This window comes from Bipolaris zeicola (genome assembly GCF_000523435.1).
Source record: "Bipolaris zeicola 26-R-13 unplaced genomic scaffold scaffold_42, whole genome shotgun sequence".
Lineage (NCBI taxonomy): Eukaryota > Fungi > Ascomycota > Dothideomycetes > Pleosporales > Pleosporaceae > Bipolaris > Bipolaris zeicola.
Window position 1 is genome coordinate 1 of NW_006912091.1, and position 132524 is coordinate 132524.

The 132524-nt window shown below is 51.6% G+C and overlaps 50 protein-coding genes across 50 annotated transcripts; 27 read left to right on the forward strand and 23 right to left on the reverse strand.

Moving 5' to 3' along the window:
- Positions 1-529: 529 nt before the first annotated feature.
- COCCADRAFT_3547 (uncharacterized protein) lies at positions 530-2575 on the forward strand (the record flags this gene model as incomplete). The annotated part of the gene is made up of 5 exons (XM_007712297.1): positions 530-617; positions 1065-1414; positions 1469-1553; positions 1604-2456; positions 2512-2575. 5 exons carry the CDS (start codon positions 530-532, stop codon positions 2573-2575), a joined length of 1440 nt encoding a protein of 479 aa, XP_007710487.1.
- A 908-nt stretch (positions 2576-3483) lies between these two features.
- On the forward strand, positions 3484-3657 carry COCCADRAFT_91550 (uncharacterized protein; the record flags this gene model as incomplete). The annotated part of the gene is made up of 1 exon (XM_007712319.1): positions 3484-3657. A coding segment is annotated over one exon (174 nt), but the record flags the coding sequence as incomplete, so codon positions are not given.
- A 746-nt stretch (positions 3658-4403) lies between these two features.
- COCCADRAFT_3548 (uncharacterized protein) lies at positions 4404-4641 on the reverse strand (the record flags this gene model as incomplete). Its single annotated transcript, XM_007712298.1, has 2 exons — positions 4404-4563; positions 4613-4641. 2 exons carry the CDS (start codon positions 4639-4641, stop codon positions 4404-4406), a joined length of 189 nt encoding a protein of 62 aa, XP_007710488.1.
- Positions 4642-7367: 2726 nt separating this feature from the next.
- COCCADRAFT_91476 (uncharacterized protein) lies at positions 7368-9218 on the reverse strand (the record flags this gene model as incomplete). The annotated part of the gene is made up of 4 exons (XM_007712320.1): positions 7368-8012; positions 8066-8585; positions 8636-8659; positions 8707-9218. 4 exons carry the CDS (start codon positions 9216-9218, stop codon positions 7368-7370), a joined length of 1701 nt encoding a protein of 566 aa, XP_007710510.1.
- Positions 9219-9934: 716 nt separating this feature from the next.
- On the reverse strand, positions 9935-11588 carry COCCADRAFT_91553 (uncharacterized protein; the record flags this gene model as incomplete). Its single annotated transcript, XM_007712321.1, has 4 exons — positions 9935-10103; positions 10155-10603; positions 10675-10882; positions 10936-11588. 4 exons carry the CDS (start codon positions 11586-11588, stop codon positions 9935-9937), a joined length of 1479 nt encoding a protein of 492 aa, XP_007710511.1.
- A 1534-nt stretch (positions 11589-13122) lies between these two features.
- Positions 13123-14243, forward strand: COCCADRAFT_91571 (uncharacterized protein; the record flags this gene model as incomplete). The annotated part of the gene is made up of 3 exons (XM_007712322.1): positions 13123-13345; positions 13399-13481; positions 13557-14243. 3 exons carry the CDS (start codon positions 13123-13125, stop codon positions 14241-14243), a joined length of 993 nt encoding a protein of 330 aa, XP_007710512.1.
- A 1312-nt stretch (positions 14244-15555) lies between these two features.
- On the forward strand, positions 15556-19302 carry COCCADRAFT_3551 (uncharacterized protein; the record flags this gene model as incomplete). The annotated part of the gene is made up of 1 exon (XM_007712299.1): positions 15556-19302. The coding sequence occupies one exon, from the start codon at positions 15556-15558 to the stop codon at positions 19300-19302; it is 3747 nt and encodes a 1248-aa protein (XP_007710489.1).
- A 1258-nt stretch (positions 19303-20560) lies between these two features.
- On the forward strand, positions 20561-22420 carry COCCADRAFT_91455 (uncharacterized protein; the record flags this gene model as incomplete). The annotated part of the gene is made up of 6 exons (XM_007712323.1): positions 20561-20744; positions 20843-21080; positions 21183-21315; positions 21383-21454; positions 21513-21767; positions 21818-22420. 6 exons carry the CDS (start codon positions 20561-20563, stop codon positions 22418-22420), a joined length of 1485 nt encoding a protein of 494 aa, XP_007710513.1.
- Positions 22421-22666: 246 nt separating this feature from the next.
- On the reverse strand, positions 22667-23768 carry COCCADRAFT_35260 (uncharacterized protein; the record flags this gene model as incomplete). The annotated part of the gene is made up of 2 exons (XM_007712324.1): positions 22667-23322; positions 23429-23768. 2 exons carry the CDS (start codon positions 23766-23768, stop codon positions 22667-22669), a joined length of 996 nt encoding a protein of 331 aa, XP_007710514.1.
- Positions 23769-24484: 716 nt separating this feature from the next.
- On the reverse strand, positions 24485-29461 carry COCCADRAFT_91465 (uncharacterized protein; the record flags this gene model as incomplete). Its single annotated transcript, XM_007712325.1, has 4 exons — positions 24485-24835; positions 24886-25465; positions 25514-29147; positions 29254-29461. 4 exons carry the CDS (start codon positions 29459-29461, stop codon positions 24485-24487), a joined length of 4773 nt encoding a protein of 1590 aa, XP_007710515.1.
- Positions 29462-30189: 728 nt separating this feature from the next.
- Positions 30190-30390, forward strand: COCCADRAFT_91513 (uncharacterized protein; the record flags this gene model as incomplete). Its single annotated transcript, XM_007712326.1, has 1 exon — positions 30190-30390. A coding segment is annotated over one exon (201 nt), but the record flags the coding sequence as incomplete, so codon positions are not given.
- A 284-nt stretch (positions 30391-30674) lies between these two features.
- Positions 30675-31094, reverse strand: COCCADRAFT_91438 (uncharacterized protein; the record flags this gene model as incomplete). Its single annotated transcript, XM_007712327.1, has 1 exon — positions 30675-31094. A coding segment is annotated over one exon (420 nt), but the record flags the coding sequence as incomplete, so codon positions are not given.
- Positions 31095-31110: 16 nt separating this feature from the next.
- On the forward strand, positions 31111-31293 carry COCCADRAFT_91547 (uncharacterized protein; the record flags this gene model as incomplete). The annotated part of the gene is made up of 1 exon (XM_007712328.1): positions 31111-31293. A coding segment is annotated over one exon (183 nt), but the record flags the coding sequence as incomplete, so codon positions are not given.
- Positions 31289-31441, forward strand: COCCADRAFT_91565 (uncharacterized protein; the record flags this gene model as incomplete). The annotated part of the gene is made up of 1 exon (XM_007712329.1): positions 31289-31441. A coding segment is annotated over one exon (153 nt), but the record flags the coding sequence as incomplete, so codon positions are not given.
- Positions 31442-31847: 406 nt separating this feature from the next.
- On the reverse strand, positions 31848-32204 carry COCCADRAFT_35263 (uncharacterized protein; the record flags this gene model as incomplete). The annotated part of the gene is made up of 1 exon (XM_007712330.1): positions 31848-32204. One exon carries the CDS (start codon positions 32202-32204, stop codon positions 31848-31850), a length of 357 nt encoding a protein of 118 aa, XP_007710520.1.
- Positions 32205-32738: 534 nt separating this feature from the next.
- Positions 32739-34007, forward strand: COCCADRAFT_91453 (uncharacterized protein; the record flags this gene model as incomplete). The annotated part of the gene is made up of 1 exon (XM_007712331.1): positions 32739-34007. The coding sequence occupies one exon, from the start codon at positions 32739-32741 to the stop codon at positions 34005-34007; it is 1269 nt and encodes a 422-aa protein (XP_007710521.1).
- Positions 34008-34590: 583 nt separating this feature from the next.
- COCCADRAFT_24812 (uncharacterized protein) lies at positions 34591-35840 on the forward strand (the record flags this gene model as incomplete). Its single annotated transcript, XM_007712311.1, has 3 exons — positions 34591-35586; positions 35700-35708; positions 35838-35840. The coding sequence occupies 3 exons, from the start codon at positions 34591-34593 to the stop codon at positions 35838-35840; spliced, it is 1008 nt and encodes a 335-aa protein (XP_007710501.1).
- Positions 35841-38036: 2196 nt separating this feature from the next.
- On the reverse strand, positions 38037-39680 carry COCCADRAFT_3558 (uncharacterized protein; the record flags this gene model as incomplete). Its single annotated transcript, XM_007712300.1, has 1 exon — positions 38037-39680. The coding sequence occupies one exon, from the start codon at positions 39678-39680 to the stop codon at positions 38037-38039; it is 1644 nt and encodes a 547-aa protein (XP_007710490.1).
- A 508-nt stretch (positions 39681-40188) lies between these two features.
- On the forward strand, positions 40189-41265 carry COCCADRAFT_3559 (uncharacterized protein; the record flags this gene model as incomplete). Its single annotated transcript, XM_007712301.1, has 2 exons — positions 40189-40549; positions 40598-41265. 2 exons carry the CDS (start codon positions 40189-40191, stop codon positions 41263-41265), a joined length of 1029 nt encoding a protein of 342 aa, XP_007710491.1.
- An 804-nt stretch (positions 41266-42069) lies between these two features.
- COCCADRAFT_24815 (uncharacterized protein) lies at positions 42070-44987 on the forward strand (the record flags this gene model as incomplete). The annotated part of the gene is made up of 2 exons (XM_007712312.1): positions 42070-42151; positions 42208-44987. The coding sequence occupies 2 exons, from the start codon at positions 42070-42072 to the stop codon at positions 44985-44987; spliced, it is 2862 nt and encodes a 953-aa protein (XP_007710502.1).
- Positions 44988-45628: 641 nt separating this feature from the next.
- COCCADRAFT_91491 (uncharacterized protein) lies at positions 45629-45802 on the reverse strand (the record flags this gene model as incomplete). The annotated part of the gene is made up of 1 exon (XM_007712332.1): positions 45629-45802. A coding segment is annotated over one exon (174 nt), but the record flags the coding sequence as incomplete, so codon positions are not given.
- A 2466-nt stretch (positions 45803-48268) lies between these two features.
- On the reverse strand, positions 48269-50790 carry COCCADRAFT_35269 (uncharacterized protein; the record flags this gene model as incomplete). The annotated part of the gene is made up of 5 exons (XM_007712333.1): positions 48269-49465; positions 49525-49582; positions 49633-49905; positions 49958-50589; positions 50641-50790. 5 exons carry the CDS (start codon positions 50788-50790, stop codon positions 48269-48271), a joined length of 2310 nt encoding a protein of 769 aa, XP_007710523.1.
- A 435-nt stretch (positions 50791-51225) lies between these two features.
- Positions 51226-52380, reverse strand: COCCADRAFT_91502 (uncharacterized protein; the record flags this gene model as incomplete). Its single annotated transcript, XM_007712334.1, has 4 exons — positions 51226-51312; positions 51372-52063; positions 52146-52240; positions 52316-52380. 4 exons carry the CDS (start codon positions 52378-52380, stop codon positions 51226-51228), a joined length of 939 nt encoding a protein of 312 aa, XP_007710524.1.
- A 2087-nt stretch (positions 52381-54467) lies between these two features.
- Positions 54468-55523, reverse strand: COCCADRAFT_24817 (uncharacterized protein; the record flags this gene model as incomplete). Its single annotated transcript, XM_007712313.1, has 1 exon — positions 54468-55523. One exon carries the CDS (start codon positions 55521-55523, stop codon positions 54468-54470), a length of 1056 nt encoding a protein of 351 aa, XP_007710503.1.
- A 1041-nt stretch (positions 55524-56564) lies between these two features.
- COCCADRAFT_24818 (uncharacterized protein) lies at positions 56565-58484 on the forward strand (the record flags this gene model as incomplete). The annotated part of the gene is made up of 4 exons (XM_007712314.1): positions 56565-56640; positions 56713-57022; positions 57074-57132; positions 57193-58484. The coding sequence occupies 4 exons, from the start codon at positions 56565-56567 to the stop codon at positions 58482-58484; spliced, it is 1737 nt and encodes a 578-aa protein (XP_007710504.1).
- Positions 58485-59837: 1353 nt separating this feature from the next.
- COCCADRAFT_91527 (uncharacterized protein) lies at positions 59838-63348 on the forward strand (the record flags this gene model as incomplete). Its single annotated transcript, XM_007712335.1, has 5 exons — positions 59838-60103; positions 60187-61423; positions 61547-62201; positions 62235-62287; positions 62356-63348. The coding sequence occupies 5 exons, from the start codon at positions 59838-59840 to the stop codon at positions 63346-63348; spliced, it is 3204 nt and encodes a 1067-aa protein (XP_007710525.1).
- A 1632-nt stretch (positions 63349-64980) lies between these two features.
- COCCADRAFT_24820 (uncharacterized protein) lies at positions 64981-65893 on the reverse strand (the record flags this gene model as incomplete). The annotated part of the gene is made up of 4 exons (XM_007712315.1): positions 64981-65440; positions 65490-65656; positions 65722-65830; positions 65880-65893. The coding sequence occupies 4 exons, from the start codon at positions 65891-65893 to the stop codon at positions 64981-64983; spliced, it is 750 nt and encodes a 249-aa protein (XP_007710505.1).
- A 240-nt stretch (positions 65894-66133) lies between these two features.
- Positions 66134-68728, forward strand: COCCADRAFT_35273 (uncharacterized protein; the record flags this gene model as incomplete). The annotated part of the gene is made up of 2 exons (XM_007712336.1): positions 66134-66154; positions 66206-68728. 2 exons carry the CDS (start codon positions 66134-66136, stop codon positions 68726-68728), a joined length of 2544 nt encoding a protein of 847 aa, XP_007710526.1.
- Positions 68729-69114: 386 nt separating this feature from the next.
- COCCADRAFT_91586 (uncharacterized protein) lies at positions 69115-69900 on the reverse strand (the record flags this gene model as incomplete). The annotated part of the gene is made up of 1 exon (XM_007712337.1): positions 69115-69900. One exon carries the CDS (start codon positions 69898-69900, stop codon positions 69115-69117), a length of 786 nt encoding a protein of 261 aa, XP_007710527.1.
- A 6019-nt stretch (positions 69901-75919) lies between these two features.
- Positions 75920-76587, forward strand: COCCADRAFT_91572 (uncharacterized protein; the record flags this gene model as incomplete). The annotated part of the gene is made up of 2 exons (XM_007712338.1): positions 75920-76185; positions 76233-76587. The coding sequence occupies 2 exons, from the start codon at positions 75920-75922 to the stop codon at positions 76585-76587; spliced, it is 621 nt and encodes a 206-aa protein (XP_007710528.1).
- COCCADRAFT_3568 (uncharacterized protein) lies at positions 76574-77530 on the reverse strand (the record flags this gene model as incomplete). Its single annotated transcript, XM_007712302.1, has 2 exons — positions 76574-77310; positions 77365-77530. The coding sequence occupies 2 exons, from the start codon at positions 77528-77530 to the stop codon at positions 76574-76576; spliced, it is 903 nt and encodes a 300-aa protein (XP_007710492.1).
- A 1750-nt stretch (positions 77531-79280) lies between these two features.
- Positions 79281-80678, forward strand: COCCADRAFT_91569 (uncharacterized protein; the record flags this gene model as incomplete). Its single annotated transcript, XM_007712339.1, has 1 exon — positions 79281-80678. The coding sequence occupies one exon, from the start codon at positions 79281-79283 to the stop codon at positions 80676-80678; it is 1398 nt and encodes a 465-aa protein (XP_007710529.1).
- Positions 80679-80819: 141 nt separating this feature from the next.
- COCCADRAFT_35278 (uncharacterized protein) lies at positions 80820-82793 on the reverse strand (the record flags this gene model as incomplete). Its single annotated transcript, XM_007712340.1, has 1 exon — positions 80820-82793. One exon carries the CDS (start codon positions 82791-82793, stop codon positions 80820-80822), a length of 1974 nt encoding a protein of 657 aa, XP_007710530.1.
- A 921-nt stretch (positions 82794-83714) lies between these two features.
- Positions 83715-85586, forward strand: COCCADRAFT_3571 (uncharacterized protein; the record flags this gene model as incomplete). The annotated part of the gene is made up of 2 exons (XM_007712303.1): positions 83715-84151; positions 84206-85586. 2 exons carry the CDS (start codon positions 83715-83717, stop codon positions 85584-85586), a joined length of 1818 nt encoding a protein of 605 aa, XP_007710493.1.
- Positions 85587-87274: 1688 nt separating this feature from the next.
- Positions 87275-88240, forward strand: COCCADRAFT_91577 (uncharacterized protein; the record flags this gene model as incomplete). The annotated part of the gene is made up of 3 exons (XM_007712341.1): positions 87275-87431; positions 87486-88066; positions 88190-88240. The coding sequence occupies 3 exons, from the start codon at positions 87275-87277 to the stop codon at positions 88238-88240; spliced, it is 789 nt and encodes a 262-aa protein (XP_007710531.1).
- A 1347-nt stretch (positions 88241-89587) lies between these two features.
- On the forward strand, positions 89588-89836 carry COCCADRAFT_91590 (uncharacterized protein; the record flags this gene model as incomplete). The annotated part of the gene is made up of 1 exon (XM_007712342.1): positions 89588-89836. A coding segment is annotated over one exon (249 nt), but the record flags the coding sequence as incomplete, so codon positions are not given.
- A 130-nt stretch (positions 89837-89966) lies between these two features.
- COCCADRAFT_3573 (uncharacterized protein) lies at positions 89967-92531 on the reverse strand (the record flags this gene model as incomplete). The annotated part of the gene is made up of 4 exons (XM_007712304.1): positions 89967-92086; positions 92146-92233; positions 92286-92438; positions 92502-92531. 4 exons carry the CDS (start codon positions 92529-92531, stop codon positions 89967-89969), a joined length of 2391 nt encoding a protein of 796 aa, XP_007710494.1.
- A 676-nt stretch (positions 92532-93207) lies between these two features.
- On the forward strand, positions 93208-94027 carry COCCADRAFT_35282 (uncharacterized protein; the record flags this gene model as incomplete). The annotated part of the gene is made up of 3 exons (XM_007712343.1): positions 93208-93255; positions 93310-93367; positions 93420-94027. 3 exons carry the CDS (start codon positions 93208-93210, stop codon positions 94025-94027), a joined length of 714 nt encoding a protein of 237 aa, XP_007710533.1.
- A 266-nt stretch (positions 94028-94293) lies between these two features.
- Positions 94294-94971, forward strand: COCCADRAFT_3575 (uncharacterized protein; the record flags this gene model as incomplete). The annotated part of the gene is made up of 3 exons (XM_007712305.1): positions 94294-94561; positions 94735-94851; positions 94907-94971. The coding sequence occupies 3 exons, from the start codon at positions 94294-94296 to the stop codon at positions 94969-94971; spliced, it is 450 nt and encodes a 149-aa protein (XP_007710495.1).
- A 448-nt stretch (positions 94972-95419) lies between these two features.
- COCCADRAFT_91484 (uncharacterized protein) lies at positions 95420-97298 on the reverse strand (the record flags this gene model as incomplete). The annotated part of the gene is made up of 3 exons (XM_007712344.1): positions 95420-96301; positions 96373-96753; positions 96993-97298. 3 exons carry the CDS (start codon positions 97296-97298, stop codon positions 95420-95422), a joined length of 1569 nt encoding a protein of 522 aa, XP_007710534.1.
- A 1660-nt stretch (positions 97299-98958) lies between these two features.
- COCCADRAFT_24831 (uncharacterized protein) lies at positions 98959-99609 on the reverse strand (the record flags this gene model as incomplete). Its single annotated transcript, XM_007712316.1, has 2 exons — positions 98959-99441; positions 99481-99609. 2 exons carry the CDS (start codon positions 99607-99609, stop codon positions 98959-98961), a joined length of 612 nt encoding a protein of 203 aa, XP_007710506.1.
- Positions 99610-103819: 4210 nt separating this feature from the next.
- Positions 103820-105319, forward strand: COCCADRAFT_24832 (uncharacterized protein; the record flags this gene model as incomplete). The annotated part of the gene is made up of 1 exon (XM_007712317.1): positions 103820-105319. The coding sequence occupies one exon, from the start codon at positions 103820-103822 to the stop codon at positions 105317-105319; it is 1500 nt and encodes a 499-aa protein (XP_007710507.1).
- A 240-nt stretch (positions 105320-105559) lies between these two features.
- On the reverse strand, positions 105560-108025 carry COCCADRAFT_35286 (uncharacterized protein; the record flags this gene model as incomplete). The annotated part of the gene is made up of 1 exon (XM_007712345.1): positions 105560-108025. One exon carries the CDS (start codon positions 108023-108025, stop codon positions 105560-105562), a length of 2466 nt encoding a protein of 821 aa, XP_007710535.1.
- Positions 108026-108717: 692 nt separating this feature from the next.
- Positions 108718-113583, reverse strand: COCCADRAFT_3579 (uncharacterized protein; the record flags this gene model as incomplete). The annotated part of the gene is made up of 4 exons (XM_007712306.1): positions 108718-108991; positions 109047-110667; positions 110737-112866; positions 112926-113583. The coding sequence occupies 4 exons, from the start codon at positions 113581-113583 to the stop codon at positions 108718-108720; spliced, it is 4683 nt and encodes a 1560-aa protein (XP_007710496.1).
- Positions 113584-115655: 2072 nt separating this feature from the next.
- COCCADRAFT_91523 (uncharacterized protein) lies at positions 115656-115922 on the forward strand (the record flags this gene model as incomplete). The annotated part of the gene is made up of 1 exon (XM_007712346.1): positions 115656-115922. One exon carries the CDS (start codon positions 115656-115658, stop codon positions 115920-115922), a length of 267 nt encoding a protein of 88 aa, XP_007710536.1.
- A 1861-nt stretch (positions 115923-117783) lies between these two features.
- Positions 117784-120732, reverse strand: COCCADRAFT_3580 (uncharacterized protein; the record flags this gene model as incomplete). Its single annotated transcript, XM_007712307.1, has 2 exons — positions 117784-118437; positions 118495-120732. The coding sequence occupies 2 exons, from the start codon at positions 120730-120732 to the stop codon at positions 117784-117786; spliced, it is 2892 nt and encodes a 963-aa protein (XP_007710497.1).
- A 4479-nt stretch (positions 120733-125211) lies between these two features.
- Positions 125212-127322, forward strand: COCCADRAFT_24836 (uncharacterized protein; the record flags this gene model as incomplete). The annotated part of the gene is made up of 5 exons (XM_007712318.1): positions 125212-125254; positions 125512-125634; positions 125693-125804; positions 125858-126062; positions 126114-127322. The coding sequence occupies 5 exons, from the start codon at positions 125212-125214 to the stop codon at positions 127320-127322; spliced, it is 1692 nt and encodes a 563-aa protein (XP_007710508.1).
- A 1400-nt stretch (positions 127323-128722) lies between these two features.
- On the reverse strand, positions 128723-130311 carry COCCADRAFT_91495 (uncharacterized protein; the record flags this gene model as incomplete). Its single annotated transcript, XM_007712347.1, has 2 exons — positions 128723-129680; positions 129785-130311. The coding sequence occupies 2 exons, from the start codon at positions 130309-130311 to the stop codon at positions 128723-128725; spliced, it is 1485 nt and encodes a 494-aa protein (XP_007710537.1).
- Positions 130312-130561: 250 nt separating this feature from the next.
- On the forward strand, positions 130562-130777 carry COCCADRAFT_91464 (uncharacterized protein; the record flags this gene model as incomplete). The annotated part of the gene is made up of 1 exon (XM_007712348.1): positions 130562-130777. One exon carries the CDS (start codon positions 130562-130564, stop codon positions 130775-130777), a length of 216 nt encoding a protein of 71 aa, XP_007710538.1.
- A 206-nt stretch (positions 130778-130983) lies between these two features.
- On the forward strand, positions 130984-132419 carry COCCADRAFT_35291 (uncharacterized protein; the record flags this gene model as incomplete). The annotated part of the gene is made up of 3 exons (XM_007712349.1): positions 130984-132036; positions 132091-132156; positions 132213-132419. The coding sequence occupies 3 exons, from the start codon at positions 130984-130986 to the stop codon at positions 132417-132419; spliced, it is 1326 nt and encodes a 441-aa protein (XP_007710539.1).
- Positions 132420-132524: the final 105 nt, after the last annotated feature.

The window sequence follows — 132524 nt, forward strand, 5'->3', positions numbered from 1 at the left end:
CACGGGGCATGGATAGCTACCAACCAAACGACCTAATATGCATGTTACGAGTCCGTTGGTATGCACCTTGTGCGTTGCGCGAGCCACAGGCGCCCCCCCTCGTCCCCTCACCCCTCACCCAAACGGCGAGATATAAAGGGCCGATGCATTGGAGGAAGGTGGGCTTGTTTCTTGGTTCGATTGAAAAGAACGCCCTTTTGTATCGTTGGACAGGTGTCGTTTATTTGGCCTTGAGCTCGCAATTGTGCTTGGTTAACTTGCCTTATCTTTTTTCTTAAACCCGCATTGTGGTTCGGGGGGTGGACAGCATTAAAAGCCTCGTCTGGGATCTTGTCTCTTGTCTACTCTTGTCTCTCTCTCGGAAGCTTGCCCTCCGTGACTACCGATTTGGGTCCTGGCCTTTTTTTGGGCTCCCTTACTTACTTACATACTTCCTCCTCTTCATTCCTCCGATCCTTTTTTTTTCTTCCATCGACCTCAGCTTCCTTTCGTCTCCACCTAGATCCTCCTTCCATACCTCCTAGCAACAATGTCATTCTCGGCGGACAAGGTCAGCCATTTGAAGGGAGCGTTTTCCCAACGCCGCTTTTCGAGTTCAAAGGATCCTACCGAGAGTGGTATGTATTTTTTCTGTCAATTTCTTCTACTTGAGCCCCCGAGGAGATGGCCAATGTTGGGCTGCCCTACGTCATCCTCAAGATTGAGGCCCAGGTCCTAGCATCGGAGGCATTGCAACGTCGGTGTGGGTGTGGAGCACCTAGGGAAAATCCCGGCCATATCTGATAGAGGAGGATTTACCCGCATATTTGGGAAAGGGGGTTATCCCATCTATTCACTTCCAGTCCTTTTGCCGCATGTTTGCGTAGGCTGAGTGGGAATTTTGGGGGTTCTTTGTTTTTTTTGCTTTTGCTCGCTCGTTATCCACCCCTCACTTGGAGTACTACCCCACGCCGATTTGCAGCCATGCCCCACGGACGACACGAATCAGGTCTCGCTTTTCCTTTGAAGCCTTCATTCTAAAGGATACACATACGCAAGCGACCAACTTACTAACGGTCAATTAGAGCTTGGCTCCTCGATCCATCGCCAATTCCGCCAGTCACACGAAGGCCACAAGCCCCACGCCGGTCTCGACGCGACGCGCGCCTCGACAGGTGTCGTCTGGACATCCGAACAAGCATACAAGCACGGTTTCCTCGAACACCCAGAGGAATGGGCCAACCTGGGTCAGGGTGCGCCTGAGGTCGACGACAGCATCGAGGGCTGCTTCGAGAGGCCGAGAGAGGTAGATATTAGTGCTCACGGCAGAGAGTACGGTCCTACCGCTGGTATCAGGCCGCTGAGAGAGGCGGTTGCAACACTATACAATGAACACCACCGCAAGTGGCGTAAGAGCCAGTACACATGGGAGAACGTAGGTCAAGACGGTGCAATTTGTCTTTTGGCAGAAATGGCTGACTGAGTACAGGTTTGCATCGTCCCTGGTGGACGTGCTGGTTTGATCCGTATCGCTGCTGTGTTGGGCAACTGCTACTTGGGTTTCTTCATTCCCGGTACGCTGAAGGATTCGATATATGCCCAGTCTCAAAACTGACATGTACAGACTACACGGCGTATAACGAGATGTTGTCGCTTTTCCGAAATATTGCCGCCATTCCCGTCCCTCTAGGCGAGGCGGACCAATACCACATGTCGCCCGACAAGATTGCAGAGGAAATCGCCCGTGGTACCTCTGTCATTCTCACATCGAACCCGCGTAACCCAACGGGCCAGATGGTCACCAACCCCGAACTCGCCCAAATCCAGAACATTTGCAGAGACCGCGCAACTTTGATTATGGACGAGTTTTACTGCGGATACAACTACACCACCAACTGCGACGGTACCGTCATCTCAGCCGCCGACAATGTCGAGGATGTCGACGAGGACGATGTGCTCATCATTGACGGTCTTACCAAGCGATTCCGTCTCCCCGGATGGCGTGTAGCGTGGGTCATTGGACCCAAGGAATTCATCCAGGCTATTGGCTCCTGCGGTTCTTACCTTGACGGAGGCTGCAACGTGCCCTTCCAAGAAGCCGCCGTGGAGATGCTTTCTCCTCCCCGTGTCCGCAACGAAATGCGCGCTCTGCAAATGCACTTCCGCACCAAGCGTGACTACGTCATTGGTCGTCTTCAGGAAATCGGCTTCAAGTTCCCCTACATGCCCAACTCGACTTTCTACCTCTGGCTCGACCTGTCCAACCTCCCCGAGGGCATCAACGACGGTCTCAACTTCTTCCAGGCCTGTCTCGAGGAGAAGGTTATTGTTGTCCCTGGTATCTTCTTCGACCTTAACCCCAGTAGGCGTAGGGACTTGTTCGACTCGCCTTGCCACCACTTTGTCAGGTTGAGCTATGGCCCCCGCATGGATGTGCTGGAGAAGGGTCTGGACTCTATCCAGAGGATTGTGACAAAGTGAGTTTCTTGCCCTTTTTGTGCTGGATAAGGATGATTGCTAACGGTATACTAGGTACAGGGAACAGCCGCAAAAGCACCGTGCTGTGTCACATAGGCCCCGTGGTACTCCTATGTAAATACACTTTCGATGTGTGACTGGGGGTGAAGATATAGAACTTGTTTTAAATAGGTGATTGGATCGCCTTAGAACTTGGTCTGATACACTTAGAGTAGAATACGTGGAAGAATATTTATCACATGGACTATTCATATCAATGTGCTGATGTCCTTCCCATAATTCTCCAAGGCGGCATACATGACATTAAGCTCCCTTTTACGAAGGCTCTTGGCGAATGACTTCGTATTGAGCAAACGCCCGTCTTTAGTCTGGTAATCTTTCTTATCGCCATATTCCCCCGGACTGATAGACTTGATAGCACTACCCCGACAACATATCGTTCTGGTCCACTTCTTCCGTATAATCCTAATCTTAACCTACCTTAACCCTAATATATCCGTTCACTCGCATCATCGTATACTAGTCTTCTTCTCTTCTCTCCCCCCCCTCTCTCTCTCTTGTCCTGCCTCTCCTTTTCTCCCGGGAGAAATGGCAATCCCCGAGAGTCCAACCTGCACCGCTGTGGGCAAACAACTGCTGCGAAACAATGGATTCCAGCTGGGGATACCCGGCGCAATGCGCAGAGCACTCGCGAATAGTGCACAATATTTCTGATAACTTCCTCCCGTACCTGCATATCTGCCGCTGCTGCTGCTGCTGCCTATGCCCTCTTTTGTACTTTACTCGCTCTGTCAATCTAACTGAGCACATCATCTGCCATATCTTCAATCAAGAAGTCGTAGAGGAGCTTCCTCGTATCTTTGCTACTGCTCCTGTAAAATCGTACGTATTTTCTTGTCCAGTCGGATGGTCGATACGTGGCTTTTTTTTGCCGCTGCATCCACCAAGAACACTGCATATAAATCCACCATCCGCATTAAAGGCTGAGTAGTCAACGAACTCCAAACCCCCTCGCGCATACAACCGGGAGCTTCTTCCTTGCCTATACTATATAATCTTGCACTCGTCCGTAGAAGGCTGGCCGATAGACAGCGTCTCCCTCGGTACACCCTTGCTCTTGGATGCATGATCCTCGTAGGTACACCGACAATCAGTACGTGTATGGAACACACGAAGTTGGCTATCAATATGCGCGTATAATACTCTCTTTGGGCTTGATCCAGGAGGCAATATAAGTTTTTCGGTTGGTACCGGGCTGTCGTAGGTCTTGAAGGTGGCTTCGATACCAATCTAGACTATAGGCTGAAGACGTAGAATGGTGGCTTAAACGCTTAAAATCAAGTCTAGAGTTGTGGGTAATGATAAGCCTGGTGGTTGTCCTTGTATATTGATAGTGTCGTACGGACGTGTTTTGCCGTGCGGACGGTGGAAAGAGACGAAGATATAAAGTGAGAATGGCAGAGTACTCGACATTGAGATTGTTGTTGCGACATGTTCGGGCTCACGCGCGAAGTAAACCATGTGGCCATGGCGGTATAGTCCTGTTCAGCCGCTTTTTCCGAATCGTGGTTTCGTGGTAGATGAAGGTATATAATATAGTTCGTCGTAGTTTCTGTGGATGTACTTCGTAATGGAAGTGTGGACAGCACCAGCTGTGGCTAGGGATGGTGACTGGCATGTCCGGCCACGAATTTGAGCAAAACATGTTGTCGGTAAGGTACAATCTTCTTTTGCTCCATTTGTGGTACAATCGCTTCGTGTTGAGTGAGGATCTGGTTTGATTCATACTAGTCATTGGATATGCTCTCACTGAGGGAGGCAGCATACTTGTCAAGGGTCGTGACTGGGTATAGCGACTCCAGTTTGCGTATGTCTTCCTTTCCTAGTTTCTTTGAAGGTATATACTGAGCCGGTATACAGAGTAGGCTGGCGTCCCTCACTGATTTTTAGAACAGCTCAAGTTGGGCATGGAGTTGCCGGTTCGTGGTACGCAACTCAAGCTCTTGCACAAGAGCCCAAATAAAACCTTGGTGTGCATGCACACCCGCACCACCATGCTGACGAAGTGACTTCGCTTGTGCCTGGTCAAGGGATATCTCATCTGACCTAGAAGGTTTTAGTACGTGCTTGAGGGTGCTCTCAAATAGCAACTTACTCTGACTGGGGTAGTTTTGGTACATTCATTATCGGTTGAATGTTTTATTGGGGAGAGCCAGGAGTAATGTTGATTTCCGTCGTCGTCTCCCGCACTACTCTTGACGCTGACTGGGTTCTCACTGCTCGTCTTGTGAGGATTAGTTTTGTAAATTGGCGTTCGACAAGGAGTCTAGGAGAGCGAAAAGGATGGGGGTGGTGTGAATAAATGGCTCGACGGCGCGAAGAGTACTGGGTGAAGATGCCTCAAAGAAGACGGGATAAGAAATAGTTAGAATTTGTATAGAACGACAGGAAATTTGCCAGCATTTATCGTGAGTTTCCCGGCATTAGGAAAGAAATGAACGAATGGCGTCTTGGTCACTGCGTCAAGATATATGTGTAAGAAATGACATAAGGAAAAGAAAAGGTTGGTCATATAAAGGGCTAAGAGTTGTTCTGCTGTTCTGAAAAACATCAATTTCAGAAAGCACAACCTCTGATAAATAGGTGCAGAGCAGATGGTTTGATTGGCCCTAAGGTTGTAAAAGTTCCGTGAAAAGAGCTTTTGGCAAAGGATAGCAAAAACGATAGTAGACCAATCAAAATGTCACAAGCACGATACAAGCCCAACTTGACAAGCGGATCACTCTGTTTTCCACAGGGCAAGCACATAATTTCGAGGCTAGTGGCGCAATTACGAAATAGCAAGCACAAAATCATGAATGGAAGATAAGGGAAACATGGGTACAATCAATACCACAATCAGGACACTGTAATCATGGCACTACGAATGCAAGAAAACCAACCGAAAACAAAAATCAAGATATCACAAGCACGCCAAAACAGATTTGTTATCACATTCACTGCATCGCATACACATGATCACGGCCATAGTATCCTGCTTTTAAAATCCGGTCGAAAGCTCCCTCCCTCAGCTGAGAATCATCTTCCGTACAACATCTGCCGTATATCATCATTCCATTCGTTACCTATCTCGATCCACAACTACCTGTGATTTGCGTTGCGCTACATATGTGAAGATCGTAGCAGAGCCTCACAACAGTCTCCCATATATTGGGTGTCCACCACATTTACCAGGCAGACTACACGCTTGGTCTTTTTGATACTTCTCCAGATCTCAAGGGCGTCAAGAATCTAGAGGATATGATGAATATCATTGCACGAAACAACCCGCTGTACTTTCTACGCGTGTACATCAACCTTTGCGTCATTCATGGCCTTTGGAGACGAGGCTAATTCTGAATCTGGCTTGGGATATAACCACCAAGATATGCTGTCTTGGGTTTGCAGTAGGAAGAGGGACGTGGGGGGTAAATGATATTTTGAGATTCTCGCGTTTCTCCTGTTCCGTATATAGGGACTAAGTCACTATACGTATTCTGGGCTGTGCGGTCAATGACCAACGCCTTCGGCTGCATAGCACCAGCGGATACTTTCTCGTCGACGCACACACCTTGGTTTATACAGCGCAGCTATCAGACTGAAGACCCATGGGGAAAACAGCTCAACCTCATCACCGCCAAGCACGACGGCAAGTACGCATATATCGAGTACAACCACGAGTTTCACGCTGCGTCGAAAGCCGTTGATGAAAAGAGCCAGACCACCCAGAAATAGAGATGGGAGGCGAACTTACAGGACTGGGAGGACAAGGGGCAGCCTGGCGATAAGCCCGAAAGGCCTTCCCTAAACGTTGCAGACCCCGCCATACCAACCGTCTGCGTACGCCGTTCACCATAATTCTCAAACTTACCTTGCACCAAGCTCATTCACCCTAAAAACTTCGTTTGGTGATCCTTTAGGGTGGCTGAAGGATGCTGCAGAAGACTTACTAAATGAGAATCCCTCACCGATCGTCCCTGGGATCAGTCCCAACCACGTTTATGTACTCTCACAAAAATTGAATGGCTTGTATACACCTAAAGATTTTTGGAATGCATGATATTTGTCTCCCGCGGGACGACACGAGCTGTATGTCTCATTTGATGTATTCGGTCGCGGCCTACCACAACGCACGCATCCTGAATAACTTTCCTAACATAATCAATGCTTTCAAGGAATGGTTTGGCCCTGGGTGGTTGCGAACCAGTATGGCAACATCATTAGCACTGTTTCCACTTCTGTAGCAATTGCTACATCAACTGCGTCATGGATTACGGACACATGCTACTCTCTTCGCGTCTTCACAATCGGCATGAGGCTTTGTTGGCAACGCAGGTGATAATGTCATGGTCATGGATATAGACATAGATACGGACACTGAGGGGGGAGGGGGGGGGAGGTGCTGATGGGTGAACACTGAATACATGGAAAATAGTTACAGAGACTTGTCACGGACATGATATTTCTTTTTCGTCGAAAGGGGGCAGATGTTACTATGGTAAGACTTCATATGTCGTGTATAAGAATCAATCAATGAATACCATTGATAAATATTATTCTTGTACATCATGTATTGTGACGCGATATCTCCAGCATTCTCACAATGAAGAGTTTGTGCTCCAGAGACTTGGACTTTGGCGAGCAATCTACGTGTCTAGTCACCTGGTGTAACATAGAGTGTGAGCAGGAATGATCTTTTGCTAAAAGATGAGGTGCAAGAATGAATATAGTACAAATACAAAGTTGCTCAACCAATCATGTAGGTATTTCCTGTGTTGAGACTTGTCCAAAAATTGCGTCCAATCCGCGTCCAACTGGAAGACGAAGTCTTCCCGCATGACCCGCTCATGCAGCTGCCAGAGTGCCGTGTGTCATCTCTTCGTGTCAGAGAGGGAAATTAAGGAGAGTGCATTTACTATGACTTCATTATCGATTTTAAAGCAGCCCCGATTGCCGCAGTTGCAGGAGATGTCGTGTTTAGACTTCCATGATGGTCTGGTTGTGGCTTTCTTTTTAATACTTTTCTTAGGTGAGCTATGGTAGCCTTCATCTGGAGAATCTTGGATGGCTTGTTCGTCTTTGCCACCGCTATTATATTCGTCATCGTTGTCGCATCCGACGCCGTTTGCTTCCGCTCTACCCCTGATCGCGCTTGGGAAGTTACTGGAAGTTGGACTTGGCGCACGAGAGCGAATCATTCGACTAGTCTCTTGAGAATGTTGTGCGGCATCTTTCTGAGAAGAATGGGACTTTCGTAAAACAGGACTGTCTGTCAGAGGTTTGGAGTGCGGCTCGTGGGAAGCAGCTCTTTTGCTTAGCACTACCAAGTCACCACCAGGACTCAGAAAACCCCGGGGGTTTGGGTATCCACGGGCCCCCTCAATCCATCGAGAAAGCTCTGGTCTGACCGCTTGGTTTACCCATTCATGCATATTCTTAAGCACCATGCGTAAGACAAAGACACCCCAAGAAATCTCCAGTGACGTTGCCCATATACATCGCATAACGATTTTCTTCTAATATATGTCAACCCCAATGCAAAGTGTGAGGTATGTCCTTGACAACTTACGGGCCGCCTGTATGTGAGCCAAAGCTTGACATGCGTACCAACACATGTGAAAGAGAAGATGACGAGAGCCTCAGGGTTAGGTTCGTTCTTTTTCGAAGCTAGAAGCAGCTTCTCCCGTAGGCTGAGGGCGGCGGCAGAGGCATTCGCAGCTTGGCAATAGCACATTCTTTCTGGATCGCCATCTACGATAGCGGACTTTACCTCAACGACAGCCCAGGGGAAGCACATGAGATCTGGACCGCGCATTTGGTCCCTCGTGGGCTCCGAAGGGTCCCATCGCCCTAGGGCTTTCCGCGGCGAGGACAACACACCACTGTCTTTTCGGAGTTTATTGAGCGTTGGAAGAGAGAAATTCTCAGTCCATGGATGCGTTAGATATGGTTTGTAGACAGGGTCGGTGGTATCGATAATGGGGAATCCGTAAGTAAAGTCTGGTATGGGATATGTCAGGGTATTTTTGCTGTCTCGGAAGCCAAACGAGGATGATTGCTGGAACTCAGTCCAGTGAATTTCTTGATGTCTAAAATGTGGATGAGTAAAACGAAGTTAGTACATGGGGATGTGACTTACCGCGTCAAGCGTAGCAGCATGTTGCTTTTCTCTGGTTAGCTATGTCCCACACCAAACGTCCTAAAACTCACTTGAAAGAATCGGAGCCTGCTTCGTCACTTCGATAGACTGTGAAGATATGTTCCTGCAAGACATTTTGCCATTCGCGCTCAAATTCTTGATCTCCGCGTAGCTTGACGAACTTTTGTGAGATGTCAAAACAGGATTCCAATTCTTTCCGTACCCTCAGATTTATAGTATCAGCTCTTCCAAAAAGATTCGTCCCTGGAGATGCAGTTTCAAAATCCTCGTCGTTAGGTTGCAAGTCCCACCTATCGACAGAACTTTCGAATGACTTAGTATTGGTCATGTTGTTGTACTCGTTTTTGTCCAGATCACGGAAATTTTCAAGTTCGTCTCTGAGTTCGTCTCTGATGTTGCAAGGAATTTTGGTCCGCCGGCGTATGAGAAGCTGACGAATTGGTTGGAGCCATTTCATTAACTTGTGGGGATAATGCACTTCGCTATAAAAGAAGATGTTGTTTTCTGCAAGTGTTTGCCCACTGATTCTAGGTTTCTTAGTACTTGGATTTGACAGTGACATCTTGAAAGGGAATGAGAAATCTGTTGTGTAGTTTCCTCTGGTTATGATGTTACTTTAAACCACTTGTTACCATGTCAGGATATGAATGTAGGCCTGCGGCACAGCTGTCGAGTGCGCGAGGCTGAAACAGCATCGGCTAGGTGTCTACCACACCAACTTTACGCCATAGCCTCTTACATGGAGACTAAAGTTGCTACTGCCAAATCATATCCCTGAAAATATTCAAGACTGACAATGCGCACTTTATCCTTTCACCAAGACCAATTTGATGTAATTGAAACGTGGAGTAGCGTAACAGCACTCCGCCCCCTTGAGGCTCGTGCGTACGTAGGATCGCGGTTTTCGTGATCTTTTAGGGAAATGCTCATTCCATGAAACACATGGTTACACAAACCCAGGAACTACTTCCACTTCGGTATACGAAGAATTACATAACAAAGATAACCATATATTGTAAGTGAGCGCAGAAAGGGCGATACTAGTGCCGTACACCCCCACACCAACCACCTCTCACTCCCTTGTTCACGTCGCTTAAGATAGAGCCAGCCAGGCTGTAATTTCTTTACACATAGAAGGATCTAAGAACGGATAACACGGATGCAAGTCGCAAAAGCGATGCGGAGCCGAATTCTACACTTGATTCAGCTACTTCATTGTACTGAAGCAGTCCCTTGAGCATGACCATGCTCACGCATCTAAGCCGTAATTGCTACTATCTATAGTGTATAACGGAAGAGAACTCCGGGCCCATTGGCAACTCCCTCTGCACCGATAGCCTGGTCTGATTTGCGATTGAGTTTCTGGAGCCAAAGTCGAAGGGTGAGAGACGCAGCTGCGCAGCAGAGTAGCGCCACAGTCAACACAATACATCCCATACGGTAAAGACTAGATACGTGAGTCAATTGCGTTTCATGATGAGAATCATGTGATACTTACGGTGCACTCCATTCAGGGTAAAGGTATGCAGTGGCAATGTTCGTTGCATTAGACACGGCCGTAGCCAAGGCAAGTGCCACAGCTCTCTTTGCCTTTGGGCGCGCAACAGTGGCAGAGACCCAGGGCAAGATGAGTTGAAAAGCTGAAAATGAACCCATAGCTTGCAGAAACATGGCGAAATATCGAGGGCCAGTCTGATGCGTTGACATGGAGATGATTTGCCCAACGGCAGATATCACACACGCAGTGACGATGTGAAAGCAATGTTCGCCTGTGCGTCCTGAGTGCCATGAGTTGAGGATCGAAAAGAAGAAGGCCAAGAAATAAGGAGGCGCAGTGAGTAGCAAGGTTTGAACACGTGGGAATCCGAGCGTCTTGACAATGGATGGGAAGAAGTACGTGAAACTCATAGAAACGACGGCACAAGTTTGGATGAACACCAGTAATGGCTAGATATTAAAAGGAATTAGCCCCGTAAATTCGAAAACTTCAGAATCTTTTTGATACCAAGATTACTCACCACTTTCGGATCGGAAAAGGCCTGTTTCAGGCCAGTGAAAACGGACTCTTCGACCTCGTCTGCTACACCATCGTTCTCGCGTTCAAGACGCCATTGGGCCATAGCAGTCTCTTCAGCTGAAAAAAACGAGGTGTTCGAGGGATAGTTGGGTAAAAGCATATACCCACCAAACGCCATGATGATCGTAAGCGCACCTTCGATAATGAAGCTAAGAGTGGCCAAGTCAGAATTTACTCATTTGAATATCAGGCCAACACTCACATCCACCTCCAAGAAGGATAGCCACCCAGCCCCTCCATCCCATCAACGATGCCAGCCGCAATAAGACCACCAAAAGCGGATGACAGCGTGTACCCCGAGTAAAAGGTTGCAATGCGACTAGGCAACTCCTTCCGCGTGTACCAACAAGAGAGGAAGAAAATACAACCGGGGAAGTACGGTGCCTCTGTGACTCCAACTAGAAACCTCAGTGCCACCAATCCAGCATGATTTTGTACGAATCCGGTAGCGCCAGACACAATACCCCATACTATAACGACAGTGGGTAAGTAAAGTCGCGGTTTGAATATTGACAGAAGCATGTTTGACGGCACCATCATGGAAATATAACCAGCCCACAATACCATTACGGCCGTTTGGTATTGCACATCGTCGATGCCTAGCGACGCTTCCAAGCCCCCGAGACGAGCATTAGCGATGGCGTTTCGGTCGAGGACATTGAGCAAAAAGAGGACGATTAATATAGGAAGGGAGCGCAAATCAATCTTCCGGACGAGTTTCTTCTCCAACGATGCTAGTTGCTCGGGCGTGTAGTGGCGCAGGATGTCAGGAACTGGGCTGTGAGTATCATGTGTAGCTTCGACCTGCCCGAATTCTATCTCTTTCTTCTTGATTGAGCTTCTATCCGTATCCATGATAGGAAGATAGATGTACTTTGAATCCAAAAAAGCAAATGAGAATGCTGGTTCAAGTTGTAGAGGATTACGAAGCAACAAAAACAGTAGTGACGGGTTTACTATTTATAAAGCCGATTTCGAAGAATGATTGATTTCGGGCGTAGATAGTTCCCCGCAGGAATAACACCCCCGCATTATGCGGGTGATCATCTATGCCATATTGTGGATTGGTAGGATCGCTAACGCCTACTATGCGCGTGAGCTGTAAGCCAAGGCTGTGGATCACGGCGTTTTGGCCGAGGTGGACGGCGCGCTTAACTGTGCCATAGGCCCACTCTCTCCGATGATACTTGAGATGTACATCGCCAGAGCGTCGAGTCATATCAGTCTGAATCTTTCCTTGTTTTATACTTGGAAGACATCGTAAGAAGTAACAATAAAATATGGTGAGAGCTCAACAGGTTACGAAGGGAATTACAGTGAAGTAGTGGTCCTTTAGCTCGATCGTTTTGGAAATACGAGACGCAACAGCGGGTACCGTTGTCGGGTATAAATCTATGTTTCCTAAGCCTGAAGAATCGGACGGTGTACGACGTCTTTTCTTGATAATGACATTCCTAACCGTTCCTGTTATTTCTGGTACCACAGCGCTGAGCATTTATTCTTCGATATTTGAGGTGCAGGTGCGAGTTACATTAAGAAATAGTCTCGTCTAAGTAAACTTCATGTCAGCAAATGCCGTAAGAACGTTTTACAGTGTAATTGCAAGGATCTCAGTTTCGTGGTGAATTCCCCTGGTGAGCAGATTGCATCCTTATCGTAGATTCTGGAACTGTCCCGGTAAAGCGCACACCGCCAAAATATTATTATAGAGGCCCAAGCATTCATGAACACCCAAAGCGATGGTGGTGAGACTATTTTCCAGATCCACACTGTGTTTGGCGTTCCGACCCATCCGCAAGAACAATGGATAACTAACCATCTCAAATCGAATATCGACTATAAATACCAATATTCAGGACACAACATGCGCTCAGTTACTTGATGCATAATATACTGCTCAAAGTTTGGCGAGAATGCTACTACAGTACTACATGAAAGTCAGAAGATGCTCTATCGTGGCTGGGGCACGAGCCAATAGAATATCCGGATCTTCTCTCGGCCCGGCACTAGCGCGCAGGTACAATATGAGTTCCAGAAACTTCTTCCTCAATGCCCCCTCTACATAATTCCATTCTCCAACCCACCTTTTTAATTAAAACTGTTTATTTTCTCTTTCTCAATCTCTCCTGCTCTGCGATCAGCTTCCTGGGCCATAATTTGTAAGTAATGCATTGTACATTTCCCACATTTGAATGATGAGACACAAGCTGGCACCAGTCTGAGAAGACTTGTACTCTTTGCATGCGGATTAGCTGCATAGACTTTTTAGTCGCCCACTGACATCTCTTCGATACATACGTTCTTTTGATCAGTTTGGCAATGTTGAAGCTGACCAATTTGTAATAGAAGTTACTACCAATTACCCGACGCGTGTTCTCTCTTCGCTACCATGGTCCTCCACAACCCTAACAACTGGCATTGGGTCAACAAGGACGTCTCAGTGTGGACGCGCGAGTATCTTGACAAGGATCTTGCGCAAATATCTGCCGAGAAAAATGGTGTCACAGCAAAGATTGACAAGGTGGTGAGCATGGACGGAGACGTCGATGTGAGCCAACGCAAGGGCAAGGTGATCACCATCTTCGACGTGAAGCTGAAGTTGGAATACTCAGGTATGTCATTTTCCCGGTTGCACTCCTCTTGGGCGAGCTGACTCGGTCGGCAGGCAAGAACAAGGAGGGTGAGGAGACTAGCGGCACTATTACCATTCCAGAGGTCGCTCACGACACCGAGGAAGACGAGTATGTCGTATGTTCCCTGCGCTTATCCGCTTTCCCAATACTTCTATCATGCTATTGAATCATTACTGACGTTTTGGTGTAGTTTGAGGTAGATGTTTACTCTGAAGACAGCAGCAAACAGCCCGTAAAAGAGCTAGTACGCTCTGACATCCTGCCGCAATTGCGAAAATCCTTCGCAAAGCTCGCACCAGCGATCATGGCTGAGCATGCAAAGGATATCCAGCATGCGCCAGGCACCAACCCTAGCACCAACTTCACGGCTGCCAAGGTTTACTCGAGTTCGAGCGTGAACAAGTCGAGCAGCTCCAAGCCTGAAGCAACATCTTCCCAAAAGAGTAGCTCTGGTGCAGTTGTCAACGTGACGACAATTACAGACAGCGCAGAGTTCCGAACAGACGCAGCCAATCTGTACCAGACTTTCACAGACCCTCAGCGTCTGGCCGCATTCACACGCGCACCGCCCAAGAACTTCACAGGTGCCAAGCCTGGCGGCAAGTTTGAGCTATTTGGCGGTAACGTCAGTGGAGAGTTTACCGAGCTTGAGGAGCCGACGCATATTGTCCAGAAATGGCGACTTGCACAATGGCCCGAGGGACACTACTCGACGCTTTCGATATGGTTTGATCAGAACGACATTGATGCAGTGACTGTGATGAGAGTAGAATGGGCCGGCGTACCGGTTGGTCAGGAGGAGCCCACTAAGACCAACTGGGAGCAGTATTATGTGCGAAGTATCAAGACGACGTTTGGCTTTGGCACGGTATTGTAAGCGGCCAAGGCTCAGTTGCATTGTATTGCGGCACAGGAGTACAAGGCGTTGGAGGAGTTTACGAATGCATACGAAGTGACGGACCCGAAAGGGCATGAATGATAGGCATGATGGTAGGTGTACATGTAGAGACAATACAAGAGGCCTGATGACCAATGAAAGACGATGATTGTGCATGACAATCTTGAATGATGTGAAGTCTATGCAAATGATTTTGATTTTGATTTTTTCTGAGCATGTGTATTGGTAATCTCGCTGATTGCTGCGCTGTATTACTTTTTCACGTCCGTTCATAAACCTGGGGATCAAAAAAGGGGACAAAGGGGTATTCGAAAGCTGTATTCACCGATGTCAGTACCTATGATGGCATATGGCGGTAAGTTGAATAGACAGGGCAAATAGGCAGTGTTGATGAGATGTGGATAAGGTGATTGTTGGATGAATAAGCAGGGCACGTGTTCATGGTGAGTGGTCAACGTCATAGGGGTCTTGTTGGTGTAAATACTAGTACGGACAAAGATATTTACACATGTATGTGCATGGCACATGGCATATATGTACATAGATAAGTACGTATACATGCATATATGCGTACGTAACCAAGTATATGGAGTCAAGTATATACTAGGTACCACGACCACGACTACGGAGTAAGTACTTTTTGGTGCTGTGAGACAAGGCGGGCCCAGGCTATGGACAGCGACAAGAGGCGGACGCATGGAAACGCTACAGCGCCGAGCTTGTTGTGGTTGGAAGCCGTTGCAGGAGCGTTGCAAAAGTGGCCGTGGGGTCCGAGTGGTGCGGGCGCGTCCCCTGCTAGCGGGCGTCGCATGAAGGCTGGGAAACAGTTGGGCGTTGCAAGGCCGCATCAGCCGTCGCGCCATGTCTGTCCACATCAACCACTGTGCGGCTGCCATTGCCATTGCCATTGCTGCTGCTGCTACATATGCACATACCATTACTGCCATCGCTGCCATCTGAATTGCCTGACGCCTGCCTGGTTGTTGTTTTACGCCCCGCGACCAACTGACGCGACACCGTCAGCTTGGCTGCTATTAGCACTCCCGCTCTTAGTCGGACATAGCAGACCACCACCAACTTTTTCATTCACCCTCCCATAACCACTCGCCTGCACATGGCGTGCTCCCCTGCCCGGCCTCGCTGAGAGGCTCCCCGTCTCAGCCCACCTGTCCCTCTTCCCCTCCTGCATCCTTCCTCTCCACCCCTCTCCACACCTCCCCCCCCCCCCCCCTCGTTGCCGCGGAGTGGCTCCGCGACAAGCGGCCGTGCGGCGACACAAAACACAAGAGATATGGCGCCCTCTGGCACGAGCATGTTTTTCAAGTTCCGGCCTGGCCATGCGAAGCGCAATGCCTCATCCGTCGCCTCTCCAGAACAGGCTGCGTCAAGCCCCACCCCTTACCCACTTCCAGGCCCAGCGTCGCAATCCACCGAGTACTTGTCATCGCCGCGTTTCCACCAACATCAACAACATGCCAGCCTCCAGGCTGCCCCGTCCCCCGTATCGCCCTTTCCACCCAAGCTGCCACCCATTGCCCGCGTCGCCTCCAAGCTGGACAAGTCGCCCTCGCCAAGCAGTTCGCATTACACTCCCAGCCAGCATTCGGCCACCACGACCGACGGCAGCCCCAGCAACGTGATGGCCCACGATCCCACCATGCTGTCTCCTCCCCAACGGTCGCATGACTTTCCCTCCCCGGTCCACGACCAAAAGCCTCTCTCAGCCCGCTCCAATACGGCAACCTCGCCTCTCGTGTCCCTACACTCCCTGTCCGAGACTCCCTCGGCCATTTCCCCAAGCCACTACTCCATGTTCTCCAAGTCCCAGCCCTCACTACTGAGCGGCATCAGCGATAAGCTCACAGGCAGCTCCAAGGGGACATCGACACCTACCGTGGCACCACCACCACCACCCCAAAAGTCAAGATCCAGGCTCAATCTGCGGAAGCCAATGTCTCTCCTCATGCGACGAAAGTCGGCACAGACACTGGATCCTCTGGCCGACGAATCCCTCGTCACCCAGCGCTCGCCTTCCAACCTCCCGCCCATGCCCGATAACTACGACCCGAGTATTCGCGGAAAGATTGTACACGACTTCAATGCCCCCAGGCTCAACAGAAATTATTCCTACAACAACTCATCGGAAGCAGCCGAGCCACAACTCGAGGTCGCTCGCGCCAGTCCGCCGAAAATCGATAGGGAGCACACGCCGGTCTTTCGCGAGCATTTCGATGATGACACCAGCTATGAGCAGTCGCAGGCGGCGATAAGAGCAGAAAATCTGGCCAACAAGGACTTTTTAGCACGAAATTCTGTCCAATTTCCTCCACCCGAAAACTCACCACTTCCTCCTCCCATGCCACCCAAATCCTCACCGGTACCACCACAGCCTGCGCCACCACAGCTTGCGCCACCACAGCCTGCGCCATCAACTTCCCAACCACCGCCTCGGCCGTCGTTCCAAGGAATGGATGGTGTCAATTCGGTACTGTCGCCAGTGCAAGAGTCTGAAGACCCATCTGATGTTTCCGCAGACGTCACGCCACGGAAAAAGAAATCAACAAAAGCAAGCATGCCCCCAACACGCTCAAGGGCCACCTCCGTCACAGATCCCTCTTTCCAGCCAGATGGACTCCCTGCACATTTCAGTAGTAGAGCTTCAAGATTCAGCTTCCAGATCTCAGGCGGCACGGATTCTGCACAGGAAAAGCTGCTCGAGGAGCGGCACAAGGCAAAGGAGGCGGAAAAGAAGCAAGCACGAATTTCTACAAATTCTGTTGAGGATGAGTACGACGAATACGGCATGGATGACTACGATGACATGGACGGTGGGTTTGATGAGGAGATTCCCATGCTCGGTGACGAAGATGAGTTCACGGGCGGATTGGGCAACCAAACGCTCGACTCTGGCATCAATGGGTTTGACTTTTCATCTTTGTCGATACAACAAAACATGAACAACCCAATGAATTTTGCGCTTGGACAGATGCAAATACCCGTCGACATGAATGGTAATCCCATAGGGTTCGCCATGCCCGGTCCCATGTTTCAGCAAAATTACATGTCAGCGATGAATAACCTAGCTGGTGCGCCGAATGTGACAAACACTCAACTACATGGCCTAGGATTGAGTAATTCCCAAAGCGAGGGCGATAGCTCGTCGCCAGTTAAGCCGGCGGATGCGCCCACCCAAGCAGCACCCGCTAGCAGCAGCCAGCCAGCATCAAACAATCTCGATCTCGACGATGACATGTACTTTGACGATGGGCTGATTGGCGATCAGGATGTGGGTGCTACGGAATTCGACGAAAGCGTCTTCGACGATCCCGATGGGCCACTCTTTGACAGAAAGGTCAAGCTCCCTGCGGAGGGACAGTCATCCACTGCTCAGCCTCGCGCATACGATGTGCTGGACCCCGAGACCGGTTACGAGGCCGATGATGATATCGTTTCTCAAACACCCGACAAGTCAGCCCCTTCTCTTGCTCACAAGACTTCTATTGCACAGCAGATGGCAGTGCCCAGCTTCGAGAACCTCAGTGCTTACCATAGTGCACTTGCAGATGCGGCAGTCCGGGCCGAGGCTGCTGGCCGGTTTGATAGGAAGATGAGTGTGGATGCGGGTCAACCTAACTCTGAAGTCGAGGAACCCTCAGTCAGTCATTCAAGGCCCAGTTTGGTACCTGACGATGGCCGCTTTAGTGTGGACACAGCCAACTTTCCACTGGACGACGATGTTTACGGAATGAGCTCAGGGTTCGTCGACGATTATGACTACAGCGACTTTGACTCGGCTCTGGAAGACGATCCGATCATCGCTGCAGCAAACGCTGAAGCACTAGCATATGACGATGAAGGCTTCTACGGCCAGGAATTTGGCTTCTATGCATCCGCGGTTGGTGAGTCACCAAGTGCTTGGGGTGGCTTCTTTGGCCCATCCGGGGTCGGTCGCACTGTTAGTGGACGGAACGCTGTCAGGGAACCCAACCTGACGCCCATCACCGAACGAAGCGAATACAGCACACGCAACTCATTCATCAGTCTTAACCAATTCCGAGATGGACAACAGCCCATCACCAGTCCTGCACTAGCACAACTCGCCCGCATGAGTCCGTATGGCGGATTTTTCGGTCAAGAGGAAGAGGACATGAGTCTGGATAGTTTGATGAAGTTGAGAAAGGGAGCCTTTGGTGCTAGTGCTTCTAGTTTGCCAGGAAGCGTGTCTAACAGTCCACGTACTTCGTCGCCCATGGGCATGCAATTCGTTCCTCGGGCCACGACTCCTGCCGGAAATCGTATGATGGAGCACCCATCCAGTCCCGTGGAAAACCCATATTTTTCCAACAGTAATTTATCAGGACACCAACCCCATGACGATGGCGATTACGAGGAAGGTGACTCAAGTCTTATGGACGCTGTCAATGGCGCGTATGAGTCTGGTAGCTCCAGTGAAGACGAAACTGGTGGTAACGGACAAATGGAGAGCCCTACACTTACAAGCAGTGATTACAACAGTCTCTCGAGTCCAACCGGGCATATTACCGGAAACGAGGCGCCAGCCCTGCCTTCAATATCTGAGATATATGCTCAGCACAACTTGAGTCTGGTCATGTCTCCGATCAACATCCCTGTTACATCACCTTCACACATTTCGCTCCCTGCATCACCCTTTCCAATGGCACTGTCCTCGCCATTTCCACCTCAGCCTCATACTCGCCCACCTAACCCCCCTTCTATTGACACCTCTCTTTCTTCACCAACCGCTGGCACAACCTCGACGCCTGGTGCGCCGAGGCGACAAAGCGTAGTTCTCAGTCCCATTTCGACATCTTCTCCCATTACACCAAATGGTGGTAGCAGTGCCGGGGGCTGGAACCGCGGTCACAGCAGGAAGGGGAGCGCAGCGGATAGTGTAACCTATGTTCGTGAACACGACGAGGCGGGAGAAGGAAGATGGGTACTTGAACGAAGGCGCACTGCTGAGAGTGGCGAGTTGGAGTTGATTGGAAGGAAGATTGTGGAGGGTGGACGTATTTAGATACCCCTTTGTTTTTTTGTAGATGTAGAGCGCAACTGCATTTGTATGGCGTCCTTTTGTTGTACATGCATGGCTCAAGAGGAGTTTGGCCGGTTCAAAGAGCAAGCGAAAGAATGGGGTAAACGATTAGCATATACATATATACATAGCATACGATGAATGACTCTTTTGAAACGACATTTACCCTTTTTGGTTTTGATTTGCTATCCGAAGCGGAGTGAATGCAGAAGGTTTTGTTAGAGGTACCATTTGTATTCTTCAATTATACCTTGTACCTATGCAGCGACGATCACTGCATCTCCCCAATAAAACCTTATCCAAGAACCAAAATCAAGTCACAACCCCCCAAACCCTTTCATCCCAAACCCCCAAACCCTTTCATCCCAAACCCCCGTAATCCTGATACAAAACAACAACCCAAAAAGTCAAACACTCATTCCAACCTTCCTCCTTTGACTTTCTCCCAACCCACCCTTCCCCCAAAAGCTCCGACCTGCCGTCACACCTCCAAACCCCACGTTCCCCCCGTCATCCAACCATTTGAGATTCCCAAACCAGCCTAGCGCCCACCCACCATGCACATCACGACATCCCACCCCTCGATTTCGTCTTTTGCGCAGCCCGCAACTCGCAGTATCCAGCACTAATACTTCGCAGACCAGACCGAACCGCGGGCGGGAAAAAAAATAAGCAAATTCATTGGCTGAGATGGGCAAAAATGTGAGCTTGGGGTTTGCTTTTTACTCCAAGATAACACCTCATTGCGTAGATGTGTCGAAGGGGAACTTGCAGCGGTCTGGGGGGTTATAGGTTTTGTAGCCCCCGTGGTCTCTCCAATTGCAGAGCTCGTGTGCATGTAGCTGGTGCGGGAAGTGCCCACGTTCTCCAATCACGCAAATCCTGGTCAAATGGGACGGGCATGAGGGGGGGCGGCAATGCATGCGTGCTATGACGAAGCGGGATGAAGTAAAGATCGATGGAGGGATGACGAGGGGGAAATCTTGCATCATTTTGGGGGGGGAGGAAGGGTGATATGCGGGTTTTGAGCAAGGATGTGTATGGGTTTTGCTGAACCGAATGGTATAAAGAGCCTCGCCTTCGTCTTTTTTTTTCTTGCTGATAAAGTTTGTCCCTTGTCCCGTTGTTCCGCTACTGTTTCTTCTTCATCGCCGTTTCCTTTCTTTTCCAAATCGACATCTTAAAATCGAAGTTGTTGCGCTTTGCAAAGGGTGGATTTGGAAAGCAGAAAACAAAAAAAATGGCAGACGATAAACATGATTCTGAGCATGCGCTTAGCGATTCAGATACCACGACCGACGAGCAACAAGTTCTAGCGCAGACGAGTGAGGCAGAGGAAAAGAGGTTGCTGAGGAAATTGGATTTGAGGTTGTTGCCTGCGGTGTCGATTTTGTATTTGTTGTCGTTTTTGGATCGGAGTAATGGTATCTTCTTTTTCCCTTTCCTTTACTCTTTCCCTTCTCACCCTTACTCGATTCTCAGTAATGGAGTATATTGAAAGAAGGACTGACAAATGGAATAGTTGCCAACGCACGCATCGAGGGACTTACAAAAGACTTGAAAATGACAGGCAACCAGTACCTAACGGGTCTCACACTCTATTTTGTCGGATACGTGCTATTCGAGATTCCGTGTAATATTGTGTTGAAGCGGACGACGCCACGGTTTTGGTTGCCGACGCTGACGGTGGCGTGGGGGGTTGTGGCGACGCTGATTGGTATTGTGCAGAACTTGACGGGGTTTTTGATCGTGCGGTTTTTGTAAGTCATATTTTCTCCCCTGTATTTGTTTCCTTCTTTCCCAAGCTGGTGGGGTTTGGATTTTGGAAGATGAAAAGAGGCTAACAAGGAGATTGTGAATAGCCTTGGTGTCACGGAATCTGGTCTATTTCCTGGAGTCGTGTACTATCTGAGTATGTGGTATAAACGGAATGAGCGGCAGTACCGTATTTCGCTCTTCTTTAGCTGTGCGTCGCTTGCTGGAGCTTTTGGTGGTGTATGTGGAATCCCCCCCCCTTATTTCAAAAAGGAGAGAGAAGAATGTAAGCTGACACTGAAACAAGATCCTCGCATATGGTATCGCGCATATGCGTGGCGTAGCTGGGCAGCCAGGATGGCGGTGGATATTCATCCTCGTATGTACTACACGCTTCACAATCCATTGAACACATGAAGACTAAAATCTATAAACAGGAAGGCATCGCCACCGTCCTCATCGGTGTAATAGCATACTGGTTCATCTCCAACTACCCATCTACGGTATCATGGCTCTCCCCCAAGGAACGCACATTCCTCCAAGCCCGCCTCAAAGCCGACAGTGACGCCACAAACGATGAGGCCTTTTCCTGGGACCAAGTGATTCTCGCAGCTAAAGACATTAAAGTATGGCTATATGCGTTTGGATTCCACACAATGAGTTTACCACTTTATACTCTATCTCTATTCCTGGTATGTCTCTCCCTACCAAAAACTAACCAGTCAAATTAACAACCAAACAGCCCACAATCATAAAAGACATGGGCTACACCTCCGCCCAAAGCCAGCTCCTCACCATCCCCCCCTACGCCCTCGCCACCCTCTTCACAATCCTCATCGCCATCCTCTCCGAACGCTACGCCCGCCGCGCCGCCTTCATCCTCTTCACTTCCACCTTGGCAATCATCGGCTACATCATCCTACTCGCAAACACGAATCCGCGCGCACGCCCAGGCGTATCGTACGTCGGAACTTTCTTCGCCGCCGTCGGCATCTACCCGTCCGTCGCGCTCGTCCTCTGCTGGCCCGCCATCAACGTCAGCGGGCAAACCAAACGCGCAACAGCCAATGCACTGCAAATCAGCATTGGCAATCTGGGTGCTGTCCTAGGTACGCAATTGTACCGTGCGAATAGCGGGCCGAGATATATTCTCGGACACAGTTTTGCGCTGGGGTATCTGGTGCTGAATTTAGTGGTTGTGAGTGCGTTGTGGGTAGTGCTTAACCGGGAGAATGCGGAGAAAGATAAGGTGCTGGAAAGTGAACCGCATGTACCTGGGTTCCATGATAGCGCTGAGGATTTGGCGTTGGGGGATAGACATCCTAGATGGAGGTTTCAGGTTTAAGAGGGGAAAAAAAGAGAGAGAGAGAGAGAGAGAGGTAAAGGGTGTTAGAGGGGAAAGGTTGGATATGAAAGAGTTAAACCAGGATGGGTTTTTTGTTGTACATGTAAAAATACCTCGTTTTGCGATTGCTCAGCCATCTATCTAACAATCCCACCACATAAGCCGCTTTATCATCCTTCCCGCCCCCCCCCAAAAGAAAGACGCTTTTGAACAAAGATACTCCCCTCCCAACATGCCCATTTGCTTTTACCAAAGCTTGGGGAAAAACATGGGCGTCTCCCTCTTCCATCGTTGATACTCCTCATCACCGCCATACTTCTTATCATACTTCTCCTCACTCAACGGCACCCCACTAATCTTCAGCAGCAAAAAACTCACAAAAGCCGGACTCGCCGCACACATACCCGTCACCAACATCTTGCCACTCAACCCGCCACTAAGTCCCAATGCTGTCTGCGCCGGCTGCCTCACCAGCAACCCGGCCGCCGCAACCGCAATGCCCGACCACAACGTCGCCTCACCGAAATAATTCGGATGGCGAGACATGGACCAAAGGCCATGTGTCAAAAACTGCTCTTCATGCTTCTTCGCCTTCTTCGCCTGCACCCACGCATCCTTTTGCCGATCAGCCACAACCTCGAATCCTAGTCCGAAGACGAAAATCGCTAGACCCAGGATATCTGTTAGGTAGGGTTTTGAAGAGACGGCTTGACCGAGTAAGGAAGAAGCGTAGGCGGAGCGCGGTACAGAGTTGACGAGTATGACGGGAAGTGTACACAGTGAGACCCATGCTGCTTGTGCGAAAAACGCAACGAGGAATTTTGGGGGCGAAGAGCGGATGGAGTCGAAGCGCGAGTCTTTGCCGTCATCGCTGGAGATGCGGCGGAAGAGGTATGATCCCACTGTTCAATCCCATTGTTAGTAAATAAAAAAAAAGGTTGTTGTCACGTGGAGTTCATTCCAGGGGGGAGAGAGGGGGGAAGGATTCAAGGCCTAGTTCACACATACACCTTGTAGCCCACAGGCCCACCGCTGCGCTCAGCAGCGCTTGTCTCCACCACCACGTTGTTGCCTGACCGAGACCTTGGTTGCCAAAGTAGTCGACGAGGCCATTTGTTGCTGTTCCTGCTGCTCGGGCGCGCAGGTACGGGAGTGTAAGGCTGAGGGCTGTGCAGGAAAGGTAAGTCAGGCTGCCGCTGAGGTCGTAGTAGCGCTCTGTTTGGGCGGCGATGGAGGGGATTGCTACGGCGGCTTGGATGCCGTATGCAAGGGCTACGGTGGGGGCAAGTGTGCGTAGCAATGGGTTCTTGAAGGCTGTTGCCCTGAGCAGTGTGTGTAAGAGTGTCATTTTTGGCGATATTACTATAGTAAAAGGTAGACTACGAGCGAGAGAGACTTTTGCTTCTTCGCAAGGCGGGGGGAGGTCCAAGGCCTTATTTAAGAGGCGTTGGGAATACGCCAGGCGTAATGGTTTCAGTGGCTTCCATAATTTGCTTGTTTGGCTGTGCACTGGGTTGGCCTGAAAGTTTGTTTTGGAAGGCCGCCGAAAAGCCCGTGAAACAGTATAATGAGCCTCAAGGGAAGATCATTAATCTGCCCTATGCCTAACACAGTGCATGCGATCTGCCCGATCTTGACTACAAGTAGCGATCAATATCGTCATTACTCGCTACTGACCAGCCTAGACGGGGGCCATGCCCCACCCCTGCGAAACCAGTTTGTTCTAGCCCGGTGTACTCGGAAGCCGGTGGACCTGCGCCCAGACATGTGAGCACCCTGGTCATCGGTGTATAGGACAAGTACGCGTTGGCGGAAGAATCATTGCACCGTTCGACGAGCCCTCGAGAGAAATAAGCCGGGGAGATAAGGCCCGTAGATTCCAAACACATGTTAGCTATCTTGTCCTGCCTGGGCTGAATTGAACGCCATGCAAGCCACACAGTCCAAGAGTCTCCCCGTTAACGCATTTAGATCTGCCAATATACACGTCCTCCATAACAACACACCGACGCAACGTCACAGCCCAAGCCCTCGCAAATGCAGACTTCCGCTCTTCCGAAGACACTATCTCTTGAACGCTGCGTCAATCTCCTTGCTGCCCCAATCAATTTCCACCTCGCCACTATATACATCCTGGTTGATCGTCATCATCCGCTCCGATACATTCATGTATGTCTTCTCGCATTCCTTGAGCACCTTGAACACGAGATCGCGACTAATCGATGGATCGTCTGCGTCACCAAAGTGCTTGTCCACTCGCTTCTTGAGCGACTCGATGCCTTTTCGCAGCTCCTTGGCATCGTGCGAGTGCACCAGCTTCTTGAATACCGAGCGAGAGTGCGAAGAGCGTTGCGAAATGGCTTGAGCGCTCGCGCCTGGCTGGCCAAGAAGTGTTTCGGTGGATTCGATAAATTCCTGGGCATTGTTAGACTAACCCCACAACTTAGCGTTGCATGTACACTTACCAAAAGTTTGCCCAACGGCCGCCGGATAACAGCATCAACATAAAGACCCATGTGCTCATTGTACTCGTCCTGCGCCTTGCCTTTCCAGTACTCCAGTACGGAAACGGAACGTGCATCCACTTCCTCCATGTAGTGGTTCATGTTTTCGATGAGCAGAATGTGGTAGTTCAGTGCCTCTTTGTCCTCGGGATCGCCCTGTCCTTGCGAAGCCATGACCGTGGGAGACTCCTTTGCAATCACCTTCAAACTCTCAAACATGGCCTTGTTGATTCTCTGATACCCGTCATTGACCATGCGCCGGATCTCCAGTTGATCACCTCCCTCGGCTGAAGATGGCAACATGTTTTCGATGGCAACAGAAAAGTGGGGAAATGTCTTCATGAAGGATATGACACCCTTGCGTTTCTTGATCTTGACTTTGGTGTCTTCAATTGCCCGTATTTGTTCGTCCAGGAACCGGCTGAAGAGTCCTTGCAGACGTTCATGAATCTTTTGCAAGTTCCTAGTTAAAAAGTCTTGGTTTGTTTCCTCGATATCGAGCAGCTTCCGATCAACAGCACAAAGAATGCCTACACCTTGCCTGTGGAGAGTTAGTATCATGACGATGCGCTATGAAGACAAGACTTACAGAGGATCGGCTTTCGTGGCCCAGTCCACAAGACTAGCAATTTCCGCAGGCCAGAACGAGAAAATCTCCTCCATGACTCCAGTAAGATGCTTCGCCATGGCCCTGTCTGGCTCGAATTGCTTTCTGATCCAAAGGTTAGGTCCTTGGCGATTCTCTGGAGGTGCTGCCTGAACCGCGTCAGGGAAATCGAGCGAGTCAGTTGACGTAGCGTGGAAGAATTCCGTGATGAAGTTTTGCTCCGTCAGTAGCACAGGGCCTGTGTCTTCTAGGACCCTAGCAAAGACATCGTATGCATGCAGCTTGCCATCTTGAGCTGCTGGTTTTGTCTTACTCTCTTTGCCATCTTTATCTCCAGAAGCCGCTCGTAAGCCACGAGCCAAAGTCTGACTTCGCTTGACAGTCAGCTTCCTGGCAGTCCCCGTGATACTCTCTGGCTCCTTCTCTTGTGCGGTGAAAAGCAGCTCTTGCTCCTCGCCACTGGGCTTCCGAGCAAATTTCCTCCAAGCCAGAATGTTATCACGAACTTCCTGTTGATACAATTGCGCTGCTTGGTTCTGGTACATCCGGAGAAGCATGTCCCATGAGGCCCTGTCGATTTCCTTGGCGAAGAGCATCACCGGACTTAACATCCACAGCTCGCTTCGACCAGTATCGTGTGCCTCAATGTTCTTCCTCAAAGACGGCATGGAGCCCTGGTCAAGATTCGAAAGAGCGTCTTTTGTTGACAGGAAAGCGGCACCAAAGGTAATCTCCATGTGCTTCTTGAGTCGCTCAAGGAACATAGTTCCTTCGCCAAGATACCTATCTCGCTTTTCTTGCAGAGCCTGCATTGTTGCCAAATCGCTGTTGCCTATGCCTGATCTTCCGTTCAACGTGTTCAGGGCATCGTTAGCACCGGCTCGGCTCCCTGCCACAAATGACGGATCAATCGTAACCAGCGCTTTGTATAGAAGAACCAAAGACGACTCAATGTCTTTGAGGCCACTAATCTTTCCTATTGGAGCACGTCTCAAAGGCTCTAGTTGGTCCGATGTGATTGAGATGGTATCGACGAGTTGCCGAAGTTCTTGCTGCAGCAAACGCTGGTTGGCCGTCTGGACCTGCAGACCCTGACTCTGTGCTTCGATGAAAGCAATGTCGTCGTTTAAGCTACTCAGTTCAACGTTGTACAAGGTCAACAGACCTTCAAGCTCGTCGCATTCAGCAATGGCGCGATCCAGCATACGTTCAACAGCTTCCACACGGTCATCTTTTTGCTCTAGGTGGTTGAGCCAGCTCCCCGCTTCGACACGAGCGATCTCGCGTTTGATATCGGCTTCGAGGGATTCAATGTGTTTATGCGAAAGCTCATTACTGCCCCAGCCTAGCTCTGATAGTAGATTGTCGAACTCAAGGCCGCGTTCATCAAGGATGCTAGGATCAATACCAAGCTTTGAGATGTTCACAATCTGCTGATTGGACCTACGCTTCTTACGTCGCACTTCAGGCTCGGTCTCAGCGTTTCTTGCCGCTGCTTTTTCTGGAGCTGGTGGTGGAGCTTCCTCTTCTACCTCTTGCTTAACCTCGGGCAAAGCTGGCACCAAAGGACCAGATACAGTGACTGATGGTACAACCTCGGTACTGATACGTGGCCGTTCCTTGGATGATCGATCTGGCACAGGTGGGGGTGCCTCCTCTGGCTTCTTCTCTTCCTCTTCTGGCTCCTCCTTTGGTGTTTCTTTTGGGGCCGGCCGTTGAGGTACGAACACTGCACTTACACCATCAGGCTCGTCAGATGCCTTTGTGTCTTTGTTGAAGAGTTTTGCTGCGGCACCGCCTGCACGGGGCTTGAAAGCTCCTGCTGCTGCCGCAGCCTTTCGGAACTTATTTGCTGCATTATCAGCGACCAATGGTTTCTTTACCATTGGTCCAAGACCAGGACGAGGTGAAGCCTCAGTCTCTTGCTCGTCTATTGGGCTGCCGGTATTTTCAGCGGGTGCAGCTTGGGGTTCGGGTTCAGGAGCAGGTTCAGTCCGCACTGGTTGAGCTTGTACAGGAGGTGGTGCTACCTCCTCTGGTGGAGGCGCTTGTGGCATAGGAGCTGTTGGTATCCGTGGTAGCGGGGAAGTGGGTGGTGGAGTGGGCTGTGATCTGGATACTGCAGGGTCTGAGCGTGCAATGCTTTCTTGAGAAGATGGCTTTAACCGCTCTGGCGTCTCTTGGGGTCGTCTTCGAGGCGGTACTTCCATCGGCGGAGCGGGGGATGCCGAAGGGGTATGGAAGACTGAACGTGATTCTGTGCCTTGGCTGTCGAAGCTGCGCTGCGATAGCTGAGACGGACGCGTCTCCATTGTGGGTCTTCTCCGCTGTGGAGGTTCGTCTGGAGGCATGTCATCATGTCGGTTGAAGTTTGAACTGGCGTTGCTTTGAGAAGTACCTGGCCGAGCACCACTTTGGGCTGTACCGGGTCTCAGACCTCTGGGAGAGGGATCTCTCCGGGGCGAAGCATAGTCTCTAGGTCTGCGCGTGTCTGGTGTCGAGATACCTGGTGCTGCACCATCTATTGATCGTTCGTCAAACGATCTCTCTGGTCGTTGAGGCGGACCATCTTCAAAGGGCGGTCCGCGTCCGGGGCTAAGATTTGTCTGGTATTTCGCAGATTCCGGCGTTTTTGGTCGATTGGCAAATTCTGAAGCTGAAGACTGCGGTGTCAAGTTTCGTGGCGCAAGAGGCGATGTTGGTGGCATGAAATTTGGGCCGGGGCCAGGACCAGGACTGGGGCGGGGTCGCATACTGTCACCGCTGGGTCGCGCTCGAATGGTCGGATCCATGGGTTGCTTTTGCCTTAGATTAGGCATGGATGGAGCAGCTTGCATCTGATTTGGCAGAAATGGTGGACGTCTGCGAGCCTCGTCGCCAGTGTTTGGTCTATCATCGTCTGGCCGGCCTGGCCTTCTCGGACCCTGGAATTCTCCTGGAGGTCTCCTGAAATTGGGATTTGATCCGGGTGGCGGTCCTCTTCTGCCATCCTCTGCTGCGAGGGGTGGCATTTCTCCAGGTCTTCTTGGGGGAGGTCCGCCTGCTTTTGGAGGCATAGGTCTCTGCTCTAATGGTCCCGGTCGCTGTGGCCCCGGGCTACCGCCTGCTGGACTGCCTGCTGCTGTTGCGGCCCGGCCCTCGGGTGTAGCGAGATGTGGCTGTCCATTCGTAAGGCTGTTGAGTTCGGAAGCACTGAATCCTGTCAAGATGGGGAAGTCACCCTTAGTATACTTATTGTAGATCTTGACCATACTCCCTATGAAAAACTCCTTCTCTTTTGCAGTCCCAGCTTCCCAGTAGTATGGCTTGGTGATGGTAACAGTGAAGCCTTTGTCTCCGGCCCACTGCTTGCGTTGCGCCTCTTCTTCGTTGGCAGGGTTGAGGTGGACATAGTTCTCAACCGCAGATAGCTCTTCCATGGGCCAAGACTTTCCAATAGAAAAGGTGCCGTTGGCGTTCTCCCTAGCCTTGTGCAGCTTAACTCTGCCTGTGTTGCGCACGGATATCATAATGATTCTCGCCTTCTTGTTTGAAGGTGGTGAGTTTGGCGGAGGGGGAGCCTGCGGATATGCGCCATCTTCCTGGACACGAATGTGGGTAATGTAGGATTCCTGGACTAGAACATGTCAGCATAACTCAGGCCAAGTCTAGGAACCAGCAGGATAGGCAAGACCTAGACATGTATGCCAACTGTATTTGTGGTGGTATCCAGGAACACGTACGCTGTCCCTGCTCGTCCAACTTGGAGAAGCAGCTCTCAGTAATCCGACGTCGCTCGTCGTCAAACCGCTCGGCGCGCGACATGCCGGAGGGTGCAGAGCTCGAGCTGGAGGCAGAGGGGGCTCCTCTCGAACCCCCAGTGGGCGGACGCATTGGGGGAGCTCGAGGGTCCCCGCCTCCGTTGGTATAGTTGCGTGGCCTCCCGTCCATCTTGACTGAGGTGTTGGTAGCTACGCCCTGAAGGGTCCCAAGTCTGAGCAGATGATGTGCCGACTACTTTCACCCAGCGGTAGCGAGGGTTCTTCGTGGTAATGCCATCAATGGTGAATCGTGGTAGTGGTGGTCCTTGCGATGCTGAGCTGGTTGGTTCGTTGGCTGGTCGGTCCTCCGTGAGCGATGGGATTGGGCAGCAATATGCGATACACGTCTTGGCCGTATCCGCTGGAACTGAGTCGGATGTGTGCAAGTGGAAATAGCGGAGACGGCGAGTGAAAGGCCCAAATACCACCCTGCGCAGGTGAGCGACGTTTGGCGTCGTGTACTCACATATGAGACGGCAGGCGCGCGGGACTGGGATCACGCTTGCGGCCTAGCGCCATGCAAGGTGTATTCCGCCCGCCGTAACTTTTTTCTCGCGCGCGACCTGCAACCTTTCGATTCTCCACAATCCATCTCCGTCATTACTACGCGATACACGGCCCCCATTGCTCATCATGGCTGGCGACAAGAAACTCGCCAAGAAGTCCAGCTCGGACAAGAAGCAGAAGAAGGCGTCTGCTGCAGCAACATCAACAACAACGGCCGCTCAGGTACCACTTGACCTTGTCAGAAGGTTCCTCGAGCAGCAGGGAGAAAAAGGCGCCGCTAGCAAGCTCAATGAGTTTGAGAAGTGGCAGAAGAGCGGAGGCGAAACCAATTCCCCAGATGCGCCCGAGCCCATGGACGTCGACGAGGAGAGCGCCTCCAGCAGCGATTCGAGCAGCGGCTCCGATAGCGACTCGGATAGCGACTCCAGCAGCGACTCCAGCAGTGAGTCAGAGGCTGAGAAGAAGCCCCAAAAGGCGAAGAAGGCGCCTGTAAAGAAGGATGATTCGAGCTCGTCGAGTTCGGATTCGAGCTCAGACTCTTCCGACTCGGAGTCGGAAAAGGAAAGCGCCCCCGTCAAGCCTAAAGCAAAGAAGGCCAAATCCGTCTCATCATCTTCTGCTTCTTCATCCAGCGATTCTAGCGACTCCAGCGATTCGAGCAGCAGCGATGAAGAGGAACCTGCCAACGTACCTCTGCCCGATTCCGATTCCTCGGCCGCATCAAGCGATTCATCGGACAGCGACTCTGACAGCGACAGCGACTCTGGTAGCGACTCCGATAGCAGCTCCGAGTCAGAGGCCGAGAAGAAGACAAGCAAGAAGAACAAGGGCAAGAAGGCTGCTTCAGTATCATCTTCAGCTGCTTCTAGCACTTCGGACTCCAGCGACTCCAGCGACTCCAGCGACTCCAGCGACTCCAGCGACTCCAGCGATTCCAGCGACTCCGAAAGCGAAGCCGACGCAAAGTCGACCAAGACAAAGGCTAAGAAGAGTGGAAAGAAAGCAGCCACGCCTTCCTCCGACAGCTCCTCAAGCTCATCCGACAGCGATTCGAGCTCTTCTGACAGCTCCGATTCCGAGTCAGAAAAAGAGTCCAAATCTGCTGCGTCCGAGCGCAAGGGTTCCACCAGCGACTCTTCCCACACCCTTCCCGCAGCATCGCCTGTGCCCGCCAATAACAAACGCAAGGCTGGTTCGCCTTCTGCAGAGGCCCCGAAGTCAAAGCGAAGCCATGTCGAAAACCGATTCCAGCGCATCAAGCCTGACACAAAGGTTGACCCTAGGCTCGCAAGCAACGCATATGTTTCATACGACTATGCCGACCGCGCTCATGCCAAGCTGATCGTCACAAAGGGCAAGGGATTCACCAAGGAGAAGAACAAGGGAAAGAGAGGCTCCTACAGAGGTGGTATGATTGATACCTCTGGCGGCAAGGGTATCAAGTTCGAGGATTAAATGTCTGGTTGGACCTAAGAATCTGATCCAGAGTCCTCAGTCCTTGCCGTCTCAACTGCGCCATGCACGTGCAGCCATTCGAAACATTAGGAGCAATATTTGCGCGCTTACGCCTGGGCGTGGGGGAGCAGCAGAGGCGCGATCTTAAACCTTCAACATCGCATGAAAAAACACGGATCATTGGCGCGTACGATTTCGGCGAACTGGAGTTATCATGTACACCAAAAGCAACATACCCTTCGATGCCAGTACTTTATATTAGATTTTGAGCAGTTGACAGGCTGTCAAATCAGTCTGGCTGGATCAATAGATGTCTATATATTCTACATTCAGTGTACACGACCAGGTCTCCCTAACTCTTCATATGTGATCTTGACTTCGTGCGCGAGGTAATAGCATTCAGACACTTCCAACGTCACAACAATCTGAATACACCCTGTATAATCCTGTTTGTAGACCCCGTCATCATCCCAATCGCTAATGCCTGAGAGTTCCTAACCCTTCCCGTCTGATAGTACAAATATCCCATCCAGCCCCTCTCACCATCCCACCCATCAAGCTTTCTCCCCCTCCTGCCCAAATTCCACCGGAAGATTCATACCCACTCTCCGCGCACTCAATCGTACTCTCTCTTCCTCCGTCATTCCCATACCAGGATTGTACCGCTCCAATAACGACGCATATGTCCGTTGCGCCTGCACGTATTGTACGAATTGCTCTGCCTGCTGTATCTGGCCGTGTGCGCTTGAACCCACTTTTGGTGTTGCGATAGCCGAACGTATGGTTTTTTGGAGGACGGACGGGGCAGAAAGCTTTTGGTGCTGTGTCCGGCTTGTTTGAGGGGTGGAGGGGAGTTCTCGGAGGAGACGGCGGTAGAGGGAACGGATTTGGGTGGGGGCTTGCTGTGCCATTTTGAAGGATGTTGTTTCGAGCGATTGATTGAGTGTGTTTGGGATATGCGGTCAAAGAAAATATTGGGTTGCGGTTGCGGTTGCGGGCAATATTGGAGGTTGAAGTTCGCCGCGGAGGTGCTGCGGCGAAAAGTTGCGGGTGAGCTTGGACCAGGTGTGGACTTTGGATTTCGGATGGGGTTGTAGAGAACTCTTTGGGGACTGCACGCGATGAGTGGTTTTTCTCTGAGGCCCGGCTACGTATGTAGTAATTGCATACAGAATATTTCCCGCCGGAATTCTAGACTTTTTACTCGATCCCAGCTGCGTGCGCAATCGACCAGTGCTTTTCCACAGGATGTGCCGAACCCAAGGCTGCGGCTCCAGAAACACTGGAGTGGAGATGTCAAATCTAGATATAGAGAAGAACTGCCAAACCAGAGTATACTGCATATGAGTAAGACGAAAGGTAGCTTCCGGCTGGAGTTGACCGCAAAACAAACCTCATCTGCGACCGGGGGTGATCCCTTTCCAGAGGAACCACGACCACTTTCAATGAGAGAAAGACGACAACAGAGAAGAGAAGGCGCTTTGAGGTCGCCAACGATACATGTGGATCCAGCTCACCTTCCGGAGCGAGTGAAGCGAAAATTACAGGACCAGCTGGAAATTTCGAAGCTCCCGGCAGTGGAAAACGAAGTTGTGTCTCCTGAGCCCTCAGTACCACAAAACTTTGAAGCCAGTGGCTCAACATCATCAAACAAATTCCCAGAGTCATCATCAACTCTCAGAAGGGATGTCCCACGACGTTCACGGAAAGGAAAGGCCAACGAGGTCATAGAAGACCTCCAACCATCTGCACCCTCACCACCACTCGGCTCGAGGCGCAAATCCGAACCCACTCTTTCTTCCATAAAGCCCGAACTCCCTTCTAGCCATATCAAACTTCATTTCAGCAAGCTAGAAGACTTCCATTGGTACTGGGAGTCGTTCCCACCAACCATCGCGCAAAAAACACAGGCAAACCACTTCTTCACGAACAACAGCAAGAACGCAAAGTTACTTCGAAGCGTAGCACAATTTCGCCTGTTCCCAGAATCAGACGTACCGGAGGTAGCCTTTGTTGGTCGATCCAATGTCGGAAAGAGCTCGTTGCTCAATGCTGTTGTGAACGCAGATATCAAGGCGCTGTTAGCACGCACATCGTCAACACCAGGCTTTACCAAGACAATGAACCTCTATGGCCTGGGCGCCGGAAACGGTGTAACCATCAAAAAGCAGCCCAACGGACGCGACAAGATCATAGGCATTGGTGGTCTGACTATTGTCGACATGCCTGGATACGGCGAGGGTTCGCTTTCCTCCTGGGGCGTGGAAATCATGAAGTACATAAGCAATCGCAAGCAACTTCGCCGTGTGTTCGTCTTACTCGACGCCGAGCATGGTATCAAAGACAAAGACCGTTCACTGCTGGCTTCTTTACGTCTGACTGGTGTGAGCCACCAAGTCATTCTTTCTAAATTAGACAAGCTTTATATTCCCAATGCCAAAGATATCAAGCGCTTTGATGGCAAGTCTGCTCGCCGCCTGGCCCCAAAGGGTACGCCTGAGGATCTTAGGAAGGCTATGGAGAAGCTGAAGAATGAAATTCAGCCGCCGGTTGGAGGTGGTGCATTAGGAGAGATTCTGGGTGTGAGTGCGGAGACCTTAGTTGATGGTAAGAGATTGGGCATTGATCATGTGAGATTTGCAATTTTGAAAGCAGTGGGCTTGGATGCGAAGTTTAAGAAGGACGTTAGTACGCCTTGGGCCAGAGATAGCTGAGAATTCCATGATTGGCTATTTCTGTTCTTGTCTTTTATAATTCGGATCTTCCACAAAGTCCAATGGTAAGATTCTTGCAGTAATATGCAAGTCAGGTGATGTTCGTGATCGCCGACCTCAAAGTATGGCGAATACATTCAACACTTACACCGATCTCGGGCATACTGAATATATCACTCAAATCTGGTAGAAAAAAGACTTATCAGAGTTTACATAGTAAGACCGACTGTGGCTGTGGCTGTGACAGTCGATCTTAGGTTTACGAGGAAGGTTTCGCGCATGCTGATCTGCCGGCGTCTCCATGCGGGGAAGCGGATTCGGCGAATCTCCGACGGTATGTTTGCCGTGAGGAACCATTATCCCTCCCTCCAGCAAAGACCCGACCCTATAAGAATGCATACGGGGTGAGATGTACCGAACAGGTTACTAAATTGGGATCAGTATCAGATTGGTTCACGGCTCGTAGATGAGTTCTGGGTCAAACATCGGCCGAAAGTACCGCCCTCCTTTCGTGTATATGAGCAGTTTAGCATCTACACAATCTACACGATGTTCCACAATCACATTTCAGACCTCAGAAAAAATGCAAATACTCATCACCGGAGCTGCCGGCTTCATTGGCCAACTTGTAGCGAAAAAGCTACTCGAAGACAAAAATGCCGCTCACTCACTCATCCTCACTGACATCATCGAACCTCCCGTCCCAAAATCCACTCAATCATCTAACAATATCCAAGCCATCCGCGCAGATCTATGCACCGAATCCTCCTCCGTCGTAACTCCCAATCTAGACGCCATCTTCATCTTCCACGGCATCATGTCCTCCGGCGCAGAAGCCGACTTCGATCTCGGTATGCGCGCCAACTTCGACGCCACCCGTGCTTTACTCGAAGCCATCCGCAAGACCAGCCCAGGAAGCCGAGTAATCTATGCCTCAAGCCAAGCCGTATACAACAACTCTGTCACATTGCCGGTTACGGAATCGCAGCTTCCAACCCCAGAGACTAGCTACGGCGCCGAAAAAATGATGTGCGAGTACCTTATCACAGAATATACGCGCCGCGGTTTCATAGACGGAATCTCGCTGCGTTTCCCCACTGTGTGCGTGAGACCAGGGAAACCCACCGCAGCAGCGAGTTCTTTCATCAGCGGTATGATCCGCGAGCCCATGAATGGTATCAAATGCGTTATCCCACTCTCAGATAAGCAATGGCGTCACTGGCTTTGTTCGCCACGCATCCTAGTCCAGAATCTCGTCTACGCCGCTACACAGTTCGACACCACTCGCCTTGCTACTTTTGACCGTGTGCTAAATTTTCCGGGCATTGGTGTCTCGATTCAGGATATGATGGATTCACTTGCGAGGGTGGGCGGGAAAGATAAGTTGGTGCTGCTGGAGATGAGGGAGGAGGAGGAGTTGAAGAGGATTTTGGAGTCGTGGCCTGCGGAGTTTGATAATAGGAAGGCTTTGGAGCTGGGGTTTCAGAGAGATGAGGGATTTGATCGAATTGTCAGAGATTATGTGGAAAGTTTGGGGGAGAAGGTGGGTGAGGAGCAGGTTGGGGGGAAGGCGGAGGGAGTAAGTGTTAGGACTGTGGAGGTGGTGGCGTAAGGGTAACGATGCATAGGAGAGTATTTTTTGGATGGTTTTTGGTTTATATTATGGATAGATTATGAATATACCTTGGGTAGGCTGGACAGGTACGTAGGAGGAATTTTGATATGAGTTTTGGTAAGTTGGCTGTGTGGCTTTGTTTACGCCTGTGACTCGAATGACTGAGCCATTGATCACTCAACAATGATGTCAGTGATTGATAAACAAACTTCCAGTGAATACCATTCTCTGAGGTGATCTACGGAGATATTCATTGTCATCGCCGCTGATACCCGGATTTCACAAACGAAAGTGAGAGATATACAAGTCCCAAGACCTTTTGTAGCCTTGGAGTCCAACAAAACCCAACCTCACAAACCTTTTAATCTCGCACTTGGGCCTAGGTAACCCAGGGCAATTACCACTCGGACCAATGGTGCCTACGTCACTCCTTCACTCCCTAGTTGAGACAAACACGTCACTCCTTCACCCTCTCTCTCCTCCTTAGCGCTCCCCACTCTCTATATAAACCCCCGCTCCCACCCATCTACCACCCTCTTTCCTCATCCAACTCAGCATATATTCTTACTCAATGCATCTTTATCCTCTCATAGGGGCGGATTCGTCCAAGAAATCCGCCACCTCCGCCTATCTTTCTTCTTCTTCGGTTGATTGATCGGGAGAGCTTTTGGTAGCGTAAGAGTTCCTCGATCTTTTTTTGACGACAACGATCTAACGTACTTGATAGAAACCTTTTCAGACTCTTCCCTGGTATATCCAGGTGATATACAGGAGTCTGGAGGTGTCTCCTGGAGGCAATTCACCCATTACAGCCTTGTGCACTACTCTCTGGAGTCTTTCCCCGGTCAATCCGGGTGATATACAGGACTCCTGGGGGAGTGCTTGAAGAAGGCAGATAGTATCCTTCCCTTTTACCTTTGGGTAATACAAAGGATACTTGGGCTTCCTCAACTACTGCCGAGACTTCTCCCCGGTATGTCCGGGTGATATTTGTTGTGGTTTGGAAGTCATATGAGGTATCATCACACCCTTCCCCCCCCCATCTCATGGCGCTGCCTGCCAACTCTCACCTCCCTCATCCGCCCATCCTTCCCTGGTGTTCCAGGTGATATACAGGAGATTGGGATATCCCGGGCACCCACATCCTTTCCAGATCATCCCTGATCTCTTTCTTGCCACCCCGCGACATGTCCACTTCGGGCAGCTCGCCAATCCAAGAACCTCTTGTTGCAATGGCCTGCAATTCACAGCTACAAGCGTATAGTACGACTTCCCCCACTCCCTATTCCAACACCGTTCTAACATTCGCAACAGATGTATTCCAACCTCTTCCCCGGTTCGCTGGGAGATACACAAGAGTTCTGGAATCCCAGCCGCCATCCCCGGGTGATGTGACGACGATGACAACGACCCAAGCGACGAGAACCTGGGGGCGTCTATCCGAATGCTTTTGTCACTCTTGACTCATTCTGGACGTCCCCTGGGTGATGCAACAATTATGGCATGACTATGTTCCACTGGGAGAGACGGGAGACGTCGTTCACCAAGGTCATTCCCATTCTTATTCCTTCCCCGACATCCTCGGGTGATATCAGGACTCCTCCGTGCCTCTGGACAACCTCACAATTCCTTCACTGGCATCACTGGGTGATACGACAATGAGAAAGGCTCGGCATATGGGCGGGTGAGGCCACTGCACATGGTAAAGAGCAAGCTCTTTAAGACACCGTCGGTTCCAGGAAGCCCCGGCATTGGTTTTCTCCTCAGCGGAGACATGGTAGTCTCCAGCCTCACTGATCTTCTCCACTGCGGTCCTTCCCCGGTATCCCCGGGTGATATATGGACCGCATCAACGCAGATGAGGATCGTTGAGCAGGGAAAGAGTGATGGTTCCTGCCTGGAAAAACATTCCCAAACTTGAGAATCGGGCGCGCGATCCAGCCCCGTTGTATGGAGGACGGGGCTGCGCAATCCAGCCCCGTTTTTATAGGAGGAGCGGGGCTGGGCAGAATGATATGAGAGATGGATGTTTTGGCTGGGATTAGAATATGATAAGGTTTTCTCTCTCATAGTTCGAGGGAGTGGTGTCATGACTAACTTAGGAGAATCCCTCCTGAGGTTTGGTGTATTCGTATTTGTTTTGGAATATTCAATGGAGAATTATTACTACTTCAGATTCTACGCTTCTGATCTTCGTGATATGTTTTCGTACTGTCTTTCTCGTTTGAACACTATCTTGATGTGAGCCTCACAGATGGACAGTTGCTCCCTTACATCTCCCTAGCAATCAATACGCCATGCGCCATCGAATTCAGGTAGGTCATAGCAGTTTTCATACGTGGATGACGAAAATAACACTGGAAACGATCACTTCATAGAAGATTGAGAGGAGAAAAGGGTATCATTCCATACATCTACTCATCCAACAAATCCATCACTAATTGCGGAATAACTTGCACACCCTCCCCCTTGATCGCACTAATCGGCACAGCCTGGACATTACGCTTCCACGCATGCTGGCGATGACTCGGGTGCGGTAGGGTGCCCTTGGTCACTCCATCCAAATACTGAAGAAGCGACTCAAAATTCGCCTGCGTATCTGGCAGATCTGCCTTTGTCGCGACAACAAACCACGGCTTGGAAGATATGGGAGTTGTAGTGATGAACGGGAGCGGTTTGGGAGACGGATCCAGCTGCGGCGAGTCGATGAGGTCGGAAGCGTCGCTGGGAGGGGGACTGCTGCTGCTACCAGCAGGCATGTAAGTGACCATTCTGCGTTCCGTCTCTGCATTGAGCTCCTTGCCGCGGAGGGTCTCGTACTCGGAGACTTCGCGCCAGAGGAGCTGCAGCGCTTGGACTGCGTCGCCGGCGGAGAGGTCGATGACAAAGGCGAGGACTGCGGCGCGTTCAATGTGGCGCAGGAAGCCCAGTCCAAGTCCTTTGTCTAAGTGGGCGTCCTCGATAAGCCCGGGCACGTCAGCAATGGTGAAATTTTCTCGCAGTTGGCCATCGGGCCTGTGTGACCTGACGAGTGGACGGCCCTTGTGGTTGTCTAGCACAACTGTGCCAACATTTGGTTGAAGGGTTGTAAAGGCCCAGTTACCAACCCGTGCACGGCTGTTGCTCAAAGACCGTAGCAGCGTGCTCTTGCCTGCATTGGGCAGACCCACGAGACCCAGATCGGCAAGGATCTTGAGTTCGAGCTGAAGGGACAACTTCAAGCCTTCGTCACCTCGCGTGGCCATCTTGGGGCGCGAGTTAAAGGGTGTCATAAAGTGTGGATTGCCCAGACCACCCATGGCGCCCGCTGCTATCAACATTGGCGTCTCCATGTGCTTGTCTAAATCCAGCCACAAAGGTGCCTCGGGCTCGAGAGCGGCAAGGTGAGATCTACGTGGCGGAGGGAGCTTGGGAAACTTGATCCTGCTCAACTCCGAGGCCATGGTGCCAGGATATACAAGCCACCTATCTCTCCTATAGCTAGGCTCGCCCTGTTCGAACTCTTCCTCTTCGGGATTCTGCTCCATCTTCCAATGCTCTTCTTCCATGATAGCAATAGGGTCATGCCTCTGCAGTTCGCGCACAATGGTTCCTACAGGGACGGTAATCAGAATGTCTGTGCCCCGCTCGCCGCCCTTGACTTTGCCCTGGCCATTGCGCCCTCTTCCAGCCTTAATTAACCGTCGCCGGGCCAGCTTGTGCAGGGACGTCTCGCCGCGAACGGCTTGAATGTACACATTGCCTCCGCTGCCGCCATCGCCGCCGTTGGCAGGCCCTTCTTCAATGTACTTTTCGCGCAGAAAAGATACACATCCATGTCCGCCCCCGCCAGCCTCGACTGTGAGGATGCAGCGATCGGCAAAGGGTGTGAGTGAATAGTCGTCGGGCGTGGGGTCCAGTCGAGAAGTATCAGATGTTGAGTTGCATCTTCGCTGCGGCAGACGTGGTTTGCGAAGCAGCCATCTGCGTGCAAGTAGGCCAAGTTGCGCCTGGGACACGGCGGGGTATAGAAACGGCGTCAGCGTACCGCTAAAGCAGCTGGGTCGAGCGAAAGACATGCGTCGAGGACACAATTGGGGGCGTAAATGGTTTGTGATATCTCATGCCGTAGATTTCTCAAGTACGTACATCATCGCGCCGCCGAGTTAGCCAATCGCGGCCCAGTGATCGGCGACGCTTGCGCGCAACTAGATCCTTGGCATCTTCTTCATGTTGTCTCTACGTTCCGTAACTTGAACGCCACGGCTTCATTGCCTACCCTGGCCTGTACACGACGGTTTAACACCTGTCTCTAATGACATGATCTATCTGTGAGTGGCTTATCCTAATACTTGGTTCGGAAGTAGACCCGCCGACCCCGATATCTTCGTATCCACAACTACCTATAGGTACATACCAGCGGATTCGCAGTATATTTTCTTTTCTCTACGTGCTCAAAACTGCAGCTACATCTCCTCTTGTTTGCCGATGAATCATTGCCTGGCTTGAAGTATCAGGACTTGCACAACTTCTGCAAACTCCGGACTCGACCTCGTTCACCAACAACATATCCGCCCCGCCCCCACCATGATCCAGTGTGCCTTGCTCGCCCTAGGGGCGGCTATGCTCCATATCAACAACCCAGTGTGGTCAGATCTTGGCAGCAAGCTCGGTCTTTCTAACACCCTTGCTGCAACGGTTCACTGGTTTCTCAAATGGACGCTCTCCGTGTGGGCTCTTCTCGAAGCGAACTGGACATTAAACCGCTGGGCCTACAGGCGATGGCGTTTTTCCACCGACAAAAGCGTCTGGAACTGGAAGCGCGAGGTAGCTGTTGTGACTGGAGGCTCAGCAGGCATTGGCGCCTGTGTTGTAAAGAAGCTCGCTTCCCATGGTATTAGGGTCGCAGTTCTTGACGTTAGCCCCCTGTCAGATGTCTTTACTAGAGGTTAGTCCCAGCACAGATCCAACACCTTCCTTGCTGACAAGGAACCAGATGAGCTCGCTCTTATTCGGTTTTACAGCTGTGACATCACTTCGCAAGACAACGTCCGCCAGGCTGCGGAGGCTCTACGTTCCGACCTTGGTCATCCGTCCATTCTGGTCAACAATGCTGGCATCGGGAACGCGTGGACCATTCTCGACATCCCCTACGCTCGTCTCCAGAGCATGTTCAACATCAACTTAATGAGTCATTGGATCACTGTGCAAGAATTTCTGCCCGACATGCTTAAGAAGAAAAAAGGTCATGTAATGACCGTCGCAAGTCTCGCTTCCTTTGTCACCGTAGCCGGTGCCGTCGATTACAGCTGTACCAAAGCCGCCATCCTAGCATTCCACGAGGGACTTACGCTAGAGTTGAAGCATCGGTACAACTGCCCTGAAATCCTGACTTCCGTTATCCACCCCAATTGGACAAAGTCAGCCATAACAGCGCACTCAGCCATTGCACGCGGGCTGGAGAAACAGGGTGGTCAGTTATTGGAAGCAGATGATGTCGCCGACACCATGGTCAAGCAGATCATCGCCGCGAAGAGCGGGCAGATATGTCTTGGTCCGCGATTCGTGTCTGGATTTCGCGCTCTACCCACTTGGCTACAAGAGGTCATCCGTGATAGCCAGGCCTATATTGTTACTGGCAGTGGCTCAACAGGGAAAGGTTAGGTGCATTAGAAGTCTTTTAGGTCTTGCAGGGATAGGATTGGAAAGTACCCAGCGGGTGCATCAGACATAGACACATGGAGCTGGATATGTGATTGAGAAGGGGATATGTTCAAACATGAATATGAGATTGCAATCTTGAGAGTTCGTGGGTATCTCTTCACTGCGTTATACGTCTTTTGTTGATCTTCACGCTTGTTTCTAGTAGGCGAGATTCAGTCTGGTCGGTGTGATTTGTATCTGGTGCAGCAGCTTGACTCGGCCAACCCGACAAACAATGTTGAGGTCTTTGCAGTTGGCCTAACGACCGACAGACCCAGGTACCACCGTACCTAATCTCGTCAAGCTAGTCCCCAAAGCATGCCTCAACGCGAATACATATTTATCGCATCATAATTTCAAACAAAAAGCCTCCAAAAATTGTTCATGCACTCTGTTGAGCCACAGCCGCATCCTGCGCTAATGTTAGTAGTTGGCGCTGTGTTATTCTCGGACTTGTTGTATACGGACGACTCAGCCCCAAAGGCCTTACACCACGCTTACCCTGTTTCGGCCCTCCGGGAACAAAGTACTCCAATAATAATGAAAGGGCCCTCCCATCGGGTCTTGGAACCAACGACCTTTGGGTTGGGTGAATAATCATATGTAGTTTCTTTGTTGTCCGGCTTCATCGTTTTCGCCGCGAAATTCTTGTTTTTGTGCTATGCGATTCGATCGCGTCCAATGTGGGTGATTTGCCTTGGGATTTTTTTCTTCCCAGTCTATGTCGTTTCATATCGTTAGGTCGATTTTGGCCACGGATATGCGATGGGTTGGTTAATAGAAGGTTTGGTCGCTATTTGTACTGCGTCGTTGGTTGTTGGCAGTAATGGGGCGAAGGATAGACAAAGTAAGTGGGATGGATATGCGGACTACGGGAGTGGTTAATACTTACATGTTCGATAGACGCAGGATCATCAGATACCCTCGATGCGAACAGAAGAATCCCAGTATTGCCGCGTCAAGGACTGCCTTTTCATAATGTTACTAGGGTGTCGGAAACACCGAGCGATACTTCACGCGCGTCGACCACATACACTACTTCCGTCGTCTTTGCGTCAACTAAGACGGAGTCTTCTTCGATATCGATATTCGGAGAATACACTTTTCCTTCTACGCTCTCGCCCTCAGAACCAATATCGAGTACACTGTCTAGAACGAGCAGCAATGCACCTTCAACATCATCTACCCCATACATCTCAGGGACAATATTACAAAGCGTCACGAAAGGAGAGAGCACACCTTCAACCACTTCCATACCTATCGTAATTTCATCGCTTGTACCGCAAGCTGAATACATATCTCCGGCTTTAGCTGAGATCCGATCGTCGACCACTCAACTGCCAGTAACTACGACCGACCTATTCGATATGGTACTGAGTAGTCCTTCTCACACTTCAAGTTCGAGCCGTTTAGTAAATGTCACGGTGGCTAGTGTTACAACTAGTTGTACATCTCTAACTCTTAGCTCAACACCACCAACGCTTCCTATCGCTTCGAGAAGCACTACAAGGCTTCCATTACATGCAGTGTCCGACTTGTTCAACTGGTTATCTCCAGCATCTTCCACAATTTTCACTGGTAACGACCGAGGCAGCTCATCTACTGCAGCAACAACAAGCATACCGACCATCATCATCTCTCAAGAATCAGCTTTGCCTTCTTCAGAGATCTCGATAAACTTCTCTACATCACCAACTATGGTACTCCACAACACGAAAACTGTGTCTCTTCCTTCTGCTATCAGTTACGAGACGAGTGTGGTCAACATTGATTGGATATCACTCATCTTCACCCGGCCCAACCCCCAAACCATTACCCCGACAAGTTCTGTTATGCCAGCAAGATCTACCACTTCAATATCTTCTAGCGTCTTTTTGAACGGCAACTTTTCAGGTGCCGTAACCACTGCAAACCCGGCCGTACCAACTCGGTCATTCGTTTTGGATATATCAAGTCCAACCACTGTTCCATTTCCAGGAAACAAAACTTTTTGCTCAGGAATTTCCTTTGCCTTTGTTTTTAGTACAGGAAGTCCCGCGAGCAGAACCAGAAGCAGTACATATACCCAGACGATGCGGACGAGTTTACAGCCTCCGTCTATGTCAGAACGATTCACGCTCACTTCTCTAATACCCACAACTACTCAATCCTCAGCATCTACAGTTGTTACAGGGACATCAGCCGGACAATTGTCATCAAACATGATCTCCCCGCTACAACCGGCAACTACTCGAGAAACAGGTGCTACTTCTTCGGTTACACTTTTACCATTTCCCGCCATCTCTTTAGCTTTCACCAGCTCGAGGAATGCTTCTATATCTAGAACCATTCAAGCAAGTCACACTTTTAGTAAACCAATTCTTCCGACTAGAGTAGGAAGCAGCTCCAGCACAAGCACTACCGGTAGCTTGCACACGAGCAGGATATCTAATTTACGTTTTTCATCCATCAGCAGAACAGCGGTTCCCTCCACCTCCGTGACACCTAGCAGCTTCGTGACGAAGACAAAGACACGAAATTCTGAGCTACCATCACAAACGATATCGGAAACAGATGGTATTAGGGAAACCATGAAGGGGCAGAGCACAACTCTTCCTCCTACGAGTAGCGCCACTGAGACAGAGGCCGCAGCAGCTCCGCCTCCACTAAAGCCATCTGAGACTGCCGGGGTAGTGGTTGGCAGCACAGCTGGAGTTCTCCTAGCAATCGTCGCTGCGATCTTCGTCGTCCGCCGCTATCATGCACTGAAACACAACGATGAATCCGGACCATACCCTGAAATGGCCTACCTATACGACCCTTTCCCCGACAATTCTGAACGTGACAGCAACGCCAACGAGACTTCAACTCTCATATCGGGAAGCGCAGGTATCAAACCATCTGCATCAAGCAGAAGCAGACCACTCCATCGAGCCCCCCACAACTCTCTCGACGACGAGTACCACCACATGCACAACACCAACTCCCTCCGCTACAGCGACCCCGGCAACCCCTTCACCAACCCCACCGACCCCTTCCTCGACTGGCGAAGCAGCCGCGTAATCAGTACCTCAACCACCACCGCCCCCGCCCTCGCCGCCGCCGTAAAAACCTACAGCAAAGGCCCACAGAAACCTCTCCCCCCACTCCCACTCTCTCGCACCCGCTGTACCCTAGCCGACCACATCATTCCCTCCCCAACACTAAGCCCCCTCCCCCCCCTCGACTGCAACCTCCACCGCACCCCCGCAATCTCCGCTCGGAACAGCGTGAAAAGCCAACGCTCCCTTCGACGCTTGAACTGTCTAGATCGCGCATCGCGATCTTATACACCTCTTCCGCAACATACGAAGGACTCTAGTTGGAATCGCACATCGACACACGACCTCCCCCTTCCCGTAGACATGCGATCAGAAACCCCGGATTCAATCACGCTATATGCTAATCCGTCATCTTGCCATCTTCTTCCCACCGTTTTCTCGTACACGTCGTCTCCGAATGCTTCGTCAGAGAGAACGGCGGTGTCGGCGGAGACGAGTCTAAAGGTGGGTGAGACGCCGCGGTCTTTGCTGGCTTCGTTGGTAGATAGTAGTGGTGTGGGGGATGGGGAGGAGGTGGCGTATGAGGATTTTCCTTCGCCTCCAGAGACTGAGTCTCGTTGCTGGCAGAAAAGAAGGGGGGGATGTAGCGGATGTAGCGGATGAGTATGGGGTTGTGTCGCCGCTTGTGGATATGACAGCGTACCGGTACGGTTCAGGGTACCGAAGAAGGGAGGATCCAGAAGGGTTTGAAATACAGAGGGAGTTTGGAAGGGAATTGTAGGTATGCAAAGGGGGATGGCTCGATTTTGTATATTCAAAACTTACCTCTCTTTCCTTGCTCCATCGCAAAGAACCATTTTCCTCTTCTTCTTCTTCTTCTTCTTCTTCTTCTTCTTCTTCTTCTTCTTCTTCTTCTTCTTCTTCTAGTTTAACTCTGTAGATAGATATGGATACGGATGTTCCAGTATAGCCATTTTCAAAGCAGGAGTATCAAGATCATTAATTTGTTTTGATCACTTGCGTTTTTTTTGGCAGTATCACGATTAAACGACGTTGCTACTGAAAAAAAAATAGGGTATTAACATCGAGATGACTGGGCAGTGGTAGTATAACCTTCAGTTATATTCGATATAAAAGTCACTGGAGAGATACCCCTACAGCATATAAAAAAACGAGGATTCAAAGTGACCATGTAGGATACCAGGGAATGAGATTTTAGACGCGTTATGACATGGTATTTCTTTTCATAGAGATCATGACCTACACACACACACACACACACACTTCCCTCAGCCTCACCCATCCTACCCCCGTCTAGCTCTTCCCCCTCCACCACCACCACACCCTCCCCCCGGGACAACCCGTCCCCATCGCGCGCCCGAACCCAGAGTCTGAATCTTCTCCCGCAAGACCCAAACGGAGAGTCCCGCAGCCCCAACCCCAACCCTTCTCAAGTGCCATGTCCGCACACCTAGCTTGAAGAAACCCTTGCACACACAGGTGTCTTACCGCCGACATCATTGAAACGCGCAGTAGCAGCGGGGAGGCACATACATATTGGAGAGGAAAAAAAGAAAAAGATGGTGAGAAAGGAGAAGCGAGACAAGAGGAAAGGGAAGAAGAGCGAGAGGACTCGGCTTAGAATACCGAGTGACTTTGCGTTTCTACCGGTTATGTAGGTGTGTAGTATCGCATACAATATGGAGGGAGTGTATGTGTATGTTGGTACAACACACACCACCTTGGTCTCTCCGTTTTCGCTCTCCACCCTCTCCCTCATTTACATTGAGGGAAAAAAGTAAAAAAGACACAAGCGTAGAGTACAAGCGAGAAAAGAAGGAACAAGGGACGGGACGAGGACGGAGTTGAAAATTGAAAGAGGGGGGGGGACCAAAGAAACGCGCACGAAGGGAAATTGGTCGTGTGTCAATACAAGTTCCAATGTACATAAGTGAACGTTGTCACACAAGGGGTGACATATGGTACATCCATGACGTGTGTATGATCCCCCTCTCCGTTCAAACCCACATGATCTTGTTTTTCCTGTTGTGTGACCCTGCGCGGTTCGGAGAGTAGATTCAAAAAGAAAAGAAAGAGATGAAGGGAAAGAGAAGAGGGGTGTGTAAGTGTGCGTGCTAGTGTGTGTGGTTGTGTGCAGGGACGACGGGTCAAACGGGAAATCAAAAAGAGTTTTCCCGTGGAAACGAGAGTAAAGGGAGAGACTGGGGGGGGGGGGGACACAGGGATCGAGGTTTCCTTTTTCGAGGAAAATGAAAAAAAAGTAAATGAGAATGCAAGAGAGAAAAGAATTTTGGTCCCTTGGGAATGCAGGGTAAAGAAAACAGGACGGTGGGGAAAAAAGAAACGAAAAGACAAGAAAAGAAAAAAAGATTTAGAAAATAATAAGAGAGTGTGTCAAAGTCGGTAATTACACGCATATGCATTATTGCATGCAATCAAATCCTTACAAAAAAGGCGGAGGGGCAGAAACCGATAAAAACGAAAGGAATCAAGGGTTACCAAAAAAGCAACACCCCACCGGTTTGAAGGGAGGGGGAAGAAAAAAACGTGGTAGCAAGGTTAGCCTTGGAAGAAAGAGAGGGAGGGAGGGGGAGATTTCGCACTACCACCCATCCATCCGTTTCCTTGTTCAGCTCCGACAGACGCATTACACCTACATTACACGTCTGACCCTCCCTTCCCCCCCAGTGGCAAAAGATCAAGGCAGGCGCTTTTTTTGGTTGCATTGCGTCCTGTGAGATCGCGAAAGGAAAAACAGAAAAAGGAAGTTAGAAGCGAGGAAAACCAAGGTTACCTGTTCATGTTATTTCTTTTTTTTGCTTTTTTGCTTTTGTTTGCATGCTTCTCTCTTTGTTCAGCTGGCGTGCATACAGCACCTCTATAAGGCATGGTCGCCAGTCGCAGCTAGGGCTAGGCTGACACAGGCCCCCCTCTTTCCCTTTCGAACTACTTTTTTCTTACCGGGTCAGTATTTTTTTCTGGGTACCAAACTTCACTTTTGGAAAAGGTAGGGGGGGGCGTGAGAAGGGAAAAATAAAACTTGCCCCACGTCTGTCGCGTGGCTGACGCGGAGTTAGGCCCGGTATGCACGCTAGTGCACGCCGCGCAGCCTCGTCTCGACGTGCAATCGTTTTCCTCCGTGGCTTTTCCTTTTTCTCGCCTGTGGGCCTGGATGAGTCCGTGTGTGTGAGGGTGTGCCGTTCGAAAAAAGAAGGGGGGGGGTTTCCGCAGCCGGCATCATCCGGAAGGCACGCTGCACGGGCGGTGTGAGGCCCAGAAAGTAAAAAGTCCCGAGACGAAAAAGCAAAGAGTACAGGACGTCATCGAGTAAGTGCTCTGCAATCTTCAATGTGACTGCACGGGCATGGGTTCGACGAGATCTCATCTTGCATATGCACGTGCGAGCATGCACGCCTATGCACCAGGGGTCTTTCGATGTGAGAACCGGTCCGCTCTTTTCCTTTTTTTCATGTATGTATGTATGCATGTTATGACCTAGGTGTAGTTATTGAACATGCTGATATACCGCCATAAAATCTGGGGGCCGTGACTGTGACAAACCCACTATCTGTGCTTATGACTGTGGGAACTCACGCCCTCTCTGTTCCTGATTGGTCCAGAACCTGGCAGCCTGGCTTGTCATCCAAAAGGCCGTTGTGGAACACCACACTCCCGCATTTGAACTGCTTCACAATTGTGGATCCTTCAACGGTCGAAGCAGAGCAAAGACTCCCTACTCCACTCTGTGGTTGCATTCGCTCCTGCCATCGGCTCCTGTCATCTCCATCACAATGCGAATCCGGCCGCTTACTTGGGGCAAAAGAAAACGAAAAAGAACAAATGCACCAGCTGCTGTGCCATGCTTCCAGAGCTCATTGTTCAGTAATCTCCATCCCTTCACTCACCTACGCATACCCCCTTCTTCATAGACGGTCAGAGGCGTCGATGCAGTCGCACTTGTTCTTCCGATGGTTCCAAAACTCCATCAGCCACTGGTGGGGTGTTTCAATTTCAATGGAGCCAGGACACAGCGGAAGCTTTTGTCGGCATTGTTGCTCGTACTCGCGAATCGCCAAATGCGACTGCAGTTCCTCAATCATACACTCAATCAGCTCCTTGGCTTGTTCATTGCTCTCACCAAGTGCGTCACGAATACTCTCAGCCACAGCCTTGGCTTCGTCAGGTGGAGCCTGGGTGATGTGGTAGAAGTATTGGCGCCTGTAAACCTCCAAGGATGCATCCCGAGGTGGAGCTAGACCGCCCATCTCGCTTATGAGGATCAAAGGGCTCTCTGTGTAGTTCCAGGTTCGCGATTCATGTATGGAGTTGCGATACAATACCTGCACGTCAAAAAGGTGTAGCCTGGTCGCACCTACGTGGACAGAATTTAACAGCTCCTGTCTCAAGCCATTGGCATCCAGGTTCGAGTTGAGAATGGTATTATCAGAGTTCAGATTGATGCCTCGGGCTTCGTCCATGGTGACGCGTACTTTGACGAATAGTGTGTGCACTTCTCCCAGGTAGAGCTGAGGAATCTCCTTATTTCCGTAAAACTCGATAAGCTCGCAGCCTGTTCTGGCCCGGACATCGACGCTCAAGCCAGTCAGCTCTCCTATAGGCTTGGTGCATCGCGCATTCCGTAAGATGCGCTTGATACGACTAAGAGTTGACTGATACTTGGACCAGTTGCTTGCAAATACATTACTACAGCAGGTATCAGTGCAGATCGTATTCTGAGACTCCGGCTGGCGACGATATGGAAGTACGGCCGGGTTAATTCTATGAAGATGGAGATCTGCAAAGTACTTTGATATATCATGAAGTACATGGGCTGCGGGCGATAGTACAATAATATGAGTACGGCCAGCTTTGAGACGTTCAACCTCAAGTGACCTAGCTATGCCAAGGACGATATCAACCATAGGTGGGTTTGGCCGAGGCGGATCCCAGACTTGGGTACCCGACCGTAAAATCGTAGCTGTAATTTCTCGGATCATTGATCCCGTATCTTTGCTGAATCGTCGTATCGGGTACAGCATGTCAGGTCGATTTCCGGTCACTTTCCGGTGAGTGCAATGTGTGGTATACAGCGCCAACCGGTCCCCAGAGCCGAGGTGATACTATAAAAAGTAAGTACGGGAAAGCTAGCTAGTTTACTTTTTTCGCCAATGCAGCCTACCAGAGCTCCGTTGACGGCTTCTAGGGACTTTTCCAGGCAGGTCTGGGTCACATAGTATCTATGTCTTGCGTCAATTTGCATCTTCGAGACCGATGTATGTGCACTTGCCCGTTGTCTACCACAAAGACCACGTCAATCGCGGTTTCAGAAAGAGATCTCTGGTTATATAAAGTTCCCTCAATATCGATTGCGACGGTAACCTCCTGCACGTTCTCTGTAAGTACCTTGGCATCTGGGAACAGTCTAATCGCCGCTCGTAGAGTGGTTGGTAGCGCAAGAGGCGAGTCCGGAACATACGCATCAGCCACCTCTCGGTCGTAGTCTGTCGGCGGGGGCATGTGCTTCGCAAAAAGATCCATGAAAGACTTGATCTTTTCCCCGCTAAACACGCTTAGTTATTTCTTTTCGCGTAGTAGGACGGGAATTGACATACTTGCGGGCATTTCTTGCCAAATAAGCCATGATGGCGCTTTCATCCACGCCTTGCACAAATGACCTTTCCTTGTCCTCATTGTGAGTTGTAAATATTGTTTTGATGGGCGATGAGACTGTGTCAGACACAGTTCTAGTGCTGACATTCGTATCCCCAGTACCTTGACGGCGCAAAAGAGGAAAACCATTCGTAAAGAGCCGCAACTTACTCGACTTGGGCCGTTTTGGTGGTTCGTTACGAACTTTGTCGTTTTGGATCACACCTTCTAGAGCCTGTTGAGCGCTTACACCGTCAGGACCCTTGGCGGGACCTAGTACCCTTGGCGCATGTGTAGACTCAGACAAGGGCCCATCGGGCAAGGGCCAAGACATGGAACCCATGGTGTGCGAAAAAAGCCCTGAGGCGCTATCGACATGCTTACCTTGACTGCTGTTGCGCGAATGCGTCATTGGAACCCCAAAGCTCGAGCTTGAAGCTGATGAGCGACTGTTCCTGCTCTTCGGTATCGTCAGAGGATGATGGCTTGGAGTACGACTGATGGACAGAGGTAGCGCGGTGCACGATGGTGGTGCGTTGACTGGGCACGCCCAATCAAGGACAGACAGGTCGACGCTATCATCGAGCGGCAGCTCCTAAATATCGCTCTTGATCTCGTCGATGATATCGTCTAGTGGCCCGAACACGTACTGATCGCCAATGTCACTGTGCGTGGACTTACGAAAGATGCGTCGGCGAAACGTCGCTTTGCGCTGCTTTTTGTGTATGTGTAGCGGGGATGGACAGAGGTGAATGTGGGGAGGCAGGACGCTGCCGCTTGTTGTTGTTGCAATCATCTTGAGCGGGCCAGTGTTGACAAACGGAGGTCTAGTCACCTCACCCTCACGCAGCCCACTCTCACTCACCGTGAACTGCTGTAAGTATGTGCGTGGTCAAAGCCCCAAAGCCAAAACTCGTTGCCTTACAAATGAAGATGATTAAGAAGAGCAAACTAGTGCACGGGTTGAGATATGAGATTTGCACGCAAAATCATAGATAGAAGGTGGATGTAGAAACTAAAGGAGGGGGAACTAGCTATCGTTTAGAGAAGGTATGACAGTGGGGGGCGGGGAGGGGGGGGCGCGCACGCGAAGATCAACAGGATCATCGCTCTTGCCATGTAGCAACAGCACGTTTGTCCTTGAGTGTACACCGGCCGCAGTGACATTGAGGAGCCTTCCTGCCCATTGTAGAGGCGTCGGGGTAGCTCTTGCCAATGTGGCATGTGCACATTATACTTCAGCAGTACGAGCGGCAGCCATCTCTAGGTGCATCTTCATTTTCTCCTGCATTTCCTCGTCTGCCTCACGGAAGCGAATCTAAAAAAGGAAAGCGGTCAGTCATCTTGTCTTGCATGATGTCGGTGTCGAGAGCTTACAATGTCTTCTCCGGCGCCTGTGCCAAAAAGTACAGGCTCAGAGAGACTAGCCTTGACTGCTTTTCTCACACGCTCCTCCCACACACCCTCCCAATTCCATTCTCCAGGGCGCCTGTTTGGGCCTAGCGCATTTGTGCTTTCTGACTTGTCAGTTACCAGCAGCTCTGGGCTAGGCTCTGTGGGTGGAGATTGCTGAGCTCGCAGAACAGGAGCACGATGGGCCCGCCACGCGTGATAGGCTCCTGGATTGGCAGCGGCATCGAGCGGAAGCGAGTCCAAGATTGACTCATCACTGAAGGTGGAACGTATGTACTCTATCATGCGCACAATGGATATTTCCTCTGTCGAGCGGGCCGCGCCAGGAGGAGCACCCAAGGTGACATTGAAGTCGGAACGTGCGGGACTGGCCAAGGCAGAGCCACTGGGGTGACGAGAATCGGGCACAGAGGATCGAGTTCGTCCAAACCAGTGTGGGAAGCCGTGTCGCAGACTGAATCCACCCGGGGGCAGGCGCTCCTCATCCGTAGCACTTACGGTATCCGACTCAGCAGATCCAGTCGTGTACGTGTACGTGGTAAGCGGCGTGAGCAAGGGGTGAAAGACATCGGTGGAAAAGGTCACGAGGGGGGGTATGGCAGGATAGCTTGGTGGAAAGGAGATTTGGAAGCGTAAGACTGCAGGCGCATATGGTCCTATCAAAGAGGTGAACAAGGGGGCCAATCTAGATGGGCGAGAAGCACCAGGGGAGTCGCTTAGCCCTATGGAACACCCTACCTTTTCGCACGAAGATCACACCGACCCACAGTGATGGGTCGCCAGGCGTGATGCTCAGGAAAACGCCATCAAGTTGGGCATAGCGAAGGCGCGAGCTGTGCGAATGTTAGGCATGCGCTAGCAGGCTGTGTGAGGCGTATGAGAGAGAGTGTGTGTAGCCTACGACGTACAACTCGACAAGGAGATGTTGCTTCCGAAAGGACGGCAAAGCCGATGCAGAGCCTGATAGTGGCATCTTTCGACCAACAGTGACTGTGGTAGTGATATGTACAGTGGTTCGGCATGCCCTTGAAGCACGGCGGATGGGCGCTTGGCACTGGCACTAGCGCGAGCGCTAACTGATTTTACGTGATCATATGTACTTGGCCCCCTTATCGTGTACTTCGGCCTCATTTGCAACCTTGGTTTCAGGTGCGACACGAGTTGTGTATACCTTGTGATGTATTTTTTTCTCACCGGCAAGGCAAATGAAGTGGGCGCACAGCAGCAATTATGACGGCGTTCGGGGCGGTGCGCCGACGTGGCAGATTAGTAGTGGTGATGTTCAAGAGTTGACCAGGTCATTTGAGGAAGGGACATGGGGGGTGAGCGAGGCGCCGATTATGGTAATATTACAAGTACCGGCCTTGATTTCCCGATAGTGCCGGTCCCCCGCCTGATCGTCATCGTTCATCTCTGTCAGACATTTTTAACTCGGGACGCGGTGTGAAGTGCGGCCGGGGGGTGGAAGGATTGAGGCCGAAGGATCTGTGCCGGACAACATGCACCGGACCGAGTGGGAGAGCAAGAGGGCGAGACGCCAAAGCCAAAAACGGTAGATACAAGCACAATGTGACAGAGGGCGTGGTAACTGCATTTGGACCGTTGCATTATTGACGGGCCAGGGCGCCGTTGCGGCGACACGGGCACGTATGTAGTGTGGCACGCCATTGCCAGAATCTGGCAACCCGGGGGGGCGTCAGGTTTACCGGAGCCGCCCTGTGAGTGCCGAGCCCGGGCGTGTGCGGACATGGAGTTAAGGAGAATGGACCAGGCTTAGGGTGGACAGGGAGTTTAGGCGCGAGAGGGCAACCGTCGTGTGGACGAGGTTGCTGTCGTGCGACGTTGAAGTCAAAATGTGCTGGCTCCAGTCAGGGTGTCAAGGGTAGCCTTACCGTGACTGTATCACAATGGGCGCCAAGCAAGGCGAGCGAAGGACCCCGGATGTGCATGTGGAGCAAGTACGTACATACATGTAGGACTTACTATACATGGCAGGCAAGAAAAAAGAGGCGTCGTGGCCCCCAAATCGAGGCGACGTCGTGGGCAACACGATGAGGGAGGGGAGGGGGGTGGAGGTCGGAGCAGGGTCAATTCTGATCGACCCAGGCTGTCGGAGTCGAGGCTGTCGGTGAGTGGATGTACAGTGGACAGCAAGTACGTGTGCAGCCTTTGTAGTGAATCATATTGCAGCCGACAAGCGCGTGAACTAGGCAAACCCCAACCCTCTGAAACCTCGCAGACCCAAGTAGACTCGTGTGCTGTGCCGTTGACAAGTCTCGGACGCTGCTGCATGGTGAGGTCGAGCAACAACCTAGGAGCAAAAGAGCATGGCGCCATGTTCGGAGGATTCCCAGCACGACAATCAGAGGGCCAGGGGCATGCGTCGAGCAAGGCTAAAAAAGGCGGTGGCTGTCTCAGGCGCTTCCATGTGCTAGACGGCTAAACCCTGTCCTCGCGTGGAAATCTGCAGGCCAGCCTTAGATATCCACACCGCCATGGCCGCTTGGGCCACGGCCCACACTGGCTGCGTCGAAACAGCCGTTATACTTTGACACCTCTGGCTTGCGGTTGCCCCGGCCAGCACAAGCAAAGCATCGCACGACGGGCTGCGACGGCTGGCTGACTGGCTGGCTGCTTTGTTGGTTTGCTGGCTGGCTGGCTGGCTAGCTAGCTAGCTAGCGACATAGTAGCTAACAGGCTGGCGGCTGGCACGAGGCTAGGGGTGGGGGGCCCACCAGGCGAGGTGGCAGTGGCAGTGGCAGCATGGGCAAAAGGCAGGCAAGGCAAGGCAAGGCATAGCATGGCCATGGGCATCTATGATGTACGTACGTACAGACGCAGTTTAGAGCACGATACGTGTGAAAAGCGTCCATGTACGTATGTACAAAGCGTGTCCAGCGCACACGAGGTGCGGGCGACGGGGGGGAGGGGGGTCAGCTGACGGTGGGGGTTTTTTGCAAAAAAACGGGAGCAGATGCCAGGGCTGATTTGATGGCGGCGGAGGGGCAATGACGGATTGTACCATGTAGATACATCCAGCTAATAGGCGTCTAGAGTAAGTCAGGACAAAGTAAGAGATGGACATGGGCAAAAGGGCAGGCAGGCTGAGAGGGAGCAGGGATGTGGGTGCGATGGGTAGCTGGGGCAGCAAATGAAGGCGGCGCTCGGAGGGAGCCAGGCCGCGATCTGAGGGACACGAAACGCGCTGCGTCGTCGTCGTCGGCCAGTCGAGCGGCGCGACTCGTGCGTTTGCAGTTGGAGTGCTGACGGCAACCGGGATCGTCGTCGTGTAAGTAGAGTAGTATGTATGGAGCAGCGTGCATGGCATCGCGACTGACTGACTGATGCGTGAGTGAGCGACGCAGGTCTGATGCGCGTCGCCGCGTGACCGGCCGGCGTGCAGTGTCTTGGAGGGCTCGAGGGCGGGTTGTCGCGGGCTCTACAGGCTCTCGAGGAGCGTACAGGCCAGTACAGGCCCATACACCGCCCTTTTTTTTTGGGGGGGGGGTGGGAGGAGTTGGTGGCGGGCCGGTTGCAGCAGCGCACAAGATGCGTCGTCGTATAGTGTGATGGCACAGTCAGTGGGTGGTGGGTGGTGGGATGTGTGTACACATGTACAGGACAGTACAGTAGAGGACAGGGCGGGCATGCAGTGCCAATGATCTCATCACTGGAGGTCAAGCGCAGCCTGACCCATTGCCCATTGCCCACTGCCCACGCCCGTGCCCGCCCGGCTGCGCACTGTGGTCTGAGCTGGGCTTCGAGAAATTCTTCGGCGTCTCTGCTGACTCGCCGGGCGCCGCCGCGGCCAGTCTGGCCGGGCTCTCTGGCTGGCGCTGGTGCCCCTGAGGCGCGGGCTGGGCATGGTGGTGGTGGTAGTGGTGGTGTTTGTCGCGGGCTGGAGGTTGCTGGGCGTGTGGGCAGCAGCCGGCACCGTGTCCCATTTGTCGGCCGGGGCTGCGGACAGATTACCGGTTTCCGTTTACGGCATGTGAACGGCCAGGTGCGGCGCCGGCATGTCGTTCCCATCTGGACAGGGGTTCCCTGCCCGCCCTGGCCTGTGCCTGTGCCCTCGCCTGTGCCTCCGCCTGTGCCTCCGCCTGCGGTGCCATCCATGTCTGCATCTGCTGCAAAATGCAAAAGTCCGCGGTGGGCAAAGCATGCGGGCCCTCGTCTAGCGCCGAGCCTTTGGGTCCCGGGGAGTCGGGCTGCGCTGGTGATCCTGTTCCTCTTACGAGCCACGTCCAACGCTCTTGTAACTCTCCCCTGGTCCGCCTTACTCGCTTCCTTCTAGCTTCGTCCAATGTCGTGGATTCCGCCCAACCCGAACCACCGCCAGCTGCTGCTGCTGCTTTCCCCAGCCCCAGCCCTGGCCCTCCTCCCCTTCAGGGGTTGTTGGAGTCGCCTCCAGCCCGAGCCCGATGCTTGCCTGCTTGATTGCTTGCTTGCTCCTGCGCCTGCGCCTGTCTGTGCCTACTCCTGCGGCGCACACACACTCACGCGCACCGTCATCTCCACTTGCTGCTCATGTCTGTCTGTATGCTCGTCCGTCCGGTGACGCCCACAAACAAACGGCCTAGCAGTAGCATCAGTAGTAGTAGTTACACGTACGTAGTTTGCTTGCTTGCTTGCCTGTCTGCCCGTCGGCCTGCTTGCCCGCCGCCCACTGTGCGCCCTGTCGTAGCAACCATGCCATCACGGATCCGCTCCTCATTTTACATTTGCTGGTCCTTCCGCTGTCCCTATCCGCCCACACTACGTATTCATACCCACTGCCATCACCGCTTCTTCTCCGTTTCTTCCCCGCCGCCACCATCCTTGCTCACTCCCAGCGGGCTATCCGTTTTGAGGACGCCACTTAAATCTTGCTGCTCCTTATATACCCTGTGACGCTCGTCTCCTTCCAGCACGCTCCTCTTGAACCCTGGAGGTACCCATCTGTCCCAGCCCTCGCACATGTTTTATCTCTCTCCGTCTGCCACCTGTTGCTGCTGCTGCCACCACCACCGTCGCCTTTAACCCACCCCCCAGCACTCCAAACGTTGGTCCACATATCCACCCTACCACCACCCAACACCCCGTCGACAAAACTTGAAATACATACGCGTCCCCGACTACTATTACCATCACCATCACCAAACTACCACTACCACCACAATGCCTCGGTATGGCGCCCCAACTGCCATGGGCAGCGCCAAAACACCTTTCCCTACTCGACAAATGGCCGTTCTTGGTGAGCCGACCTCCTTCCTCCTTGTCGTCGTCGTCGACAACGTCATGTGACTCGCTAACCGACAATCATCAGCCCTGTGCCGGATATGCGAACCCATCGCTTTCATGTCGATCTTTCCTTATGCCTACTTCATGGTCGAATCCTTCATGAGTGGCCAGAGCTCAGCCCAAATCTCAATGTACACGGGCATGGTAACTTCGTCATTTGCCTTCATGGAATGCATCAGTGGCATTTTCTGGGGCCGACTCAGCGACCGGGTCGGACGGAAGAAGGTGCTGCTCGGGGGCCTCCTGGGCACGGGGCTGAGCATGCTTCTTTTCGGCTTCTCCCAGAGCCTGCCAATGGCGCTCATTGCCCGGGCTCTCGGGGGTTTGCTGAACGGGTGAGGTCATAGTGTGGTTTAGCGTCAGAGCCTCGCTAACCGAATATGCAGGAACATCGGCGTACTCCAAACCACCGTCGCAGAATTGATCACGGATGAGCGACACCAGCGTAAGTTTGCCCTAACCTTTAATTAACAACGCCGATCGGAGCTGACTCTTCCCCCCATAGCTCGCGCTTATTCCATCATGCCCTTTGTTTGGTGCCTTGGGTACGCTTTCCTCTTCGGCTTCCCCCATTTGTCCTTGGCTGACCGCTCATTTTGCAGCACCATTATTGGCGGATCCCTTGGCGGCTTGCTTGCCCGCCCTGCCGACGTAATGCCTTTTTTCAAAGCCACCATCTTCGAAACGTACCCGTTTCTTCTTCCAAACCTTGTATGCACTGGTTTTGTTATTCTCGGACTCACGGTCGGCATCCTGTTCCTTGAGGAGACTCACGAAGATCGCAAGTATGATCAAGATCGCGGTCGCGAGGCTGGCCAATGGCTGCTCCGCAAGCTCTGGAAGCGCGACGCAGAGCAAACTTTTGACGACAAGGATGCCTCGCTAGACGAAATGACATCGATGCTCAACGATCACGACCACAATGCCCAGGCATACCGCAGTACCGAGACCTCGCCCACGCTCTGCAGCACCCGCACCTCCATTTCGGAATTGCCCGATTTCTCCCTCGACAAGGAACTCGCACCCGCGCCTACGATCCGACAGGCTTTTTCCAAGCAAGTGTGCATGAATGTTGTATGCTATGGCATCCTCGCATTCCACACAATCTCGCTCGAGCAGCTCCTGCCCATCCTCATGTCCAAGAAGCTGCCCTCGGGCGACAACCAGCATCTTCCCTTCCACTTTGAGGGCGGATTCGGCTGGTCGACTCAGACTACCGGGGCCTTCCTTGCCGCCCAGGGCTTCCTTCAAATGTTTGCTCAGGTCATTGTCTTTCCCTGGCTTAGCAAGAAGCTTGGCAGCCTTCGCACCTTCTGGATCACTCTTTCCTGCTACCCGATCCTCTACCTCCTGGGTCCCTACCTGGCCATTCTCCCGGAGAGCCTCCGCATTCCTGGACTCATGGTTTTGCTCATCGCTAAAGTTACCTTCCAGTCGCTCTCGTATCCCTCTCTGGCCATCATCCTCGCAAACTCATCTCCTTCGAAAAAGGTTCTCGGTACGCTCAACGGTGTTGCCATGTCTTCCGCCAGCATTGCACGCGGTTTCGGCCCTACTGTATCCGGCGCCGTTGACAGCCTGGGCACCTCGCTCCACATGTCGGGCCTCGCATGGTGGACCATTGCTGCAGTAGCCTTTCTCGGCTGGCTTCCCGGATTTGCTCTGCAGGAGGGCAACAAGCGACCCAACTTTACTTGCCAGGACGACGAGGAGGCCCTTCTAGACAACGACTCTGACACCGATTCCATCATTACACTTACTCCGGATGAGACGGTAGACACCGTTCTCGCAAAATAGACCTCAAAAAGTTCACGACCTACACAACACGGCGCATTCGTATATATATATTTTTCTCCCTCTTTTTTCGCCTTCTGGATCACAGCCCCTGCCATGGACTCGACCTTTACGCGCTGGCAGCGACCCCTTTTGCTTTCGCATTCAACCTTGGGAATAATAGACTTTTATTGGTGGGTTCGACGACGAACCCTTTGTACTCTTTTTAATCGGCGTATTATCATGGGAGCGACTTAGCGACATGACTTATTTGGGCGGCACATTTGAACAACATTTTTATTAGACGGAAAAGCTCAATTGTATTCAGAGACCAGCAATGGTTGTTGAGCAGGCGTTTGTTTCAAGAACAGAATACCCCGGCATGTATTATTTCCCCATCATCACACTGTATGTATGTTAGTTAGAATAGCTTGCTCAGGCAAATGGATGACATGAATGATTCTCGAACACTAGCAGAGTTGCTTTTTTTATTGTTAGTTCCGGACTACGTGTGCATAAGCATGGGTGGGTGTAATACTGCCAGGCCTGACTCGGACAGAGAAGTGCAGCGGTGAGTTGGCTGGAATGAAGCCGTGTGTGGGCCCCGCGCAGAGTCAGAATGATCTACGCGAGGTTCTGCGAAACAAGTCTAACAGCATAAGCATAACCGAAGGGACCGAAGGGGGCATCCCCTTGGATGTTACAGATGCTTCCTTTTTGCTTCTACACGTGCCTGAATCGGTGTGCTTCATGCGCATCGTAATACTCAGGGTCCCGAGTCAGTGACCGCCATGCTAAGAGTGAGGATCTCCGGCACAATGCTTTCCAAGACTGACGGTCACGGGGTTGAAGCAGCTAGCACCGCGTGGATTTCATACTTAGGCGAACGTCTCGGTGGTGATTGCGCCGGGGGGAGGCAGCAATTTATGGCCAAATCTCAAAACATGCCTCACCCACGTACTTTGTAGCAGTCATGGTTGCTGAGGTGTGCCGCAGTATTAGTAACCCACGTCCTGGCCCACGCAGCCTATCTACAAGGCACTGCTGGAGAGATAAGGGCCACGGCACAGCCTACTAGCCTTGCAACGAGCGACCAACAGCCATCGATTGCTTCGCGGGGGCAGGCAGAATGGCACCTGCAAGCCCACCGCGCGATTTCTTGGACACGCAATCGCATCCCACATTGATATCTTGGTCGGCCACTGTGGTGTTGATGGCATTGGTATTGGTGGTGGTGGTGGTTGACTGACGCCTTAATGTTCAAAGTGCGGGGAGACTAGAGAGAGCTTGCCCGCCCCGTCGTCTTGAGTGAGCTCGGAGATACGCCGCCAAAGCTCTCACTAGCCGAAACCCTGACATTTCTTGCCATGCGCCCTGATGAGCGGTCTCAAGCGCTCTTTGGAGGAGTCCTCTCATGACGGCGATAGGCCCTCGCCCTCGGACTCCTCTGTGTCCACAGTGAAGCCCGCATCGCCCGCCGCGCCTTCGTCCGCGAGCTCGTTCCGCAATGTGAGCGCGTGCAACCGCTGCAGGCTCCGCAAGAACAGATGCGACCAACGCCTTCCCTCGTGCGCTTCATGCGACAAGGCCAGCGTCAAGTGCGTGGGCTACGATCCCATCACCAAGCGTGAAATTCCGCGCAGGTACGAAAATCACACACACACACCCGGGCTTGAAAGCCCTCTTTCTGCATTGGCCTCGGCTCAAACGCTGACGAATGCGATAGCTATGTCTACTACCTTGAAACCCGCGTCGCATACCTCGAGACAGTATTGCAAGAGCATTCGATTACATTCCAGGAAGCAGAAGACTTCAATCCGGCCTTTGCGCCAAGCGCATCTTCCTCGTCAAAGCCCGTATCCGCTGCTGCTGCGCCGCCGCCTCGCAATGGCACTACCAAGCAGACACCCGCCCAGGTCAAGGAGGAGAGCGATAAATATGATCGCGAGAAGCTGACAAAGCTTGTGTCAAACATTGGAATGGTCTCGGTGCAAGGCGCAAGTGACCCGCGGTACCTGGGCTCAACCTCCGGCATATCCTTTGCAAGAGTAGTGTTTGCTGCGGTCAAGAGCTCAGTATCGGGCTCCTCCTCTGAGCGCGGAAGCAACCGCGGAGGCAAGGTGCCGAGCAACGTCGTCGACAGCGGCACCTCGATGCGCGACTCGTTCTTTGGCCTGCAGACCAAGCCTACCATCCGGCAGGCGCCCTTTCCTGACCGAGAGCTTGGGTCGCGTCTGGTTGAGCTGTACTTTGAGCACGCAAACCCGCAGATTCCCATTCTGCATCGTGGCGAGTTCATGGAGCTGTTTGAGCGCGTGTACGCCTCGGGGGAGCGGAACCGCACGTCGCGAGAATCATACATGCTCAACATCGTTTTTGCCATAGGCGCTGGTATCATACTGGGCAGTTCCGACTCTGAGGGCTCGCCGACGTCGGACCACGGCCGTTTCCCAACCAAGTCACGATCATCACCACCGAGTAGTAAGAAGCGGCGACTTGCAGGTCACCAGCATCATCCCGAAGAGTACCATGCTTCCGCGATTGTGCATCTGGAAAACTTTCTGGGCTCGTCCCCTGCTGCGGACCGGCCCGACGGCTTCGGCGGTGGACTGGAGGAACTACAGGCTGTGCTACTTCTTGCAGGCTTTGCGCTCCTCAGACCCGTGGCCCCGGGTTTGTGGTATATTGTCGGCGTTGCTGTCCGTCTTGGTGTCGATTTAGGGTTGCATTACGAAGATGGTGTGGGCATTGATGGGGCAGCATCGGAAGACCCGACTGCTGGGAATTCGACTTCCAAGACCCAAGGTAACGGCAGTGCAACGGCTACTAGCAGTGCCAATACCTCAAAGATTGACGCCAAAGAACGAGGCCGCAGGCAGTGGGTTAGAGACTTACGGAGACGGTTGTGGTGGTGCGTTTACTCTCTTGACAGGCTTGTGAGCACATGCGTTGGTAGACCATTCGTAAGTACACTTTTTTCTTGTATGTTGTGTTTGTGGGAATCATGAAACAGTAGTAGCTTAATCTCGGCTCTCTTCTGGTCTCCTGATATGCAGTCAAACATTCAAGAGCTAACAATTGGGCAGGGCATCACAGATCAGATCGTAACTACAGAGTTTCCCTCACTGCTCGATGACCGTTACATTACCAAGGAGGGATTTTTGACACCACCGCCCCACCAAGGAAAGCCAACGTACAAGATTGTGGCTCATCATTATTTCCGGCTGAGACTACTGCAGTCTGAAATCTTGCAGGTCCTGCAGCATAGACAGGCACAGCAGGCAAGAGCAAGTGGTGCAAACAGACAAAACGAGTTTATGCATACCAAGCTGCCCTCCCCATTCCTAGTCAACTTTGAGTCCTTCCGAGCCTGGCGCGTCGATGTCGACAGGCGACTGTTGGAATGGAAGGATTCTGCGCCTACGCAGCAAGACGCTGGCGTGCAGTTTTCCCCCCTGTTTTTAGAACTCAATTATTGGCAAGCACTCATCATGCTGTACCGACAGAGCTTGGTGGTGCCATCTGGCCTGCAGGACGAACTTGGCAACACTGGCTCCGACATGGGAAGTCCGTCGATGAGCAGCCTTGAAGAGAGAGAAGATGAAGATCTCGTCTTTCTCAAGGTAGCTGAAGCTGGGCAGAAAGTGCTCAAACTCTATCGACAGCTGCATCGGGTGCATCTGGTCAACTACACGTTCCTCGCTACGCATCATCTCTTCATGGCGGGTAAGTACATTTTAGGTTTATTGCCAGCAGTCTGCTAACATGTTTCAGGCATCTCCTTTCTATACGCAGTATGGCATAGTGTCCACGTACGGAGCTTATTGGTACGTCGGTGTAATATGCCCGTGATACAGGGTATATGCGTATAGTCTGATCTAGCTGACCACTGCAGTCACTTGACGACGTCGACTTTACCGTCCTAGCCGCCACATCCGTCTTGGGTGATTTGATCGACAAATGCCCGCCTGCAGAAGCGTGTCGTGACGCGTTTGACCGAATGAGCAAGGCGACGATTCAGATGTGCATGTCGACAACTGGTTTCGGGCCCCAGGCGCTGCGCTCCATGCCGCAGCTCCATCAACACTATTATTCACAAAGTTCGCCAAGCAAAACCCACTCGTCTGCAGATGCAGATACGAGGTCCGACACTGACATGCAGGGTTACGGCGCAGCAGACACAGCGGGGTTCTTCAGCCAGCAGCAACGCCAGCATCAGCAGCAATCTCAGCAGCCACAGCAGCGGCGACCAATACCGCGCTTCGACATGAACCTCAAGGACCTCTTCTCCGACGACGAAACAGACAAACGCTCCTTCAGCCGCGTCAGCAACCAGGTAAACGCCATGCGGCCCCCACCACCGCCGCTAAAACAACAACTCCAACAACCCTTTACCGCCGACCTCAAAATCTCCCCCCAACTCCGCCATCCCTCTCTCCAACAACAACAACAGCAGCAGCAGCCGCAACAAGCCCCTTTCTACCCCCAAAGCCCAACCCAACAATCATCTACCACTAACACCTTCTCCACCACACCCCCGGCAAACCCCCCAATGCCCTCTCCCTACCAAGTCCCTTCCTACCCACCCTTTTCCCAAAATCTCAATTCCTCTTACCCTGACCTCGCAGGCTTCTCCGACCTCGACTTCCTCGAGAGCTTTCCCTTACAAGGCGCAAGTGGTGGCGTGGGCGGAGCAGCAAATAGCGACGGTAGCGCTACGAGCGCCATGCAAGATGTAGGTATAGGCTTTGGTATGGGCTTCGGTGATGGCACGCATGATTGGAGTGATGGTAATGGGTTAGATCTTTTTGATGGGTTTTTCTTCGGTAAGTTCCTCTTTCGCTTTTTTCTTCTTGTTTTGGCTTTAGTTGTCCTTTTACTTGGGTGAGAGGGTGGGGATTGTGTGTATGGTGAGCGCGGGGAAGGAGCGGCTGAGAGGTTCTCTCTTTTTTTTTCTTTTTTTCTTTTTATTTTTTTCCGATGAGAGTAAACACAAGTGCGGAGTTTTGGATCTTAGTTGCTAACGTTGTATTCTAGGTCCGGGTGGAACTGGTGGGTAGGGTTTGGAAATATGCATGTGCACAATATGGTATGTACGTGTAAGATCAGAGTCAATATGACGTTGTCGTCTTTTTTTTTCGAAAACTTTGGTTTCGGTGTTCAGCTGCTTGATCGCGTGATGTTCTCATACCCTCTCTCCTCTCTCCTCTCTTCTCCTCTCATCTTTCATTGAGAAGGGAAGGGGGGAGGGGGAGGCCAATTACATCCTGTGACCTGACCTTCCCCCCCCCCTTCCTTCAAAACCATACGTCATCTCCCAACACTGTTATTCCAGCGTGGGGGTCACCATCAACCTCCCTTCACAACCATTGGGGGCCATCAAAGCGGTGAACTCTGCGGCTGAAAGGGGGGGGGGGGTCTGGGGGTGTTTTTTTGGGGGCCAAACCACGCATGCACGTAGCTACTATCCCAATTTTCCGAACATCTGCATATGTGAAATTTTGGGAAAAAAAAAGAACGAGGCTGGGGACGGGTAAAGTACAACACTCCCCCCCACACACCCCACGGTTTTCCTTTCTTTCCTATCCTCCCCCCCTTTTTTTAAACATACTGATCGGAGACCGCCGGGATCCGATATCACACAATCGAGTATGGCTACTAAGCTGTACCACCGTGTGTGTTAACGGCTGTGTGATTGGTGTATGGGGAAGGGGAAATGAGATGAGGCTTATATAACATCTGCCAATGGGGGGTTGAGGATGAGAAGTGGCTTGCGTAGACTTACTTTCGGAATAAGGCAAATTGGGGGAAATTTTTGGATGTCCTGTTAGGTTTGGATTTGGGTATCTTGGTGTCCACGCCCTCCCCTTTTAATGTGTATGAATGCTGATTTGGTGATTCGGACTTGGGTAAGCCGTGCGCCTATGTTGGGTGAGACAGATCGGTATATAGTGATTTTGTCTTTCTTCGGATGGCTTAATGAAAAAGAGTGACTTTTGTTGTGGATGACTTGTTTTTCAGGTATGGAAATATGGATTGTACATTGATTTCTCTGCATATGACTATGATAGGAATACTTTTCATTCCATAATGCTTTTATAGGCTTGTAGTTGTTTCTCTAGTCATTGGGTCTTCTCTTATCAGAGCACACAATTACACATCCGTATACACCAAGCTCATGCTCGAAGGGTGATCCACGTCGTCTGTGTCTGATCGAACATTTGAAGAGCAAAAGTCAAAACAAATTGAGCGAGGAAAATTTCACAGAAAATGCATAGTCAACAATCACACACTAGACGATAAATTCTCAAACACCAGATATCATACACAGCTTGAATGGAATAAACTTTTGAATTCCTTCTTCAGCTGACATGCAGAAGACTTGTCTAAGCTAACCAGAGCATGTGGCTCGGCCTGCCCTCCATCCTCTTTCGAGGAGCGGGCGACCACTGATCGTAATCTTCATGGTATCGTCTTGAAGCTAACCGTTACTCCACCCCAATGAACAAAAGCAAAAAACTTAGTTCATCTGCCTAACGAGCTGGTTGATGAACTCCTCACGGTTACCAAGGTCACCACCCTCGATGAAGTGCTTGAACTTGCGGGTGCGGAAACCACCGGTAGGGGAGGAGAGCTTGAAGGGCCAGAGGAAGTTGGAGACAGCCTTGAAGTTGGGGCCGACGGTGTAGAGCTCGTGGATGATGTCCTCAATGCAGGTGATGCCGTACTTGCCGAGGTTCTCCTCGATGAGGGCGTTATCGGTGATAGGCAGGCGCTGCTTGTTGACCTTTCCGTAACCGCGCTTGTAGACAAGCTCACGGACAGTCTTGAGGTTGGGGTATCCGTAGGTGACGAAGGGCTCGACAATCTTCAGCATCTCAGAGGTGGCCTTGGTGAGCTTGACGAAGACACCGTTGTTGATCTGGAGGAGACGGAGGAGCTGGAGAGTCTTGCGCTTCTTGGGGTCGATCTTGTTGATACTGCCAGGAATTAGCATGCGAATAGCCGTTTTGCGAAAATTTTACATACCCCTTGATACGGACGACAAAGGCGAGCTTGGCCTCGGCAGGGACGTAGAAAGAGTTGTCGCGCTTTGCGGCACGCTTGGCCTCGATGATGTCCCTCTCGGCCTTGACGTACTCCTGGTTGTACTTGGCGGCCCTCTCCTTGATGACCTCGCGCTTCTGCTTGTTGGCCTAAGGAAATCTTAGCCAACTGTGCTACTCCTATCTGCTTACGCAGGTTCTGGGAGATTTTATACCTCACGCTTCTTCTTCAGCTCGGCAGCCTGGGAGTCGGTGGTCTTCTGGTGAGCCTTTTGCTTCTTGAGCACCGACTCGGGGACGGCGATGTCATTGTGGGTGGGGATGCTGAGGCACAATTAGCATTACGACGAGTCTGCGATGGCATTGAACTCACGAAGTGCGGGCCATTTTGCTGGTGGTTAGTGGGCTGCCTTGGTGTTGTCGAGACGCTGAAGAAACAAAGTTCGGCTGAGGGAATCGAAATTCATGTGCGGACGCTAGTGGGTGTGCCAAGACATCGAGCTGCGCTAATGCCCCGCTCTATTGGTCCACTCTTCGCCGCCTTCGACATTTTCCTGAGAGCTACCAACTTGCGACAATTGCTGCTAGTTCGCCAAGTTCAGGCTCTACATATTCATATACCTAAAAATGGGACGAGGAGGAGGTCGCGTGAGTTTTCGCAGCATGCGCCACATAGAAAACCCCACTGACTTAATCTAGGGCGGCGGTCGCAAACCATTCCGCGGCAAGAATAAAGGTGGACGCGGCGGCGGCGGTGGAGGACGAGATACTCGCACTGAGCCATGGTCTACAATTGAGCGCAAGAATGAGCTCTTTGAGAGCTACTATCGCATGGGAGGCTTTTTGGACGAGGCAGAATTTGAGGAAATGTGGAAAGCTCTCCAAGCAGACTTGCCCAACAGCTTCCGTTTTACTGGTACAAAGTCTGATGCTCTCGCCGTGCGTGAGATCTTCAAGCAGCGATATGTTCCAGCGATTGCGTCCAAGCATTTCGAGGGCAAGCCAGTCTCGCCCCCCGAACCAGTAGCGGCCTTTCCTGACGAGCTTGTATGGCACATGAAGACTCACAAGAAGATCATTCGACGACATGCGCCTTTTGCGGATTTCCAGAAATTCCTCGTTGCCGAAGCCGCCTCGGGAAACATCAGCCGACAAGAAGTTGTCAGTATGATCCCACCACACTTTCTCGATGTGAAGCCGGGTATGGTGGTTCTCGACATGTGCGCAGCACCAGGTAGCAAGTCGGCGCAGCTGGCTGAAATGATTCATGGCGATGAGGAGGAGAGGGTGCAGCGGGTAGCGAATGGCGAGTCTGTCGATCTCAGCGCAGACGGCGACTACAGCGATGATGGACGCTCGACAGGTCTGCTCATTGCCAACGATTCTGACTACAAGCGCGCCGGCATGTTGGTTCACCAGGTCAAGCGACTCAACTTCCCGAACCTGATCGTGACGCAACACGATGCATCGATATTCCCCTCGATCGAGCTACCCAGCCAGGGCGGCAAGAAGCAGTACCTAAAGTACGACAGAATCTTGGCCGACGTACCCTGCTCTGGTGATGGCACAGCTCGCAAGAACCCCAATGTGTGGCAGAAGTGGACACCCAAGGACGGCCTTGGTCTGCATGGTCTTCAGCTTCGCATCTTGTTCAGAGGTCTACAAATGCTGAAGAAGGGAGGTCGTATGGTATACTCTACCTGCAGTATGAACCCTGTTGAAAACGAGGCCGTCGTTGCAGCAGCCATCGAGGCTTGTGGTGGAAACGCCAAGGTCAAACTCGTCGACTGCTCAGACCACCTCCCGAACCTCAAGCGCAAGCCGGGCCTTAACTCATGGAAGGTCCTCGACACTTCATCTGTGACTGCCGGTGGAGAAAAGACTGCTCACATGTTCACCAATTGGGAGGCGTACCAGAAGGCAAGGACCAAGTACGAGACTGAGGAGCCTGAACGCCAGTTCTCTACCAAGGTCACTCCCAGCTGCTTCCCTCCTATTGCCAAGTCCGAGGAAGAGCGCATCCCTCTTGAGCACTGCATACGGGTCTACCCACATTTGCAGGACACTGGTGGTTTCTTCATTGCTATTCTTGAGAAATTAGATGATATCAAGATTGCGCAATTACAAAGCCCAGAGACCCTCAACAAGGGCGATAGGGCACAAGCTGAGACGACAACCGACTCTTCTGTTCCGACACCAGCGGAGAATGTCATTGAAGCGGACGCTACAAAGACAGACACCGCAGATGACGCCTCTGATATTTCGGCCCCTCTCAAGCGCAAGCTGGAAGAGACCGAAGACACTGAAGCGCCAAAGAAGGTCAAGACCGATGATGCTGCGGAGAATGCAGTTGCATCAGCCCCAGCTACCGAGTCTGTTACAAACGGCTCCAAATCCGCGGTTTCCAAGGGAGCCAGCCTCAAGCCTGAGAACCAGAACCAGGCCAAGGAGTACTTTGAGTACCTTTCTCCTGATGACGCGACCATTGCCTCCATCTTGGACTTCTTCGGCATCGACGAGCGTTTCCCGCGCGACCGCTTCATGGTCAAGAACAAGGAGGGCCTCTCCCTTAACAAAATCTACTACACTTCTGCTTTCGCAAAAACCATCATCTCGCAGAACAAAGACCGTGGCATGAAATTCATCCACTGCGGCGTCGTCATGTTCGTCGCACACAAGATCAAGGATCTAGACCGCACACAAGCCCCATGGCGCCTCCAAAACGAAGGTATCCGCATCCTCGAGCCCTGGGCCAAAAAGCGCATCGTCAAGCTAGAAAAGAAGGAAACCCTTCACCAGCTTATCCGCGAAATGTTCCCCAAGCTCCCCAAAGAAGGGGACACTGGCCTCGGCGAGGTCGGCGAACAGCTCCAGAAAATGGACGTTGGATGCTGCTTTGTCCGCGTGGAGAAGGACGAGGAGCAAGGTATTCCGTTCCGTATGGTACTGCCTCTTTGGAGACATCCAGGCAGTGCGAATCTCATGGTTGACAAGGATGATCGCAAGGCTATGCTTTTGAGATTGTTCAATGAGAAGGATACCGAGATTATCAATCATGTTGCTGATAAGGCGAAGGCGGAGATGCAGGCTAAGGAGGCGGAGGAAGCGGCTGAGGAGGCTGCTGAGGAGGCTGCTGAGGAGGCAAATGGAAGTGATAAGGAAGGCGGTGTCAGTCTTGATGCAGCGGACGGAGAAGATGTGAAAATGGGTGAGGATGCCTAGATGGTGTATCCTCGTGGGTTGAGACATGCATGAGTGTTGGCGTTTTTTTTTCTTACTATTTTTTTCATATACTTATCACGTATAGCTTCAGATATTCAACCACGCATGAATGGTACCATGGATTTATGGACTATTTGGCTTCAGAACCCGAATTATTACCGTGACAGCGTGATGTATGAGATGTCGAGTATGTATTCTGAACTAAACTTTACATTTGTGTCCTACCCTCTAGTCGTATCCAGCGTGTCAAGTTCACCAGCACATAAGCACAAGCACAATTCTTTTCTCAAACACCAATCAACCCATAAATTCAAACGGATATCAAATCCCTAATCATACAAAAAAACGTCTCATCTAGCATAATACTCCTCCATGTACCCTAATCATCAACGATAATCATTCGAGTTGTAAGAATTGCGGTTACCCTGGTATCCTCCGCCACCTCCGCCACCACCGCGATGTCCGCCTCGTCCGCCCCTGCTGCCACGACTTCCCCTATCGTCTCTGGGTGGACGATCACTGTAAGGGTTGCTGTTGTTTTGGTATCCACCGCTTCCCGGTGCGCTGCGCCCGAGAATTTCATCCGCGGGACGGTAGAAGCGTTCGTCACGGAGGGAGCTGTTGTTTGGGGCCTGGCGAGGCGGTGGTGCGCCGTGTTGCTGGTTGGAGTTGGCCATCCAGGCGGGCCGTTGGCCGGCGGGTGGTGGGACGGGTGGAGCGCCGTAGGGAGGAGCGCCGCCTTGCCAGCCGCCTACGCCGGGTGGAGGGACCCAACCTGGGGGTGGGGGAGGTAGGAAGTTCGCGCCGGGTAAAGGAGGAAAGTTGCCGCCGGGGAATGGAGGCGCAAAGTTGGGGGGTGGTGGTGGGTAGCCGCCAGCTTGGCCGCCACCGTAGCCACCTCTATTGTTGTTGTCCCAGTTGCCGCCTCCACGACCATTCTGGTAACCTCCTCGTCCACCGCCATTCTGGTAGTCGTTGCGGTTGTTGTCGTTACGGCGATCATTGTAGCCTCCCCGACCACCTCCGCCTCCACGACCGCGGCCACGGAAGCCACCGCGCTCGTTGGAGCGACGTACCGACTCAGCCTCACCAGGACTAAGGGCTGGTTTGGGGAGCTTGACACCGTCGAGCAGAACAGACTTGTGTGCTCGAGCGGAGGTCACGGTTGGCATTTCATAGTATACCCTATGTGTTGTTAGTGATTTGCTTCAAAGATGTACATTTACTGTAACATACCTCATTGAACGGTCCTGTGTGATTTCAAAATCTGTTACGCCGTCGGCGTCAAACGGTGGCACAAGTTGGCTGTCCATAACAAACAAGTCGTGCGGCTCAACGTCTCCATGTAGCGCTCGACTCTTAGCGGGATCGATCCTGTGCTTTTGCTGACCCTTGCGATACAGAGCCTTTTCTACGTCGTCAAAAAGGCTACACTCTTGCGAGAACATGAGAGTCTCCTTTCCGAATTCGTTTCGCTTCCTCTCATCGTCTGAAAGCTCAGGGTACTTCGTGGCCATAGCGGCAAGCAGTCGCTTCTCGTCAATGAATGGTAAGACGGCGACACCTTGCCAGGCGAACTTTTTGCCATTGAGGTCGATGGGAAAGTCCTCGGGGTAAAAGTCTACAATGGAGCTGTTGGGGTCTTCCATGAGTACACGGAACGGTTCGGGGATGGCATGGTTGGATGCGGCAGGCAAGACACCCATCAGTTGCTCGTATGGATGGAAGGGTTTGCCCTTCTCAAATAGCTTGCGAGGGTCCATGTCTTCGAGACCAACAAAGTCGGCAGCGAATGGGGCATAGTGGTGAGGGAAGTACCATGTCCACGAAGGGCAGCCTTGCATATAGTAGGCCAAGACCCAGCAGAGACCTTCAGCATACTGGCGTGCAACTTTGTTGCGGAAGGCAATGTCGTTGGGTGCAACACCAAACTTTTGCTCGTAGTAACGTTCTTCGTAGCCTTCTTCCCAGAGCTTGATAGTGTCCTCTGGAGTGCCATCATCGTTTTTCTTGGGCTCAGTAGCCTGAGTTGGAGACTCGGGAACGACTGGTGTGTTGCGCCCAGGCGTCCCGTTGTCGAGATCCTCTATGTCATCTGCCTTACGCTTTCCAAGGTGGACAGGTGTTTCAGCACCAGAAGCGGATTCGGAAGCTGGCTCAGACGCCGGCTCAGACTCAGGCTCCGGGATAGAGGTGCCCTCAGCCTTGGCCTTCATCAGCTCCTTGAGCTTGGCAGCCGCGCTTTTGTTGGCTTGGGAATCCCGAGTATGCATAATGTCCTTGTGAACATCGCGTACCTCCTTTGACTGGGCCTGCTTAGGATCAAAGAATACAATGCCTGCACTTGTGTAGGTGTCTGTTGTCTCCTTTGCCCGCTTGAACCCTGGGGCTGAAAGGCCATTTTCGTCGGTTCGCTGGCGTTTGTTGGCATTGTTATGAGCTTCACGTCGAGCCCTGTTAGCTGCCTGGCGGTCTTGGACTTCCTTACGCTTTTTGAAGATGCCAGCCTCTCGGGTGGCAAGAGCTGAGAGAATCTGCTGGACGCGGCGCATATCAGGAAATCCATCCTTAGTCACATAGTCATCCATATCAGCGGCAAGATCTCGCCAGATGCTAATGAGCAAATCGATACCCTGGTCGCGAATTTCAAGACTTGGCAAGTGTGGCAAGAAATCGTTACCGACAAAGAAACACATAAAGACCCAATCATCGAGTGAACGCTCCAAGTCATACTTGAATTTGCGCTTGGGCGTGTCCATTTCGACAGCCAGATACTCTCGCAGGATATTGGTGTGCAGCCAGATGAAGGGCTTGAGCTGGTGTTCAGACGTGGCCCATTCCGCATCAGCTTCTTCTTCAGTGAGCTTCTTGCCATCATCAGGGAATTCACAGTTGGTTCGGATATGACCTTTGCGACCACAGCGGGTGCAGACCTTGTCCTTACCAGAGTCGAAGAAGACGTCTTCTCTGAGAACACGGAAGTAAGGCTCATGAGTGGCAAGACTCAGCATGATCAAGTCGGCATCCAAGCCGTAGATGACGTGCGATGTATTGGGGTCATGTGTAGGCATAGCGCGTTGAGAGCGAATGAAGTTCATGATTTTGTGTTCTCCTTCACCAGGCACAGATGCATCTGAAATGATGACTTTCATGTCCTTCCACGAAGGGTCGGTTGTGAACTTGTACGCACACCAGTATTGAAGACTCTCGGCAAGAAGATGCATGAAGGGTGTACCAGGGGTGATTGCATTAGAGTCCCAGGTCTTTTCAACAACCTCTTCGAGACTATTAATGTCCTCACCACGGCTGGCCTTTTGTGAGTTGAGGATCTTCTGAAACTCTGCACGCTCATCGTCCTTTTCCTTTGCTTCTTTGGCTGATCGGAAACGACGCGATCGCTGCTGGTTCATTTTGGCACGGGGAGCAACACCATCGACGGCCATGTAGAGTAGCTTACGGGGACGCACCATGCCGAGGACGCGGTCAGTGTACTCGAAAATGGCAAGCATCATGTCAGCCTCAGTCTTGGGCGCGGGCTTGTCTTCTGGATGCGAGCATGGATGCACAATGCCGTTCATGTCGAGGTATAGGTTGTCGAACTCCTCACCGTTGGGATTGGGTCCAGTACGGTCTACGGGGATGACGGCATCACCGACTTTCTTGGGCAGTTCCTCTTGCACGCTTGACACGATCTTGGGGTATTTCTGGCTGAGCCAGCGAAACATGGCGGGAACACCCATTGTGGCGGAAAGCGCTCAGTGGCGCGCTGTGCAGGGGAAGGGTGTGAGGGTTGTACGTAGAGGAATGGGGGAGTGCGGCGATGGCGCAGACGCGTGTGCTAGTGCTCTGGAAGTGTGGGTAGTATTGCGAAGATACTGAAAAGGCTGGAAAGAGCGGCGACAGACGCTTCTATTGATGAAGCGCTCCTTAGAAAGAAAGAAAGAAAGAAACTGCCTGGCGGCGAACACTGTGGCCCTCCTACTGTGTAGTGGCGCTAGAGGCGATATCTAACAGCAGCAACAAGAAAAAGAGCCTCCTGGGATCGCAGGCTTCTTTGGCGCGCTGTGGCCGAGTTGCGCGTGGGATTGATGGGGATGGGGAGGGGAGGAGGGGGTTGAGTGTTACGGTGAGAAGTCGACAAAGACGCGCGAGGGTACAAGATTCACTGCCAAGACCGGAAGCCGGGGCTTAGCCGAGCAACGTGCGACCAGGGTGCGGTGTGAGCGAGCCGCAGCCCGTGCGCCGAATTATACGTGGAGCTTCAAGGCACGGGTGAATGCTGTCTTCACCTGTGCGGGCGGCAGTCACGTTGACTGAACGAGGACGCCGGGCTGATCCGATGGTTCCTCATACATATACTACATACACTCGCATGAACATTCGCCCAATCGCTGCCCCTATCCCTGCCATGAAGCCATAGCCCGCCCAAATTCCTTCAAGATGATGCGAGTACTCGAGGCCAACGCGCCTCCCAAGCAGACTGCCACGGATACTATCAGCACGCTGAGCGGGCGCCTGACCAGCGCAACCCTTCTCGAAGACCGCCGCGCTGCCATTCTCGGCCTCCGTAGTTTTGCAAAAGAATACCCCGCCTCAGTCGCATCAGGAGCGCTGCGGGGACTCATTACGTCTCTTACCAAAGATGGTGACGATGTGGACACGCTCAAGGTGGTGTTGGAGACACTGCTCATGCTCTTCCACCCCGATGAGAACAGTCCAGAAGCGTCCGAGGAAATAGCCCTGTGGCTGGCCGACCAATTCTCTCAAGTATGTGCTTTCTTTTGTATGCGTGCCTGCTAGTGCTGAGCTTATGGTAGCGACAAGACAACATCACTTTGCTCGTCGACCTCCTGGAGAAGCCAGATTTTTACTCTCGCCTGTACTCGCTGCAGCTAATTCGCGCCATCTCGCAAGCACGACCCCAACGAACCCAGGAATGTGTCCTCACAGCGCCCGGCGGCATCGAGCGCCTCGTCGCAACCCTCGATGATCCACGAGATGCCATTCGCAACGAAAGTCTTGTTGTGCTCAATGACTTAGCGCGCTCCTCATCTGAACTCCAAAAGCTATTTGTTTTCGAGGATGCCTTTACCAAGATATTCAATCTGATACATGCCGACGGCGGGCTCACACAGGGTGGCGTTGTGGTTCAGGACTGTCTGAGTTTGCTAGCCACTCTCATTCGCTTCAACGTGTCCAACCAGACCAACATTCGAGAGATGGGTCATGTTGCACGATTCTCTGCACTGCTTCCTAGGGGAAAGAAGCCGAAAAAGGCACGTCCCACTGTAGAAGGCGAGGACGATTGGGTCAGTCCACAAAGCGATAAGAATGTTTGGGGTCTACTTGCCATCATGCGCATGTTCCTCGTCAAAGGGAGCCCAGGTACACTGCAAAACCAAAATGTTTTTCAACAACATGGCCTTGTCCGTCAGCTTCTCAACATTACTTTCGATCCTGCAACTGCAATGCCCATTAAAATCGAGGCTCTCAACACTTGCGCCGACCTCGTCAGAGGCAATCCCCGACTACAAGAAGACTTTGCCCAAGAGCAGGTTCGGCCCATTGTCGAACCCACCACGAACGGCGTGGCTTCTCCAAATGGCACCGCGCAGGTATACGTTATCGAAGCGCTTCTTAACCTTGTGCTCTCCCCTGCACCCAACGATCTCTTTGATTTGCGCAATGCGGGATGCGAGTGTATCAAGGCTTATTTTTACAACCACGTGCAGATTCAGGAACATTTCCTCAACAGAGCTATCGGTGGCCACGAAGGTGGTGATGAGACGGCTAATGCGCTGACTATATTGATGGCGGGTCCGCAAGTTCCTCCAACCGGCGACCCCTACAGGATTTGGTTTGCAGCAACCCTCATGTACCATCTCATTTTCGACGATTACCAAGCAAAAAACACATTGATGCAAGTCAAAGAAGGCGACGCGGAAAGTGGCGAGGAGGTTGTCACATGTATACAGACGTTGACTGCAAACCTGATTGCAAGTCTGCAGCTCGGTGAAGACGAGCGCATCTCAGTCGCCTACCTGATGCTTTTGCTAGGCTGGCTCTTTGAAGACGCTTCGGCAGTAGATGATTTCTTAGCAGAAGCTAGCAGTTTACAAAGCTTGGTCCAGGCTGTGTTGACACCGGGAGAGGATCGTGTGCTGATCAGAGGTCTGTGTGCAGCACTGTTGGGCGTCGTGTATGAATTCTCAACAAGGGATTCGCCAGTACCGCGACGCGAACTCCAGCCAATACTCATCTCAAAGCTCGGTCGCGACAAGTACCTCGACGCCATCACGGGATTGCGACACCACCCTCTTGTGCGCGACTTTGAGGTATTACCTCGCAATGGCGGAGGTGGCAGCAGTTTACCTGACGTGTTCTTTGACGAGACCTTTATAGACTTTTTGAAAGACAACTTTAGTCGCTTGTCTCGAGCGATTGACCGAAATCCGAACATTGAGCAGCATCAGTCGCATGATGGCGTTGATCGAGATGTAGTTGATGCGTTACGTGGCGAAAGAGATGAAAAGGAGCAGACCATCCAAGAGCTTCAGGCACAGCTCATGACTCTAGAGCAAAAAATAAACAACGAACAAGCCGAGCACCGTAAGACACAGCAAGCAGCGGAAGAGCAAAGAAATACGCTAAAACGCATCAACGACAAATTGCACGATGACCTTGACAAGGAAATCGCGAACAAAGATCGCGAGCACCGACAAACTGTACTTGAGACGGAAAACAGGTACAACCTCCAAATTGTTGCGCTCAACAACAAGCTGCAAAAAGCCACCAAAGATGCAAACATTGCCGTCGCAAAGCTCAAGCAAGAATATGACGGGCAACTGCTTGATGCAAACAGAACACAAGCTGAGTTGGAAAGTCGACTGGCTGCCTTAGACAAAGCTCGGCAAGAGGCTTCGGAAAAGATTCGCAGCCTTGAGCAATCACTGAACCAGGCACGTGGTGAAGTAGCTAGTATCACAGAAACCCTGCGTAATGCGCAATCGCAAGCCCAAAAGAGCGAGGGTGAGACCAAGAAACTCATGGAAGAAAAGGAAGCGCAGATTAAGAAGCTGAAGGAGGACAAGGAAGCGCAGACCAAGCAACTAAAGGACGAAAAGGAGGTACAGGTCAAGCGACTCGAGGAAGAAAAGGAAGCAAGCCTCAAGCAGTTCAAATTAGAAAAGGATGCTCTCCAGTCGAGCGTCGACAAACTCAACAAAGAGAACCAAGATCTCAAGACCAAGGTACAAGACCAAACATGGAAGGTCAAGGACGCCGAGGAGAAGCTGCGGAAGGCCGAGTCGGGCGCAAAATCGACAAAGGAGAAGGAAATCAAAGAGCTGCAAGAGAAGCTACGCAAAGCCCAAGAGAATGAAAAGGAGAAGACGACCGAGTTGGAAGATCTCATCATGGTACTCAGTGATCTTGAAGAGAAGAGGAGCAAAGACAAGGTATGTTGTAATTTGAGGCTGGATATGGACTATGCTAACGATGACAGGAACGTCTCAAAGCTCTTGGGCAAGAAGTATCTGACGAAGAGGACGATGATGATGACGACGACGACGATGAAGAAGATGAGGATGAAGACGAAGATAGTGATGAGGAAGAGGAAGAGGAAGAGAAGAAGAAATAGGAAGTTGCCGTCCGCACGTAGCCGTAGCTCTCTGACGATTCATAGCCTTGGCAGCAGCTCAGAAATACTCATACGTGTTATTGGCAAGAACACTGACTTGAACAGTTCATACATCAACGCCATATGCCATTTGAATGCTCATGCACTAACACAAACTGCAGGCCTATCGAAGCTCTGCTTGCCACTCATGTCCCCCTATCCATACCCTAAAACACCATAGCCCCACCATCCACAATAATATCCGTCCCATTAATATACCTCCCCGCCGAACTACACAGCAACACCACTGCCCCCGTAATCTCCCAGGGATGCCCCATCCTCCCCATCGGATTCCTAGCATTCCAACTCGTCCTCGCCCTCTCGAGCCCCTCACCCTCATTCAAAATCGTATCCATGTACCCGGGACTCACACAATTAACTCTAATCCCAAAGCTACTCCACTCCGCCGCCAGACTCTTCGCCAGCGAGAGCAGCGCCGTCTTAGACGAATTATAGGCAGCCTGTGGCTGCGGGAAGTTTGTATGGTGGGCCGATATGCTAGCCGTGAAGACGATACTGCCGCCTGTGCCTTGGTCGCGGAGCTGGCGCGCGATGGCTTGGGCGCAGAGAAAGGAGCCGGTGAGATTCACGTCGTGGGTTCTGCGCCATTCGTCGGCGGTCATGTCGATGGCGTGGGTGCAGCCGACTACACCGGCGAAGCAGAGGAGTGTGGAGATTGAGCCGAGGACTTTGAGGGTGTCGGTTAGGGCGGCGGCGATGGCCGTGTCGGAGCGGACGTCGACGGCCATGGTGAGGATGCGGGCGTGCGGGAATTGGGTGTGCAGTGTTTTGAGGTGGGAGAAGGCGGTGTCGGGGTTTAGGTCCCAGAGGGCGAGGCCCGTTGCGCCGTGTTCGAGGAGGGCGCGGGCGGCTTCGAGGGCGAGGGTGCCGGTGCCGCCGGTGACTTGGGGTGTGTGTTAGGGGGATGTGGTTGTATAGTGAGTAGATGGAGACGTACTGATTGCATTGCCCTTGACTTGAAACCTGTACTGGGCTCTTTGTGCTGCAGTTAGCCCCTCTGGTGGCGGCTGAGGCGCAGTAAGAGGATTATCCGCTGTTGACAGTGTCATTTCTGGCAGTTGTCTGTTGACGAGCGCTGCGCGGTCTTCTCCGTCTCCAGCCATTTTGGTGTAGTATGGATTGGGCAGATGTTTTAAGAAGAAAGGAATTGTCTTTTTCCCGGAATTTTCTGAGTAAAGTCTACATTTCGGAAGAATATAGAGGTTGTTTTTATATTTGGTGGTCGGACGACAGATGTCCGCGTTTTACTGAGGTCTGGTGGAGCTTCCTTCGAGCTTGAACATGACGTCGCGAGGGTTGCCCCACCCCCACCACTAGGTGTACGTTCATCCGTCTGGGGCTGTGGAAGGTTTGCCGAGCGCCTAGGGACGACCTAGAATAGATACCTGTGTGCTCGGCTGAGTGATCATGGTTTTCTTCATGTGTCATATCCCAAAACTATGCGGATGTCGGCTTGCGTAGAGGCAGTGGGCTGTCAATCTGGACTGGATACGAATGCAGAGTTTGTAAATGTACACAGACAGTAGGATACACAATGTTCAATAACTGTGGACAAAAATGCTATCAGTATTACGAGTTTATGGGAAAAAAAAAGAGTTGCGTATTCTCCAGGAGGGGCCTGTACATGGCCTATCAATTCATATCCAACTCCTTGGTAGACGGCGCAAAAAGCATCTGCACCAAAGCATAGACATGTAGGTGTACTTTTTTGTAACAAAAGCCAGGCTAGGCGCATGCAGCCACAAAATACGAGTGTGCCTCAAAGGGGCAATTTTGTAAAGACCCATGGATCACGGGTGCCCTTCGGTGCCCCTCGTCCCCTGTAACCGGACACCCAAATAGAGGCCGCAAGTGTGCCGTTGAAAGCGCCCCCCAAGTCCGCCATGTGCCGTCGAAGATACTGGATTAGGCAATTATCAGGATAACTGTGGATTGCTCTTCCCCTTCGTGCCCTTTTTCGAGCAATCCATCGTCTCGGATCGCCCAGCCCACCCGTGCAGCCATGTCGACGAATAAGCATTGCATGCCGCTGTCACGTCCACCCACCCCTCGGTGCCCCCTTCACGTTCCCCCTCGTGCCCCTCATACCCATTGATTCCAATTGTATGGTGCCCAGATGCAGCCATGTCTCTGCTCGAACCACTGCCAGAGCTGCTTCTTGTCCAATACCACAGGCCGCCTCCGCCTTGCGCCCGGTCATTGCGCCCGGCCAAGCCTCTCACCGATTCTTGCTAAACCCCGCAAAACAATAGACATCTGGTCGATAACCCTCACCGCAACCCACGGTAGAACGCCCAAAGTAGGAGTTAGTCGCCCAGCTAGGGATCAAAACATGTCGCTCAAACCTCTCCGATAGTTCAAACCCGCCTCTTACTATCCCACTAGCGCCAATGAGCAACGCTCAGGCTAGCTTTACCCGCACCACCATGCCTTGAACACAGGGTATATCGACTTGGTCCTCCCTGCTCCAACACCAGGCCTTGCAAGCCAATTGCTCGTGATAGACTGTCTTTAGCTCGTTTGAGCCGACTTCCCGCTTTCCCTGCAGCCAAAAAAAAACGCTGGTGGAGGATCGGAGGCGCACGAGACTTGTAGCAAACAAGGGCCCGTGACGTCGTGCATTATCCAACCACGAGTCAGCATCCGGGACCCGCTTGCCGCGTCTTTTGGCTCTCTCCATCCCACCTTTATGTCAACTTTGTTCCAAAGCCTCCTCCGTTACCATGTTGTCCTAGATCCACGCGTCTCTTCAACTTCTTTTCCTCCTTAGAACTTTCTCCTCCTGCATTTTCCTTCTTGTTCTTTGAGCGTCTTCGTTGTTGCTATTTTTGGGCCGTGGCTTTGCTTGATCAGATGTCTTATCTACAAAACTCGCTGCGGAGATTCCGCCGCACGCAAACTCATAATGTCGACACTTTGCGGTTACAGCCGCTTGCTGAGCTGTCTGGCTCGCTCGGAGACCTGGGGACGTTACTACCGCTCATGACTGCACTGGTTATATCGAATTCGATATCGTTACCCTCCACACTACTCTTCACTGGAGCGGCCAACATCCTCACGGGCCTTTCCTTTGGTCTACCTCTTCCGGTTCAACCCATGAAAGCCATTGCCGCAGTAGCCATTGCACGCAAGTTTTCCCTCAACGAGAACGCAGCAGCCGGGATAGTGGTAGCAGCATTGGTAGGCTTCTTCAGCGTCACAGGTCTGCTCAACTGGGCAAACCGCGTGACGCCCATTCCAGTTGTCAAAGGCATCCAAGTTGGAGCTGGACTCTCTCTATGCCTCAGTGCTGGATCAAACATGCTTCTCCCACTGACTTGGACCGGCCCATGGTGGGGTGACAATCTCCTCTGGGCCCTCGCAGCAGTCCTCTTGCTCCTCTGCACCTTTGCATATCCCCGCATGCCATATGCAATGATTGTCTTCACAACCGGCATCATTCTCTCCCTAGCATCGCCCCAGGACGCAGACATCACAGTACCCGAAGCAGCAATCCCCATTCTCCACCCTTCAAGCCACGACTTCTGGACCGCAATCTCAACTGCTTCGCTCGGCCAGTTCCCCCTCACAATTCTCAATTCCGTCATCGCTGCTTCAGCCCTAGCAGCTGATTTCTTTCCTTCCCCACCTTACCCCATCGCCCCCACCGTGACGGAACTCGGCGTCTCAGTCGCCGCAATCAACCTTGTAGGCTGCTGGTTCGGCGCCATGCCCGCCTGCCACGGATCCGGCGGCCTCGCCGGTCAATACCGCTTCGGCGCCCGCAGCGGCTCAAGCGTTATTTTACTCGGCTCTCTGAAATTCACACTAGGTCTCATCGCTTTTTGGAAATCACCTTCTATCATCACACTTCTCGCTAATATCCCTAAATCTCTGCTCGGTGTCCTGGTCCTCGCTGCTGGTCTGGAACTCGCAAAAGTAGGCGAGAGCGTGAATACCGATGCGCGGGACTTGCGTGTGCTGGAGCGGGATCTCACCTGGGATGGCAAGAGGGTGAGGGAGCTGGATGAGCGGGACAGGAAGGAGAGATGGACGGTTATGCTGGTTACGGTTGCGGCGCTGCTTACTTTCAAGAACGATGCTGTCGGCTTTGTGGCGGGGCTCGCATGGCATTGGGGATTTGATGTTGCGAGGAGGGTGCAGGGGTGGAGGCATGGCGAGAGTGAGGGCAGGGTGTGGATGACGGTTGGACATGGAAGGGATGAGAGTACGGGCTTGTTGGCGCATACGGAGTCGGATACTGTTGCATAAGTCTAAAGCGTAGGTAGTATTGCATTGTAATTCAGAGTATCACATCACATTTCTTCAGCTCCTATCATACTCGCTTTGAATATCTTGCTCAAAGTTACTCAATAATACCAAGTGATACAAATAACCCAAAACCTCTTCTCTCTATGCGCCTCTTCCTCTCCCTCTCCCCCTTCCTCCCCTCCCCCGTCTCTGACCTGGCACCCGCGCCTGATGCCCTCTAGGCACCACCTCGCCCCTAACCCACATCTCCTCTCTCTCCTTAAGATCGATCCAGCGCTCATCCACGGTCCTCCCCGGCACCTCGGCCCTCCTCCTGACCGCCCTCCCCGTAATCCCATCCTGCACCATCAACTCCATGCCAATACACTCGTCAGTACCCTGTTCGTACATGCCCAGCACGAGCGCCGTGCCCGTCGCATTGTACGACGGCCGCGGATCGATCATGTCTGAGTTGCGGAAGTGGACGAGCGACGAAGCGAGTAGGGGGTCTGGGTACGGATCTGCGATGCCGTGGAAGGTTAGGCTGTGGACTGCGCCTTCGGTGCCTGCATAGAGGTACGGAGATGTGGGCGAGGGGATGGATAGGGTATAGACGGGGGATTCTTGGCGGAGAGAGGAGAAGTCGTGGCGGTAGGCGGTTGGGGGTGGGGGTTCGCGGGGGTGAAGGTAGAGGTTCCATCCTTCTGATATTGTCGTTACTGAGGAGAAATTGGTGTCGCTGGCGATAGGAGTGGAGGCCTGGGGCTTGGATGGCTTTTTGGGGGTGGACAAGGGGATGGTGGTGTAGGTGCGGGAGCCTGAAAGGCGGAGGTCGAAGACTTTGATCATGCTGTGGACGGCTACGCCTGCTACGATGCGTTGTGTGCCCTGAGCAGCGAGGGAGTAGATTGGGGAGGTGTCGGTTGGGTCTCTGTATATCTGCTCGAAACCGCGGGGAGAGCGCAGGTCGTGCAGGCGGATAAGGCCGTCGTAGCCGCCGGAGAGGAATGTGTTGCCTCCGTCCGAGCTACCGTGTAATGTGCTTGGTATGGGCAGTATTGAGTAAACTGACATAGAGCGCGAAGTGGCTGCGTTGTCGGTGACAATATTAAAGCTGCGAAGGGGCACAGGCATGAGGCCGTCAGGGCCAATATGGTATACCTCGATTGGTTCTACGTGTGCTTTCCGGGCTATGGCGATCTTGTCATTGGACAGGAACTCGCAAGACCATAGCCCGCCAACATCTGTGCCTGCCGATGTCGTCTTGACTTCGGAGGCGGGTTTGATCTTTTCATGCAACGTGTGGTCGCGATCTATAGCATACAACGCTAACGACGAGTCTGCTAGTGCAGCTGCCACCATGGGTGCGCTTGAAGAAGACACCGAAAGACCATTAATACCTCTGCGGCCAGTTTCGTACTGTTGTACCAGCGTTTCTTCTATGCCAGGGCTGACACTAAGCAGCGACAGTTCACCTGATGCAGTCCCGAAGACCATGTCTTCGCAAGCCAAATTCCGCTGATGCGGCCGGAGCAGCTTCAGTCGGGTGATATCATCGCGTCCTTCAAAACTGTCGGGGATTCTGTATGTAAACCACGTGTTTAGGTGTTTGAAGGAGTCGTAAGACCACGTCTGATCAGGTGCCTCTTCCAGATCCTGTTCGCGTTGCCTGATTTTCTCTACGTTTGCACCAGCTTCTTTTGTCCTCAAAATGATTTGCGTGCCCGCAGACCATGCCAGTACTTCTCGTCGCTCTCCCCACCCACCATACATCTCTTCATAGCTGTCGATGCTGGGTTGATAGCCCATAGTCTGCCCCTGTGGAGGTCTCCACCTCTCAGGTCGCCAGGTATTGAGACTCGTTGTATTTCTTGTAGGCTCCAAGTATGCTGCGATGAAGCCTTTGCGGTTCCAGTTACGGTATAGTGTTGTGAGGCCATGGACGGCGACACGAGCATCTGAGTCGAGCCCGCCAAAGCCAAATCGGCCTTTGAGCAAGGCTTTCCATCCGTCTAGCTTTGCAAAGTCGCCCAGACGACGACATACTAGCGAGAGATTGAGGACATCTTTGGGACGGTCAAGATGTCGCGTGATCAGCGAGAGGATCTCATTTGGGAGTGTGTTTAAAGCCGCCATGGTGTGTCCGGCGGCGGGTTTCATGGGTGAAAAATATATGGTCCTAGCGATGGGGCGGTCGGGCCTTGTAATAACTTGCTAGGGCCGGTGATGAGCATGATTGCTGGTGGTTAAAAAATGAGTTGTGCAGCGTAGGATGACGACAAGAAGCTGGCTTGGCAGGCAGGCGTTTGCACTAGTAGCCGGTGAGTCACGGGCCAGGAGGGAAGGATGGGCAAGTTCGCTCTTTGACTGTCTCCTCTTGACCTCCACTCATATACTGCGACTTCACGTTTCAAGCCCACGTCATCTCACCCACGTTGTTCCCAGCAACCACGTTATGGCACCCGATCCCCGGCCGTGCTCCCCCCTTGGTAGCCTTGCTTCAATTAGCCGTCGGAATGCACCCCCAGCACTACTTATCAGCACCCGGTCATGACAGGGCGAAACCGCCTTGGCCGCCACGCTACCAGCCCGAGCCGTAACCGATTAACGCGTCCCTGGCATTAAGACGCGCCAAACAGCCGCTCGCAGAGCGACATCCGGGCTATCGATGTCTGATCAACCAAGTCGCTTCAATGTCCGACTCGGGTCCTTGCCAAGCATCCCCTGTAGACGAACTGCACTGCCATTTATGAAGAACAAACGTGACAGCCCCGCACCTGGACTGCCTGCGGTATATCGTCGGTCTCTGTCGGGCGCAGTCGTTTTCTCTATTCTCAGCAATCACCATCTGCGGACCTGGGACTGGCCCTTTGCATGAGGTGTCGTGACGACGGCTTACAAGTGCCAACTTTAACCCCCCTGCTGCCAGCCTCCGCGCGCCCGGTTTGCCAGTCGCAAACACTCTTGCCATTCACATTCGTGCTCGTTTGAACCAACCGCTCTGACCAGACTGACGACGATTGCTTTGCAACACGACCAGGCCAGGCCACGACAGCCATGGTGGCCGACGAGAAGAACGTCTTCGCATTGATCAGCGCTATCGGTGCACTTCGCGATCGGCTCCGGTACGACATTGACGGCTTGCGCCAAATTCACAACCGCCGCAAAGATGGCAATGGGTCGCCCATTAATCTTATTGCGCAGCTGACAGCTCTGAAATCCACATATGGAAGCATACAGGACTGGCTTGACAGCAGTGGCAATGACCTGCATCCGCAGCTGCTTACGGACTTGGATATGCTCACCCACTCGTCCGATGAGCTTTCACGCTATGTGAATTCGCTCATCAAGACCTTTCAGCAATCAGACTTGCGTGCCTCCGATTTTGCAGCCAAGCTAAAGTATGCGCTTGCTAGCAGGACCATGGGCCGACTGCAGACGGTTGCGCAAAGGCAAAATGATGCTGTGAACCTACTACTTGCGGCATGTCACTGGTGAGATATTTGACCAGCCAGCCTCTGACGTATCAGATTCCTAACAAGCAACAGCACAGCACAGGCGCAACGAAAGATTCTGCTCTACAAAAGTCGCCAAATCAGGCAAGAGGACGTTGCAAATCTCAAACTACTTTCACAGTCCTCAAGATGGAATAGCGGCTGCATAGCAGGACTTACGCAGCTGTCATCCTTCGTCCAGTGGCTAAAGTTCTTGTTCAACAAAAAGTCTGCTCAAAATTCACTCGACAGGAACGTTTCGCCCAGCGATGCAAACTACGAGCACGTCGAAGCAATCAATCGATCAGAAGCAATCGACCGTGCGCTGCAAAGAGAAGCCACTAATCTCCGTCATGAGACCAAGCTCGTCCTCGTAGGGAAGATCAACAGTGGTAAGGATCTTTTGATGCACCAATTGAAGATGCTATATGCAGAGGGCCATCAACCTGCCAGTGAACGCATCAAGCACCGGTGTCAGATCATCCAAGTGGTCTACTCTCTCATGCAATCCATGGCCGACTTGCTCAAAGACACTGGTGTATCCCTGCCGTCCGAGCTGAACCAGCATTTCGCTACCCTACTCAACGAACTGGAGGCTGGTAATGAGGGCATCACACCAGATGCGGCCAAGGCCATTGATGGCCTCTGGTCGAGTCCACAGTTTTCTAAATTGTACGACCACAACTTCGAGATTGACTTCCCCCAATATGCACCCTACTTTGCGCAAGAAGTCGCCCGCATAGCTGATCCAGATTACGTTCCTACAGAAGCAGATATCATTCGCTTGAACCAATCTATGCGCGGCATCAAGGAGCTGCGCTTCAACTGGGATGAACTGGATATTCACCTTTTCAACGTCAAGGAGGGTTTTCCTGATCAATTCCGGGAGCGCTGGTTCCATCAGCTTGAGGGAGCGGCTGCACTCATGTACACCATTGATGTATCCCTGTACGACAAGCCGAGTCCCACCCAACCGAACGAGTCTCTTTTGATGGACGAATTCAGGAGCTTTGAAAGCTGGATCAGTCAGCCCGGATTTTCAACCTCTTCCATCATTATCATATTTAACAACTACACTCGCTTTACCAGAAAGATGCCCCACTCGCCTCTGGAGAAGTTTTTCCCAGATTACTCACCCAGTAAAAGCGAGCCCGAAGTATCCGCGAGGCAGTACATCATGCGCCATCTCAAAACCGTCAATCACCGAGGTTTATTCTTCTATTCCTTCTGGGTCGATCTCGATACCAGCGACAACAAGCAGTTGTATTCTGCACTCAAGACGACACTAACACAGATACAGCAACGCAGGACGGAGGAAGAAGCTCAAAGTTTGACCCGTCCAAGCCCAGACTCGGAAGGCCACTCGAAAACCAGCTTGTCTAATATTGTTCGGACTTATAGTCTGAAGAAGAAAGAGGTGACTGAGATAAGTTGAGCAGATCGGCTTGCCGTGGTGTTGGTAAACCAATAGTGTTTTGTTTGCAGTTTTTGGGTTATGGCGTCTCTGGATACGAAGATACCATGGTGGCGGGTCGGCGGCGTTCTTGCGGAGATGGGCGACCATGTGGCGACCGTTCCGCCCACAACCGAAAGGATTGGGGCGAGCGATGCCTGCATCAGGTGTTTGACAGAGCCAGTGCATATACCCCAGAATGATTTGTCAATGTTTAGTTGTAATCTCCATTGCTCAGCCACACAACGCTCGAAGCCGACCACTGCAACATTTCCCCGTGACTCTATATATTGACTCACATACGTACGATTGGATGAGGATGCTCGCTCTTGTAAAATACCTACTCGTATGTTAAATAAAATCCACGCGACTCGTCTTGGCAATGCTACATTCGCTGGCACATCAGTTACAGACGATCGAACTGCTTGCATTCAATGACATGCGCGTCATGCGTTCCTACATATAACTGTTGGGCCAATGGCATGATGGCGATGCCTGGTGCTACATCATAAGTGTTGATTCACGGTGCGTTAGCAAGTATGTGATAAGACTCACCGTTATCCAAGGCAGCCGTACTCGTCCCATGATTGTATCGACTTTCCCGTCGGCAACACTTAGACTGGCTAGGCTACCACCATGTTCTATATTTGGTTGTGATGATTAGATAGGATTACCAACGGCCCGGTCGCAACCTTAATTCCGATCGCTGGTGACACCGTCTCCGTGGCGAAGTCCAACGACAAAGAAGAAAACAATCAAGACTTGTTTTGATGTGACATTGAGGTACACGCAGCTTTGTGCTATTTGGTGCTGGAAAAGGCGGAGTGAGATTCGTGTTGCCCCTGCTTATGCATCACCTAGTCCACTACCATGGCGGACTAGTGGCTGACGGCCTTAGACCGCCACAAACATAGCCTCTTCGTAGCTCAACGTTTTTCCTCCACTACTTGTGCCCACTGCTTCAATGCGCTTCTCCACACCCATCGCGATTCATGTGACAAATCCCATCTGTCGTCACCTCCCCACAGGCGGTATGTCCGGCCCTGCTGCTGCTGGCGACATGCTCCACGTCACCCACCATGGCTTCGCCTGCTCACGTGGACACTCTTTCATGACGGATCATGCTCGGGTCGCTCTTCCGCGATGATTCAGCAATCCGAAACTCCAGCTTCCCTCGCCTAGCGTACCCAATACAGCAGTAACTAATCACGGATCGTTTACTGATTGAACGGCTACGCGGCATCGAACCGGCATACAGCTTGTAACGTGGCTGGCCAACATGACTAAGACCCCAGAACATGTGCTATGCAGTTCCCCAAGTCTCTGATGATCCGATCTCACCATATTGCGGCGACAATAAGGTTAAGGTTGATGGCGGCAGGATCACAATCTGCATTGCTTGCTTCTGTCTGTCATTTGGTCCAGCTACTATTTTGGTCGTGTTTATTCAGCAGCGCTTAGAAAAGGCCTGATGGCAGAGGCAGGCTGCAGACGTGTTTCGCTTAGCAAGTGTGGCCCCCATTGTTATGTCCAGGGGATTCTGTGCTGCTCGAATGTAACCTTACAACGTCCATTTGGAAACTGATCAGCGGCTCAAAAGCAAGCCCTTTTCAGCACATTTTGTGCACATCATCTCCATACTCCGGTTCCCATTCGTACTTGCTGGCGCCATGAATCCCCCTAGTACCACACTATCGCCAGAGTCATCGCAAAGAGGTCGCCAAAGGACAAGGCAATCGGGAGAGAGCGCAGAGGCAACCGTAAAGCCGAAGAAGGTCAATAGCGAGATCCGAAAGCAACAAAACAGGATCGCTTCGCGTAACTACCGTAAGTTGTTCTCGAGGATAGCCTTTGTATCTCATCTGACTTGTCTTATCGCAGGTGAAAAGCGTAAACGCAAGCTTCAATATCTCCAGCAGTTGATCAGTGATGAGACAGACGATCATCAGGGACATGAGCCATCTCCCGAGCAACAAGAAACGTATACGCCCTCACATTCAAGAAACCACAGCACCATAGGATCAAGCTTATCGCCTTACCAAATGCCTTCCATGCCTTCCAACAGTGGCCTTAGCTCTCCAGGAGCTAGGAGTAAAGCTTCACAGACCCCTATCATGGCAACCACAACCCCATCTTTTGGTGGCCAACATGGTACCGCATCACACGCATATGGTGTCTATTCTTCAAACTGGAACGCAAATCCCTACTCTCCGCCGCCACCTCCTCCAGCAACCACTGCCTGGAACGTGCCACCGGCTTGGACATTGGGATTTGAGCATCCTGTCCAGACCTCTCCACAGCCATCGTTGTACCACTACAGTCCTGAGCCTCCAGCACCCATATCATATCACCAGCAAACACAGAATCTATCACAACAATCATATGAGTACCTCTCCAACGCATACGACTATGGATATGGCTCATCACTCGGGCCACAACACCAGGTAACCCACAATCCCCATGTGAGTTTGCCTACCTCCGCACCTGATTACCAGCGATATCACCCCCGACCGCACTGAGGTTCGCAACATGCCCATCTGCGGTAAATCCGGCGCAGAAACCACGCATGCTGACAGAAGGAACAGTTTCCGATTGGACATGAGCCCTTTACGTTTGAACGATTCGTTTATATTTGAACACCAACAGCTCACACTACTCATATGATCAATCCCTCAAACAAAGAAACAACACTCGAAACACGCGTCATATTTACCGCCCAATGATGCGAGTGGACAAAGTCAGATGAGGATTACGTTGCAAAAGTTACGAATTTGGGGCAGCTATGTGGAGACGACCACACTTCAGCTGAACTGCGCACTGAGTCGGCATCAGCTCACCCGACATGGCTATGAGAATGTTTCACACGCCCTCCAACAGAGGTATCTTACCCCTCGCAACATCGCGACGCGCACTACCCGCGACGCTTACGCCAAGAACGCGCTACGCCTGAGTACAACACCATACAATGTGCAAGACATGGCGTAGGAGGTGGCACCGGGGGTGTGTGACTCAAGAGCTCCGGAAATTAATATGCGTGTTAGTCATCAAAGTACCGGGAGCTTCTTGCGAACTGCCGACGAGTCTAGTATTCGACTAAAGTCCCATGTGTCCAGTCTAGACTGCAGATGCAGCTGAAAAAAAAGACGTGGACAGGAATCCAGCCAGCATAAAGGGATCCTGACGTCAGCTGACCCCCATTCCTCGGGGCCATCTATCCCCACCAGACAAAAACAACCCCGCTCAGTTTCAGAAACTGTGGTCGATATACAGGGTGCGCTGTGCGTGTGGCTGGTTGCGACAGACGACTCCAGACCGCAACTGACTCGAGTGCGATTTGATGCCAAACTGCAACAGGACGCCCCCGCAAATCACGCAGACCGGTGTAGTAGAAATAGATTAAGCCTGGCTGGCTACCTTGTCACTAGCCACAGTCATGCTGTAGGGACACAGGTTGCTCGGCCTCATCTACACAGACTGAACATCTTCATCTTGCTCATCTTTCGTCATCCTAGCCATTTACTCCAAGCGATCTGTATACAGGAGATCAAAGAACCTTCAAAATGTATTCTGTCAGATACGGCTATGCAATGCCAAGGCGTCTGTAGATTCGGCATTGTAGCAACAATTTGTTTTCCGCGGAAAGGGGGGGGGAGAGAGTGGAGAGAGTGGAGGAGAGGATGGAGATTACACAGTTCACATTGACATACGATCACTCACAGATGAGGAATCATATAGACTGTATACGTGTAAAAATTGAAATTGATAAACTTATCTATATGTAGATTGGAATATCAAGTTGAATCCTCTTCGCAACTTCAATTCCTCGCACCCAAGAAAAAAAAAGCTCAAGACTTGAATGATTGGCGAAACAGACAGGATTCACTACAGTAACATGACTTGTATTCTAAATTTGCAAGCATTGAATCCATCACGTGATATTCCGTACTTCTCAACATCACGCTTTCTCATACCCCATCAGCCTTACAGTCACAACAACAACAACAACAACAAAAAACACACTATTTGCCAATTTAATATTTTCATTCTCATTTCTGTGCAGCTACCAAAAAAAGCTCGCACATACTTGGATAAAAGGTTCTTTCTTACCAAAGAACCCCCAAAAGTTTGTTACTGTACAAAAAATAAACTACCAAAAAAGAAGACAGACCATTCATAACCCTTGCTTTCATAAAAAACGAAGGGAGGGGGAAAAGCGGAGAGAGAGACAGTGAGGGCAAAAAAGCTTTGCAAACGCCACCATGTTTCCACGCCCCATTCATGCAATATACATGCTAAAATGTGCATTTTTCTTTTTTCAACTAATATCCCCCTTGCCTTTGCTCATCTTTAGTCATGATGAAACTATGCGGGTAGCGGCGGGCCCGGGGGACCCGAGCCATTGCCACCGTTGCCCCTCGGTGGAGGCAATATAGCTGTGGGAAGAGGGTTGTCTGGTATCTTTATGGGGGAATCGGGCATAGCCTTTAGGCGACCGGGGAGGTCCTCGCCCTTGATGACTTTAAGGATTTCTTGCTTGTCCAGGGTTTCATATTGAACAAGTGCATCGGCTAGACGATCTAGCTCGGTGCGTTTCGATTGAAGTAGCTCTCGTGCGCTTAACTTTGCCTCATCTATCAAACGTCGGACTTCATCGTCGATGAGTCGCTTAGTCTCGGGGGAGACCATTTCGTAGTTGGACTTGAAGTCGACATTACCGAGCTTGTCCGAGAATCCACATGCTGTGACCATGTTGTACGCTAGCGAAGTGGCCTGCTGGATATCGCCGGAAGCACCGTCAGCTACATTGTCAGCACCAAAGACAATCTCCTCTGCCATCTTGCCACCCATGGCTACTTGGAGCTGACGAATGTACTGCTTGCGGGTGTGGTGGTTCTCTTCCTGGGGAAGGAAGAATGTAATACCGGCAGCGTGTCCACGGGGAAGAATGGTTGCTTTGTGAACATCATTGAAGCCCTTGGTGAAGAGACCAACAAGTGCGTGGCCACCCTCGTGGTATGCAGTGTGGATCTTGTCTTGGAGCGGAATTGTGCGTGTCTTCTTCTCAGCACCCATTGTAATCTTGTCCTTGGCCCATTCCATATCGTTGAGGGTCACAAACTTGGCCTGAAGCTTCGATGCGCGGATAGCTGCTGAGTTTGCAAGGTTCTCCAACTCTGCACCAGAAAACCCAGGGGTACCGCGGGCAATGGAAGAGAGGTCGATATCGGGTGAAAGACGAATCTTCTTGGTATGATACTTAAGAATGGCCAATCGTCCACTGACGTCAGGAAGCTCAACCTGGACATGGCGATCGAAACGTCCGGGGCGGAGAAGAGCTGGGTCTAGAAGTTCAGGGTGGTTCGTTGCGGCAATGAAGATGACACCGGTGCTTTGATCAAAACCGTCGAGATCATTGAGAAGCTGGTTCAGAGTTTGGCGGTGGTAGTTGGCGTCGCGGGACTTTCGCTTTCCGCCTACAGCATCCAACTCGTCGATGAACACGATGGCAGGCGCCTTGGAACGAGCAGCAGTAAAGAGTTCGCGGACGCGCTTCGCTCCGACACCAACGTAGACTTCGTCGAATTCAGAACCAGACATGTAGAAGAAGGGGACGCCAGCTTCGCCCGCGCAAGCACGAGCAAGCAGGGTTTTACCAGTACCGGGAGGGCCAACTAGGAGGACACCTTTGGGCAATCTTCCACCGAGTTTGTTATACTTGTCTGGATTCTTAAGAAAGTCGACGACATCGAGGAGTTCTTCCTTGGCTTCGTCGCAACCGTGGACGTCACTGAAACGGGTGTTCTGCTGCTCTGGACGAACCTCGGCAGTAGTGCCACCACCAACCTTCTTGAGAACACCACTAGTCTCAACGAAAAGCGTAATCAGGACCAGGGATACGTAGGCAGCCAGAGCGAAACCGCAGATCCATCGGATCCACTTGAAGATAACGTTCATCAAGGACTCCTCGACAACAACATAGACAGGGTCGGTCTTAACGCCACTGCCACCCTTGGTTCTTGCGACCTGGGCTGAGTTGGCATTTGCTCCGAGAGCCTGAGTGATGGCCTGACGCTTTTCTGGTGAAAGTCCTTCCTGAACAGCACCTTGCTGTCCAGTCTTTGTCAAGGCCTCATTGTAAAGCTTGTCTATGACATCGTTTGTGGCGAAAAGGCCTGTGTTGTACCGGTTGATGATGATTTGAGGCATGTTGGCGCGCATAAGTGCCGAGTAGAAGGAAGCCTGGGACGGTGCGCTGTTGGGGTGCTTGTTGGCAGTCTGTTCCAATCGAGCAAGTTGTTCATGCGAAGGTCCACCGAAGAGCGAGCGTTGTTGTACGAGATTCAATCCGAGCATTCCTGGCTTCGAGAGCTGACGGAGGTGCGATAGAGGGCCGTTGCGAGACATGGTAGAGTATTGACGTGTCTTGAGGGAGGCGAAGGGTGAAGCGCTAGCGAAAGGGTTGCATAGTCCGACTCGCGATACTGTATGATGTTAGTTGTGCCTTGTGCCTTGTGCCGGATGCCTTTTGTTTTTTACTAACCCGAAGATAGCTTGGAAAACGGAGTAGCGCAGGCGGTGGACGAGGAAGCAGATTCGGAGTATTCGGGACGAGCAGGCTGCGCGCATTGCTATATTCATATCAGTATGATGAACGAGGGCGATGGACTTGGATTTGCGTACATGCGCTCCTGCCATTACGGTAGACGGAGATGATCGTGAGGTATGAAGCTGACGGATGCCGGCAGCCATGGGCTTTCGCCCAAAGCCGTGCCAGGAGGATCGCAAGACAGTGGACATGGTTGGCCACAGCTCGGTGGTGACAGAAGCGACGTTCTATACATTCTCTATCAACATGGGGCACAATGACGCGATGTCGGGATTCGTGGCAAACCGTACCTGGACTGCGCCGGCCGCATAGAAGGCCATAGTGGAGATTGTGCAGCGGCAGAGGCCGCAAAGACTATGTATGATACCAGATGGAGGGGTGAAGGATAGAGTTGCGCAAGTGAAAGCAAAAAGTCGTGGCGGCGAAAGGCCACCGGACGTTGACGTTGATGTTGTCTAGAAAGAGGAAGAATAGGCCAGTGCGCATCGATCGTCTGGTCTTGGACCCTTGCATGACATCGCCCTCCGCCTCCCACCGCCGTGGCTTGACACCTGGCGTTCCCACTCTGTCTTGGCAACATATCTACTATGTACTTACATAGTCCACCTCGGATTGTCATTGCTGGGTGCAGTATGCTCTTACAGGTATGGACAAGTCTTACAGTCCCATGCTCTTCCCCAGAATACCGGCGCGGGGTAATGTTTTGCCTAAACGAGCCCATCTATGACAGGCTGCGAAACCGGCGGGGTGTTTCCGTCCAAGACAAGACGAATGGGGAGAAACCATGTAGGAATATAAGAGTAGATAGATGTTTGCTGGTACAACTACAGGTAGGCAATGCTTGCCAGGCCTAAAAGTTTATTCAAACATGGACGCTGGGGTTCCGAACAGATACACCTCGGTTGGCGGGGTTAGGGAACCACGGTCATCACTGCGCCCGGAGCATCTCATAGAGTTGACCTGATACATTGCCCATCTTGATTCTGGTATACAGCTATGGCATCTCCAAAATGGAAGAAATTGTACGAATATGCAGCATGCGACGTACGCCTACCTTGTCTGTGTATATGCACTTCTCAGATAACTCACCTTGCATAGCTCGCAGATGGCCTACTCAAGCTCCACGTTCCTGGCGCAGGCTTTCTCGCCGACATAAGTATGTGCGCCTGTAACATTTATATGCAACAGACCCACTGAGTCGTGTCCAGGGCCATTGCTCCATACTGCTAGCATTCCGAAGCCTGAGCCGAGAAAGGTGCTTGCGCCTGCATCGACCTTCCTCATGGTCCCCAAAGCCACCAAGTCTTTCCCGACCCCACCACAGATGCCAGGCAATTTACCTGCCTCCAACCTCTCGGGTTCAAGGCCATATGCAGATTATACTGAGAATGGCACCATTGTCGTCATCAGCCAGCCGCCTGGTCAGAGTTGCGCAGTGGTGGGGGGCATAATGGCGGCTCGCATGCAGCATCTTGGAGCAGAGGGCATTGTAGTTGATGGCCGAGTAAGAGACATCACTGCTCTAAACCAGACGAAGTTGCCCATCTGGTCCAAAGCGACGTCTGTGATCGGGGCGGGGGCCGAGACAAAGTTTCATGCGCACAATGTGCCTGTGAAGATTGGGGAGACAATTGTCGAGGCTGGCGACATCATCATGATAGACCCATTCGAGAACGGCGTGGTCGCGGTGCCACAGGCAAAGGTGGACGAGCTACTCGAGCTGCTGCCGAAGCTGGTCGAGGCCGATGAGAAGGTTACTGCAGACGTCGGGAATGGAGTCAGCGTAGAAGAAGCCTTCAAGCGGCACCGGGGTTAGTTGACTTGTGATTGTCGGTAAAACTCTAGATATTTTTCCAATCAGACATAAATGTCCGCCGCACTGGCGACAGGATGTGAGAAGCCACTGAGAGGGCTCGCAATCAGATGACGCCCGCTAACCCAAATGTCGGGTCCGTGCACCGCCCATTTTCGCGATCCCGGGTTCAGAACAACGATTCAAGCTTTGGTCAAATCATCACCTCCAACCCTCCGCACCACCCCCATCCCAACTCGAGGACCCCCAATTGCCCCGGAGCATTCACAATGGGTATCACCGACTTCTTCAGCGACGTTTGGGAGACCTTCTCCCACCCCTCGGCCGACGCCGAGCACCCCGTCCAGGGTGGCACCAGCACCAAATCGCCCGCTTCCGGCACCGACGAGGAGAGCGGCGACGAGGCCGAGGTCAACAAGCAGGACGCAAAGTCAGGCGGTTCGGATGAGCAGGGACACAAGCCTTCCGAGGAGCCTGAAGAGGATGAGGATGAGGAGGAAGAGGAGGAGCCAGACCCAAAGGACAAGCTCGAGAAGGGTGAGTGACTCCGGAAGACGCAGAATATGGCAGAAAGCATGGGCAGAATCAATTGCCTATCGGATGGGATTGGATGCGGTGCTACTGGATGGGCATGTGCAGGCACCCACTCAGGCCCAACGCATCATCAGATGGCGGTATAGAAGAGACGCATGACTAACAGTTCATCGCAGAATGCGCCGAGTCCAAGGAATGCCATGGTCCCAAGCACCACTACGACGAGTGCGCCCAACGGGTAACAGGCCAGATTGAGGAGAAGGGCAAGGCCGACGAGGACTGCGTCGAAGAATGTATGTCACTACCGCACCTCGCCTTGACCGTAGAGATGAGCTAATGCCTTATCAGTTTTCCACCTGGCTCACTGTGCAACCCAATGCGCCGCCCCCAAGCTCTTTGCTCAGCTCAAGTAAACCGATCTACCCCACAACATCCACTTTCCCATACCAGCGTATAGATAGTGCATCAGGGTCAGCCATTCGGATTGCGTGCAAATGATCAAGACATTATGGATGACTGTAAATACCATAGTCATGTTTAGAAATATCACTGTACTTCTATCTCTCCCTCTGAATCAAACTCTACACCCAATTGCAAGTGAAAAGACACTGGTTCTACTGATTAAGTGAGAAATCTGGCAACAGATCTACAGTGTTGATATCTACGGATAATGATTGGCAGTTCAGAAAGCACGAAACAAGGAGACTTGGACGCAACACAGGAAAACCCCGATTCTCGCTTTCCTCCACGATTCAATGACACAGACTCCCTGATACATCAAAGCCTTATGAAGAGAATGTCCCATTATCATCATCGTCATCATGCTCAGAACCATGAGTTGAACAAGCCTCAGTATACTACCTACGCATGGGAATCCTCCACCACGCCCCCATTCACATCTCTCGACAACCTACCCTCCGTAACCCCCAACCCAACCCTCTTCCACCCAAGCGCTAGCGGCAGCGGCAAAACCGCCAACGCAAGCACCGCCTGAAAAACAAGCGCATTAAACATATTTCCGGGCGGCCTATCTCCCACAGACCCCTGCGTCCCCCTCCCGAGCTTCCTCACAAGCTCGAGATCCACCGGCCGAGTATCCTTCAACGCATCCATAACAACAATAATAATAGCGCCTATAATCTGGCCGCCCACCCAGCAAATCGTCGAACTAACTTCTGGACTCGCTGGAAAAGTGATTTCAACGAGAAACTCCAGCGCAACAGGGAGTAAGGAAAACGAGGCTGCGCCCAGCGCAGCGCTGAGGATATACGGCGCGGCAATTGTGCGCGTCTGCGGCGCCCAGATAAAAGCTAGGTAGGCAATTGAAATGAGCGGGGTTAGGATCTTGACGGCGCTGAGGTAGGCGTGCGTGCGATCCACAATAGGACTGACGATTGCGCACGCAACGAGGCCCGTTATGATGAGGACGGCGCCGCAGATACCGGCTTCATCTTCTGAGTAGCCGTATGGATACAGGATTTGGTTCATGAGGCTGGAGAAGGCGTTGAAGAGGCCGACGTAGACGCCGAAGGTGAGGAAGACGATGTAGAAGGCGGGGGTGCGGAGCATGTGGCGGAGGGAATCTATAATGGGGGTTTTGGCGACGGTGGAGGAGGCTGCGGGGGGAGTTGGGGGCGCAGCGGGGATGAAGAGGGAGGGGATGCATGCTACGGAGGCGACGATGGAGATTATGAGGACGGTGGTGGGGAGGGAGCCTATTTCTGGGTTTACGAGGGATGCGACCTTGATGCTGTTAGTTATGTTGTTGTTTCTCTTCGCTTTTTTTTTGCGGATCAAGAAGAGTGAGAACTTACAGCTCCACCGAGGGGATTCGCCATGCTTGCCAACGCTGTAGCTCCCACTCGTCCAGACTCGGTAAACCACATGTCGCTGTATCTTGTTGGTGCCGCCAACACAAATGGTTGTGCCAGACCTGTTAGAATCTGGCCTACCATGACGACCCCGAACATGCCGCCATTTGCCACCGTGCCTGCATACCTGATCCAGTTACCCGCTAGAAGCAAGACCGAAGCTGCGATGATGGATGGCTTGGGGCCGCGGTGCAAGAGGTAGATGGTGAAGGGGCATGATACGGCGAAGGAGAGAAGAAAAGCGGTAGAAAGCCAGTTGATACTTGACTCTGGTACACCGAAGTAGAGTGACGAAGTAGTGGAGATGGGCGCAAATGTTAACCACTACATTTTGATGTCAGTTTTCCACCATGTGTTATAATAAGGTTGGTGTTTTGGCGCTTCCTTCCTCCCCATGTTCGGGACAACCCCGGGGGACGAGAAATAGCAATTTCCGCCCTCATCTCAAGATAAGAATTGCCAAGGAGGGATCTAATAATGCTGACAGCCTCGCCCAGCTTTTTTTGAGGCCCCCTTTCAGTAGACAAAGGGGAAAAGAAAGGGAGGGTGAGCGATCAACTTACATCCCAACTGATGACGATGTTCAGCAGTACCAGCTGCGCCAACCCAATCCACCGTCTCTTGTATACCCTGTAGTGCTCATGACTATAACTCCGTCTGTGCCTGCGAGTCCTAAAGCTCTTTCCCCACGGCGTCTGCCAGCGCCTGCGCACCTCGCCCTCTGGGTCCAAATCGACAACCTCGCCTCTGGTAGGGCCATCTCTATACCGGGATGCGCCGGGCGCAGATTCGTACTCGAAGTCCTCAGCGGAGAAGTTGGGATCCTTTAACATCGTGTCGCGCGTCTGCGTGTGCGACAAGTCGTCCATGTTGACCCAGGCTCGACGATGAGGATCGCGCGGTGTCATACAGCAATAAGATAGCAGTAATAGTGGTTCCCAGAGCCCGCGGGGAACACACAACCCTTGGCTTGTGAAACCGGGCGCCAAACTACTAGTAGCAAGATGAAGGTATCGATTGATGGATGCTGGGATGCCGCCCACGCTGCGTGACAACGGCGATGTCTCCGGATGCGAATTGGTGAGATGCAGGTGCTAAAAAGCACTGGTTTATCCGTACGTATCGTATCGTCCTTTTATCGGTCGGCTGCCTTGCCTGGGTCACGTCCACCAACAGCGAAATCCCTGCTCCTGGCATGCGGACTTTGCATACGAGGACTCGCGTGCGGACGATCCATGTTTTACAATGGGGATGGGCTTTGCCGGCTAATCAGTGGACTTTGCATGGGGAAAGGGGGTCTACTACTAGTCCAGACGGCCTTGGAAACCATGTTTAGGCCTACCAAGTCGGATTGTGTATCGCGGGATGCGGCCTCGTCGCCCGAGCGTTCCATCCTAGCCGAGCTTCAACCACACGTCTTTGTGGATTGATGGCATTCGCTAGTCATGGCTTGCCTGTGCGATATACGAGTTGCATGTGCATCGCGGGGTAAACATCATCTACTACGCAATTGCAATCACCGCGGTTAACATGTGCAGGTACTGCCACCCATCCGACGTAATCCGCGCAACGAATAGCGCGCAATCGAGGCGCATTTGGTCGGGCAGGGGTGTTGTTTTGGTGATACTTGCGAAAATGGGTGAGAAAGCTTCCAAGAATACCTTGAGCATTCAATCACAGGTCGAAGCGCTATGTGATTGCGCAAAACAATGCACTGTCTGTCACAGATTGCAATTCTGGAACGATGCATTACTCATGCAAGAAACGAGAGCAAGAGAGAGAAATACCGGCAATAAAGAGTACTGAGTGCTCGGAACAATAGTTGCAAGAGTCCGAACTGATGCTCGGACAGCGGAATACTTGGCAACCCGTTTACGAGCATCACACCCTTCTGACAAAGCCACCCCGAAACTTTATTTGCAAGACACCTTGAGGCGCTTTTAGGTCCTGCTAAATGACGCATGTCACAAGCCCTTACCAGCCTTATGCAATTTCGCTTTTCATAGTCTTCTTTTTTGCTCAGCCTCGGGCGAGCAAGTCTAGGTCAATTCAGTACGTACTCCTTGTGCCTGGGTATTTTTAAGTAAGCACGTGCCCTAGCTTTTCGTTCTCTAGTCAACGCTATCGAAACCCTCTTTTATCTATTTCAAGTACATATGTACTTTCGTATCTGCCATACTGCGGACCATCCGTCATAATGGCCGCTGTCCACCGTTTCACCGGTTCTCGCAAGCTCTTCCATTCCAGCACGTCTTTTCGGTCTTTCTTCCCCGCAAAAATCTCGGGCCGTTGTCCAAGAACCTAGACGGTCTTGCCTCATATTTTTTTTCGGTTTTTATCTACCGCCTCCGAGGTTGCGGCAGGTTTCCGTTCGTTAGAGTTTGAGCAGGGATTCAAGTGACGCAAGCAAGAGCGGTTGCTTCAATCTCCATGTTATCTCTAGCACGTTGGCCCATAGTTGGTGTTAGATGCCGAAGGAGATTGACTCAGGTACCGGTGGATCTGCGGTGCAGATCGCTTACATGTGGATTAAGATCGCCTGAGCAACACAACGTGGTTGGGTAGATCAATGCGGTAAGCGGTATCGACATCACGGGAATCACGATTGTGGTAGAAATTTTGTGAGGAGAATGAACTGCCGTGCTTACTTTTACGGGACAAGGATAGAACACTGTGAACTGTCAACGGTAATTGTGCATCGGGGACGATGACGACTGATCCTGATGGCTGATGATGTTGATGCAGGGTAAAGTGCACAGCGTCATACCCTAAACCCTTGGATATGGATTGGGTAGTGTTGCAGGCCAGCTGTTGTTTATCCGTCATCACAGAATGAACCTTGTTTAGTGGTAGAATGTGCATTGCATGATTAGGTTTGGTCATGGGGTTTACGGCCGTGACTTCTAATCCGCGGAGAAGTGTAGTAGCAGATGTTGTATACGCATGTCCGGATCCAGATAGACTTGTGGTAAACCTGTGTCCCTGACTCTGTGGGTCAACAGTCTTGACCAACTGACGTAGGATTATCAGGGTTTGTTATCACTGATTCACCATGATGGTGAAGCATTGCCTATCTATCCTAGAACTGCATGGCCTTCTCCAGAAACGGGAGGCAAAAGGATTCATCAGTATGATGACGTTACCTATCAGCAGCTTCCTAGTTGTATCGTCCTCAATCATGATATCTTCTTGAAAGGGACTGTTTTGCTGTCTGCGAAGGAAACAGTATTGGTAGTCTAATCGATCTCAAATAGCACTGCAAGTTTTCCAAAATTGCTTAAGTATGTTGTTACTAGTTGGTTTTACTACCAAACTCGAGATGTCCCTGACTTTTTTCTGTGATGATGATTCTCGGCTAAATCTGTCCCCGGGCAATGGCTGACTAGAAAACACCGAACCAGCATTGTTACCATCCTGACCTTCAAGCTTTCTAAGACCTAATCCTGACTAAGAGCCATCTTTTTAATATAGGTTTTGCTATTCCAGCAGTGGTGGCTTTGGTTTGTCAGCTAGGAATCCGGTTGTAGCTCTTTTGGCTTAAATAGGAAGGTTTCCCTCTTTATCAGACGGTCAGAAACTCTAGATACCACAGTCGTCTGGTTACATTGGTACGAATAGACAATACAGCAGACTGTATCGTGCCTAAGATGATCAGACTATCTCTGGGGGAACCTGAATAACTGAATAAAAAGTGTGCCCACTACAACAATGCAACTCCTTGATAACATCGACATTACGCACTGTTATTTCATAGATATTAAGGAAATGAATAATGCTATACTCAGTGAAACTTCGACAATCTTGGTACATTGCCACCGCTATCTGTGGTGATCTTTTCTATGACTTAGGCTGATGTTGGACGTAGTTGTTATCTGGCTATTTCAGTTCTCCCAGAGCTATCATGTTGTGCTATTATCTGCTACGTGGCAGATATGTGAACAACTGGCAGACTTGTTTGTCCAAACATACCTGCTTGGCTTTTTGTATCCGATACAACTGCTCAGACTTACGATGTCGAGATAGAACTCTAATATTAGATTAGTCACTTTCCATTATTTTACCAGAATTTGTATGCGAAATTAATTCGAGCAAAGTTCTTTGAGTTTGCCATGGACATAGTATCATTCAGACAATAACAGTTATTGTCAATACAAAGTATCGTACTATGAACCCTATCCTCTTCAACTTCTCCCTCACGAAATCATCGCCTGCTGAGTAGGCAAAAATCCAAAGATACCTAGAGATTACTTAGACCTCGAGTTGGCGATACATGTGATCACAACCTCTCGTCAGACTTACGGACACACCGACTTCAGCCCCAGGGTACAATCTCATCCTATAAGGTTTCCTCACTAACAGAGCACTGACTACAAGTCAGCACAGCTTCAGCTCCGCCACCCATCTATTTTTACCGCTCCAGTCAGACCAGCCATCGAGATCCCAGTGTCCATGGACGACAGTATTGTTCACCCAGAAGCAATGAACCCCTTACAACGGCTTGAGAGACAAGACAGAGCACAATCAATCATCACAAAGCGCCGTAATGTAACGCCGATAAACGACACGTATGAATCACACTCCCCTCGGCGCCCAAAGTTCATCCGTGGTGATGTCCTTCGGCCCTTGTCTAGTCACAAAACCCCACGTTATCAAAAAAACAATCACCAGTCATACGCACCTCACACTACCTAAACGCCCCCCCATCACCCACTTCCTCCTCCAAATCCCCCTTCCCTACACACCTCTCTCCCTTCTCTCCCTCAGATTAAAATCCCCAGGAAGGGACGGGCCGTAAGCACACCACGCTGCGGCTCCCCCGAACATTCCGTTACGATATTCACCCAACAACCTCAACCCGTACATTACATCTTTCTTCTCACCAGGAACATTAATTACACTCCACGGCTCTGGTAGCAAGATCCCCAGAATATGTGATACGGCAACCCAATCGGTTTCAGCATCCCCGTGGCTCCGTTGTGCCGGAGAAAGAAGGGGGGTAGGAGTTGAAAGGGACATGGGTCGGTTGTATCTCCGCCTTTACACTTCACGGTAAACGCACAGGTACACAATAGCGCGTATATCGTATACGCATCTCGATGCCATTGGTTTGCTTTGAATCGCGCATCGGTGATTGCATTGTCATGGGGGGATTTTTTTGATTTGCATCCTTGTGTGATCAAAGTTTAGCTTTGATTGTTTTTTTTCGATTTTCTGAGTCATTGGCATGGGGAGAGGTGCGTGTAGCAAGAGTTGTTTGCGACACTTTATGACGTTTGTTTCGCATGCAGTTTCCTTTTTTCGAAACATCAAGAGAGCACTGATCTGTCTGGGGAGGCAGTCGGCAGTTCGGGGTGCGTATGGGGGGGTTTGAGACTTTCGGGTTATTTACCATATGGGTGATATATTCGTGGAGGAGAAGGGAGGGAAGGAACATCGGCTTTATGGTCATCGGTTTGATTACATTGAAGTGTGTCTTACTTTCCCCGTCCGACCCAATTGGTTGGTTTCTAGTTCAACTGTCTTTTTTTGTGACTGGTAAGTATTGCCACTTTTCTATTCATACAAAAAGAATATTCGGAGTGGGCGAGGTGAGGCCAAACTCTAATCACATCTAGAGCCATCCAGAGCCAGCTAGATGCAGAGGGTTGCCTTCAACGCTCATACGCATTTTGCACCCTGGCAGTTTCGTACCCATGGTTCTGATAGTAGACAGAGATTGGGCACCACAAGTCAGTAGACGGCGAGGTGAGGCAAACAAGCATTCACACAAAAAACGGTCGGATGCAGCAATGATCAGAGTGTCTGCGATGTGCACCGAAAGCTACCAAGTTCGGGCGACCGTCCCGTCCTGGGCGGAGTATTCTCCGACATCTTGCAAAACGCAGGACACACTCGTGCACACCTGGGAAGTAAGCATTAACGGAACAGAATTATCATCGATCTTTCTTCCCCTCGGTCCCTGTGATTACCTATATGCTGAGCCAGGTTTTTTCAGCTACCAAAACTTTATTTTACTCCTAGCACTCACGTAGCTTAAGTGTCAAACACTGAACCCCCATCATCATGCCTCCTTCTCCCTAGTATGGCTCTTAGTCTTTATATCCCGTATTGCAGGGCTGCTAGACTAGTTCACGCTATACTAATCTTAGAGAAGCACGCCAGTGACATCTGGACAACGGATCAGGGTCTAATTAGGGGTTAGTTAGCCAGTCGTAAATTCGAGGGCATCTTTGAGAACCATCACTGTTTATTGTCACACGGTCTCGGAACTGGCGCCGGGTTCCCATTACGCTTTTCCAATTACTATTTGTATACAGATGCAAATTATTCTGCCCTATCAAAAGGGAAACTTGCAGTGTCGATGAAAGCCAATCTTATTCACTATGGAATGTGCCGTCCATCTTGTCTAGGCTGTTTGGGAAGGTGCATCGATCTGCGCATTCATAATAGAGAGGGGAAACACTAATTAACCCTAGTATGGAGTATGCCCCGAGTTCGGGGACTTGCTGGTGTTTTATGGGATGAGATGAGGTGTGTCGATTAGGTAGTGACTTTCCATGGCCGAATGAGTGAGGCCCAACGCATCGTCAACGACCAAGACCGTCTTCAAGGGAGCCCTCTGCACGAGGAGATTGCGCGTACGAATATCATTGCATGTTTGGTGGATCAACTTCAAGACAACGGTGTCGAGCAGCTCATATGCACGGCAGTTACTTGTCTTCGTGGTTTTCTCGCACATCTTGTCTGCTTTCGGGGATGATTATCCAATCCTTGTCATACTTATTCTTAACCCCCCACAGCTCACTCTCGGCTCCTGTTGAGGCTGATAAAGAGAGTTAGCTTTGTCAACAGCAGCCTTGTGGCGAGCATAAGGCCCGATCCTCACGAACAGACAACCCCGGTCAAAGGGGGAGGCAAATCTCAACAAACCACATGTCGGTTTGCCATCAGAGACCCTGCGTTGGTCTATCAAACTTTAAATGTCTCTCAGTTCTTTTCGGGCTCTGGTTCGCCTCGTGGCTATGGGTATGCACAGACATGTTCAGCTTGATATTGCCAAGAACGGTCCGATTGTATGTAGTGAAACTACAAGGAAAACACTCGTAACTGGAAGGAGGAGCAAGGGAACACGCTGCTGGGGTTTCTTCTCGTCTTTCGAAGTACAGTCGGCTCTATTCTTCGGACTCAAGGGGTCCCCAGGAGGGGTTGTGCCACGGGGTGTTTGTTTCTCTGAGGTATAAGTACTGAAGAGTCTTCAGCGCTGGAATGGGTAGACTCAGTTCTTTCAAATATCAAATCAAGAACTTCTTTGTACTTGATTGATATTCTTTTCAATTGTATTGCCAACGCGGCTTGTTTTCCTTGAGTGGTACACCACTTCTTCTCCAAGATGTTGGACACCATCACCCGCAACGCTTCACCATGGAGTGCCTTGTCAGTGGTGTTGCTCTCTCTTGTCGTCTACCAAGCGGCAAAGATGATCTACAATGCCCATATACACACTCTACGAAGCATCCCCGGGCCTTGGATATCCTCTGCCACCACACTCTGGATCCGGTGGCAGAGATGGCACGGCAGGCTCTCCTTGGAAGCAGACAAACTCATGGCACAATACGGTCCTATCGTCCGAATCGCCCCCAATCTGGTAATTCTGAATGACCCTGAGTCCGTGGAAAAGGTCTTCATCAGGAAGGATCTGGATACATCACCAACCTCAATCCGTGCTCTACGTGTCGGCGGCCACGACTGGACAGTCACCTACCCCCAACACGACATCGCACGCCAACGCCGCCATCCCGTCATGATCGCAACGACAACCAAGAACCTCAAGGCGTCCCACCAATCCTTCGTCAACATAATCGAGGAAATGGTCCGCGACCTCGGCGCATCTGAGGGCACAAAATCCGAAGACATCGTCCACCACCTCCGCATCTGCACACTCAAAAACTCCCAAATCATCATGGGCGGCTCCGCCGTCGACCTCGACACAAAGGACTTCCCCCGCGTCGTCGGCGAGTACAACTTCCTCGTCGTCTGGCGCCTGTGCCTCCCCTCCTGGCTTTTCGAATGGCTCCAATACGCCCCAATCTTCCCCCACGCGCGCTTCCGCGTGCAATCCAGCGACAAACTTTTCGACCTCGGCGAAGCCCTCTGCAAGCAAGCAGCCCAAGCCGCCCCTGGCACCACCAGCACCACCGACACAAACGTCCACAACCTCTTCACCGACCCCACCGCAAAATACCCTACACAATCCTCCTGGTCCAGCCCCGAACTCGGCGCCGAAATGGCCGGCCAAGTGCTCGCAGCCACAGAAACTACTTCATCAGCCCTAGCCTTCATCTACTACGAACTCGCCAAGAACCAGCAGCTGCAAAAGATGCTGTATAAAGAACTCATCGCGCACGAGGGCTACGAAGACCTCGACACCCTCAAGCTCCTCGACGCATGCATCAAGGAAGGCCTGCGCTTCCGTCCCCCCGTCGCCCTCACCGGAAGCCGCTGCGTCCCCAAAGGCGGTCTCGAAGTCCTAGGCTACTACCTTCCCGCCGGCACAGTAGTAACTACGCAGTCGCTCTCCATGAGCCGTCAGCGCCCCGACCTGTTCCCGGATTTCGATGCGTATAACCCGCTGAGATGGATGGATGAGGATGACGAGTTTAGTGCCGAGAGGAGGAAACTGGTCGTGCCGTTTGGCGTGGGTGCGAGAAGGTGCCCAGGCGGCAACATGGCGACGTATCAGATGAGGCTTATTCTTGTAGCGACAATCCGGGCCTTCAAGATTACTCTCGCGCCGGAGACGACACCGCAGGCTATGGAGCCGTTTGAGGCGAATGGGTACAGGTCGAGGCACGATCGATGTGATTTGATCTTTACGCCACATACGGTGTGAAGGGGGGTGAGATCGAAGGAAGATGCGGGGGGTTTCTTTTTGTAGTTTTTTTTTTCAATAAAACTTTAGATTTTTGACTTCCACTTTGACTTTTTATGAAAATCAACTCATGTTTTAGCTTTTCCTGAGTCAAGTGTAACTACAACACGTTTGCACACCAAGTCAGTACTTCATTCACTGTCACCTCATTATTTCTCTATACCACCTTTCCAATCGGATCCCCTCAGGCCTTCCGCCCCACTACTCCTCATCCTCGTCATTCTCCCCCTCACCAACCGGCGGCGGCGGAAGCGGAATACTAAAATTATCCAGACTCGCCCATTGGCTGCTCCTGTAATGCGCATCTTGCGTCATACTTACTATAGGACTACTCCACTCCTCGGTCGCAGCGCCTGCTTTCCCTGGGCTGGGAAAACTGCTTGGGATAAAAAGGGGAGGGGGCTTGCCCGGCGAAATAAAGACAGGTTGGGAGCTAGCGATGCGGTGAGGAGTAGTGTGTGTGCTTGAGAAATTCTGGATTCGCTTGGTACGAGGTGTGCGCTGTGTGATTTCATCAACTGTGGTCGCTTGGCTGGGACGGGACCCTGATGGATGATGGTGTGGTTGCTGTAAGGGCATTTGTGCGGTGTTTAGAGGTGGTAGCGGCGTGGCGTTGTAGCTAGATGCGTCGGGTATGACACGCAGGCTTGATGATTTGGAAGGGTGTGCATTCACGTACTGTGAGTACGAGAGCCATTCATCCTGTAGCTGTTTCTCTGCCTTGCTCGAATGGGATTCTTGAGTCTCGTGCTGTGGAGATGGGGAGCGGGGGACCTGAACAAACTCGCCGTCAAGGTCCGTGGATTGATGCATGTCGGTTAATACAGAGTGCAGGGAAGGTCGCCTGTCCGATTGTGATGGACGTGGCTCTGTTTTAATTGAAATCTCCTCGTCAGAAGAATCTTCAGGCATAGCCATAGGCGTAGAAGGGAAATTGTCCTGGACGTCTGCCTCGAGAATCGGTGGTGTCGAATGAAGCTGCTTGGTTTGTGTAGGTAGCTCAGCTCTAGGACTTCCAGGCTCTTGCTTGATCCGAGTTGGCTCATCGTGGTAAACTAGATGATCCTTCTGGATAACCCACTCGCTTTGACTATACGGTTGCTTATGGAGGTCTCCTAATTCGGGTGAGGGCTCTTTGTGGACTCGGAGAACAGGAAGACTGTCTAATTCTGGCGATGATTCTGGCACGATTGTATCACCGGTGTCATTGGCCTCGGCACACGCGCGATCAATCTGATCAATCATAGCCTGAGTATCCGTACCAACGCTTTTACCCAGCGCCGAAAGTCCCACATCCTCGTTAAACTCTTGCCTAGCTCGTTTAGGCAGAGGCGCGTCTTCTTCAATGGCATCGTTGTCTTCATCTTCGGAGTCCTGGATGGTGCTCTCAAATCTCCTCAGTTTTGGTGGAGGTATGGGAGACTTAGACGGCATCTCGAAACTCACTTGTTTCCGCTTTGAGGGGGTTTCTACAACCTTGTTACTAGCGTTTATCGCGCATTGCTTTAGCGGCGACTGATTCAGCTTGTGAGGCGTGAATTGGGTAGACAGTGGCGAGTCTGCTGGTGATTGAGAAGATGGTATCTCACAAACTCGTCGCTTCTCGGGGGTAGACAGGAGACTGAATGGGGCCTTGGCTGACCTCCCTGATTTGCGTGGAACAGATGAGGCTTCTCCTACTTTTAGGACATTTGTCGCCGGATTCTGTCGGGTCGCTCGGCCTGATCTTCTGGAAGGAGCCTCGATAAATTGCGTTGGCTTATAGCTGTCGTCACAATCGTCTTCTACTGATTGCAATACAGGCCCGGTCACGTCTTGCGAATCCGCCGTAAGCTGATGCTCCTTTTCTTCAACCAACAGCGATTTTGCATCTTCCTTAACTTTTTCAGTAGTCACCTCCGCACCATCATTGTCCCCTGTCTGATACAAGCCTTGCTGTGCGAGTCGCCGTGCCACAGCATGGCCATACTCATGACCGTCTTTATCTTCGGTTTCAATACTGTTAAGCGCTTCATCCATATCGTCATCTGACATTATCTCCAGCGGACGTATTCCAGACACCATTTGTGTCAGAGTCCGCTGCTTCTGATCCTTGCTTCTTTTGTCACTTTTGCTCTTGCCTCCCCAGCTCAAGCGTGGTGTCTTCTTGACAGGCTTAAAATCAGGCTCTTCAATGCCTGGCAGAGGTTTTCGCCCATCTACCAATTGCGTCATGGTTGACTGCCTTCTCAGTGCGCGCTCTCTATCCATCTTGTTCGCCTCGTTGTCAGATGTACCCTGAATGCGCCGTGTACGACGATGGCTCTTTGACGGCGCAGTTTTGCATTGACGCTTGGGTTTATGTGGAATGTGATCGTCGTGTTCGCTATCTTGCTTCCTGCCCTTCTGCTTCGACTTGTCCGTAGTTTTCTCCTCCGCATCCTCCTCTATATCCGTTTCAAAGTCCTCACCATCATTATCCGAGTCGCTAACAACGCTTATCGTCTGCCTCCTCATCCTATCTGGCAGAAACACCATTTGCTGCTTCTCCTGGTCATCGCGTACGGGTGTAGAGCGGCGGCGCACCGTCTTACGCTTATGCGGAAAGTGTATTTGCTGTGGTGCTTTCTTCGAGTAATACACTTTGAAATCGGCTTCTCGATTGCTGGTTCGCATGCGAGGCGTCATGGTGCAACGGGTGGCGAGCAATCGACAAGTAGAAACGTCACAGCGTCGCAGACGCGAACGCGTTGAGGGGCCACTAGCGCGAAATGATGCCTATGGACCATGCGTCATCATCCTGGACCGCATCCTGGACCGCAACTCAAACGTCCACCTGTTAGTAACAGATAGACATTGAACGTAAGTAGATGGTATGGAGCCATGAGACTTACTATGGGAGGATACGAGTATTTCCACCTTTACCTATACCGTCTGATAGGCAGTTGAATGGACGAGCAACTGGGACTGAAGAGATGAACTAGATAGGCTGAAAACTGATGTTAGATGATGATCTACTGTACACGAATGTTTTCATCTTATCTTCCAGGCTTGGACGATGGTTTCTGCCCAAGGGTTCACTAGTAATCCTGTGCACTGGCACAATAACAATTCAATCATCAGTCATCATATCAGCTACCAAAGCAGACTAGTATTACTTTTGCATTGTACCGTGTGTGTTGCTATACATTCTACTTGTAAAAGCGTATTGCTTGATGCTTCAACTTTTCATGTTGATAGCAAATCTAAGTCTTGATAAAACCAAAATGACGTAAAGGTTGTGAAGACAAAGGCATTATTAAACATGCCAAATTAGAAACATGAAAGCCCGGATTTAGGGGCTGTGAGAAGAGAGACCATATGACCAGGGGATGGGCAGTTTATGCCTTCTCCGACAGTTCCTTGGGTTGCACTGGGGGTGTGCTAGTTCCAGTTATGGAAGCGTAGCGAGCATTATCGTCTTGCTTCTCGCCCTGGCGAGCAGAGTCGGAGTTGTAACCGCTGCCAGCAGGTGAAGGCTCTTCGGGTGCTGTCTGGTTGTTTGCTCCAGCTGGTTGCTTCCCCTCCTTCTGCTTCTTGGGCTTGGGCATGCGGACGAGGTAGTAGAGGACGAGGGCTGCGAATATGTTGAAGACAATGTAGACCCAGAGGATACTAAAAGTACAAGTCAGCGATGCTTTGATACAATGTTGGTCTCTAGCTGACTTACCCGAAGTTACGCCAGTAGTCTTTGTAGTCAGATGAAATGCTCTTAAGGAAAACATTGGTATCCGCAATGGAACAGAAGTTGCAGTCAGAGGTGGCGTTCGGATTAACCACATATCCACCATTAGGTTTAATCCAGGGCTGCATGTATTCGCCGCAGGTCTGGCCTTGATTAGGTTGGACCCGAATGAGTTCGTTTTGAGCGCACTGTACGCGACTGTTGGCGATACCACCGGACAACAGACCAGACACCATGTATGTAAAAGGCGAAACACGGTACATGAAGATCCAGAAACGAGGAAACTGTGAGGGTGTAGCGAGAACACCACAGAAGATGAGGCAGAGCGAAAACATCAAGTTGGCAATGTTGCCACCAGTCTCAGCGCTCTCGACACCGGCAATGATCATGTGCGTGAAGGTCGAGGTGAAGAGCAAGAATATCCAGACGTAGAGGAATACCTGGAAACCGCGGAGGTGGACTTTGTCGGTAAACTCGGCATTCTTGTAGAGGCCAATAGGATAATACCAGCAGAAGAAGATCAACACAGCCATGAGCGAGTTCCACGGAAGTTCCACGAAAATATTGGATATCATGAAAGCCTTCCAAGAATAAGCCTTGCTGGGTCGCTCGCGAACCTCATACAAGGCGCGCTGGGTGACAAAATGAGGCATAATCTGCTGGAGCAGTTGACCGAAGATGGTCATCAACATGAAGATACCAAACATTTGATTTTGGAGACCAGTTTGGGTGTTGGGCATCTTGTAGAGCGAGAAGCCGATGAAGAGACCAGAAGCAACACAGAGGAATGTCTTGGAGTAGATGTACGAAGGGCTGCGCCAGTATTGTTGAAAGACACGAAGGGTGGTCTCACGGAGTTGAACCGTGAACGGCGCGGCAAACTCGCGGTAAGCAGCCTTGTCTTCCCGTTTCTGTGCAGACAAGGTACGCTGAAGAGCCTGGGCTTGGCCACGTTCCGACTTGAGCTCAGCGAGATGGCGCTTGACCTCGGCAAACTCTGGGGAGTTTCGCCATGTCTGGTGCCAGTCAATGTCGGTATGCGAACCAGGAGCAGCACCAATGACTTCCAACATCCACTCGGCCGGGTTAGCATCAGGGGGGCAGGCAGGGCCCCCGTTGCGGACAAAATAGTCAACAAGGACACTCGAGTTCTCACCAACATCTCCATAGTAGACGGTTCTTCCACCACGGGCCAAGAACAACAGACGGTCGAAACGCTGGAACAACATTGCACTAGGCTGATGAATGGTGCAGAGGATAGCCTGACCGTTCTTCTTCAGTTTGTCAAGAAGATCCAGGATAGCCCAAGATGTTTGAGAGTCGAGTCCAGAGGTAGGTTCGTCCAAAAAGAGAAGAAGGGCAGGCTTAGCAGCTAGTTCCACGCCGATGGTAAGGCGTTTTCGCTGCTCGACATTAAGACCTTCACCAGGCACACCGACAACTGCATCGGCATATTCGGTCATTTCCAAAAGCTTAATAACCTCTTCGACGTATTGAACCTTTTCTTCACGAGGTACGTGCGCTGGTTGACGTAGGACAGCAGAGAAAGTGAGGGCTTCACGAACGGTCGAAGTGGACAGATGGAGATCCTGCTGCTGGGCATATCCTAGTATCGAATTAGCGGGTATTCTTCTTTTGACAAAGTAGTAGTAGATGCTCAGCTACAAAGACTTACCTGTTTTGCGCTGGAAGGAATCGTCACGGGGCCGACCGTCGACCAACATTTGACCTGTAATTACACCCATAGTTGTGCGCGTAGCCAAGCAGTCCAGAAGAGTTGTTTTACCAGCACCTGATACACCCATGAGCGCAGTCAAAGTACCGGGTTTAACCCATCCATCGACGTGGTCGAGAATGCGGCGATGCTGTCCTTTGATAGTGATATCGTAGCATACGTCCTCCCATTGGAAGATGGCAGTCTGGCGTTCGATGATGGCGATGTCGTCCGAGTTGTTGTTCTGCGCGACAACGCTGCGGCCAGGATCAGCAGCTTCGAGGTCGTCTTGGGACTTGCTCTTAAGAGCGGCAAACTTGTGGCCGCGACGGAAAACAAGAACTTCACCCTTGGATTTCTTAGAGGTGATGTATTCCGTAGCAACAAGGTAGACCATCATGAGAGCAACCATCAGCGCACAGAGGATTCCAAAGTTGCGCCATTTGTTCTTGACGTAGTAATCGAAAGCCGAATTGATGTAGGCGTCTCCCTCGACGTATGACTGCCCAGCAACGGATCCAATAGCCTGGCAAGCTCGCTGTGCGCCAGAGATACCTTCGTAGGCGCTAACACCTGCAGCACCAGTGCTGGTAGGAATGTAATTTGTGCATTCGAATCGCCTGTCGTGGAACTCGTTGACCATGAGTGATTCGAAGCCATAGCTGACAGGGTTGATGCGACGAATCCACTTGGCCCAACCCCGCATGTATTTCGGAGGGATAGCGAAACCGGTATACATGACAAGACCGAGAATGAGGATAGCAGCGGGCGCCAAAGCCTGATCCAGAGAGCGGGACAAAGCGGCAACAGACCGGAAGAACATGGACATTGTGAGGGTAAGGGTAAAGGAGATGAGGAGGAAGAAGAAGTAGTTGCCAGGTTCCCTTCGGAGATTGGTCATGAAGTACAAGACTAGATTAGTCGTAATAGCGTTGACAATCTTGTAAGGCATGTCCGTCAACATACTGGCAAAGGCTTCGGCAGATGGGTGGTAGAGGGCGTAGCGCGAATGCTTCTCAACAATCGGACGCTGTGCATAGAGCGTAAGAATCTCAAGAGCGGACCCGAAAGCGTTCATAAGGATGGCGAAGAAGAGCAGAGCCGACCGAGAAAAGAAACTCGCTGTCGTCTGTTGCAGATTGTAGAAGACGGACGAGATGATCAAAGCCACTATCGAGTTTGCGATAACCTGTGTCAGGGTGATTGTGGGGTCGGCCTTTAATCGGACGAAGCCTCGCCATAAGCAAAGCTTGACTTGGTCCTTGTAGGTGAGCGTGTAGGGCGATGCCTCGCGTTGGCCTTTTGCCTTTTGAAGCTGGCGAGACTCCTTGAAGCGTTCGCTGGACTCACCACCAATGGGGTACTTTTGATCGTAGGCCTCGATATCTCGAAGCAGAGCTGCTCGTTCAGGAGACTCGAGCCAGCGCTGTGCAAACTCATCGGGAGTGCGTGGGACACGGTCCTCAAATCCTTGGCGGACAATACGCTCCAAGGGGCTGGTCATGGATGTCAGGAAATCAGCGTCAGTCTGGCGGTCCGGGCAATAGAAGCCCATGTTTACGAAGTAAGACTTGGCTTCTGTCGTCCTGCCAAAGTAGATTTGTCGGCCCTCATAGAGGACAAGGGCCTTGTCAAAGAGATCGTAGGCAGCCTGAGGGGCCTGGTAAATAGCGACGCAAGCAGTGGTACCATTGATCTCACTTTCCATGCGGAGGGTTTTGCAGAACTCGATGGCGTTCGCAGAGTCAAGGCCTCTGGTTGAATTGTCCCATGCTTGTAATGGTGCTCGGCTGAGGGATGCTTCAGCGATAGTGACACGCTTGCGCTCTCCACCAGAGACACCACGGATAAAGTCATTGCCAACACGTGTGTTGATGGTGTGGGGAATGCCGTATAGAGCCATGATGACGTCACGCTGGTGCTCAGCGTATGTTTGAACGCTGACACCACCTGGGATGTATCTTGGACGACGAGCTTGAGCAGCAAAGTAGAGCGTTTCTCCGACAGTCATCTGGGGGAAGTGAACATCGACTTCGGCTGTGTAGATGGCCTCACCACGATAGTTCTTGTTCATGAGCTCTGGGCTGATACCTGTTTGGTTGTGAGCATGTGAGAGAAGTGGTGGTATAATTGAGCAATTGTCAACTTACCCTGGTAGTTGAGCTTTGTGTTTTCGTCGACGAAGAAACCGTGTGTCTCGCCAGTAATGGTTTTCAAAAAGGTCGAGCAACCGGCTCCAGGGGGTCCCAGCACAACCAGCATCTCACCCGCCTCTACAAGACCATCCAAGTTTCGTAGAATGTTGATCTTGCGACCCTTGTTGCCTTTGAGTTTGTTGTAGAGGCCGACTCCTTCGAGCCAAATATTACCAACACTCTTTTGGAAATCTGCGTCGGAACCAAAACCATGGACGTTGAGGTCGCGGAAGGCAATACCAGCGGTTCGAGTGGGTGCAGCGTTCTCGTCTGAGAGTTGCAGGTTGAGCATGGCTTTTGTCCAGGCACGAGCGTTAAAGTTCGGTCCATTGGGGTCCAGAGCGGAGCCAGGGGCTGCGTTGAATGGGTTTGCTTGTGATGATGATTGCTGACTCTGGACAGTGAGGCGTCGAGCGAGTTGGTGTACTGCATCTTCTCTCCTGTTGGTCTCTGCGATTTCTTCGGCATCACGCATGTTGGCGGACGACTTCTTGTGGTCCGACTGGTGGTTGCGAGTGGGTGAACCCTCTCGAGCTGCTATGGTAGACGCATCTGATTCCGACGTCTCGTGATCCCGCTCATGGTCATGGTGTTGTTGTTGTTGTTCACTCATGGTGGGCGAGATGTCGCCACTCAAGGGCCAATGGTAGTCGATGAAAGGTTGTGAGCAGAGCAAGACTGGAGAAAGGTATTAAAAAGAAGGTAGCAAGATAAAAGAAAGAGGCCCGGGCGAGTAGTGGGAAACAACAAGGGGAGACATGTATATTGCTAGAGCTGGAGGAGCAGCTAATAAGGCTCCGGCCTAGTAAAGGATTCAGCCTTCCGGGCTAGGCCAACGTATGCACCGTATCTGAGCCAGGCCACCAAGCCGTTTTAGGTGCAAGCGAGTATTCCGCATCCTGTCGTCGGACCAATTGGATAGACGAATTTACAACAAACAATGTTTTCCCAATGTTACACAGTAGGCACCGCCTGTTGGGCCCGTTCCCTCGGACAAATTGCGCATGTGCCTGCATGCCACGCTTACGACATGTTCGTGCGGCTCTGGTATCGCTGCCCCTGCGGTCCCCCTGCTCCCTGCCGCGCCGGCGGAGGAATAATTGCACCATATTCGTATATACATGCGTATACGTAACTGTGTATGTTGACGACACGGATATCTGCCGCGAGAGGCCACTTTCCGCTACGATTTGTCCGGCTATCGGTGTAGACAGTAGGACACGAGATTGCTATCGCATGGCCAAGCCCTTGCCAAACCTAGGGGGGAAAACAAAGCCTCCTCGCAGCACCGTATGCAGCGTATTACTTAAGCTGGTCGCGCCGCGAGTGCAGGTGCTGGGCGCCTCGCAGCTCGCTTATCAGGGTGAAAGAAGAGGAGGCGAGCGGTGCTTATCCACTTGGCATTGACCGTCTCTTCGCTTCGCTTGAGCAGTTGGTGAAGGCATTCGCATTTGCATCGCCAGTGTCTTTGGCGGCTTGGAGTCGGGGTCAGAGCTCCAGTGGCACGCAAGCATTCGTGACGGACGAAATTTGGCAGCGATATGAGCTGGGGTAGGGTGGGGACTGAGGCGATTCATGATGGGAATATGTCTAGTAGGTCGGTGCAGAGCGCCATTTCCGGGTCGACCTGCGTAATGGCTCCGGGTATTCTACGCTACGCTGGTAGCGCACAACGGAAGCGGATGTCACTCGTCCCGGGACACACAGACGCCTTGCATCACTGTGCATGCTCGATGCGGCCGGCCACTACACTACGCCCCCCCTCATCAGCCCTATCACCCTCCCGGCCAGCTGTTGAACGGCTTCCAGACGCAATCTGTTGTGTTCCACGGCCCCATGTGAATCATTCCCGGATACCCCAGTGCCGTATCCGCCGGACCAAGCCAGCACCAGCACTGCTTCGATGACTCGAGCACATACATATCTACTACGTGTACACTGCCACAACCGGCACGGCACCGTCTGACGCTGTACATAATCACCTAGTGCCTCTCAACGCACCCTGTACGCTCCGTACTCCGCTCTACTGCTTACACGATATACTACGAGTTACTAACATCTCGCCCCACGACAGTGCAACATGTCACTGCCAGCCCCAGACATTGCTCGGAGTTGACATAGGCCACCTACTTACATTCTTAAACACATAGATTCGCCATCTTGTCACGTTGGCCGCCAACCTGGGCGTATGCGATTCCAAGTGAGTAGTGAGACAAAAAGATCACATTTCCGCTCACCACACAACACCTCCATGGCAAGCCAATAAACACTCATAACCAGTCGATCCGACGACGGCTAGACTCTGCTGCCGAGCGTGTTGCAACAACGCACGCACCCGGCCGTCAGGCGATACTATATAATGGCTCTTTTTCGGTACCGGCAATTTGGTAATTCTTGGTTTTTGCGCTATACAGTCGGGTCTAGTAGTAAGATTTATGGCACTACTGAGAGGCTGACAACCGAAATGCACGCATCTGTATATCGTGAATTCGCGTGTGTACACACCAAACCAAATTGTATAAGTAAGCCAAAAAGCAACACTACCAGCAGCGTCATCGTATAGAAAGAATCTACATACCGCAGTAGTAGGATCTCCCTAGCAAACAGGATAAACCCCAAAAGTACTACTCCTCTAGCAGCTAGAACACCCTAAGAACTACGCGTGGAGTCGCCCCCCACATTACGATGGGGCTGGTGCTGGCACTTGCTACACATCAGGGTTCCCGCCTAGTCCGTTTTCAGCATGCATCCGATGAAGTCGAGCAGGAAAACCATATCCCTGCCGATGAGTGCGAAATCAGGCATGCACCTGTTGATGGACCAAAATATCCGGACAAAAGACCGCCCCCACCGAAACGCCCGCGTACAACACCAACACGATGGAAACTACATGCCGCCGAATCTGCCGACGATAAACTCTACACAGTACGATCCTCCACCTATGAAACATGATCTCCAACCGCCTAGCTTCCTTGGTGCGAGCTCTGAAACTCATCTGGCTATTCCCACCAGAACAAGGCGTGGCAAGAACAAGCAAAGAGAATACGAGACAGATAGCATCCGACACTATCCGCTCCGAAGTGTCAGCCAGTTGCTGCTTCACATAATATCCCCGATATCGCACAATCTGCCATTAAAAAAACAATAGTCTGCCAAAACCGCAAATGTTTGCGAAAGCATCAGTAGCGACGCCTTCACCTTTGCACCCATGTAACGTCAATCACCATATATGCGGGCTATCACGTACACAAATGGCTGAGTCAAAACTCTAATAGCAAAGGCTAATCTCATCCCTCCTTCTCCTACAGGATGTCATTCCCTCCATTTATTCTCGCAGAAAACAAACCACTCGTATCGTAAACACCGTTACACCTACTCCTTTCCGCCTAAACAGCAATCCTGCATTGTAAATACCATCACACGCACCCCATATGCCCAAACAAGACACCCGCATCACAAACAATACCGATCACGCCCTCTCCTCTCACAAATTACAATCACACCCACTCATTCCACCCAAACCAAGCCAAAAAAAAGCCCCACATCGCAAATACCACAAGTACCCCATGACTTCAATTGCCGTACATCCTCTTTCGCAATCAACCGTCAAATCCCTTACAATCCATTTCTCAGCAATGGGGAAAGTGCACATCCGCACACACACTCAGTCTGAAGCGTACTAGAATCGTTGTTTTTAAAAAAAAAATCTTTCAGGAAAAAAAGAAGTACAATATATCTGATAAGCATCTTGTTCATCATGAAGAGCTGACAGGCTTTTTTTTCTTCTTCTCTCGTACAACATATAACCAACGTAGTACTGATCCGAAAAAAATGAACAAATAAAGCAGCAAGTATAATCACGCGCCTTACTCTCAAAAACTAGGGCTATGAACAAGCAACATATGCTTCGTCACCAATATGTTTTATTCGTAATTATTGATTCGTAGATAATGGCGTTTTGTGTAAACCTGCCTAAGAAAGAAAAAAAAAGTGCATAAAACGTGTAAAGCGATTTAGCTCCATATTGTTTTTTTTTCGGGGGAAATGTGTGTTCTACTGTTGTGTGAGAAGGGGTAGCCGCGTCTCCCCCCTTAGATTTTTTAACAAATTGGGCGTGAGAAGCCCCCCCCCCCCACATACACAAGTAGTAGTAGCGAGAAAATATCAAGAAAAATCACCGTATAAGACTTTTGTAAAAAAAAATTATCCCTGCATCATCATCATCATCATCACCTATCCTTAACACAAGACGTTCGAAATACGCAGTTTATCCAGGAAATGCTCAGGGTGGTAACAAGTCTTACCACTCCGCGCGAACGTTGGACGTTTTTCCTTATTTAATCCGTGTGTCTGTGTGTGTGTGTGTGTGTGTGTGTGTGTAGTGCAGTACCGACGAGGTCTACATACTCTAGTGGATCCAACGAGTACCCTTTACGTACACTACGGCACGTTCTATAGGGCATGAGGCTATAACATATTTAAAAAAAAGACTGTTAGAAAAAACTTGAACTTGTGGAATTGTAACAGGGAGATGTATGGTAACTACTCAAGTTCCCCATGGTATACTTGTTAGACTGGATCATAAGTGTCTGTACGAGGGTCAGTGGTAAGGTCTTGTGCACTGGTAGAGTATGTGTAGAAGTATAGTCAAGATATAGAAACCAAAAAAATAATCATGATGAGGAGAAACATTCTATATTTCGTCTGCTAACAAAAAAGAGAAAATCATCGTCCCGGCATCCAAACTGACCACTCACCATTGCCAACCCTCTCCCCTCTCTGTTCTACCCATGAGAAAAAAAAAAGTTCCTAATCACCAAATCCTCTTAGCAACCATAGCATACCGACTAACATGCCCAAACCCCGTCCCCCTCTCCTTCTCCTCCGCCTCCTTCTTCCTCCCCTTCTCATCCCTCTCCCTCAACCGTCTCAAGCCCTCCGCATCATCCTCATAAATCACCTTCCTCTTCTCCTCATCCACATCAACGACACCCCAACCCCCTATACGTTTCCCGCCCGTCTCCACACTCATCTTCTCGCGCTCCTGCATCCCGCGGTATCGGTTGCGGCTAACAGACAGCAGAATCATGCCGAGAAGGAGCTTGAAGGCGAGGAAAAAGAGGTAGATGACGAGGAAGACGATAAGCATGGTTGAGGCGGCGATGAGGTCGTCGAGTGTGTAGGAAAGGGGGTGGTACCAGGGTTTTGAGGCGAGGCCTGCGCCAAAGGATGAGCGGCCAAGGGCACGGCGGAAGACCTGGTCGATATGCGCGAGGGCAGCTGTGGTGGCGGGTGAGGAAGATGTGGCGTCTTCCGAGGTGAGGGATGTGGTTGTTGCGTGAAGGGGTGGTGGCATGTGCAGTGCGATGAACATGTGGTAGGTTTGGATTGCGGCGCGCACGAAGAGGCAGGAGAGAGGTATCACGGGGAGACCGAGTCGGCGGGTTAGGTCTGCGTCGGCGAATGCCTGGGTTCTGTTAGTCAATCGTCATGTCAAAAGGGAACAGTAGAGCAAAGGTCTTACATTTGAATAGTAGTCCTTTGCGAGTACATCAAAGAACTTGCTGTACACCTCCGGCTTGTACTGGTTGAACTTTGTAATGTACGCATGCTTCAGCCAGTCTACAAACATCTCACTGCCCAGCACCAGCAAAAATGGGTTGAGCACCTGAGCAATATACTTGGGGAAGATGGTAAAGCTCATAGGGATGATGTTTGATGCCTTGAACGCCGTTCCAGCCGATGCGTTAGCAGAGCCTGTGAACATGGCCGTCCATGATGTTTCGCTGCTCTGAATACTGAGACCACCGACTTCGACTACATTCCGCATGGCAATAATCAGAAGCATGAGCCACAGCTGGAAGCGTTCGACAATGTCTGCGCAGGTAATCTGAAAAAGGTTCTCCTTCTCAAACTTTTTGAACACTGTGCTCTTAATCTCAACAAACTGATTCGACATGAGCAGTGTGAGTAGAGCGTTCGAATACGAGTTCACAGCTACGTTCAGTGTGATAACCTGATAGAAGAGAGCTGTAGCATGCGCCACGGTGTACACAAGGGCAAGTGAGAACATGCCAAGTGGACGAAGCACTTTACTTCTGCCATCTGGATTCCGATCAAGAGTTTCGCGGGAAAAAAGGCATTCGAGGACGTCCTGGCCCATTGCAGACAACAAGCGGTCACAGACCTCGAGAACGTTGTAAATGACATAAAGCTTGATGGCAGACTGTCCCCGAATGCCATGATACATCCGGCTCGCATCGAATCGCATCAAAACAAAACAACTTGCAATGACCAGTAAACCTTTGAGGATATCAGCCTTGTGACTTGGTTGAAGCGTAGATGGTGTTGACTTTGTGCGGCGATGACGGAATCGTGAGTTTCGAGGTCGCCGCGCTTTGAGCTCTTTGAGTTCTTTCAGGTCTGGAAACTGGAAGCTCGTTGACGCCCGAGGATCCTGTCTGGCTGTCGAGGTAGCAGACGGCCTCCGCGACATGGATGGAGGCTCTTCTTCAGCTGGAGTAGCAAGAGGTGTAGGCCCATCGACATGCTTTCTTCGTTGCCATAGACGAGGTAGGCCGTTGTAAACGAAAGCCCAGAGATCACGGAATTCTTTGACGATAACTGAGCCCCACCACTTGATCAAGATGGCAATGGCAAGAAGGAAGCGTAGCGGGAGGATGGTCAAGACATGCATCCAAGCATCTAAGCAAGCAAAGGCGCCAAAACCTAGGATGGTTTCAATCTTCAAGGGTATCTTCAAGAAATTGAGCAAGCGCTCATATTTGATCTCGGAAGATTCATAAGGAAACTCGGTGGTAGCAGGTCTATAAATGTACAACGGAGAGGGACGGGTCGCAGAGAGCTCAAGCGAGAGGAAGGTAGGCATTGACATTGGAGGTAGTGGGAGAGCAATTGCGGTTGGTGAGACGTGGTCACGTACATCGCGCGGCTCTCTGTGTCGTTCGTGGCCTTTGGACACGGCCTCCTTGTGCTGCATGTCTAGTGGCGGCGGCACATGTCGACCTTGCCTCCGCTCCTCTCCTTCTTTTGTATGGTTGTGTGCTCGCGACCGTGATCTTGAAGTAGTTTTCCGGACGAGCGCAGGTGTGGTTATGGACCGCGACAAAGGTACTGGTCGGCCATTGCGCAACTCGGTAGAAGGGGTCTTGATGACAAGTGTCTCTTTCTCTTGGGTCAGCTCCCGACCTCGCGAGCCATGTTCCTTGCTGCCATCGTGCCTTGTTCCATTGAGTTCTACAGGCCGGTCCAGAACAGAGCCCCGTGACTTATTGTTACACTGATCATCCATATTCTCTAGTGGTGTTGCGTCCTCGAGCTCGTCCTCGGGAATTGGCGTCGCTGCTCGCACAGGGATACTCGAAGGCTCGCTGGTAAGCTCATGAATCTGGCGGGGGCTGAGCTTGAGCATCTTATCGTGGTCCGATACACTGCTCTTTCTCCGCCCATCTCCAGGACGCTTAATGGGTCGGATTTTCTCATTGGTGTCGGACTGTATAGCCTCTTCATGAATGCTGGGCCTCCTGCTTGTCGTGCGCGAACCAACAGCGCTATTTGTCTCCTCCTTAACGTCATTCGTTATGTTCAGCAACATCTCTTCGTTCTTCGCTTCTTCATGGTTGCGGCGATCGATCGGAGGTGCCACATCGTCTGCTTCTGGTTCGGGTGACGGCGTAGGTGTTGGCAGCGGCTGTTCCCTCGTGTTCAATTCAGCGCGTGTCCGTGTGTCTGCTCCGTTCATGGCGCAAAGAGCTGGCGTCTCCTTGCGAGTGCATCGTGTCCTGTGAGTGGTGACGTTGGGGTGTACCAACGTTCCAGAGCTCGGGCATGGGGCTTAGCGTACCTGCCGAACCGAGGAACCCCAGATCATCCCATTGCATTCGCACTCTGAACGCCATGGAATGGTTCAGCAGCAAGTCACATGGTCATGTCTATATCACTGATAGTCATTGATTTAAAGACCGGACCGTGCAGGTTCATTTTCTGCCGTGTTTGGCAAGACAGTATTACACTCGGAACGGAACGCTTCGTGCAAAAAGGAACAGCATTCATTTCAAAACTCGAGCGATGTTGTGTTACGTACGTGAACGTAGGCTAAGCCAAAACTTGCAAAGGAAAATTCAGCAAACGGAACTATCGTGCCGAATCCTTCAGCTCAATGCCCAGCTTTTCATATGGGCTGCGGGTACCGTTGAGTCGGACATCCGCACCCTCGACACGAGGGTCGGAGGAAAAAAAAGGTACGCCAACACCATCTCGGATCCAATGCTCTCTTTCGAGCTTAGGGCTGCTCGCAAGACACATGTATGCCTTGACTACGAACTGTCCGACAACAGCGACCAAAACCGCGTTTTTTTCTTTTTCTTTGTCTGGGGTGACTCTTCCCCGTCTTTCAACCGGAAAAAGCAAGAAAAGCATATGAGGTCTGCTGATCTGGCTTGAAACTCTCACCGATGAATGTTGGTATTGGTCCTTGAGTGGTGGAATCTGTAGAGAAAAGGGTGGCATAGTCCTTAGCACTGCAATGCATGCAATGCAAGACCAGGATACATTTGTATTGAAATTCGCTTGCAGAGAACAAGGAGGAATCAATCCGAGACTGTGGAAAAAAGTGCGACTGTTACTATTTTTGCGGTGTGAGTAAGAAAGGGATACGATTGCGATCTACCGAGCATGGTTGGTGTTTGATCGACTATCCTCCTTCCTTCTCATCTATACAAACTATTCCGTATGGAAAGACATCCCCTCTCGCCTCGCTTTGAGATCGACAGAGTATGTAAGCGCTACATCATCCAACGTTCCAGTACATCCGCAGCTTTACCTTGCAAAAAAAAGATGCGATAGATGCCCAACTACACACCTGTCCGTGATTCCTGACAAAAGCGGGCAATCGTCCGCGCATAAAACCCCCTTGCCATGACATATACTCGAGGCATACCATTACAACACCAACACGACAGAGATTCACACCGCTATCAGCATTTGGCAGAGATTAGCGTGGGGGCCGATCTTCCAATGGGACAATGCATGTGCAATAAGTTGCTTTCTCGTGGCACACAAGGATTGTAATCCTGCTGTGTGTTGCGCGGAACTCGTGTCGTGCTGGGATAATCCGACCCTAAGCTTACGTGCATGAGGGAAAAAGGGCGGGAATATGCGGTGGAATCCGTATTGGGGTCAAGGTCTCACGTGGATCGTCGCTTTGCCAAGCGGGGATGAGGGCATCTTACTTGCTGTGCTTGACTACCGATGATATCGGCTGCTAGCTTCCGTTTCAGCTGTTGCAGCCACCAGGGACGGGCTGAAGGAGAACGTGTGTTGTGTATATCCGCGCAAAGGGTCTCTTCCGACGAAGCCGCTACTCTTTGATCTGGGGCATCCGGGCCTTGAGGGCTAGGCCCTCGCGTATGGATTAAAGCTTTGGTGGGTGTATCGTTCCGACGACGCTACGTAGCTTGTGGACTGCAGGGTGGGGACTAGACCCGGGGTGTTAGCGACGGGCGTCTGGGTTGGGAGAGAAGGTCTCAGGATGCAGATAGAGGCGTTAATGGCGTATGGTGGGCCATTGATGCGCCGTCACATGTTAGGCAGTCAGACGTTGTATAATATCAAAGCAAGGCTGTATATCTGCAAGCTGCATGTGAAGCAAGAGTCAAAGCCAATCAAGGGTGTAGCTGACGGCCAAGGATTACCAACGTCGCGCTGTTGCAGACTGGGGAATGAGATATCAAGTGATGCATATTACAAAGGGGGTTTTGATGGAAACCTTAGCTGGGGCCAGCCACGCGGAGAGCTCGTTTGAGCCAGCGGACGCTTACATGTAGTAGCGAGGTTAAAAACCAGACGACCGGGTCGAAGCGAACCACGGCGACCAGGCATCACGGCACTGTGAGAATGTTTACAATGTGTGGCTTGTGGCAGCGGACTCAACCGCGAAGAGCTGGAAACGGGCATGTGCTTGGTGGGTGGCTGATTACTGGCAAAAGAGTTGGTTTATAAACGCACAGGCTGTGGCGCAACTGAGTATAGGGGGCGTTGGAGTGGTGGTTCTAGTGAAACGAATCGTGGGCCACGACAGATGGTTAGACTTTTTTCAGAAGATAAAGTGCTGTTAGGGCCGATCTTTAGGATTTTTAAAGTCGGCAATACGAGACGGGGCACGCAGGGCGGACAGAAGAGGGAATGAGCTTATGCACGTGACTGCACACATCAGGTCATACTGATGTCTACAGGTAGACACGTATGTATGTGTGTAGTGTAACCAAGCAAGGTGAAAGGGGGAAGTCTTCTAGAAGGTGTCAGATGGCCGACTAGAGTTTGGTTGGGCGGGGCGCAAATGGGACGTGTGGCAGGAACAAAGCGCAAAACGAACGGGCTGCACAAGGTGTCTCTGGTCAGGGCTTGCGGCAGGCTGCGTGGAGAGCTGTGGTGCCACCTGCGATTACGCTTGATTAGCCGGAAGGGGCAAGACAAAAGGCAGGTAATATGGTTCGGAGTGGATATGTGGAACCGAAAGAGTTGGGGGCAAGGTTTTGGCAGTCGTACGGAAGTGCGTAGTGTGTACATAGGGCGGTGGCGACTTTTGCAGCTGGTACTTTATGGCGGTAGCAGTGGTGGAAGAAAGACGACAGTGCGGACGTGGGCTCAGAGGGCCAGGGCCACAAGCTAGCGCAGGTCCTTGCGGAGAAGGCGCCGGAAGGCAAGGCGAGCCAAGCCAACATGTTCTGGATCGTGGGAAGCTTGACAAGACACGTTTTTCTTGTGTGCGCCTCTCTGGCTGTTGTCGAGAGAGACGACATGGCTAGGCGGGCGGGACAAAGGGGCGCCATGGAGGCTATCTGGTGCACAATGTTCCGATGCAGCCGTAGGTAGCCAAGAGCTTACGGAGACGCCGTGACGGGTGGTGAGCTGACGGTTCGGTAGGGTGGGAGTGGGAGAGTGCTTAGCACCTGGATACGGTTGCTGGCTGCAGAAGGCGGATGGAACAAGTTTGGAAGCTTTCACAGAGACCCAATCGGGCGTTGCTCCACCTTGCCGTGGGTGGATCGTCAAAGCGACCGAGTTAGGAGAGGGGACAATATCGGCGAGACTTGCCGCTCGTTACAGGTGGGCAGGCCTATGGGGGCCAGCACCGGAGTTTGCACGTCGGTAGGGCAGAGCTAGGTGTACTCTAGAGTAGGCAACTGGATGGGCTGCCTGCCAATGGATAGTGTGGCGTGGCGTGTCGTGGCGTGTCGTGTCGTGTCGTGTCGGGGGAGTGGGAGTGGGAGTGGGAGTGAAGAGGCGTGGGATATGCATGTGTGCATACGTGGATGCTATACTACTGTACCGAGAGTGATGTGTGACATGTGTCGCAATAGAACGAGTAGGTCCATAAGCGCATGCAGATCAGACGGGAAGGCAGCACGTCGTGTCTGCCGTTGTCGTGGATGCAAAGGGGTGATGCTTGGGAGCCAGTCCCGTGACGTGCCAGGGGGTGTTTGTATTCACTGGCTTGGCACGACCCGGGCAGTGGATCCACCAGTGTTTCTCCCCCGACGTTGGGTGCAGCGGGCGGGACATGTACTTAAGTAGGAGATGGCATATGTATGTACGTTTTACTATACTACACCGCCATGACGCAGTGTCCCCAGTTATAATGTCGTTGCTACTGCTGCATAGTCGTTGTTGTCACGACCAGGCCTAGATGGTAACATGTACTATATAGAAGCGTGGGTGTGGTAGGTAGGGTAGTAGAGTAAGTAGTGTGGGTTCGCTCTGCTGTGGCTGGCCATGACTAGGGGAGCAGCAGCCGCGCTTGCCCTTTCTGCGGGCAAGGATGCGACTCAAAACGTGCAACCCATGCCTGTGCTCTCGCCCTAGTCCTGCCGACACTAATCTTGCTTGGGCCACGACCTGCGAAACGTGCGCCTGCAAACCCGTCGGGCCTCCTTTCAACTTCTTGTTCATTATCGCTGCGACTCGCCCTTCGACCGCCGCTTGCTGTTGCTTGTGCCTTAATAATCTCAACTGAGCCCTCGCCCGCGGACCTTCCAAGCTTGCACTACTCCCCCCCGTGCCTGCCGACTGCATCCCTCACTCCTACCCCCGCCTAGTCTCCCTCCCACCCCACTGCCACGCCGCCCCAGTCAGCCCGGACTACCCTTCCAACCGCCTGATGCATCTCTAGACATCCACTGCATCTGCCTGTCCGCCTGCTCCTCTGCCATTGTAGCCCCTCATGGGTCAGAACAACGGCAAGCCCGTCGTCTTCACCGACCAAGGTGCGTAATCACCTCCATTCCACAATGTGCTGCGCCAGAGAGTGTGCGAGAGAGAGAGAGAGAGCAAAGAGAGCTGTGCGGAACCATGGGAACGCAAAAGACGAGCAAAGAAAAAAAGAAGAAACAAACAAACAAACAAGAAACGACCGCGGGGAATATCCATCTGAAGCACGCGAAACTCGCTCTCGCACAAGCACTTGCACAGGCACAGGCACACATACACGGCTCCTCCAAGTCCCGACTGACATCTCCTACAGTGAACCTCAACCACTTCCGCCTGCTGCGCGTCGTGGGCAAGGGCGCATTCGGTAAGGTGCGCATCGTTGAGCGCAAAGATACAGGGCTCACATTTGCGCTCAAGTACATACGCAAAGATGAAGGTGTGTACATGCCGTCACACGCTAGCTGCTATCCAGCCATGCTGACCTCGTGTTACAGTCGTACGATCGGAGAGCGTCCGCAACATCATCCGAGAGCGCCGCATGCTTGAGCATCTCAACCATCCATTCCTTTGCAATCTACGCTACAGCTTCCAGGACATTGAATACCTGTATGGCCAATGCCATCGCTCCTGCCTCCACCGACCCAGGCTGACAAGGATAGATACATTGTCGTGGACCTAATGAACGGTGGCGATCTGCGCTTCCACATTTCGCGAAAGACGTTTACAGAAGAGGCTGTCCGCTTTTGGATAGCAGAGCTTGGTTGCGCGGTGCGCTACATACACCAGCAGGGTATTGTGCACAGAGACATCAAGCCAGACAATGTGCTGTTAGACTCCGAGGGACATGTCCATCTGGCAGATTTCGTAAGCTCGGCTGCAATGCGCCTCACCATTCATCTTTGCTGACATGTGCAGAACGTTGCCTCTGATTTTGTACCACACAAGCCGCTGACGAGCAAATCGGGCACACTCGCCTATCTCGCCCCCGAAGTATACGAAGGCAAAGGCTACTCGTGCGAAGTCGACTGGTGGTCGCTGGGCGTGCTCTTCTACGAGTGCATATACAACAAGCGGCCATTTGAAGCCAGCAGCCACGACTCTCTCGCCGCCAAAATCTCAAAGGGAGAACCTACCTATCCCGTCACGAGCCCGCCCGTCTCTATGCCGTGCTTGCATGCTATCAGCTCCCTGTTGGAAAAGGACCGAAGCAGGCGCATCGGCGCCATTGGATTTGATTCGTTCACTGACAACCCTTTCTTCCGGCCTATAGATTTTTATGCGCTCGAGCACAAGGAGATTGAGCCGATCTTCATACCTTCGAGCGATAAGACCAACTTCGATGCGACGTACGATCTTGAGGAGTTGCTGCTTGAGGAAGCGCCGCTTGAGGCCCGTGCCCGCCGGCAGAAGCCAAGAGAAGCTCTCAAGGAAGATGCTACCGAGCAGGAGATACGCGCCGACGAGCTGCACAGGATGATTGAGACGCTGTTTGAGCCTTTCAACTACACTACAGCTGGCGATCAACGGACTCCTGCCGCTGTAGCAGTCGCTGACCCTCAAGACTCTGGCGCTGGCTCACGAACCAGCAACCACAGCCAACCCGACCACAACCCCACCTCTGCGCCATCTCATGGCGACTCCTCTGGACGTCACTATGCCAATTCCAAGTCTCAAGATACCGACCTCCACCCCACCCGTTCCACTACTACCGCACGATCGACACAATCACCAAACGGCAGTCCGCCTCTGCCCACCAGTGTACTGCAGCACACTGCCAACAACAGCTCACCCACATCGCAACGTGGTGAGCACGTTGACTACTTCCCTCACGATGGCTCCGAAGTCCCTACCCCCTCGTTCTCCCGCCCTATGAACAGCCGCCAGCGAGGCTCTCAACGCAGCACAAGCATGGGCGGAGGTGTACAGGTAGTTCTCAATGAGACTGGTTCATGGACCGAGATGGCTAACCAGAGCTCCGCGCTTGTACAGAACGCCCAAACTGAGAAACCATCCGGCATGCTCGGATTCCTCAGTCGCAAGAAGGGCCGGGACAGGAGTCCCAAGGCCAAAGAGAGGGGTGTTCTGGGTAAAGAAGGTGCGCGAGTCATCATCAGCAATACCTGAACAACACCACTCTTTGTTTATTTTGCACGCATCACACACTATCGGCTCTCTCACTCTGTTTCCTCAACCATTGAACGAGTCCCCTTGCGTCATCATCATCTCTTTCGATTCACGTCGATGTTTTATTTGGCGGGCGCAGCATTGGCGTCTTCCCTGGGGCATGAACTTTTTGTTATGCTCATTCTCTCTCACCAAACGACCTTTTGCGACGCCTTGGGCCCTTTTATATACGTGGCCCCCTCCTCCTCTCTTGACTTTTTATTGCATCAACATTTTGCATATTTCCCACCTGACCCATCCACCTTTTTTCCCGGAGGCTGGAGAGGAATAAAAGGTGTGCGATATCTGGGCGTTGTAGGCTTATACTAATCTGCCAAAATGCTGTTTTCCTTCCCTACCTGTTTTTCTCTTTACATTCATACGGAAGTTTGAGATGGAGAGGAAGAGAAGGAAAATGGGAGGAAACAAAGCGGGCAATGGCCTGAAGAAGCTATATGCTATTCCTCCAACCCCGCGATTTTTGAGACGAAAGAAGCGGCAGACATAGATGAGGAGGTGATGGTGGTTTGTGATTGGCGATGGAACTGAAATGTTAAGAGGTCAGATCAGTCTTAACTGGAGGACTACTTGGTACCTACGACAAACCCAACATTACCATCACTACCACTACCACCATACCCGCCGCTCATGTAATTTTTTTTCTTCCTTTTCTATGGTTTCGCTGGACGCATATGAGCGTAAAAGAAGTTAATTACGCTACGGAAGGCACACGATGTACGCGCTCATGTCTGGGGAAGTTTGTCTATTTTATCTGTTTTGTTTTTCTACCTTGTTGGACTTGGGGAGAAGAGAGATCCGACAATACGATGGCTCTTTCTCCGAAAGTGGTGAGGAATGCGGCACATGTACGGAATGAAGAGGGTATGGAAGTACAGAAGGTATGGCTGTGGAAAGAAGAACAATAGGGAGGAGAAGGGAAGGAAGGACTAGGAGATTGAGGGGAAGTCTGGATTACATAACTTTGCAAATACCCATGGTTGTTTTTTACCCCTTGTTCTTCTTCTCTTCTCTCTTCTCATGTCCATCTGTTGAATTGACAGTCGTGACAATGTAAATAAACAAATCATCACAACCATGTTATAAATTAGACAAGAAGAAGAAGAGATTGGTAGAAGAAAAGGTGGATATTTCGGGTATCGAGTGTAATAAAAACGCCATCTTTTCATCATCTTCTTCTTCTTCATCGGCCTAATTTTTCCCCCTGGTCTCGGCGTACTTTACCTTCTTGATAAAAAAACTCACCCCAGTAGTAAAATTGTGGAAATACAGAACCCATGCCAATATCAATACCAACACAATGGCGAACAACGACAAAAGCACCCCGCTCATGAATATCAATTTCACCTGGGCTTGATACTCGATCTAGCAAGCCACAAGGCCACACTCTCCTTTGCAACATCACTGCCCCAAACCCCATCCGCACCACCACGTTTCCACTCCTCGCCAGAGGCATCCTCGCCACCACCACGCGTAGCTTCTCCCAGCAGAACCTCGAGATCGCGCTTCTGGCTCGAGAGCCAGCGCTTGAAGAAAGCAACGGGGTCTTTGGACATGCTGGTGAAGAAGGCGTGTTTAGCTTTAGACTGGCCAATGGCACCCATGAGGAGCACGAGCTGCTCGTCGATTTTTTGGATTTCTTGGAGCGTCTGGATGCTATCAGGCCGGCGGAGGATGTCTTGGAAGAGAGGTTGCATGGGGTCTTCCAGGGCGACTTGGACGTCGTATACGCTCGGTTGGGATGCCGGCTTACCCGAGTCGGCCGGTGGGGAAATGTAGTCCTTGTCGACGCGGATCGTGTATTGCAGCTGGATGGGCGGGAGGGTCGTGAGGTGTGGCTTGATGAGCTGGGGTAGGTTGGGGAAGAAGAAGTGGTCCTGGCCGCCGAAGAGCGCTTTCAATCTAGCGTCGCAGGCGAACTTGCGCTCGTCGTCTTCTTGCTGGAGGTGCTGCGACCTTGCGTACTCCCAGATGCCCATCAGCACACCCGCACGGTCCTCCTCATCGGTATCGAGCAATTCGGCTAGCGGTTTGCTGAGGCGGAAGACCTCGGGATTTTGGTACCGCTGGAGGTTGATTGTGATGTTGATGTTCTCGTCACCCTTGCGCTCAAACTCGAGCTCGCTGAAATTGGCTTCCTTAGCCGTCGGATTCTCGGGTCGCTTCCACTCGATCTGCGTAAAGTTGTCGGGCTGTAAACTCTTGGCGCGGTCAAAGTCGATGTTGATGGATGTGAAGTAGTGCGAGAAGAGCTTGGGTTTCGCGGCTGGCTTGCGCTCGGCCTGGGCGCCGTCTTCATCCCTAGTCGCTTGTTAGTCCCAATCCGTGTGAATGTTTTTTGCGCGCCGCTTCAGAGGCGCAAAAGGCGCACGCAGAGCTGGAGTCACAAGCTCGGCTTGACGTACATGGCATCGGCATCCTTGTCTTCGTCCTCGTCATCCTCTAGACCGTCGTCGCCCTGCTCGTCAAGCAGGCGTCCCTGAATCTTGACACGGTACGTAGCGTTGTTCTCGCTCTCAAAGTCAAAAGCATCGGCGTCGATGCCGCTGCTCTGCCAAGGCTGGTTTTCGGCCGTGTTGGATATCCATATGCGCATGGTTCCATAGCGCGACGCTCGCGAGTGGTGCTTCGAATCCATGACATCGAGCTTCTTGCGCATCATGGTCGCGTCGAGTGTGCGCTCGACTTGGCGCAATTCTTTGTACCGGGCGACGCCGTCGCCGATGCACACGTCCTCGACGCCCTCGGGGATGTTCTTGTCGGTCGGGTTCTTTGCGATTCGGCGCATCTTCTCGCGGCGCTCTGCTTCGGCGCGCTGCGAAGCCTGCATGCTGGCGCTGGTGTTGTACTGGGGCTGCTGGGGCGGGTGCTGGGGGTGGACAATGGGGCCTGGGTTGCGAAACAAGTGAGCGAGGTCGTTCCTGCTAATCATCGTCTTGTAGGGCTTCGGGGCGCAAGGGCAGGGACAGGCGGCGGGTGCAATGGGGACGTCGTGTGGCAGCGGTGGTGGGCACTCTGGGACTTACCTGGCCGGCGTGAGGGCGTGGCCGCATTGTGCTGTTGCGGATAATTATATCCCCGTGCCTGGTAGTTCGGCTGCATGTTGAAAAGAGGATGCAAAAAATGGACGGCAGCAAAATTGGCGATGCGGGCGCGTCAGTGGAGATGGAAGGGTGATAGGGATGGTCACGTCTTTGGAGACGCGTCAAGGTTGGTTTGGGGACGTTAACACATGCTGCACGGATACCACCATTAGCTCCCCCTATGGACATGCGGGGCAACCATTCCCCCCCGCCCAGCCAGAGAGGCGCCCCCGACCTTGTGCATTTGTTCCTTTTCAGCCTTGTTCAGCCCGAATACAATTGTTTACAAGACGTCTGCAGCTGGGCCTCGCATAATCTGCTTCGCTGCCACGAGACGTCGTCTTCATTCACTGCCCGTGCATTGTGCTTGGCGACCCATACGTCTGCGTGGTGAAGCCGTGAGAAGAATGCTCTGGGTCCGTCTGGACGTCATCGTATTGGCTTTCTACATCTCATCGGTCTAAAATCTACCGAACCCAGCCCACCTGTTCGGATACCCCTTGGGTGAGCAGGCAGTAAAGATGCACACACAGAAAGCGGGCAGCCCACTGAACAAGATCATCAACGTTCGCATACCAAATAAGCCACCATCATCTCTCTGGGATATTGCTATCCAAGACGGCAGGATAGCCTCCGTAGATGCTCATAATGATGCTTCGTCGCATGAGGAGAGCGAAAACACTCTGGACGGACAAAACCGCCTGCTCGCGCCATCGCTGTGCCATGCCCACATCCATCTCGACAAATGCTTTCTCCTCCAAGACCCCAAGTTCAGCGACCTGCAGATTGAGAGTGGCGACTTCAATGAGGCCATGAGCATTACCGGTCAAGCCAAGTCTCGGTTCGTCGAAGATGATCTGCTCAGGAGGGGCACGCGGCTCATTGAGGAGAGCATCCAGCACGGCGTTACCGCCATGCGGGCATTTGTAGAAGTCGACGGTGTTGTGGAATTGAAGTGTCTGCACGCGGGTCTGAAGCTGAAAGAGCTTTTCCAAGATCGGTGTGAGGTGCAGTTATGCGCATTCGCTCAGCTGCCATTGTTTTCCGGTCAAGACGAAGGTGCACAAGTAAGAAAACTGATGACCACTGCTGCCTCCTATGACAAAGTAGACGTGCTTGGCAGCACGCCGTATGTGGAGGACAGTGAGCGTAAATCTATAGAAAACGTGCGATGGATCACTCAACTGGCCCTTGAACATAACAAACACCTAGACCTCCACCTCGACTACTTCCTCGAGGAAGAAAAACAGCCTCTCGTTTGGACTGTCTTGGATATCATCAGAGAGCTCAAATGGGATAAGAAGGACAGCAGCAAAAAGATAGCGCTGGGACATTGTACCAGGTTGACAAGGTTCCGCAACGACGAGTGGACACATCTGAGACAAGAAGTAGACAAATTGCCCATCTCTTTTGTTGGCCTTCCAACTTCCGACCTGTTCATGATGCGGACTCCGGAGAACATACGTGGGACGTTGCCCATCATAGAGCTCATCAATGAGCATGGCTTCAACGCTGCCATTGCTATTAACAACGTGGGAAACGCCTTCACTCCCTATGGTAACTGCGATCCTTTGGTAAGAGCATGGTATCGTATGAATGTATATACTCAACACTGATCGCTTCTTCAGGCTATCGCGGCGATTGGAGTTGGAGTCTATCAGGCTGGAACAAAGAAAGATGCTGAGTTGTTATATGTAAGTAGCCTGGTGATCTACCTATAACTTGCCACTGATCATTTCCATGTATGCAGGAAACCGTTTCTACCCGTGCAAAGACTGCAATTGGATGTGAAGCTACAGATCTGACTCTACAGCCTGGACAGCCTGCCGATTTTCTCATGTTTGATAGAACGGACAGCGGCTGGCAGTACAGGAAAAGCATTGTAGAGGTTGTTTATGATGCTGGGAATACTCGCCGGACAGTCTACAGGGGTCGATTGATCGCCTCTCAAGGTTGATTACAAGTCTTCCGCCCAGATACTACAATGCAACAAAATAACAGTCTCTTTCATGTCAAATTCACTCCGATCAAGCTACCAATGACGCTACGATATGAAAATTTG